The following is a 101,848-nucleotide window of genomic DNA, read 5'->3' as shown; positions in this document are numbered from 1 at the left end:
CTCCAACCTCGGAGGTGGGGGAGGGCCTGACAGTACAGGCTTAAGGCCCTTGTTTGGCACATGTTTAATGCCAAGCACCACACAGGGTCCCCCGAGCACAGCCAGAGTAATCCCTGAGCATCTTGGGGGCCACAGGCACCAAACCCCTCCTCCCAAATGACCGTCCACTTTCCCGAGGTTCTGCTTGACTGTGGCTGAGCAGTGCGGTCATTCCGGGGCCCAGTGGGGTAAGGCGAGGCAGAGAAGTCGGTACTAGTCACGCCACCTTTAGGGAATCTGAACTTGGTATAAGAAGCAGGGGGCAGAGCAACATACAGCGGGGAGGGCGCTTGCCTTGCTTGAGGCTGACCCAGGTTCGATCCCCAGCATCCCATAGGGTCTCCCAAGCACTGTCAGGAGTGATTCCTGATTCCTGAGCCCAGAACCAGAAGTAACCCCAGAGCAGTGCTGGGTGCTGGGTGCGGCCCAAAAACCAGAAGAGAAAAAAAGAAAAGGAGAGACCCCAGGCCCCAGGGAGGGAGAGCTGGGGAAAGGGTGTCGAGACGGTCAGGGCTGCTGGGGAGGGCTGGGTGGCCCTGGGAAGAGCCTTTTTGGCCCTGTGCCTTAGTTTCCCCAAGGAGAAGTGGGGCAGACTGGATAACCCACATACAGTGGGGGCGGGGGGGCGGTGGAATGGCGCATGAGACCTGAGAATGTGGGTCAAAGGCCAGAGGTGCTCCTGACTGAAAGTTTTCCCTGTGGTCAATTCATCTTTTTTTCAGGCAAAGGTGAGTGGGAAGGGGCGGGGGAGGCTGGAGCAATAGCACAGCGGGGAGTGCGTTTGCCTTGCGCGCAACTGACCTGGGTTCGATTCCCAGCATCCCATGCGGTCCCCTGAGCGCCGCCAGGAGTAATTCCTGATGCAGAGCCAGGAGTAACCACTGTGCATCGCTGGGTGTGACCATAAAGCAAAAAAAAAGAAAAAAAAAGAGGTGAGCCAGGGGATGGGGCAGAAGATCTTGTGATCAGAACAGATGCGGGGACCAGAGGAGGGATGGAACTAACTCATTCTCTGAAGCTGCCTCCTGCCTCAGAGGTTCCTTGGCTCGGGCTAAGGACTTCGCCACACACACAGCCTTTTTCTCTGGTTTGAGTGTTAGGTTCCCAGGAGCCACAGAGGTCTGAGGTTGCTCCTGGCAGTGGTCAGCAGACCATGCGGTGTTCAGGATCGAACCCAGTTCATGAGCTCGGTTTGTTGAGCTCTCTCCAGCCCCCTACAGATTTTTTTCCATTTTTCTATTTTTTTCTTTTAGCCACGCCCAGCAGTGCTCAGGGCTTACTCCTACCTCTGTACTCAGGGATCACTCCTGGCAGTGCTCTGAGGGCTGGGTTTTATCATCGACACCACATAGGATCCTGTAAATCACTGCAAGGAGGGATCCCTAACCACAACCAGATGTTGCCCCCACCTTAAAAAAAAGTGTGGGGGGGGCTGGAGCGATAGCACAGCAGGGAGGGCGTTTGCCTTGCACGCAGCCAACATGGCTGACCTGGGTTCGATTCCCAGCATCCCATATGGTCCCCCGAGCACCGCCAGGACTAATTCCTGAGTTCATGACCCAGGAGTAACCCCTGAGCATCGCCGAGTGTGACCCAAAAAGCAAAAAAAAAAAAAAGTGTGTGGGGCTGGAGTGATAGCATAGAGGGCAGAGTGTGTTTGCCTTGCACGCGGCGGACCGGGGTTGGATTCCCAGCATCCCATATGGTCCCCAGAGCACCGCCAGGAGTAATTTCTGAGTGCAGAGCCAGGAGCAACCCTTGACCATCGCGGGGTGTGACTCAAAAAAAAAAAGTGTGCGTGCCTGGGTGGACTCTAAACACGAGGCTGACGTAGATTCATTCCCAATTCCAACATCACATAATCCCATAAAGTTCCTCACGCACAACAGAAGTAATTCTTGAGTGCAGCGATTGGAGTAAGCCCTGAGCACCGCCGGATGTGGGAAAAAAAAAGAAAGAAAGAAAGAAATGTCAGCTGGAATCTGTTATCTAGGAGTCACAAAGGCGTGGCTGATAAGCACTTCACTCGCTAATAACTGGGTTAATATGCGATAAGTTACTCACTCACCCGGTGCTTCAGTTTCCCTCGCTGCAAAATGCAAATTAACAGATCAGCGTCAGTGAACGATTATTACATGCCAGGAACTGTTTTTACACACATTGTCGTACTTGGTGCAAAAAAAAAAAAAAAACCCAGATTGTTGCTTTCATAAATTAAGTCAGGCAAGGAAGGAGACGAAACCGGAAGCTCAAACCTCCGAGCGCCCCCTGGAGTGTAGCTGGGAAACTACAGCAAGGCCAGAAAGGCACGCATGCGCAGACTTGGAGGACAGTGAGGAGGGGGGACACGCCTGAGATTCCACCCCCCGCACTGCGATTGGCGGTCTCAGTTGTCATTCATTGAGAAGACAGCGAATGAGAAACGCGGTGGCTTTGTTTCTGGAACCCGAAGGCATGCCTTATTATAAAGTGTACCCATTTAGGGCCTGAGTATCCGATAGCTCAGCAGGCAGAGCGATTGCCTTGCATGTGGCTGACCCGGCTTCAGTTCCCAGCAACCCATGTGGCCCTCTGTTCCAGACCCAGGCTCAAAATCTGAGCACAGCAGAGTGTGACCCCAAAGCAAGCAAGAAATGTGAAGTGTATCAATTTTTTCCATCCCACCTGCTTTTTCCCTTTTTCTAAATTTTGGGCAACACCTGGTGTGCTCAGAGCTTACTCTGGGCTTGGTGCTCACTTCTGGCAGGGCTTGGAAGACTATGGGAATGCTGGGTATGGAATCCATGTCTGCTGATACATGGAGCCTTATTCATTGTACTATCTCTGCCTCCTGCCCCTTCCACAACCTTTGATCACCAGGCCAGGCACCGTCGGGCATATCACCAGGAGCGGCCCCTTAGAGCAGTTGTGGACAGCACACCACCACCACAGTCTATGGCCCTGGGATCCTCAGGGAACTCAAGGAGTAGGGGACATGGGGAGGGAAGCCACAGCCCCAAAGTGACTGAGAGGGACAAAGTGAGCCTTGTTGGATCGAAGTGACAGTACAGTGGGTAAAGGCATTTGCCTTGCAAGCAGCCAACCCGGGTTCAATCTCCAGTACCCTGCAGAGTCCCCCAAGCCTGCCAGGTGTGATCACTCAGTGAAAGCCAGGAGTAGGCCCTGAACGCCCTCAAACCAACAATCACGATCCCTATCATCCTGTTGTTCATCGATTTCCTCGAGCAGGCACCAGTGACGTCTCCTTCATCCTAGCCCTTGAGATTTTAGAAAGTGCCATATTCAAGGCACTTTCAGGGTCAGGAGAATGAGACCCATTATCATTACTGGTATTTGTCATATTGAGTATGCCACGGGGAGTTTGCCAGACTCTGCCATGAGGGCAGGATGCTTTCGGTAGCCTGCCGGGTTCTCCAGAGTAAGAACTAGATAATAAGATGCCAACAACAACAATAAAAACAAAAAACGGTGATGGGCTGGAGTGATAGAACAACGAGGAAAGTGTTGGCCTTGTGCAGAGGCCCACCTGGGTTTGATCCCCGGCATCCCATAGGGTCCCCCAAGCACCCCCAGGAGTAATTGCTGAGTGCAGAGCCAGAATTTTAAGCCCTGAGCATCACTGGGTGTGACCCAAAAACCAAAAGCGCACCTGTGTGGCCCGGGACAGGGCGATAGGGCTGGCGCCTGGCAGAGATGAGGGGCAGATAAAAAAACTGGTTTGAAACCCAAGCCCTGGAGCAAAGATTGGGGCAGGAGGGAGCCAGGCTGGAAGACACTGTTAGTTTGTTCTTTATTTTCATTGGAAAGTTACAGGGCTACTTATTAACAAAATGTCAGTCCTGGGGTGAAGTAGCCAAGGTGCTGGGTAACAGGCCCAAGCCTGGGGGCCACCCCTCTGGGGAACCTCCATGATCCAATCACAGACACCAGTTGCTCAACCAGCCTGAGCCTGCCCCCCCAACACAGCACTCTGGTACCCCAGAGGAAGCGGCAGCTAGAATAGGAGGAATGGGGGTCAGGGCCCCTCCTGGGGTCCCCCTTTCTTTTCTCTCCAGCTGTCCTAACACTGTGGTGTCCCGGCCTCCCGGCGGCAGGACAGGCTTTCGCCCCTGACTTTTGGGGGTACAGCAACACTCTGCAACAGGACCCTCGGTTTGCTGACAAGGGGGCGGCGGGGTGGGGCGTCTTGTCTGCGTTCCGTGGTTGTTTTCTCCGCCGGAGACGCCAACGAAGGGCTCAGCATGTGCAGCTCTGCTGGTCGATCTGCTTCCGGCACGGCTCCATAGTCACCGCGGCGCCCACCCCGCTGCGGCCCGAAGTCATGCGCGTCACCTCTGCCCACGTGTCCGTGTCCGGGTCGTAGCACTCCACGCTGTCCAGGAACGTGTGACCGTCGTAGCCGCCTGCAGGGAGGGGCAGACGGCTGGGTCCCTCGCGCCCAAGAGCAGGGGATGGGCGGGGGCGGGGGCATGTGGGGGTGGAAACTTCCAGAAGGATCGGAGCTGGCCCGGCCCGGCGGGGGTGTCGGGGACTTCCAGGCCCACCGCCCCGCCCCGGACCTCACCGAGAACGTAGATCCTGCCTTGGTGCACGGTGATCCCCAGGGCGCTGCGCCGGTGCCTCATGGGGGCCACGAACGTCCACGTCTCCGTCTCCACGTCGTAGCGCTCCACGCTGTTGAGCTGGTACTGCCCGTCGTAGCCCCCCGCGGCGTAAATGGCGTTGTGCAGGACGCAGACCCCTAGCCACAGCAGGCGGCGGCGGTGAGGAGCAGCCCGGCCTCCCGGTCCCCGCGCCAGCCCGGACCCTGCCTACCTGCCCCGCTGCGGATGCTGTTCATGGGCGTGATCATGCGCCACTCGTTCCGCTCCGGGTAGTAACACTCGGCCGAGTTGAGGCGGTTCGTCCCGTCGAAGCCCCCGATGGCGTACAGCAGCCGGTTGAGGACGGCCACGCCCACCCCGATCCTCCGGGTCAGCATTGGGGCCACCAGGTGCCACTCATCACGCTCGGGCTCATACCTGCAGGGGACCCAGGGTGAGGCACAGAGGAGCGGCCATCAGGGCGCTGCCCGCCCCCTGCCACTTCCTCCTCCAGGGTCACCCCTGAGCACAGAGCCAGTGTACCCTAAATGGAAAAAGCCCCAGACTCAGGGTCATCACGTGGAGGGCACTGCCCCTGGGCTCCGCACATCAGGCCCAAGAGGCCCGACCCGTTTATCCCAACAACGTCCACGTTATCTCCGTGTTATTTTTGTTTCATTTTATTTGGGGGCCACACCTGACCGTGCTCAAGGATTACTCCTGGCTCTGCACTCTGCGTGGCGTAGATGTGCCCAGGAATTACTTAGAGGACCTTATGGGATGCCGGAAATCGAACCGGGGTCTTCCGGGCGCAAGGCAAGCACCCTGCCTGCTGTGCTGTCTCTCCGGACCCCTCCCAGCACTAGCCGGACAAAGGGTAACATGAATTTAGCAAGTGTTTTCCCTAAAGGAGCCAGTCTGACAGCCGTGGCAGCCTGGGGTTCCTTTCTCTGTGCTCAGGGGCAAACAACTGGCACCTCTGCGGCTAAATTGTGGTTTCTCGGGGTGCGCGGGGCAAGTGCCTGACCCTCCTGTACTAAATAGCTCAGGCCCCAGGCGGGTATTTCCCACCTCATCACAAAGTCAGCTCCAGAAAGCCCCCCATTTTTTTTTTTTTTTTGGCTTCTTGGGTCACACCCTGCAATGCACAGGAGTTACTCCTGGCTTTGTACTCAGGAATTACTCCTGGGGGCTGGAGAAATAGCACAGCAGGTAGGGTGTTTGCCTTGCACGCAGCCGACCCGGGCTCGATTCCCAGCATCCCATATGGTTCCCTGAGCACTGCCAGGGGTAATTCCTGAGTGCAGAGCCAGGAGTAACCCCTGTGCATCGCCGGGTGTGACCCAAAAAGCAAAAAAAAAAGAAGGAATTACTCCTAGCGGGGCTTGGGGACCATATGGGATGCCAGGGATTGAACCCTGATCAATGGCACGCAAGGCAAACACCCGCCCCTCTATACTATCACTCCAGCCCCGGAAGTCCCCCCTCCCTCCATTTGCAAGAAAACTCTCTGCCCAGAACTCGCACAACGCGGGTCCAGAGCACTAGGACAGCCGGGAGGGCGCAGACCTTGCACGCAGCCCACCCGGTTCCATCTTGGCATCCGGCAGGCTCCCCCTAGCGTCACCAGGCGTCACTCCTCAGCGCAGAACGAGGAGCAACTTCTGAGCATCTCTAGGTGGGTAATCCCCCCCACCCCGCAAAAAAAAGGAAATCTCCCAGGAAAGGGGAATTTTCCTCGCTGCGGCCACTCACCTCTCGACGCTGTTGTGGTGGATGCAGCCATGCGAACCGCCCACGGCATAGATGTGCCCGTCGATGACGCCCACCCCGATGCGGTTGCGCGGCACGCTCATGGGGGCGCAGGGCGACCACTGGTTGGTCATGGGGTTGTAGCAGTCCAGGGCGTTGGAGTCCGTGTTGCCGTCGGGGGAGTTGTTGCGGCCGCCCACGGCGTAGAGCAGCCCGCCCACCACGCAGCCCGCAAGGCCACTGCGGGGCACCTGCAGGTCAGCCAGACGCAGCCACGAGCCGTCGCTCGGGTTGTACGCCTCCAGGTAGCTGAGCGACTGGCGGAAGTAGCCGCCGGCCGTGTAGATGAGGCGGCCCACCTTGGGCGCGCGGCAGGGCATCACCTGCGTGGGCTTGTGCAGGGTGAGCTCCTGGAAGATCTTCACCAGGTAGTCCTTGCAGCGCGAGTCCGACTGCAGGATCTCGCACTTCTGCAGCTGCAGCTGCAGGAAGTGCGGCGTGAGTGAGTGGCAGCGCACGGCGCGCAGCAGCGCCTGCACGTAGAAGCGCCGCTGCTCGCAGTCGTACTTGACCCAGTTGATGCAGGCGTGGAACACCTCGGACTCGCAGCGGACATTCAGGTCGTCCCTGCTGATGAGCGTCACCAGCTGGCAGTGGGACAGGTTGAAGAACTCCTCCTGCTTGGCCACCTGGGTCGGAGGGCATGGGGTGCGCGAGTGAGGGGCTGGGCATCCCCACCCCCACCTGGCTTTCTTCTCCCGCCCCCGCTGGACCTTATGTCCTCGGATAGGGCACTCCACTGGTCCCCTCCCATCTTCTTCTTCTTCTTCTTTTTTTTTTTTTTTGCTTTTTGGGTCACACCCAGCGATGCTCAGGGCTTAGTCCTGTCTCTGCACTCAGGAATCACTCCTGGCAGTGCTCGGGGGACCATATGGGATGCCAGGGTCTGAACCCGGGTCGGCCATGTGCAAGGCAAACGCCCTGCCCGCTGTAATATCGCTCCGAGTCCCCCATTTTCTTTTTGGGGGGTTGTTTTTCTGAGGGGGGAGAGGAAGTGGGATTTGTATTGAGGTCCATCTAGAGTGCCTGGGGCTTTGTCCTGGTTCTGTGCTCTGGGAATCTCCTGCCAGCACCCTGGGGTCCCTCAGTGGTGCCAGGCATAGAGTTGAGGTCAAGTGCCTGCAAGGCAAGCGCCGTGACCACTGCCCTGTCTCTTCCGTCTGCTTCCTCATCCAGAAAGTGGAATTCCAAAGTTCCCCGAAGGCCATGGAGGTGATCCAAAGGACTAGACAGAGGAGCTGTGTGTAGGAGCCTGAGGGCAATCCTAGCACGACTTTGTTATTACCTTTTTGGGGGTTCTGTTTTGGGGCTATTCCCAGCGGTGCTCAGGGCTTCCTCCTGGCTCTGCACTCAGGAATCCATAAGAGAACATGTGGAATGCCAAGGACAGAGCCCTGGTTGGCTGAGTGCAAGGCAAACATCCTACCCTCTGTACTGTCTCTCCAGTTCTACTTACTTGGAGGGTAGAGGTGAGGGGAGGTACACCTTGTAGATACCCAGGGCTTATTCCTTACTCTGCACTCAGGAATCACTCCTAGCAAAGCTCAGAAAATATATGGGATTCCGGGGATTGAACCCGGATCAGTCATGTGGAAGATAAGCGTCAGTACTGTCTCTCCAGCCCCTAAAAGTGATCTTTTTGCTTACATTTTGGTTGTTGTTGTTGTTGTTGTTTTTCTGCTTTTTGGGTCGCACCCAGCAATGCTCAGGGGTTACTCCTGGCTCTGCACTCAGGAATTGCTCCTTGTGGTGCTGGGGGACCATATGGGGTGCTGGGGATCGAACCTGGGTCAGCTGCATGCAAGGCAAACACCATACCTGCTGTGCTATTGCTCCAGCCCCTTGCTTAGGTTTTTGAATGCGCTTTCTTTTTCAAAAGGGCAGGTGGGAGGCATGGAAATGACTCCAAGGCCTGGAGGGCATGCCCTGCCTTTGGGGGTTCCCCCAAGTTTGGTCCCTTGGGAATGCATGCCCCCTCTCCCGAGAAAGGCCCTTATGGTTCCCAACATCACTGATCCTGAACAATGCCAGGCTTGAGCAATTAAACCACCCAGCCCCATTGGTCAGGTGCACACCCACCCACCCCCCCCAGTCCCACAAAGAAAAACAAGGCCCGGAGTGATAGCACAGTGGGGAGGGCTTTTGCCTTGCACATGGCTGACCCAGGGTCAATCCCCAGCATCCCATATGATCCCCCCTCCCCCCACCCCAAGCATCGCCAGGAGTAATTTCTGAGTGCAGAGCCAGGAATAAGCCCTGAGCATTTCTAGGTGCCAAAGAAACCAACCAAAGACACAAAAGGCAAAAGTCAGTGCTTGGCAGAACTTAATTTCAGGGGCGAGAGTGACAGCACAGCAGGGAAGGTGTTTGCCTTGCACATGGCCAAGCCAGGTTCGATCCCCGACATCCCCTAAAGTCTCCCCAAGTACCTCCAGGAGCGATTCCTGAGTGCAGAGTCAGGAGTAATCCCTGAGCATCGCCGGGTGTGACCCAAAATTAATTTTAAAAAATTTTAAAAAATAAAACAATTTCAGCTCAACGGCACAAGCTTGAAGGGGCGGCTGGGGCCACCACCCAGGAATGTGGGGGTCCTTGCTGGGCCTAGACTGGAAGCCTCTGTTCATTTTCTCTTTACAAACTCCTCCCCTTCCGAAGGAAAAACTAAAATGAAACCGAAAACAGCCTAAGCCCAGCAGGGCAAGGCCCAAAGAAAACGCACCAAGGGACGATTTCCAAGAAACACTTTCGTAGACAGGCTGGGGAGGGGAGAAGTGGAGAAGTTTCCACTGTGCCTGTGGGGTTCAATGCCGATCACTGCCCACAAAGACATGCCAAGGATGCGGCTGGAGCCATAGCACAGCGGGGAAGGCACTTGCCTGCCGAGTGGCTGACCTGGGTTCCACCCCTGGCACCCCACAGGTTCCCTGGGCAGTGCTAGGAGTGATCTCTGAGTCCATCAGAGCCAGGAGTCAGCCCTGAGCACGGCCATGCGTGATTCAAAACATAGGTGGGAAAAAAAAATACGGAATAAAGAGGGCCAGAGAGACAGTATAGAGGAAAAGAAGCTTGTCTTGCTTACCTCCCCCCACAAATCACAAATCACAAATCATTCTGTTATTCGTCGATTGCCTCGAGCAGGCCCCAGTAACGTCTCCTTCATCCTAGCCCTGAGATTATATTCAAGGCTCTTCAGGAGAATGAGACCCATCATTGTTACTGGTATTTGGCATATTTGGTACGCCACGGGGAGTTTGCCAGACTCTGCCGTGTGGGCAGGCCACATTCGGTAGCCTGCCAGTTTGTCCAAAGTAGGAATGAGATAATAAGATGTCATAATAAGATGTCGCGCGTCCCCAAAAACAAACAAACAACAACCATCACATTCTTAGCCTGTAGCATGTCACACATGTTCAAGAACTGACTGAGGCACTGCCTTCACGTGGCCCGGTACAGTCCAATCCCCAGGACGTCATGTCCCTGGAGCACTGCCAGGGGTCACTTCTCAGCATCAAGCCCAAAAAAAAACACCACAGAGCATCAACCCCCCACCCCCAAATATAAATCCATCCATCTGAGAGATAATCCAGTGGACAAAGAGTTAGACCTGCATGCACCAGACTTGAGCTTGATCCCCAGCGCCCCATAGGGGTCCCAGAGTGCAGAGTCAGCTGTTCCCCAAAACAAAAGCAAAGAGAGAGAGAGAGAGAGAAGAAATATCTCTGGCTGCCTGAAATATCTGGCCATGCCCAACTCATCACAGAACAGAGATGCTGTGTTCAATATATTCTATCCCACCCTTGACCTCAGGAAGCCTAGAGGCCCCACTATAGTTTTTGCGGGGGGGGTTCACACCCAGTGGTGATCAGAGCTTAGTCCTGGCTCTGTGCTCAGGGATCATTCCTGGCGGGGCTTGGGGTGGCAGGAATCGAACCTGAGTCGCCTGTGTGTGAGGCAAGCGCCCTCCCAGCTGTCCAGCTCTCCCACTCAAACCTTCTGTTTTGGGGGCTGGAGCAATAGCATAGCGAATAAGGCATTTGCCTTGCACGCGGCCGATCAGGGTTTGGTCTCCAGCATCCCATATGGTCCCCCAGCACCGCCAGGAGTAATTCCTGAGTGCAGAGCCAGGAGTAACCCCTGTGCAACACTGGGTATAACCCAAAAAGAAAAAAAAAAAAAACACCTTTTGTTCTTTTGTTTTTGGGCCAGACCTGGCAATATTCAGGGCTTACTCCTGTGTCTGCACTGAGGAATCACTCCTGGCGGTGCTCAGGTGATCCTATGGGGTACCGGGAATTAAACCTGGGTCGCCTCTGTGTAAGGCAAGCACCGTCCCCGCTGTCTTATGTCTCCCACCCAAACCTTTTGTTCTGCTTTGGGGCTACATCTGGCGATGCTCAGCAGTTACTCCTGGCTGTGCACTCAGGAATCACTCCTGGCCGTGCTCAGGGAACCACACAGGGTGCCGCAGACTGAATGCAGGTAGGCCGCCTGCAAGGCAAGCACCTTTATCGGCTATGCTGCTATCTCTGACCCAAACCTTTCTCTCTCTCTGTGTGTGTGCGTGCGTGTGTGTGTGTGTGTGTGTTTCCCTCCAGCTCTATCTGATCTCTAGGCGAGGGTGGGCCATGCCGATCACGAGGACCACGTCCCCTGCCCCTTCGCTTGGGCCCCTAGCGGGTCCCTCTGCGCTCCCACACCGCCCCCTTGCCCCCCACCCCCACCCCCCATCCCGCGTGCTCACCTCCCCGAAGTGCATGTAGATATACTCCCGGGCGCGCTGGTGCAGCTCGGCGCACCCAATCTGCTCAGCAAAGTTGGCGATGCCGATGGCGTTGCTGGGGTCCAGCTGCTGCACCAGGAAGTCGCTGCAGGCGCGCACCACGCTGTCGATCTGGTACATGACAGCGCCGTTCATGACGTGCAGCACGCACTTCTCGCCCATGGAGATGGAGGCGGTGTAGGCGAACTCGATGAGGCGCTCCATGACCTTGGGGTGGATGCCCTCGATGGACACCACCTCCATGCCCTGCTCCCGCAGCCCATTGGTGAACATGGCCTTGAACACGGGGCTGGACGACGCCAGCACCACCTTGTGCGCCATGAACTGCGCGGCGGGCGCGTCCTGGTACTTGACCTGCAGCGTGACATCGCACAGCTGCTGGCTGAGGCGCAGCTCGTTCATGATGCCGAAGGCCTGCTTGGTGTGGTCCTCCAGCGTGTAGCTGAAGGTGCGGTTGCCCTGCGGCGACGGCGTCACCTCGGCCTTGCACTCGGTGGAGGCGAACATCACCGCGTCCCCGGCCCCCCTGGGGCACTGCGACGTCAGCGGCAGGAATCGGGTGCGGGCCCCAGCCCCGCTAGGCCTGGCTTTTGCCTGCATGGGGTTCCGGGGGACCAGGTACGACACTGCCGCTGGCACTAAAGGACCTGGAGGAGGGAGAACAGAGCTGGGACCCCCTGCACCTTTTTTTTTTTTTTTTTTGGTGGGGGGAAGTGGAATCACAGCGGCTGACTTCTTTTTTGTTTGTTTGGTTTTGGCTTTTTAGGTCACACCCGGTGATGCTCAGGGGTTACTCCTGGCTCTGCAGTCAGGAATTCCTCATGACGGTGCTCGGAGGACCACTGGGATGCTGGGAATCGAACCTGGGTTGGCCCCTGTTTCCTGGATTATCTCGCCAGACACTTTTTTTTTTTTTGTGGGATTGGGGAGGGAGGGGGGAGCCACGCCTGGCCGTGCTTACAGATGACTCCTAGCTTTGTGCTCAGGGCGGGACTCAAACTGGAAGAGACCAAACGCAGGGCACCCTTACCCCCTGTACTCTCGCTCTACCCCTCAGACCTCCCCTTTTTTTTGCCATACCTGTGAGCTGATGTTTGGTATTTTGTTTTGTTCTGGGGGCCACACCTGGCAGTGCTCAGGGGTTACTCCTGGCTCTGCACCAAGGAATCACTCCTGGTGGGTTCAGGGAACCATATGGATGCCGGGGATTGAACCCAGGTTGGCCACGTGCAACCTGGGATGCTAATGTCTAATGTTGCAGGGGGTGAATCCCAGGTCCTCGGGGCGAAAGGGTTCTATTATTTTTTTGGGAGGGTAGGGGTAAATCTGGTGGTGCCAAGGGCTTCTGCCTCAGTGCTTGAGGATTGTCCTCAATGTCCTCAGCAAACCCCTTGGTGCTGGGAACCGAACCCGGATCGCCTGCATGCTAGTCACATGCTCCAACCACTGAGTTATCTCAAACAAAACTGGAGCGGGGAGTGGTTGCGTCACACCCAACAGTGCTCAGGGTTTACTCCTGGCTCTGTGCTCAGGGATCACCCCTGGCAGTATGTGGGGACATATGTGGGGCCTGCGACTGAACTGGGGTTGGCTGTGTGGTAAGTCCCAAACCCAAGCCCTCCATTAAAAAAAAAAAAAAAGCCAGGACAGGGAGATAGTTTAAAAGGTTGGTGTTGGTCTGGAGCAATGGGGAGGGGGTTTGCCTGCATGTAGCTGACCTGGGTTCAATCCCAGGTGCCCCAAGCACTGCCAGGAGTAATTCCTGAGTGCAGAGCCAGGAGTAACCCCTGAGCATCGCTGGGTGTGACCCAAAAAAAAGGAGGGGCTGGAGCGATAGCACAGCGGGTAGGGCGTTTGCCTTGCACGCGGCCAACCCGGGTTCGATTCCCAGCATCCCATATGGTCCCCTGAACACTGCCAGGAGTGATTCCTGAGTTCAGAGCCAGGAGTTACCCCTGAGCATTGCTGGGTGTGACCCAAAAAGAAAAAAAAATGTTGGTGCATGTGCTTTGTAAGATTAAGATCTTGAGTTTGAAACGACAGCTCCTGAGCACTGTCAGGGGAGTAGCCCTGGCACTGAGCACACTACATGACCAGTGGCCCTAATAGCCCCTTTCACTGACAGGCCTGAGGATCAAACCTCCAAGCCTGCACAGCCCAGCTGAGGATCACCAGAGTGGGCACATACACAGCAGAAAACAGACAGTTCACACCCTTCCCTGATCCAACTCCCAACCCCTACTCCTCATGGCAAGAAGAGTGCAACCAAACTCCTCCTTTACCTACAAAACCCTCTGCAGAAAACCCCTGCCCCATTCCCTCAGCTCCAGATGCCTAGTAGCCCTTGGCTTCTGGGAATCAGCAAAACTCAGGCCTTTCCACACTTCACCAACAGGTGCTCTCAGTTGTAAGCATCAGGGACACCCTTGTCCTGGGTTTAATCCTGGCATCCCATAAGGTCCCCGAGCACCACAAGTAACCACTGAGCACTGCCAGGTGTAGCAAAGAAAGAAAAAAATAAAGACATAAAAATAAAATAAAATAAATTTTAAAGGGGCTGGAGCGATAGCACAGCAGGGAAAGTGTTTGCCTTGTACGCGGCCAAGCCGGGTTCAATTCCCAGCATCCCATATAGTCACCCGAGCACCGCCAGGAGTAATTCCTGAGTGCATGAGCCAGGAGTAACCCCTGTGCATTGCCGGGTGTGACCCAAAAAGCAAAATAAATAAATAAATTTTTAAAAAGAAAGAGGCGTCGGAGTGATAGTATAGCAGGTTGGCCTTTTGCTTTGCACACGGCTGACCTGAATTCGATCCTTGGTAGCCCCACATTGGACCAAACCATATGGCCCTGCAAACAGCACAAGGATTAATTTCTGAGTGCAAAGCCAGGAGTGACTCCTGAGCACTGCTGGGTGTAGCCCCAAAAGCAAAAAGAAAAGAAAAAAGGAAGAAAGGAAGGAAGGAAGGAAGGAAGGCAGGCTTTGCAAGATGAGTAAAGGACAGCACAGTGACCATGTTTTGGGGTGGTGTGCGGTGATGTCACTTGAAATCAGGTGGTTCTGAGACAAGAAAGGGGGGGCGGTGGGAGCAGGGGCACTGGTGCCCAGGCAGCGGGTGCAGCAGGTGCAAAGGCCCAGAGACAGAAGAGCAAAGGAGAATCCCCGAATCAGAGTTTCCTGGAAACCTCCAGGGCTGCACGGCCAGGCGGGAGTTGAGTTTTGGAAGATTCTGGCTCCAGCAAAAATGTGGGGACAGCAAAGAGAGTTTCCGTGGGCTCCCGCCTCATCCCTCCTGAGATTCCCTCGGTCTCCTCTGCATGGTCAGATTCTGACCCGGGCGGCTGCCCACCCTCCCGGTGTCTCTCCCTGGGGCCTGGCACCGCTCAGGGGTCAGTTCCAGGGGGCTGGCTAACTGCCCGCTCCGGCTCAGCCCTGCCGGCCACCTCCCCGCCCCCCACCTCCCCAAAGCGCGCGCACGGCCCAGGGCAGCGCTCGGCCTCCTCCCCGCCGCTGAAGCCGCGCGTCTGCTTCTCGGTCATTCGCCAATCGGTCAACGGTGTCCCGCGGGCACTGGACACTCCAGCACCCCCACCCCCAGCCACAAGTAGTATGGGGGACTGCGCATGCCCCGCGGGAGCCGCCACCCAGGCCGGGAGAAGGGAGGAAGTGACTTCGCCGGGGTCCCCTGGCTGGCATCCCCAAAACCCTTTCCCGGTTCCGAGGCGCGGGTGCCCGGGCCTCCAGTGCTCCGATCGCCGTTCCCGGGGGCCGCTCGGGTGGCTCGGGGGTGGGGCGGGGTGGCAGCCCCCGCAAAGTCGCGCCGTCCAGTCCAGCCACAGGATCAGCCCCGAGCCGCGCCCTCCGGGCCCTCGCGGGGAGGCGGGGAGGGAGCCGCGGGGACCTCGGAGCGCTGCGTCCCGCGGCGCCGCGTCCCCCACCCCGAGCTCCGGAGCGATCGGGGCCCGCCGTGGCCTCCCCCCCCGGGCGCAGGCCGCCTCACTCACCCCGCCATGGCCGCGCTCGGGCTCCGCCTCCGTCGCCCCGGCCCGGGCGCCTCCATCGCTGCGCGCAGGGGGGAGGCGCGGAGCGCGCGCAGGTCACCGTGACTAAGCAGAGCCGGCGCCCGCCGTGTCAGAATAAGAGTCCCCCGCGGTCCCCAGGCGTCCGGCGGCGGGACGCGGACAGCGGGGGCCGCACCCTGGCCCGCGATCGCCCAGCAGCGCTGCCTCCCGCACCCCCCAGCGCGGCGAGCACCGCGCGCGGGGGCGCAGCGCGGCGGGCACGGGAACCGCAGCTCCAGCCCTCGGCGCCCCCGCAGCCGCGTGGTTCCGACCGGCCCGCACAGCCCCGGGTTCGAGGCCGACGCGCACCTTCCGCCCACCGCGGCGCGCTCACCTTGTTCCCCAGCGTGAGCTCGGGGTGGGGGAGGCCCGGCACGGGGGTGCCAGCCCGCGCGCCGCGTTTTCCAGGGAGGCTGCAGCCCGAGCTGGGAAGAAGTTGGCGATCCGGTGCCCGCGGGCGACTCCGCCGTCGGGGGGCCCACCTGGTTTTCAGCCGTCGGTCGGGCAGCCGCTGTCGGGTTAGGGGGATTGGAGGCAAAACAGGCCAGGAGAACACAGAAAGGGTGCGGCGGGGCAAGGAACCGCGGTCTCCGCCCTGCCCGCAGGTGCCCAGAGGACAAAAGTTGGGGCGCAGACGCCGGCACCCTGCCAGCCCTAGTTTCTTCCATCACGGCCTGCGACCGCAGGTCCCAACTAGAATTAGCCTCTTAAGTGCCGTTCACTGCTTCCGTGGACCCACATAACTGTTTTCAGGGTCAAGCTAATTTCCCCTACTTGGGTCACAACCCACGATGCTCAAGGGTTACTCCTGGCATATCGGGTGCCCAGAACTTGAACCCTGGGAGGCTGTGTGCAAGGCCAACGCCCTGGCCGCTGTACTCCAGCCCCATAAAGGTAATTGTTGTTTTGAAAATGCCCAGCGGGGGCTCTGTGGGACTCCTGTCTCTATTTGGGGGGTTGCTCCCAGCGTTATTCAGGGGAACCTTGGGGTCTGCAATTAAACCGAAAACACCAGCTGTGGCCAGCAGCAGACCCATCGCTGGCCCTGAGGCTAACTTGTTTGGTGGAGGTTTGACTTTGAGGGACACACCTGGTGCTGCTCAGGGTTTACTCTTGGAGATACTTCATGACCCTATGTGGACCAGGGACCAAACCATGTACAAAGCAATCTCTCTCTCTCTCTCTCTCTCTCTCTCTCTCTCTCTCTCTCCCCCCCCTCCCATAAAGTTAATTTGTAATTAAATGTATATGTTTTTCTGGGGTTTAGTTTTGTTTCGTTTGACTAGCACACCTAGCAGTGTTCAGTGTTCAAGGGTTACTCCTGGCTTTGCATTCAGAGGTCACACCTGGCAGGGCTCAGGGGACCATATGGGGTGCCAAGGACTGAACCCAAGGCAAGCTCGTAAGGTAAACTGCCCACTGTACTATCATCTAGATCCCAGTTGTGTGTGTGGAGCGGGAGCTCCAACCCAGGGCCTCACTGCATTCACATTACCTGCTAAATCACATCCCTGACCCCCTACATTTTTGGGGGGATCACCCCAGCAGTGATTGAGTTACTCCCGGATCAGTGTTCAGGAAGCCTCATGGGTCAGGAAACACAAACCCAGATCGCCACACTCCTGGACCTCCACCCTCTGGTATCTTAGTTTTTAACTTCTTTGGGGGCCACACCCAGCTGTGCTCAGGGCTTACCCCCTGACTCTGCGCTCAGGAATCACTCCTGGCAGGGCTTGGGGAACCTTATGGGGTGCCTGGGAGCAAGCTCAGGTCAGCCACGTGCAAAGCATGCGCCCAACCGGCTGTACTACGCTCTAGGCCACCCCCGCTCCCACGTCCCCACCCCCGTCTATTTTTAAGAGTCCAGTTTACTGAAAACTCAGCAAACAACAGAAGGAAATGCCAGACGGAACAGATGTTGGTCTAAGAAGAGATTGTGCCAGCTTCCCGGGTGAATTGGGGGAATTCCCATCCGGGCTCGGAGTTCCGGATTAAATTGAGTCTGGAGAGAACATTTCTCCACCTTCTTCCCAGGCCCTGATAAATCTCTTACCTTCATGCCATCAAATGAACCAAACAACAGGAGCGGGATGTGTCAGCTGCTTCGGAATTTGTAATGGGGGGGGGAGCTAGCAGTCATCTGGGGACCCCCTCAGACCTGGAAACCAGACTGCAAGTTTGAATGCATCTGTGTTCCAAAAACTAGGCTGTTTTCCCCAGCGTGTGGTTGGTGACTCAGACCCACAGGTAGTTAAGAGCGGGAGTTCCTCCTCCCCGCACCCCAGCCCAGTAGATGGTTTTACTGCTGCTTGCCACTGCCTGCGGTTCAGCGATCTCCCGCTAGGGGGCGCGCACCATCTAAATCCGTGGCGCCCCGCTAAGGAAGCAGGAGGGAGACTTCACCCGGTTTGGAGCTACTCAGTCTCAAATGGGGCCCTTCTCCCCCATCCCACCCCGCCCCCGCAAGGAGAATGCAAACTCCTCAGGGAGTGGGTGGACACCCACTATGCACCTCGGGGTCCCCAGCATGGAACCAACCAGCCGTTCAGATAGGCGCTGGGCGAGGAGCTGAGAGTTTTCCCATCAGTCATATGCAGCCGAGGGTCCCTGCACGACTAGGAGGGTGTCCTGGGTCTTTGTGCCACTGTGTGTGTGTTGAGGGGAAGAAAAGGGGGAGGGCAACTAGTCCAGCATCACGGGCAAACTCATGGTTCTCCACTATAATTTGTTTTGGATTTCTTTTCTTTTCTTTTTTGCCTTTTAGGTCACACTCATACCCTTCGATGCTCAGAGGTTACTCCTGGCTCTGTACTCAGTAATTACTCCTGGGCTTGCTCTGGGTATCATATAGGATGCTGGGGATGGAACCCAGGTCGGCCGCATGCAAGGCAAGCACCCTACCCATCATACTGCCACTCCAGCCCTGTTTGTTTTTACTAGGATTTATCTTGGGAGCCACACCCAGCTGTGCTCAGGGATCACCCCTGGTGGGGCTCCAGGTACACTCTGGGGAGGGGGGGACTGAACTCAGGTTAACTGCAAGCAAGGCGAGTGACCTACCCAGGGTACTATCTTCCAGGAGCCCCCATTTATTATAATTTTTTAAAAGGTTGACACTGCTTTGAACAAAACTTTGCAGTACCATGTAGAAATTGGCCAAGTCTCACAAAGTTTAATTTTTTTGTTTATTGTTTTGAGACCATACCCAGCAATACTCAGTGCTTACTCCTGGCTCTGTGCTCAGAGTCACTCCTGGCGAGGCTCAAGGGATCCCATGCAGTACTGGGGATGAAACCCAGCCTCCTGCAAGGTCTCCTGCAAGGCCAGCTCCTGTCCTATCTCTCTGGCCCCCAGTATCCAGCTTTACAGAGCCCCACCTTTGAGTCTTCTCCCCTGAACCAGAGCTGTGTGGCACCTTCCCTTCTTTGCTCAGTTCTGCCCAGGCCCTCAGAATCCACCCTAAAGCACAGTTCCCCACCTCGCTCCCCAGAACACCTTCATGTTATTCTGGTGCCCACCCCATGGTCCTTCAGAGATGACAGGCACGTGGAAAAGTCAGAAGTGGTTCCTGGGGGGCTGGAGCGATAGTACAGCGGGAAGGGTGCTTGCCTGACTCGCAGCTGACCCGGGTTCGATCCCCAGCATCCCAGATGGTCCCCTGAGTCCCATCAGGAGTCATTCCTGAGTGCAGAACCGGGAGTCACCGTTGAGCATTACCGGGTGTGACCCAAAAAGCAAATTCATAAAAGTGAATTGAGTCCTGACCCCTGACCCTTCTCTGCCTACAACCCTCCATAGCTCCGGGCTCACTGGAGCAAAAGTCCTTCCCTGAGCCCCGCCCCCTCTGCCCTGCCACAGTGGCCCTGGAACAGTGGCTCCTGTGGGAGCTCTGGTCCTTTCATGCTGTCCCGTGACTTGGTTCCCTCCCCTCCTGTGTTCCTTTTTTTCCTGCAGAACTAGGCAGGACACACCGCAGCCTCTGGGACTTCGCACGTGCTGTGCCCGCACCCGGAAACTCAGTTCCTTCAGGGTCCCAGGGACAGTGATGGCTAAGCTTCCCCTGACCCTGGGCTCGTCGCTCTATCGTCCCTGGAATCGTCTCCATTTCTGGGGGGCTCTGGGAAGGTTTCTGTTCCCCAGGCATCAATCCACCATGTCAACCAGGAACTGGGGTGTTTGCCTCTGTCCTAGTAGGGCCATTTCCCAGGTCTCCTCCACCTCTGCCATCTTCCACGGCTTCTAAAATTCCTTAATGGAAAAATGGAAAATTCGGGGTGGGGGATGTGGCTCTGAGTTCCTCCCCTGTATGGATAAAGCCCTGGGTTCAACCCCCCAAATCACCACCCCAATTTTTTGGGGGTTATTTTTGGATCACACCCTGCAATGCTCAGGGGTTACTCCTGACTCTGCACTCAGGAATGACTCCTGGCCGTGCTGGGGGACCCTATGGAACGCCAGGAGGAATAGAACCCCGGGAGGCGAGTGCAAGGCAAGCGCCACCCACTGCACTATCTCTCTGGCCCTTCGCCCCCACCAGTTTTTTTTCCCAAAGAACATTTCTGCCAAGCTCCTGCTCCAAGCTCGGGCCCGCACGCAGAGGGGCTGTCAGTCCGCAGCAGGAGCAGGAACCAGGGGCGGGGCGGTGGTGGGCACGCCGGGGTCTCCGGTGTCGCCGCTGGTGTCCAGCCTGTCCCTCAGAGGAGAGGAGCGCTCGGAGCGACTGGAGCTGCCGTCCAGGCCGGGGGGCAGCCAGCGCTCCAGGCCCCCCGAGGCCCCGGCGGCGACGCGCGGCCGCCGGGAGGCTCCGGGACCCGCACAGCAGGGCCGGCGGCCGCAGCACAGGAGCCGCAGGAGCCCGTGGCGCAGGTCGCGGTTGGTGAGCGTGTAGATGATGGGGTTGAGCAGCGAATTGGCCATGGCCAGCCCCAGAAAGGGGTCGGCCTGCAGGAGCACGGGACAGGCGCGAGCCGGGCACGCCACGTCCAGCAGGAGCAGCAGGAAGAGGGGGCCCCAGCAGGCCACGAAGGCCAGGAGCACCACGCTGAGCGTGCGGAGCAGCGCCAGCGAGCGCGGGGTGCGGCGGGAGCGCGCCGAGACGCTCCCGGCCGCCCCGGGGCGCGCCCGCAGGCGCCGCGCGTTGGCGCGTACCTGGCAGTAGATGCGCGCGTAGACGGCGCAGATGGCCGCCAGGATGCCCAGGAAGGCGAGCACGCAGAAGAGCACGTAGGCCTTGGCGTAGAGCGGCAGCACGGTGGAACACGAGTCCAGGCGGCCCAGGCAGTTCCAGCCCAGAGCCGGCAGCAGCCCGAGCAGCAGGGACACGCCCCAGGCGGCCACCGCCAGGGCCAGCGTGCGCCCCCGCCGGGCGGCCGGAGCGGGGCCCCGGCGGGCCATGGTGAAGCGGCGCTCGAGGGCGATGGCCAGGAGGCTCAGCACGGACGCGGCCAGCGCCACGAAGACGCCGCCCTCGCGCGCGAACCACAGCGCCGGCGACAGGCGCAGCGTCAGCGGCCCCGACAGCAGGATGTTGGCGGCGTAGGCGGCCCCCGCCAGCAGGTCGGACAGCGTGAGGCTGCCCAGCAGCAGGAACATGGGCGCGTGGAAGCGCGGGTGGCGCCCGAGCACCAGCAGCACCGCCAGGTTCTCCAGGACGATGAGCGCGCACACGGCCAGGCACACGACGGCATCGGCGCGCAGCCCCGCGCCGGGCTGGTAGCGGGCGCCTCGGAGCTTGCCGGTGTAGTTGTAGTGCAGGACGATGATCTCGCTGACCGGCGCGGGTCGCAGCAGCCCCGGCTCCATGGGCCGCCTGCCCCAAGGCTGCGGAGAGGCAGGACGCGGGAGGGTCAAGGTTGGGGACATGGCATCCCCGCGCGCTCGGCCGAAGGTGCGCGGGCCGGACTGCTCCCGCACCACCACCCCATGGGGGCTGAGACACACAAGTGATAGCGCCCTGCAGGGCACTAGAAAGTATTATCATCCTCCGCGGGGATCGCCAGGGGCAAAGCCACTCACGGTCTCCTACACACAAAGCCAAGTTCACGGAGAAAGGGACAGAGACCAGCCGCCAGGAACAAGAGACCTACAGTCATTTACAAGGGCTGGTATAGGAGACCAAGGCAGGTGGATTCGTGGCACCCCAGAGGACCCCAGAGCCCCGCCAGGAGTGATCCCAGGAGTGTGCAGAGCACAGAGTAAGTCCTGAGCACTGCCTGGTGTGACCCAAACCCAGAAGGGGAAAAATTAAAAAGAGGGCAGGAGAGAGGCTGAGCTCAAGAGGCCTAACCCAAGGTTCGGGGCTGGAGAGATAGTATGGCGGGCAGGGCTCTTGCCTTGAACGCTGCTGACCCAGGTTCAATACCTGTCACCAAATGTGGTCACCCGAGCTCACCACGAGTAAGTTCCAAGTACAGAGCCAGGAGTAACAACTAGTATAGCCCAAAAGCCTAAAAAAAAAAAAAAAAAAAAAAAAGGAAAAAAGAAAAAAGTGGGTGGGGCCAAAGTTTGATCCCTGGTATGGCACTGTCTCCTGAGCACTGAGCGTGGAGCAGCCCGTGATGAGCACCACTGGCTGAAGCCCCTGACACCCCAAATAAGCAAAACAAACTCATATTCCACGAGGGGAACCCACAAAGGCATTCAGGGGCTGGAGAGAGAGTACAGTGGGAAAGGCATTTGCCTTGCATGTGACCAGCCCAGATTCAATCCCTGACATCTTCCTGCGCGCGGAGCCTGGAGTAACCCCTAAGCATCGCCAGGTGTGGCCCCCCCAAACCGAAACCCAACAAAAGGACCTTCCCACATGGACAGACACTTCCAGACACAAATTCCCCAGCACATTTGGGCGGGAGACCCTTCACCACACAAGCCCAAATTTCACCATGGCCAGCCACTTGCATGCCAGAAGCCCCAAACCCACCTGTTGGGTACATGCACTTTTTCCTGCCCCAAGCTTCCCACCCACCACCCGCTCCCCTCTCAGTGGCAGAGCCTGGGGCAGAGGTTGCCACCCCTGGTAGGCATTCAGGCCTTGGCAAAAGCTGCACATGTCATTAAAGGCTAATAACACGCCAGCTGTCGGCCCGCCTCCTCCACTGCGCGCTTCTCTGTCCCCATTGATGGGGGAGAAAACTGAGTTGTGAGACATGTCCCGGGAGGGGTGTCCCTGCATCCCCAAACATGCAGCGGGACAGAGACACAGCACGGACCCATTTAACAGATGAGAAAGTCCTTTGCCCGCAGGTACAAAATCAGCCTGAGGGTCCCCACTGCACACTAGAGGGGAAAATGTAGTCAACCCCAGGGACCATTTGCATGCAGACCCGGGACTCTCGCGCTGGTGGGGCCGCTGCACCACCTGGAGGCAGCACTAACCCGACAAGCCTTGGTGCCACCTGGACAGGGCAAAGCTGAGGGACTCCCTGCATCTCACCCCGCTCCTAGGTGAGGCCCTGCATCTAACCTGGCATACTCGGGCCCAGTCCTCCCCTAGGGGATGCCAGAAAAGCAAAGGAACCGGGATGGTAGGCACGGCGACCGCCTCACCGCGTCAGCAACGCTCGACACTCACCCGCGCGCCAGGTTAGTGCGCCCCCCAAGTCGCGCTGCCCAGAGAGTGGACGCTGCTTGGGGCGGGGTTGGGGGGTGGGTGGGAGGCTGCGCTCGACCCGGGCAGGCAGGCCAGGGGCGGCCCCGGGACGCACCCCCTCCTGTTGGGGCCCGGGCACCCAGCCCGTGGCTGCCAGCCTGTGCCACCCGCCGCGGCACCGGAGCGCGCCCCGGCGGCGACTGGCACGGCCGAGCCCTCCGCTCCCCCCCGCGGGACTGGGCCGCCACCCAGGGACGCTCCGTCGCGGCGGGAGGGTTCGGAGATGGGGCGAGGGAGGGTTTAGAGCCGGGGGTGTGTGTTGGGGTCGGCACCGCTGCCAAAGCATCTCCCCCTCCCCACTTCCCGCCTACCTGTCCAGAGAGCCTCTAGGGCTGCACCCGGGTAACAGCCGGGCTGAGCGGGGTTCCCAGCGGCGAATTTAGGAAGGAGGCTTAGCCCAGTAGGTGAGGCCCGCCCCGCCCCGTCTCGTCCCAGTCGATTGGTCCCCGGGTGTGGCCACGCCTCCTCACTAGCCCCGCCTGTTGTGGGCGGGGCTACAGCCGCCGGGGTCCGGAGCGACCCGCCCCCACCCCACCTCACCCTCCCCTCCCCACCCCTGTCCTTCACGTTCCTCTGTGCCTCTCGCTCTTTCCCCCCTGTTTCGGGTTTCGTCCCCCTCCAGACTCACACGGGGACGGGGATGTGAGTCAGGGGCGTCTCGGTGGAGAGAGCCCAGTGAGTGAACGAATGAATGAATGAATGAATGAGTGCGGCCACAAGGGTCTTGCGTCTCCCGTCGGGGCTCGCCCGCTCTCAGTCTCTGTCGCCGCCGTCTGTCTGTCGCTCTCCCACGCCTCTCCCAGGCCTCTGCTCCACCAAAGGGCCAGTCCCAGCTGGCCCTGCATCCTAAACCGCGTTCCCAGAAGCTTTGGGGCATCACAGCTTCCCCGGCATCCCCCGCCCGCCCACGCCGAGCACCGGAAGGGGAGACCGGGTCTGGCTTGGACCTTGCCCCTGATTGCGGCTCTTTGTCCTTGCTGCCCCAGGCTCTGTTCATGGCCCCAGTTGAGGGTCCTCTGCCCACGACCCCCCCCACACAGCTAAAGGCTGGGGAGGTAGGTGGTTGCGGGTGCACCCCCCGGGAGGGATACCTGTACCCCACATTATTCTGCAACCAGTGTTTCTGGGCCAACTGGCCCGCACCGCATGACATCTCTCTGTGCCACTTCTCCACACACTACCTCCCAGTGATAAAAGCCACAAAGGTTCATCCTCAATAAAAGCAGCAGAGATGGGGGGTGTCTCCCCTGAAACACAGCAGGGGTAAAATAAATGACTCTGAGAAGGGGAAGTCACACACCCCCTGGGTGGAAAGACAAAGGTAGCTGCTTCACCCTTCACACTCTCTCCGTGCCTCTTCCTTCCGGCCTGCCCCACCTTGTCACTTTGACCTCCGTGTCACTATGACCTCTCCATATCCCACTCCCCAAGGGGCTGCGTCTCCAACATCATGTGCGCTGGGACCCCAACATACATATACACACACACACACACACACACACACACACACACACTCAGAGTCTGTCCAGGCTCGTTCTGTTCATGGGCTTATTTTGTTCGGGGGTCCCTCCTGGAAGTGCTCAGGGCTTGCTTCTGGCTCTGTGCTCAGGGATCACTCCTGGCACTGGGTTCTGGTACTGGGTACTGGTACTTGGGACTGAACCTGAGTCGGGGGTATGCCGGCAAGTGCCTTCCTTACTGTACTTCCGCCCCTGTGGATGGAGTTCAAGCCCTCAAAGTCCTCACTGGTGCTCCCGGCTCCCTCCTGCCCTTTCGACCTGAAACAGCTATTCCCAAGCCTTCCCGGGGCCACTGCCTCGGGTGCTTGTCCTCATCTCTGTCTCTTGATTCCACCTTTATTCCTCAAGTTTTTGTTCTGAGTGGGTTGGCCCTGAGGGCACCCCCCCCCTCGACCGACAGCTCTGGCCCAGACCTGTTATGAAGGTGAAGGGGCTCCCTTGCTGCTGCCGCCAGCTGCGGTGGCTTTGTTCAGTGTCCCTTATCTGCAAAGTGGATATAGTCATTTCACCTTATCCACCCCAGGGGGTGCTTAGGAGGATGAAAGGAACCAGCCCAGCCCGGCCTGGACCTCCAGCCTGCACAGAACCAGCCCAAGCTCTGGGACTCTGCATTTCCACTCTTACCGCCCCCTCTGCCCCAGCTGCCAGAAATCAGCAAAGGACCCTCTAGCCAAACGTCAGCCTCTGTGCTCCCCACCCGGGCCCACTCCCACCCGCATGCACCGCCCCACAGCCAAACCTGGTCTCTTCCCAGGGAAGCTCGGCCGCTGGCCCCAGCCACAGCAGTGGCCGACTGCTGCGTGCCTGGGCGACACACCGGCCCGGCAGGTTCCCAGCAGCCCTGATCCACCACAGGGGCGCCCCGCCCCATCTGCGCCCACTCGCCCCAGCTGGGTCCCCGCCTTTCACAGACAAAGTGCCGGCCTGATCCCCTGAGACTCAGAGTAAGCACTGCCTGCCTAGGGGGCTTCCTCTCTCCCCTCTCTGCACCCCTGAGGCCAGAATGAGGCTCCAGGACGGGTCAAAAAACAACTTTCTCCTGGGGGAGGGGGACCCTTACATACCTGAGGTCTGGGTTGATACTGCCCTGAACTGCCAAAAAAAAAAAGGGGGGGTGGAGAAGAAAATTGGGGGTCCAGGGAGATGGTTGGAATGGTTCCTGTGCAAGCTTTGCATGCAGGAGATCTGAGTTTCATCCCCCCAAACACCCAAGGATATTTCTGTACCCCAAATACCGCCAAGGGTGACCCCTGATCAGAGAAGGTCTTAAACATCACGGATGTGGCCCCAAAAACAAAAGTAGAAAGAAAAACTGAAAGAGCAGAGAGGAGGCAAGAGATAGCACCTGGGATAGGGTGCGTATATTTTGAGGGCCACAGCCAGCGCTACTTAGGGCTGACTCCTGACTCGGTGCTCAGGGGACCCTGTGTGTGCCAAAGATCAAACCCGGGGTTGCCACAAGCAAGGCAGAAGTCTTCCTCTGTATAGTATAATGGGGGCCCACAATGATGTACTCCCCACCTCACCCCACCCCAACCCCGCTTTATTTAAACACTGTGGTTTGCACAGTGTTGGTCATGATGATTTGTTACAGGCATCCAGTATTCAGAGACTGTTGGTCAACCAGCACCACCATCTTGTTCCAGAACGTTCTATCACCCCAAAAGGAGATATCGCCAGTGACCATGCTCTCCTGCCCCAGAACCCCTGCAGGTTCATACCCTATGTGACTTTCGGAGCATCTTCGCCAGGCTTCATTTCTTTTCCATTGTGGGGTGGCATCTTGCCAGTTTCACTCAGTGGGTCCAGTGCCCCCTTTGACAATTTTTTTTTTTTGCTTTCTTGGGTCACACCCAGTGATGCACAGGAGTTACTCCTGGTTCATGCACTCAGGAATTACTCCTGGCCGTGCTTGGGGGACCATATAGGATGCTGGGAATCGAACCCGGGTCGGCCGTGTGCAAGGCAAACGCCCTACCGGCTGTGCTATCACTCCAGCCCCCTCCTTTGACAATTCTTAGCCAGCTGGGCTAGCAGGTCCCTGCCAGAGCTTGAGGACGTACTTCTGTTCTGGGGCACTCAGGCCACTCTGGAGGTGCTCAGGGACCTCCAGGCAGGACCTGGAATCATGTGAGAGACCAGGGACCAAATCAGGGTTAGCTAAGCACATGACAAACATGTTCACCACTGGACTTTTGCTCCAGCCCAATTTTTTTGTTTCTTCTTCTTGATTTTGGGCCACATCAGGCCATGCTCAGGGGTTACTCCTTGGCTCTGCACTCAGGAATTAGCTCCTGGCGGTGCTCGGGGGACCACTTGGATGCCAGGGATCGAACCTGGGTCGGCTGCGTGCAAGGCAAACGCCCTACCCGCTGTACTGTTGCTCTGGTCTCCACCTCTGGCATGATTTCTTTTTCTTTTTCAGTGTTTATGAATAGTATTTGGCGGTATGAATGTACTTTGTTTTCTCTCTGTGTGTATGTGTGCGTGTTGTGTGCACATGTGCTCATGCGTGCAGTGCTGGGCTTGAACCCAGGCCCACAAGCATTTCAGGCCTATCCCAGGCGCGTTGGTTTGTTTTGTTTGGGTCACAACTGTTGATGCCCAAGGGATCCAGCTGTGCTTGGGCCCACCCCAGGCCTCCTCCAGGCCAAGCCCCCACACCAGCTCGTGAACTCGCTCCCCACCCCTCCCAGGCCTTTATTAATAAATAGACTTCTTATTACAAATCATAAGAATAATCTACTTCTTATTAGAGCATATTACTAAGCCTTATTAAGGAAGGCTCTGGGCGGGAGGTGAGGTTAAGGGGCAGAGCTTGTGGTTGGGAGGGAGGAGAATACGGCTCTGGTGCCCAATACCACAGTCCATGAATAGGCACGTTGAAGGTTCCGAAGAGCTCATTGCTACTAGGAGGCTGGTAGGAGAGGGGAGTCACTGTTCCTGGGGTGCTTGGCCCATCAGGACCCCGCCAACCTCTCCCCACTCCCACTCAGTAGAGGCATGACGTTTCCTGTGGAATCAGCCTCTATCCGCCGCACGGGTGTGCAGTTCCTGCTTCTGTTAAACCAAGGCAGAGAGGGGGCCAGAGTGAGAGCAGAGCAACGAGAATATTTGCCTTCCACGTGGCCCACCCGGATCTGATTCCCAGTTCACATATGATCACTCTGAGCACCGAGTCAGGAGTAACCATTGAGCATCTCCAGGTGTGACCCAAAAAAGTCAAAAGCAAAAAAAAAAAAAAACACCCCAAGGTGGTGGGTTCCAAAGACTCTCTTGGTGTGTGTGGTGGGGGGGATGGGTACCAAGAATGTGGGAAGCAGAGAAGCCCCATCTCCCCCTCTACTGCCCCTCTAGGTATACGCCTCTCCGCACCCTTACTCGGCCAATTTGAGACCTGGAATCTGCTCTGACGCTGAGCTAACCTGCACCCAACACACAAGTGTGCACACACACACAAACACACACAGGCATTCCTTTCAGGAGGGGATTGGGAAAGTCAGCGGGGTGGAGCGATTGCATCAGCACCTGCAAAGCCTGGGGGGCTGGAGGGAACATTCCACAGGGCCATAGCTCAGGGCCCACAGCTACAGGAGGTTGAGAGTTTGATCCCTGATGCTGCTGCATGCGCACGTGTGCACGCTCACACACACACACACACACACACACACACACTCATACCCACACTCATACTCACAAACATACACACACATTCACATACATGCACATCCATACACATTCAAACACATATACACTCATGCTTTCATACTCACACACACACTCACACATACATACATACATACGTTCACATACAGACACATTCAAACACACACACTCATGTTCACACACATACACATAAACATATATACATTTACATACATACATATTTAAATACATACACACTCAAACACACAGACACAAAAACATACATATATATTCATATACACACATTCAAACACATACACACACTCACACATACTTACATTTACATACTATACATTTAAACACACACATTTAAAAACACACATTTAAATATACACACAAACATACAGACATTCACATACACTCACACATACACACTCACAGGTACTTATGCACACATACACGCACAACAGCTCATCTATATACACACTCACATATACACTCACACACATACACACTCACACGCACTCATATACACACAACAGAAACTCATATATTTAATATACACATTCACATACATACACTCACAGTTACACACACACACACTCACATACACACATTCACAATCACATAAGCCCACACACACTTAAACACAATCACACACACGACCACTGCTTGACCTGAGTACTGAATTATCTGTCCCGGCTGGCCTATCACTGGTAGTGATACCCAGACTCCCTGAATATTGCTTGAGCGGTCCGGGACCTCCCCCCCCCCATAAGAGAGTACAACACGAATGGAAATCTAGTAACTTGGGGTCAACCAATCCCTAGAGCCAGGAGAGAAATGGCCTGCTCTGGTTGGTCAGGTTGGAGAATGTGGGCGGGTCTTCCTAAGAAGGCGCCAAGACCTGCGCCTGCGCCTTTAGGAACCCCCAAATCTTAGTTGCTGTGAACCAGATCCCGAGATGAGACGGGAAGGACTGAGGGACTTCAATTTGCTCCGCTGTGTGTGGGATGCCCCCCAGGTATCCCTGGTGTGCTGAGTCAGGGCCGTGTCTGAGCGGTGCTCATTCCTTTTATTGCTTTTATGAAGATGTCATTTTCTTCCCTTTGAAGGGTGCAATTAAGGAGGATCATTATTACCAAACACAGCTCCACCTGGTAGTAACGCCTTTTGTTTCTTTGTTTGCTTGTGGTGGTTTTGTTTTGGATCAGTGGAAAAGGCCACAAGCCTCTCTGACAGAACTGGATAGAGAAGAAGCACAAGAAATAAATATTGAAATCAGTGGACGAAGGTCCCCTGTACCCCAGAAGGAGGACCTGAGGCTTTTGTCCCACATAGGCCCTATCTATCACTCCTGCCACCTCAGGGGTCTGGCTGAATCTTTTGTTTGTTTGTTTTGCTTTAGGGTCACACCCAGTTATGTTCAGGGGTTACTCCTGGCTTAGTACTAAGGGATCACTTCTGGAAGTGCTCAGGGCACCATAGCGGATGCCGGGGATTGAACCTGGGTCAGCCACGTGCAAGGCAAGCAGCCTCCTCACTGTAGTATCAATCTGGCGCCTATGGTGCTGGGTGTTTTAAGAACCACACAACCGATTGCCAAATTGGGATAGAGAGATAGGACAGGGGTTAAGGCACTTGCCTTGCATGCGGACAACCTGGGTTCCATAACCCCAGCACCATTGGGTCCTCTGAGTCCTGCCAGGAGCAATTCCTGAGCGGAGAGCCAGAAGGAAGCCTGAGTACTGCTGGGTGTGGCCCCAGAACCCTTAAAATAGAGGGAAGAAAAAAGGCAATTGCAAAATTGAAGTGGGGGGACCCCCCATCCCACCCCACCCCACCAAGCAAGCAAGCAAGAAATCAATAAATCAATCTATCAATAAAAAAAATACCAGGCAATCATTTCTGCCCAGAGGGGAAAGGGTGTTGCTCCCTTCCGCCCTCCTCCCTCTGGAAAGAAAGATGGCGGCCACATGGGAGCCTTGTGGACAGCAGGTATGAGCCGGGGGTGTGGGGGCGACTAAAACCTCATGGGAAGGGGGGCGTTCTGGTCCGTCCTTCACGCCCTACCGAGGTCACCAGTTGCCCCCCGCGAGCGGCTCTCCAGCACGGCCACGGCCCCAGAAGCACAAGGACTTAATGCAGAACCCAGCAGCTTGGAGCAGAAAAGTGAACGGACTCTGCATTGATCCAGGCCATCAAGTCTGCCGGAGGGGAAAGGGTGTTGCCCCATTCGCCCTCTCCTCTTTGGAAAGAAAGATGGCGGCCACATGGGAGCCTTGTGGACAGCAGGTATGAGCCGGGAGTGTGGGGGCGACTAAAACCTCATGGGAAGGGGGGCGTTTCGGTCCGCCCTTCACGCCCTACCGAGGCCACCGGCTGCCCCCCGCGAGCGGCTCTCCAGCACGGCCAGGACTCCAGAACACAGAAACCAATTTCTTAACTATCTGACTTTCAGTAGAAATACTTCCAGGGTCAATAGGTAAAAGAGCAGAAATCCAAAACCAACATTTAATTCTTGAACCCAGCCGTAGAAAGCAAATCACTTCACAATGCTTTTTCAGCATGTCTGATTTGGGGGGGGGGGGTAAACTCTAAATAATAGTGGTGAATCTTTTATTGAAACAATGAATCTAATCAAAGCAGATAGAGTGTTAACTAGAATTCATCTGCTTCACAGGGACGGGGAGGGGTGGGGGGTGGGGTTTTATTGGGGTTCTTCATGGTAAAAAATAAGTATTGGTAAAGGGAAATGTGTTTGATATTTGCATGACTGAGACATAAACCTGAAAGCTTTGTAACCTTTCCCACAGTGATTCAATAAATAAATTAAAAAAAAAAAAAAAAAAAAAAAACAAACAAAAAAAAAAAAAAAAAAAAAAAAAATTGAAGTGGGAGCCCTTTTGAGCATCTGCTTCAATTTTCTTTGTTAAACTAGCTGGTTTGGGCCGGAGTGATAGTACAGTGGGCAGGGCATTTTCCTTGCACGCAGCCAACCTGGGTTCAATCTCCAGCATCCTATATGGTCCCCCAAGCACCACCAGGAGTAATTCCTGAGCACGGAGCCAAGAGTAATCCCTGAGCATCACTGGGTGTGACCCCCCCTCCAAAAAAAATAAAGCCGGTTCTTTGGCGCCAGATGGTACTTTTCCACCTGGGAACCAGCCCTTGGTAGTGGAGAATGCAGCAAAAAATGTCTTTTTTCTCCTCATCCATGCTCTTCCCCCTGCCCCCCCACCTCCTGTGCTCCTTCCCCTCCCCTCCTCCAGCCTTCCCCTCCTCCTCCCCCCCACTCACCCTCTCCTTACACTCTTCCTTCTTCCCTTCCTCCTCTCCTTCCTCTCTCTGTTTCTTTCTTCCTCCTCCTCATTTTCTTCCTTCCTTTCTTTTATTTGGGGGTTATACCCAGTGGTGCTCAGGGGTTTACTTCTGGCTCTGTCCTCAGGCATCACTTCTGGCAGGGCTCAGGCACCTGGCAGACCGTATGGGGTGCTGGGGATTGAACCCAGGTCAGCTGACCACGTGCAAGGTAAGTGTTCTCCCCACTGTTCTATGACCCTTCCTTCCTTCCTTCCTTCCTTCCTTCCTTCCTTCCTTCCTTCCTTCCTCCCTCCCTCCCTCCCTCCCTTCCTCCCTTCCTTCCTTTCCTTTTTCCTTCCTTTCTTTCTTGGGCTACACCTGGTGGTGCTCAGGACCTGTTGCTGGCTCTGTGCATACGGATTACTCCTGGTGGCACTTAAAAAAAACTGCAAGAGGTTCCAGGATTAAACCCAGGATGGCTACATGCAAGGCAAGTGCCTTAATCCTATTCTCTTATCTGGCCTTTGCTGAAATCATGAAGAAGTGCTTACTCTCCATACAAGACCTTGTTCAGTTTTTTGTAATTGGGGGACGGGGTGAATACCCAGAAATGCTCAGAGGTTACTCCTGGCAGTGCTTGGAAGACCATATGGGATGTTAGGAATCAAACCTGGGTTGGCCACGTGCAAGGCAAGTGCCCTACCTGCTGTACTATTACTGACCTTGTTTAGAGAATTATAAAGTGTAGCTTTTTTTTTTGTGGGGGGGGTTATACTTGGTGTTACTCAGGGGCTATTCTTGGCTCTGTGCATAGAAGTGACCCCTGGTGGTACTTAAGGGATTAATAAGCACAAGGCACTGTACCTTACCTCATATCATGTACTGTCTTTCTGGCACAAATTTTTTTTTCTTCTTTTTGTGACACACCCAGCGATGCTAAGGTGTTACTCTTGGCTCATGCACTCAGGAATTACTCCCGGCAGTACTCGAGGGACCATATGGGATGCTGGGAATCGAACCCGGGTTGGCCACGTGCAAGGCGAACGCCCTACCCATTGTGCCATCACTCCAGCCCACTGGCACAAGTTTTGCATTCTTGTTTGTTTGTTTGCTTTTGGCAGGGGCAGTGGTCAAATCCCACCCGGCCAAGCCCAGAGCTTACTCCTGGCTCTGCACTCAGGGATCACTCCTGACAGTGCTTGGGGACTCTACATAGTGCTGAGGATCAAACCATTTGCCTTGTATATCGGGTTCTGCTGCATGCAAGACAAGTGCCCCATCTATCCACTGTACTATCTCTCAGGCCCCAAGTTTTGCATCTTCTCAGCCAGAGTGCAGCAAATGACGAGACTCATTTCTAGAACATTCTCTCACACAACTCAGGATGTGACGGATGCACAGGAGGCAGGAAATGATGGCCCCAAGAAAGTCAGGAAGTGTGACCAGGAGAATGATCTAGCGTGAGAAACTGTCCGTCCATCTCAAGTTTCCTTGCAGCGAGTGTGTGATTTATCTGAGCAAGCGGCTCGGTCTGGGCGGGCTTTCCAGGACACAATTTATTTCATTAAAGGGCATGGGAACTGGAGAGAGAGGCATGGAAACAAACATTCCTCACATTGCTGAGGAACCCGCCTTCAAGTGCATGCTGATACAGTTTTTTTTAAATTTAATTGAAAAAAGGCAGTCCAGGAGCTGCAGCTATAGTATAGCGGGCAGGGCATATGCCTTGATGTAGCTGATTCTGGGTTCGATCATCTGCATACCATATGGACCCCCAAGCACCGCCAGCAGTAATTCAAGAGCACAGAACCAGGGGCCGGAGAGATAATACAGGGGGTAGGGTATTTGCCTTGCACACAGAGACCCAGCTTCGATCCCCGGCATCCCATACGGTCCTCTGAGCATGGCTCGACGTAATTCCTGAGTGCAGAGCCAGGAGCAACCTCTGAGCATTGCTGCGTTCAGCTCCCCCCTCCCCAGTAAAATCCAAAGGCGAGCTGGAGGGATGACTCAATGGGTGGGGCACATGATCTTCATTCAGGAGACCCCTATACGCTGCCTGAGTGACCCCCACCCCAACCACAGTCAAAAATAGCCCTTGAGCATGAGTGGGTGTGTCCAGTCCTGAGAGAGACAGAGACAGAGAATGAATCTATAGAAAGAAAGATGCGCCTCCTTAAGTTTCCTTGGGAGAAATTCGGGCAGAACTACATGGAACAGAGTGGACAGCTTTGCTGGAGGGAGATCAGAAGCAAGTCCAGCAAAAATGCTAATTTTGGGGGCCAGAGTGATAGCACAGGGGGTAGGACATTAGTTTTTTTTTTTTTTGCTTTTTGGGGTCACACCTGGTGATGCACAGGGGTTACTCCTGGTTCTGCACTCAGGAATTACCCCTGGCAGTGCTCAGGGGACCATGTGGGATGCTGGGAATTGAACCTGAGTCGGCCACGTGCAAGGTAAACGCCCTACCCGCTGTGCTATTGCTCCAGCCCCCTAGGACATTAGCTTTGCCATAAATAACTCCTGAGGGTAGAGGCAGGAGTAGCCCCTGAGCATTGCTGGATGTGGCCCCCGAAGCAAAACAAACAAACAAAATGCTAATTTTGTATTCACGTCATTTTGTTATTTTGCATGTCCAACCAACATGATTGGCGGTGAGCACCTGCCAGGCAAGTGCCCTCCATACTCTGTTCTCTCTCCAGTCCTCTTCCTGGCTTTTTCCCTAGTTTCTGGAAGCTTCCAGCAGTTGCAAGCCCAGATCCCCAGGATTCATGGTCTTTATATGTGTGGGTTTGTGACTCTTTTTGGGGAGGGAGGGTTGGGACCACGCCTCAGAGGCTATTCCTGGCTCTGTGCTCTGGAGTGACTCCTAGTGGTGCTCAAGGGAGCCAAATGCCATGCCGGGGAGACAACTGGGGTTGGCCATCTGCATGACAAGCACCTTAGCCCCTATGGTATCTCTCTGGCTCATGGGTTACCTTTGGAAAAAATCCCAAAGGTCCTTGGCAAGGAGTGATACAACTTACTCAGGGCAGAGCAGGTGCAAATGTCCTGGGGAGGGTCTCTTCCAGCTGCGGTCCAGAAGGACACAGTTTTGCTGGAGGGACTCAAGTGAGGGAACGCAACTCTGGGATTGGCCACTAGAGGTCACGCTTTCTGTGGTTCCTGGGGTCCCCAAAGCACCACTCAGTCTGCTGTTTTGCTTCTTCTGAGCCCCCAGTGGGCCTGAAATACCAGGCTAAAGGCTTTACAGGGCTTAACTCAGCTCCTCCCCCTGCACCTGACCTTCTTCGGACTTAGAAACATTTAGAATATTTAATAGTTTCATGGAGGTGTAATTGACATACCCTGCAAACCACAGACAACACTCCACTCGGAATCCTCAACTCTGGCAATCACTCAAGATACTGCAGCGATAGCATGCACACCACCCAGTTCCACCCCCAAGTATGGCAGGTTACAAAACTCTCCCACCTCCTCCCTGCTTTCCGCCCCCCAGGGATTGCCTGGCTGCATTCCTCAGTGTAGGTGACATGGCGTTTTCTGGAGCTGTAGAGATTCAGGAGTCTGGAGTAGCCTTTCTCCTCTGGGGGTCACAGGAACCCCAAGATAGTCCAAGGGTGGGGGGCAGAGTGCAATAGTACAGCGGGTAGAGTGTTCCTCTTGCATGCAGCCCATCTGGGTTCCATTCCTGTTGCCCGGGTTCCCCAAGGCCCCAGGAGTAATCTCTGAGCATATCTGAGTGTGACTCCCGAACAAATAGTCCCAGGGGGACCAAAAGTGAAAACTGAGTGAAGGCCAGGAGACTAGGGGGCCAATCAGTAGGACATGGGACCCAACAGGAGGGAAAGGTGAGAAGGGGACTATAATCAGCAAAAAGTTGGGGGCTGGAGAAACAGGAAATCACGGATGGCGCTGGCCTTGCACGCAGCTGACCGGGTTCCATCCTTGGCACCGCATAGGGTCCCCCAAGCCCCGCCATCAAGGACTGATCCTGGAGTGCAGAGTCAGGAGACAGCCCTGAGCACAGTCAGGTGTGGCCCCCCCCCCCCCCCGAATCAAACAAGAAAGAGGTAGAGAAACGCTTCCAGTGCTGCCGGGGCACTTCCCCCAGGGGAAAAGTGCATGATTTAATGTTGGGGAGAGGTGGGGAGTGCTGGTTTATTTCCCTCCGCAAATGATAGCAAATGATCGCGGTATCATAGCCCCAGTTGAAGTTCTGTGGGAAATTGAGGCACACAGAAGCGAGGCCTGAGTAGGGGAGCTGAAGGGACCGGGAGGGGGTAGCACAATAAAATACAACTCCTACATCTGGTAAAGGCCGCAGTCCCCAGGTAGGGGTGATCAACCTGCAGGTGAACCCGGGTGCCCGGGTCCCCTGGCAGGCAGGGCGGCTTTAATATCCCTAGGGGGCGTGGCCAGGCCGCCCAGGGGCGGGGCACCTGGGCCCAGGGGGCGGGCCCAGAACGCAGCCTTGGCCATCCAGGGGCGGGGATTCACGTCAGGGGGCGTGGCCGGAGGCGGGCCGCTGGCAGCCGAGGGGGCGGGTCTAGAACGGGCCCCTACCACCCAGGGGCGGGGATTCACGTCCGGGGGCGGACCGTGACGGCCTCGGGGGCGGAGCCTCGGGCCCCGGGCGGGGCGCGAGGTTCTGGGGCCTCCGATTAGGAGCGGCCGTGGCTGGGTCGCGCCTGCGCGCCGCGATAACCCGGGGCGTGGGGTCGGGCGCGCGGGGCGCGGGGCGGGCGCGGCGAGCACCGGCTCGGGGGCCGGGCGGCGGCGGGGCGGGGCGTCGGGCAGGCGGGGCCGCCCGCCTCCCTCCCCGGGCCCGGGGCCGCGAAGATGGCGGCGGCGGCGGCGGCGGCGTCCCGCAGCGGCTCCCGGGGCCCGGCCGCGGCGTCGGGGCGCGAGTAGCCCCCGGCCCAGCGCCGACCCCGGGGCCCCGTGCGCCCCCCGGCGGGCCCATGAACTCGGTGTCGCCCGCCGCCGCGCAGTACCGGAGCGGGAGCCCCGAGGACGCGCGCCGACCCGAGGCCCGCAGGCCGCGGGGGCCCCGGGGCCCCGACCCCAACGGCCTCGGGCCCTCGGGAGCCAGCGGCTCGGCTCCGGACTCGGGGGGCGCCGCTCGGGAAGAGCCGGACGAAGTGGACAAGTTGAAGGCCAAGTTCCTGACGGCCTGGAACAACGTTAAATACGGTGAGGAGGGGGCGGGTGTGGGGGGCGTGGGGGCCCCAGGGCTGAGCGCACCGGCCAGGGGCCTCGGAGGGGCCGTCGAGGACTGTGGGAGCCCAGGAGGACCCGTCCTGGGACCCTGCCGAGATACCCGCCTCCTGTCCATTTGTTCCCTGTCCCGTGAGTCACCTGCGGGTCCTCGGCCCCGCCCGGGCCTGCCCTGCCCAGGGCGAACCGGCTGCAGAGCCAGCACGGAACGTTTCGTTCGGGCGGGCGAACCGCTCCCTGCACCTCCACCTTCTGACTGTCAAGTGGGTGCATGATCCACAAGCATTGAGCCTCAAAGAGCAAACACTGAGGGGCTCAGTGGGTCCTCCACTCCCTTTCCCCCAGTGGCAGTGTGACACCCATTCCCTAGAGGCAGCACAGGTAGGGGCTGGAGCCACAGGACAGTGGGGGAGGAAGTTTGGGCTGACCTGGGTTCCAAGTCTAGCACCCCCTAGGGCCCTTTGAGCCTTGCTGGGAGTGATTTGCGAGCGCAGGGCCAGGAGTAAGGGCCAGGAGCATGGTTGGTGTGACCAAAAACAAAATGAACAAAATCCAAACCAAAACCAAGGCTGCTCTCGCTGGCTTTCGCAGGCGAGGGACCTCATTGTTGCGTTACTGTCTCCCCAGGTTGGGCTGTCAAAAGCCGAACCAGCTTCAGCAAGATCTCCAGCGTGCACCTCTGCGGCCGCCGCTACCGCTTTGAGGGTGAAGGTGAGCTGGAGGGCACCACCCCGGCACTCACACACATACACTCACACCCTCACACCCACACCGTCACATACATGCACTCGCACCCACTCATTTTTACTCACACTTGCACACATGCATTTATACTCACAACTCACACGTGTACACAAGCCTTTACACTCACACACCCTTGCACACACACTTATACTCACAACTTGCACACACACATTTACACTCATCCTCGCACATATACTCACACACTGGCACTGCTTCCCGGATGCCCTGTGTGCGGGCGGCTGATGACCTCTGTCTCCTAGGTGACATCCAGCGCTTCCAGCGGGACTTTGTGTCCCGCCTGTGGCTCACGTACCGCAGGGACTTCCCGCCGCTGGCCGGGGGCTGCCTGACGTCGGACTGCGGGTGGGGGTGCATGCTGCGCAGCGGGCAGATGATGCTGGCACAGGGCCTGCTGCTGCACCTCTTGCCCAGAGGTGAGTGGGCGCGCCCCTGGGCCTCCCTGGCACGTGAGAGGGTGTGGGGAGCAGGGGGTCCGAGCAACAGCACAGCGGGGAGGGTGCTGGCCCGGCACGTGGCCAACCCAGGTTCGATCCCTGGCACCCCATAAAGATCCCTGAGCACCACCAGGAGTGATCCCTGAGCACAGAGCCTGAAATCAGCCCTGAGCACCGCTGGGTATGGCCCAGAGTCAGATTAGGGGCCAGAGAGAGAGGACAGGCAGGGAAGGGCTGGCCTTGCACAGAGCCGAGAGGCTGAAGTTCCTGGCACCACATCGGGCTCCACAACCCCCGCGGGCGTGCCAGCCCCTGAGCATCACTGAAAAGTGGTGGAAAGTAGTTGAAAAGTGCGGGCGGCTGGGCCAGAGCCTCAGGTGCAGGATCGAGCCCTGCTGCCCCCAGCCCTGCTGCACAGGCGGCGCATGCTTGGCAGGGCTCCATCCCTGGCGCTGCATGGCCCCTGGAAGTGACTGCTGAGCACTGTGTCAGGAGTAGTTCTGAATCCCACCAGGTTTAACCCCCTTAGGTATATATGTATGTATGTAAGGAGCAAGTTGGAGAGGGCTCAGGGGTGCCGCTGACTGAGGTCCCAAGTTTGATCCTGGCACTGTCTGAACCACGGGCCCAGCCCTGCAGGGTGTGAACAGGGGCCGTCCAGCCTGGACCCCTGAGCCTGCCCATGAACCCTAGGGACTAAAGCCCAAGCGGATGAGAGCGGCTGCCCTTTGACCCTGCCCTCCACCCCCTCCAGACTGGATTTGGCCCGAGGGCGCAGGCCTGGTCCCCCCTGAGCCATCAGCACTGGCCTCTCCACTCCGGTACCGCACCCGCTGGGTGCCCCCACGCTGGCCCCAGGGTGCCCCCGAGCTGGAGCAGGAGCGCCGACACCGGCAGATCGTGTCATGGTTCGCCGACCACCCCCAAGCCCCCTTCGGCCTCCATCGGCTGGTGGACTTGGGTCAGAGCTCAGGCAAGAAGGCGGGAGACTGGTATGGGCCGTCGCTGGTGGCGCACATACTCAGGTGAGGACCCGCTGCTTGGGCCAGGGGGTGGGGGCGGGGGGCAGGCCCGGGACTCAGCCTGTCCTCCGCCCCAGGAAAGCTGTGGAGAGCAGCCCCGAGGTGGCCCGCTTGGCAGTGTACGTTTCTCAGGACTGCACAGGTAAGGGCAGGTGGCGGGCCAGGGAGCCACAGGCCTGCGCCCCCTGCGGCTTCCGGGTGCGGGTGGCCCGGGACCCCCAGGCTGAAGCACGTGCAGGATTGCCAGGCCCCTGCTCAGTGCAGTGGGTGGCCTCGGGGATGGAACTCTCGGCCCGAGCTTACCCACTGAGGCACTTTCCAGCCCCCAAAGATGCACTTTTTCTTTTTGGCTTCACACCCGGCGGTGTTCAGGGTCGACTCCTGGCTCTGTGCTCTGGGATTACTCTTGGTGGCGCTCAGGAGACTCTCCAGGGTGCTGGGGTTCGAACCTAGGGCCTCCCATGTGCAAAACAAATCCTGCCACAGGTGCCTTCCCTGCCCCCAGGAGCCCTTCCTGGCAGCGTGTCAGGGGTGCCTGACCTGTGTGAGGCCTGGGGTCCCGCTGCAGGCACTGAGCCCCTCTCTATCCCCGCCCCCCCAAAAGAAGCACAGAGCCACAGTCAGGCTGTGGGGATGGAACTCACAGCCTCATGTCTGCGAGACAGGTTGTCACCCAAGCCCTCCCCCAGCCCTGCCTCTTGATATTCTGAACCCCCCCCCCCGAACTGAATCCAGCATCCATCTGGATTCCCAAGCTGATGTGGGAGAGCCAGGGGTGGAGGGGGGCCCTGCGGGTGCAGTCCCCCTGGCTTCCTACTCCTGAGTGGACCCACAGTGGGAGTTCCCTCGCTGGGGGGGACCCTGGCTCTTTCAGCCTGGCTGCCCTCTGCAGAATGTGGCTCACAAGGGGGGAGGGGAGGGAATGTGCGTATGTGTGTGTGCACGAGTGTGTATGAGTGTGTGCGTGTAAGTGTATGAGTGTATGTGTGTCAGTGTATGTGAGTGTGTGTATGAGTGTGCACGTGAGTGTGTTAAGGGGGGCTGGGGAAATGACCCCCTTGATGAGCAGGTCACCCCAGAAGGTGACTGGGGATGAGGCTCAGCCGTGGGGCTCCAGGACCAGCTCTCGGGGTGGGAGGGCAAGTGAGGTGGCCCCCTCCACCCCCGCGCTTCCCCTCCTTCCAGTATACAAGGCAGATGTGGCACGCCTGGCGGCCAGGCCGGACCCTGCGGCCGAGTGGAAGGCGGTGGTCATCCTGGTGCCCGTGCGGCTGGGTGGGGAGACCCTCAACCCGGTGTACGTGCCCTGCGTGAAGGTAGGTTGGGCCCGCTGGAACCCCCGTCCACGGGGCAAAGGTGGCTGCCAATGCTCCCTGCAAGCTCGTCTACTCACTCCGGGGGTCCAGCACTGCTCCTCTGTGCCATGCCTGGAGGGGTGGGCTGGGGAGGGGTCACAGGGAAGAGGCACATGGGGTCCTGGGGCCGGAGTGATGGCACAGCCGGGAGGGCATTTGCCTCGCGCATGCCTGACCAAGGTTTGACCTTCAGCACCCCAGATGGTCCCCTGAGCACTGCTGGGAGTAGTTCCTGAGTCAGCCACGAGTGAGCCCTGTGCCCCACTGGGTGTGGACCAAAAGAGCAAAAACAGCAACAAAACAGGTTCCTCTGGGAGATGCCAGGAAGGGGCTCTGGAACCAAACTGACAACAGTGGGGGTACACCCTGGGCCCTGAGAGAAGCCAGGGAAGCCACTGAGAGAGTCAAGAAGACAGGACCCCATTCCTCAGCTGCCCCCTGCTCCAGAAAGTTCTGTCCTGGGGTCTGGGCAGCCCGGCAGGGCACCTTATCCCGGGCTCCCTCTGGTCTCTGCAGGGCCTGATTGCCCCTGGAGGCCCGTTCTGACAGCCCAGGTGCTTCTGGCTGGAGGTGGTTTTGTCTTTTTGTTGTTTTTGGTGGAAGCACTCTCAGTGATGCTCAGGGCTGACTCCTGCCTGCACTCAGGAAACTACTCCTGGCAGTGCTCAGGGAACCCTGTGAGATGCCGAGACCAACTCCAGTCAGCCGTTGGCAAGGCCAGCATGCTCCCTGTTGTGCTGCCCTGAGGTGTTTCTCGCCTGCCCGAGGTCTGGGCCCCAGGAAGCACCTGCTCCTGCTCCTGGCTGAGCTGCTTAGAACGGCCGAAGCAGTCGGCCTGCCCACTGCCCAAGGGCGAGGGTGCCCACACATGATGGGCCGCCCTTGAATCTGCCCCCTCTGCCCCCCAGGAGCTGCTGCGCTCGGAGCTGTGCCTGGGCATCATGGGGGGCAAACCACGTCACTCACTCTACTTCATCGGCTACCAGGGTGAGTGCCCCCTCCGTCTTCAGCCCCCAACCCGCCTCCCTCGCCTCCTCTCATCCCTTCCTCTGCCCCTCCAGATGACTTCCTGCTCTACCTGGACCCCCACTACTGCCAGCCTGCTGTAGACTTCAGCCAGGCTGATTTCCCCCTGGAGGTGAGCTGGGGGGGACAGGGGGTGCCCTCCACCAAGTGCAGAGGGAGGCAGGGAGGAGCTGGCGCCCCCTGAGCTTCCCTTGTCGGTGCACCCCAGTCCTACCACTGCACCGCACCCCGCAAGATGGCCTTCTCCAAGATGGACCCCAGCTGCACTGTGGGGTTCTACGCTGGAGACCGGAAGGAGTTTGAGAAGCTCTGCTCTGAGCTGACCAGGGTGAGCCGGAGGCAGGGCTAGGGGTTCTGACCATGAGCCGGATGCCCGGCTGGGCTTGGAATAAGGGGCATGAAGTTCTGGGCCTTTGGCGACAGCTGTGTCCAGGGAGTAGTGGCAGCCCCCCTCAATGCTTATGGGTAAACAGCGGCAAGAGGGCCCAGAGGTATAGTCCAGCAGAGCGGGTGGTTACCTTGCACGCAGCTGACCCGCGCTGGATCCCCCGCACCCCATTTGGTCCTCAGAGCCACACTGGGAGGAGTGATGTTGAGCACCTCTAAGTGTGGGCCTGCCCCCCAGCAATCCCAAGGCTGCCTTTCATTGGCAGTTGTGGGTCACGTGCTCGTGAGCGCCAGTTTCTGGGAGGCGGCTGATTGGCTGGTGTGGAAGGGAGGGTCTCGTCCTGAAAGCACCGCACTGAGCCGCTCTTGCTCCTTCCGCCAGGTCCTCAGCTGCTCCTCGGCCTCCGAGCGCTACCCCATGTTCACGCTGGCCGAGGGCCACGCTCAGGACCACATCCTGGATGACCTCGGCTCTCAGTGTACACCACGGCCACCAAGGCCAGGCCGGCCCAAGGCCAAGCGCCCCAGCTCTGAGGACTTTGTGTTTTTATGAAGGGAGGGGAGGGAGAGATGCAACAAACACTATTTATTTTTCTATTTATGTCCTGCTGCTGGGGGAGCAGGCGGAGGGGGAAGGGGGTTCCTGGACCTCCGGGGGGGATGGAGCACCTCACCCCTCAACTCTAAACTTGCACAGCTTAAACCTCCGGGCAGGGGCTCTCCACTGGGAGCAGAGCAGCCCTGGCCACCCACTCAGGGTCAGACTCAAGTACTGTACTTGGCACTGGACCCCCACACCCCCCACTGGCCCCCAAGTCTCTTCCACACGCCCCCACTGGCCCTCAAATCTTTCCCGGTGGCAGTGAGGGTGAATAAAGTCCTGCAATTTGACCAACCTGGCTGCCAGGGTTGGGGGGGGGTGGGGGCTGGGTTCTGATGAGGGGTTCCAGACAAGTCCCCTCAGGGGCCGTTGGCAGATTGCTGCTGCTTCCGGCGCCGGCGGCCCAGCTGGCGGAAGTGCAGTCTTTTGGGGTTCAAGCCAAAGGCCTGCAGCCTCTGACGGCTGAACTCGTGGCCACCAAGAGTCACCGTGGGGCCCAGCAACCGCGCCTTCTTCGCCTTCCTGCGCCTCTGGGGGGCTGGGTCTTCCCGCACTGGGGGTATCTCTGGGGGTGGCCGCTTGCAGCCAACCCCATCGGGTGCGGGCAACTGCCCCTGCAGGCCAGATGTGTCTTTCTGTGGCTTGTCCGTGGCTTCCGTGGGTGACTCTGTCCTGGAGGCAGGGAAAGTGGAGGAGGGGCTTTCAGCCCGGGCCCATCACCCCAACACCGCCACTCTTACTACAGGTGAAAGCGGGGCTCAGAGGTGCCTTCAGATCTGGGCTGGTGCGTGTGCAGGGCCTGCCCTGAGCTCTGTGCTCAGGGATTGGGCAGCTGCCGGGCCGGGTCTATACAACCCCCACACCCAGGTCTCTTTGCTTCACTGTTTTGGAGCTGCCCCTGGCAGTGCTCTAGATCCAACAGGGATTCAATGCAAGCAAGGCCGAACCAAGTCCTGACCTTGGTCTAACTCACCTCGCCTTGAAACTTAAAACCCAAAACCAAAGATGAGGTGGCCGTGGCTGAGTGCCGGTGTCGCTGGTGTGAGACCCTGGGATTCCATGGCTGGCCTCACTAACACACAAAAGAACCAGCCACCCTCGTTTTTATTTCTTTTTGTGGGGAAAAGGCCACACCTGGCGATACTCGAGGGTCACTTGGCAGCTTTGTTTCAGTGCTATCCTGAGGATGGCCACATGCAAAGCGAGCGCCTGATGCCCCGCACCATCTCCTGAGCCCCAAGACACAGGCAACCCGCCCAGCCCACAGCCCGGCCAAGATGCAAACACAGTGACTGTAACAGAACGAGGCCCCACCCAGCCGCACTCACCCCTCCCAGAGCGACTTGAAGATCTGCTGCTTCTTCCTGGAGTTCTGCGCCTTTTGCATGTAGGCGCGCTTGTCCTGCAGCTCCTCCTGCTCCGACCTGCGTGTGTTTGGGGGCACAGCTGTGGCTGGGGTGTTCTGGGAGGGGCTCCCCCCCCCCCGGCTGCTGTCCACCCACCCCAGTCACCTGTACATGCAGGTCTTCTTCAGAGAACACCAACGGTTCAGCTCCTTGTCATCCGCCGCTAGGATCTGCGGAGAGGGGGGTGGCGAGGGGTGGCAGGGTCCAGTTGACAAGACCCCCTCAGGTGAATGAGGCTCGGGGAGGGGCTGAGCTGAGATCCCACACACTGCTGGGGGCCGGTGCCTGGAGCAGGTTCCTGTGGATCCCACCTGGATTCCAGGCCCCGGATCCCCCATTTTGTGAAGGAGGCTCCCCCAGAACATATGGGAATGCAGGCAGCAGCAGCTCAAGGAAAGCTCCCGTGACCGGGTAGGACAGATAAGCAGGGCTCGGGGCTACAGGGACAGGCGGTGCATGCTGGCTTCCACCCCCAGCATCGTGTGGATCCGAGCACTGAGCCAGGAGCCCCCGAGCACTATTGGCTATGGCCCAAACTCCCTCAGGAAAGAGCCGGGCAGGGCCGGACAATAGTACAGTGGGTCGGGCATTTGCTTGCACGTGTCCAACCAGGGTTCAATCCCTGGCATCCCAAAGGGTCCCTCGAGCACCACCAGGAGTAATTCCTGAGTGCAGAGCCAGGAGTAATGCCTGAGCAGTGCTGGGTATGGCCCAAAACCAAAACAAATAGCCACGCAGGGGGCAAGCGATGGTCCAGCAGGAAGGACGCTTGTCTTGTAGGCGGGTCCCCCCGATTTGATCCCCAGCATCCCTATGGTTCCCTGAGCGCTTCCAGGAGTAACTCTGGAGTACATAGCCAGGACTAAGCCCTGAGCACTGCCAGGTGTTGTGGGCCAAGAGAAACTAAAAAGGGTCACACACTGCATTTCTAGCGTGAGTAGATGCAGTCGGATGGGGAAACTAAGGCACCAGCGTGCGGGTTACTGTCTTATGCTCCCTCATGTCTCGCAGGGTCCCAAGGTCCCTCACCTCCTCAGTACTGAGCCCGAAGTCACAGGGCACCACGGCGCGGTACTTGAAGCGACAGGGCAGGTCATCGATGATGTCCTCGTAGTCCAGCCGGTAGTACTCGTCCAGGTACTGCTCAAAGGACCCGTCGCCTGCTCGGGACAGAGCCAGCTGCCAGGGTGTGCCCCCCTGCACCCCTGTACCCACTCCCTGCTGTCCCCCGTGCCCCCTGCACCCCCAGCTGCCTGCGGGCCTCACCAGGCTGGAACAGCGGCTTGTCCTGCTCCACGGCGGCTGCGAAGGGCGATTTCCGCTTCTTCTTGCCCGTCTCGGGGGCCGTGTACTGCTTCCTCCGGGGCTGGCTGGGGTCGTAGTCGGCGTCCATCTGCCAGGATGCAGGGGTCAGGGCAGCCCGGAGGGACCCCTGACCCCCGCTCCATGCCCGCGCTCCCGGGGCACCTACGTTGAAGTCGGGGTCCTCACAGTGTGGCTCCTGCTGCTCCCCGGGCCCCGCCCACGTGTCCCAGTTCCAGTCATCTGCTGGGCGACACGCGGGCCAGGGCTCAGGAGGGGCTTGGGCTGTCGGGCCCCCGCACCCCGAGTCCCAGGGTGACCTCACCCTCCAGGCCTTCCTCTTCCTCAAACTGCGGCTTCTCCTCAACGGTGCTGTAGTACTCGTCCCCGAAACACTTCTGCAGAGACACGGTGTTGGTGGGGGCCCAACGCCCTCCCCGCGCCCGCCTGCCCCTCTGGGGCTCCCCCGTCTCTCCCTGCCCACTGCTCCACCAGCTGCCTGGCCAGGAGGGGCCGGGCCGGCTCTGTGGCCACCCCGCGGCACCTGCATGAGCCGGTCATGGCTGGCGGGGTCGAAGTCGGCCTCCAGGTCCCGCGCGTCCAGGCCGAGCGAGGCGTTGCCCGTGACCTGCCGCAGCCGCTCCAGCTTGGCCGCGATCTCCTTCCGCTTCAGGTTCTTCAGCTGCTTCAGCTCCTCCCGCTTCTTGGCCTTCTCCTGGGGGAGGCGGCGTGGACATGGGCGTGGGCAGCCTGGCCGAGGCGCCCCCCGCCGCCCCCGGGCCCCCCACACTCACCCTCTTCTTCCGCTCCCGGGTCTCCTCCCTCCGCTCCTTCCTGCGCTCATCCTTGCGGCGCACGGAGGACGCGATGCTCCGGGGGTAGGTCTTGACCTGTGGGGGACCAAGCGGGGGAAATGGAGGCTCCTTGCACCCAGGGCACCCACATGGGCCACCCCAACCCCAGTGCCCCCCCCAACACCCACCGACGCGGAGTCTGGCTCCTCGAAGCGGAAGTTGTACTTGTGCTCAAAGTCCTCCTGCTTCCTAAGGAACAGCTCCCCCTCGTCTGAGGAGTCCTCCACAGCCAGCTGCACAGGGGCGCCAGGGACCCTGAGGAACAAGCTGGGCTGGAGTGGAGAGTGCGGCGAGCTCTGCCACCCATGGGAGCCCCCAGAAACTCCTTTCATGCCCCCACAGGCACCCGTGAGCAGGGACTAGAGCGACAGGGCAGTGCATTGGGGGTTTGCCCTCGTGGCTGATGTGGGTTTGGTCCCCACCAGTCCATAGGGTCCCCCGAGCAACACTAGGAGTGATTCTTGAGTGCAGAGCCAGGTGTAAAACCTGAGCATTGCTAGGGATGACCCAAAAAACCAAAAAAAAAAAAAAAAAAAAAAAAAAAAAAACACACCAAACAAACCCAAACCCCCCCCCCCCCCACCACACACACAACAATCCTTGAGCAACAACTCTGCCCATCTCGCAGATGGGAAAACTAAGGCAGAAAGTAACGGGATCAGGACCAGTGCTCAGTTGGATCATGTCCTCAAGGAGGGATTCACTGTGGTAGAAGCCCCTTGCTAGCTTCTGGGGGCCACAATCCCTCACCCTTCCTCTTCCTCTTCCTCCTCTTCCTCTTCTTCCTCCTCATAGCCTTTGTTGAGGATGTAATCCCGCAGGAATCGCTCCCCCTCATCCAGCTCTGGGTTGTTCCAATACTCCTTGAGGTGGGTCTGGGGAACACAGAAGCCTGGTCAGCGGTGGGAGAGAAGGAGGTGGGGTGGGGGAGAAGGGGGCGTGGAAACCAAGGAGTTGCTATTCTGGTTTGGGGGCCACATGGTGCTCAGGGCTTATTCCTGGCAGCACTGGGGGATCAAACCAGGCGAGCCGCTGCACTGTCCTCCCATTGTTCACTGATTTGCTCGAGCAGGCCCAGTTAACGTCTCCGTTGTGAGACTTGTTTCTGTGTTTGGTGTATCGAACACGTCATGGGGAGCTTGCCAGGCTTTGCCGTGCGGGCGAGATACTCTCAGTAGCTTGCCAGGCTCTCCCAGAGGGGTGGAGGAATTGAACCTGGGTCAGCCGGGTTGGCCATGTGCAAGGCAAATGCCCTACCTGCTGTGCTATCGCTCCAGCCCCAGGTGAGCCACATGTAAGGCAAATGCCTCACTCCCTGGACGCCCTGGCCCTGAGCCAGGTGAGTTTAAGTGGCCAAATCCTTGCAGCAAGCATGCATGTGTGTGTGTCTGGCCCCATTTCACAGATGGATAAACCGAGGCGCCTCTGGGAAAGGACAGGCAGAGCTGGAAGGGGTGTTCTGGCCCCACAGACTCACAAGCTCTTCCAGGCCGGGGGAAGCATCCGTCTCCTTCTGCCCCTTGAGCCAGTTCACGTAGTCAGCGTCCTCCTGGGCCTGGGGGAAGGCTGGGCTGAGGGTCTGCGGGAACCCCCGAGGCCGGCCCCACCCCTCCCAGGCTGGGGAACTCCCCCAGTACCCACTTTTTCCTCCCGGGTCTTGGCTCGTTTCTGCAGCAAGCCGGAGCCCCCTTCCCCGGCGCTGTCCTCATCGTCACTGTCCTCCACAAATGGCCGGAAGCTGCCCATGCCAGAACAAGACTCAGGACACGCGGGCCAGCGGCCACCGTCACCCAGGGTTCAGCGGGACGCGGGTGGGACTGACTGGTCGCCGCTCACCTGTCCTTGAGCTGTTTCTGTTCCTCCACGTAACTTTGTGACGAAAACTGCTGGAGAAGGCAGTGACGAGGTTCAGACCCAGCCCTGCACCCCTCAGATCCCCACCACCCCTGGGGTGCCCCTCACCTGTCTGGAGGGCTCCCCATCCGAATTGTCCTCATCGACGTATTTGCTGCAGGTGGATGGGGGAAAATCAGAAGGGGTCCGTGTACCCCTGGGAACGGCAGGAGACCCGGGGGGCCCAGGAAGGAGTCCAGGAGGCCTCACCCTTCTTTCTCTAAGATGACCTTCCTCTCATAGTCCTTCAGGAACATGGGCCGGACCTTCTTCCGGCTCTGCGCAGTGGCTGGCTTTTCTTCCTCCTCGCTCTCTGAGGTCGAGGCTGTGGGGTAGTCAGACACCCTGTCACGTACCACCACGGCCCCCTCCTTCACAGGCAGAGAATCCCACGGGGATGGTCTAGGGGGACCCCACCCTCAAAGCTCAAAGCCACGGGGCCAGAGCAGACAGCAGGGGTTGGGAGGGAGGTTGGCCTTGCATGCGGCCAACCTGGGTTCAATCCCCAGAATCCTGTATGGTCCCAAGCAACGCCAGGAGTAGCCAGGAGTAACCCCTGAGCATCACCGGGTATGACCCAAAAAGCCAAAAAAACAAAAAATGAAAAGAGAAAAAAAAATCCCTAAGTCAGGGGCCAGGGCAACAGTACAGCAGGGAGGCCGCTTGCCTTTCATGCAGCCAACCCGGGTTCAATTTCCCCTGGCATCCCATAGGGTCCCCTGAGTCCTGCCAGGAGTGATTCCTGGGCAGAGCCAGGAGTCAGCCCTGAGCACCATCGACTGTGGTCCAAAAACCAAGACAAAAAAAAATCCCCAAAGCAAGCAGACAGATGGCACAAAGGTCTTTGCACAGACTGCCATGTGAGAGTTCTGGGTCTGATCCCCGGCTCTACCTGGGTCCAGGTCACAGCTGGGACCAACCCTCAGGGAGAGCCTGAGCAGACCCGGAGCCCCGCCAAGTGTAGCTCCAGAGCCCAACCAAGCCCCAGGTCACCATCTTCAGGAGTGAAAACGGGGGTCATGTGGTGGCACTCCCAGCCTTGGGGGCTGTGACTTCACGGCGTTATCAGCACAGGACAGCAGCCAGGGTGCGTGAGCACTGTTCACGTCCACAGGGATGATCAGCTGAGACACTCTGCTAAGTGAGCCAGGTCTGATCCCCGGCACTCCCAAGGGTCCCCAGCACCGCTCCAGGAGTGGTCCTCAAGCAGAGTGTGGTCAGGCGGTAGCCTGGCCGGGAGTGGGTAGGTGGTGTCACCTGTCTTCTGATAGAAGGTGGCATCCTGCTGGTAGATGCGAGGGTCCTTCTTCTTCAGCAAGGAGAGAGTGCGGTAAAAGTCACGCTCCTGCTGCGGGTCAAATTCCTAGGATGGGTTTGGGGGGCAGGGAGGGACGTCAGAAGGGCGGCAGGGGTGGGGGATGCTGCTGAGCCCAGAGTGGACAGGGGCAAAAGAGGGGGAACAGCAGAACAGGTGCAGGTGGGGGAGGGGCAAGGGGACCGGTCTGAGTAAGGAGGGGGGAAAGGTGGAGGAGACTGAAACTTTTGGGGAGCAGCCATGAAGGACGCACAGGTTCCAGAAAAGGGACCAGGTATCATTTCTTGAGCCCGACAAGGTAGGGGCAGAGGCTGGTGGGCACCGGCGGGACCGTGAAGCGGGGAGGGGTCATGGGGCCTGATGTGGATGGGGGGGGGCAAGCCCGCACAGAGGAGCTGGGGGGCTTCTGGGGGTGACTCAACCATTGGGGAGGTCGGGGGGGGGGTCGATGGCGGGGGCGCGGTGGCAGTTGATGGCGCTGTCGGTTCCACGTTCGATGCTTTTTTTTTTTTTTTGTAGGGGGGAGATTCTTCCGAACACCAAGACTACGGGGCTCCGGGGCTGGAGCGACGCGACAGCGGGGAGTGCGCGGGCCCTGCGCCCTCAGCACCGCCGGGTGGGCTTGCTGAGCGCCGAGCCAGGAGTCAGCCCCGAGCACCGCCGGAGGTGACCCCCAAAACCGAACAAAAAGGAAAGGAAACGGCGCACGGGGTGCGGGGCGGCGGGCGCGGCCCGGGGGACTCACCACGCGCTCATCGCTGGAGTCGGACTCGGAGCTGGAGTCGCTGTCCGGGTCCCCATAGCGGTCCTTCACTGGCGGCATAGACGCCCGTCAGGCCCGCCCCCGGCCGCCTCCAGCCGCCCCCCGCGCGCGCCGCCCCGCACTCACGCCGCTGCAGCTCCTCGCGCTCCCGGTAGCGGCTGTAGCGCGCGGCGAACGCCTTGTTCACGCGCAGAGGAGACACTGCCCGGGGTTCCGGCATGGCGCCGCGCGGCCCACTGCGCACGCGCGCGGCCTGCGCGCGGACGGGGCGGGGCTTTCCCGGGACACGCCCAGTTGTGGCTCCCGACGGGGCGGGGCCTCGCGGTTCTTCCGGGATCCCAGGCGGCCCGGAACCGCAGTCCCCACCCACGGCCACGCCCCTGCCGGGGAAGCACAAACTCCCCTGCCGCCGCGCGCCCCCTCCACCCACGGGGCTCCCGGCACCCAGCTGACATCTGGGGCCCTTTCTCCACTCGCGGTTTCCTGCCTCCCTTCCGTTCTGACTAGAGTAAACCGCGGCCCCACCCAGCTCTCTCGCTCGCCCCGAGCACCCTGGGAATTACTCCTCTCCCTTCCCCTCCCCCAAAACGTACCCCGGAGCGTGCGCGACGCACAAGCCCCCCCCCCCCCACCGACGGTCGCCCTGTCCCGGGTGCAAAATATCAAGAGAAGCTTCCGACGCGGGCACCTTACACAAGTCTTAATTTAATGGGTAAAATCGTTAAATTATCACACTTTTTTTTCAATCAGGCTTAATAAATAGGTTTAAAAAACAAAAACGAAAATCGCTATACAAGAGATGGGAAAATAAGCTTCCAACCAATTCGGAAAAGGCTCATCCCACCGGCTCTTATATCTGGGGCGCACCCCTCCCCCGGCCCCAAGCAGGGCGCACTCCAGAGGTTTCTCTTGGTACCGCAAGCCAAGGTCGCCAGGAGCCCTGGAAGTGGTGACCTCATTCTCTCTGGGGTTGGGACTTTAAATGCTCTCTGCCCTGTGGGTCAGACGGTCGTCCAAGGGAGGAGGAAAAAGAACCGTTTCCTGAATATTGCCTGCATCAGCCTTTCTCCCATCAACACATCAGAAAGGGGCGAGAAAAACAAACGAGAAATGCCAGCCCTTCACACAAGGGCACACACCCCAGAAATCCACACCAACAAGCCACAAACCTGGGTCCCACCCCCTTCGGGCAACGAGGCTGGAGGAACTGGGGAGAAAAAGTGAATTTTCCACCAGCCTCCTCTTCTGAAATGGAATTCGTCAGGGTCCCTTTGCCGGTTGTGGGGGAGGGAGATGCGAGGGGTGGGGGACAGGTCACAGTGGGGCCACTGTGTGTCCCACCAGAATGTCCACGAGCTCCTGGGCCCCTTTCCCCCGTGCCAGGTCGAGGGGCGTTAGGCCACTGGCGTCCCTGTGATGGAGGTCGGACTCCAAGGCCAGGAACCTCACCACCTCCTTGTGACCCTCCCGGATGGCCAGATGGATGGGGAGGGACCCCGTGCCATCGGGGGTGTTCACATCAGCGCCATGATCCACCAACAGTCTCAGGGTATCCAAGAATCCCGTGCGGGCGGCATCATGAGCGGGGGTAGCCCCAGTGGTGTCCTGGACATTGGGGCAGGCCCCTTGCTTCAGGAGTTCCAGGGCGATGGCCGGGCTGCCGAACATCATGACCTGGGCAGTGGACACAAGACAGAGGATCAGGAAAGAGCACATGGAAAGAAAAAATCTCAGGGAATAAAAGCAGCTGGCCCCACAGCTGTCTGAGACATGGGAGACTGGGTCACATCCCCTAGGAACTGCTGCTCCCCCCCCCCAAAAAAAAACCCTTGATCATCCCTATAATTAAGACGCCATCCAGAGGAGCCCCCATAGAAGCTTCCAAGACATCTGGAGACAAGCTGGGGGTCCAGGCTCATGCCTTGTATGCAGCGGACCCTGGATTGAATCCCCAGCACGGCGGGACTCCCCAAGGCCCAGCACCAGGGGGAGAGGGGCAGCCAGCAGGTATTGGGGGACTTGCTTTAAATCTGTAGCCCTTTGGGCTGAAAATCACCCAGCCCTCCTGAGCACTGCTTAAGAGCCTCCTCCCCCCAAAGGACAATCAGAGATAGTAAAACACCTCGGTGCCCCACCCCCAGCCGGCAGGGAACAGTGACGCCCAGGAGACTGGAACCACCTTTTCCAAGGAATAGACCCCCCACCCCAGCAAATAACGGAGGGGCTGGTTAAAGAGCCGCTCAAGAAATGGGTTTCCTGGATAAACGCCCACACCCCCTGAGAACAGGCACCCCGTACAATATGTGCCAATTCCCCCACTGCACCCCTCTAACAAACCAGGGGGGGAGGGACACAAGTCGAAAACAGCCGTCCCCTCCAAACGGAACCACCCCATCCCGAGGGCAGGGGGACGCGCTGGAGTCATGAATCCCGGTTCCCAGGGCCGGGCGCTCGCCTTGGAGTCATGCGGACGAAGCCCAGAGCCAAAGCAAAGGAGCCAGCAGGCGCGTCCCTCGGGAAACGGGGTCCCCTCCCCCACTCTCCGCCTTCCCCCTCCAAAGGAGGCTCCCCCGAAGGCAGACGGCGTCCAGAGTCGGGGAGGCCGAGGCGAGGACGAGGAGGAGCGGGGAGGGGGTGCACGGCCGGGCCTCACCTGCAGCGCCGTGTGGCCGAAGCGGTTGAGCGCGTCGGGGTGCACCAGCTCGCGGGACAGCAGGCGGCGCACCTCCTGCACGTCCCCGCGGGCCGCGGCCCCGCTCAGCCGGTCGCCGGCGTGGACCTCGTCCAGCAGCATGTCGACGATACTCGGGCAGGCTGCGGGGAGCGAGAGGGGGAAAGCACAAAAGCCCGCCCGAGCGCGGAGAGGTCAGCGGCGGGCGCCCGCTGCTAGGGGCCCCGACCAGACGGCTCCAGGCTCCGGCGCGACCCCCGCGGCCGCCAGCACCAGGTCCAGCTCCCGGGACCCGGCTCCTCCCCCCTGTCACTCTCCGCGAAGCCTGGCCCAACCCTCGAGGAAGCGCAGGGCCCGGCCCGGCGCCCGCCCCTTAGGGGCCGGCTCTGCCCCGACTCACCCGCTCCTCCTCCGGCTCGGGCGGGGTCTGGTCTGAGCCGCCGTAGCCGCCGCCGCCTCACCGCCCTCCGGGGGGCGGAGCCAACGCGCCAGACCCCGCCCCCGGACGGCGCCGATTTGTTTTTCTACGAACTGGCTACAAAGTCGCGGGGGCGGCATTGGCCGGCGCGCGACCCGGAGGCGCCCCGCCCGCGCGACAGCTCAGCCAATCACCACGCGTCTCCGGGGGGGAGAGGCAGGACTGGGCGCGCCGGCGTGGGCGGTGCCTCCCCTGATTGGACGAGCCGCGGCGACCGGTGGACTGTGGGGCCTGGCGGGGTTTTCGGTTTTCAAACGCGCTCGGCAGGCGGGAAAGATGGCCCGTTTAACTGACCCGGGGAGGGAAAAAGGTCAGAGGCCTTTTGCCTATAGGCGCGGGCTGCTCCGAGAGGCACTTTTGGGAACTGCGCAGTCTGGAGTTCCACCAACCTTAACCCGAGATGGGTAGAGCATGCATGCATACATGCATGAGTGCACTCATTTATTCTCCTGCTATATAGGGGAAACTGGCCCGCGCTGGGAGAACATTTTAAAGCGGCGCGACACTTTTTCTTGAAGGGGGTATGGGGCTTTGGTGTGGGCATACGCTGTGGTGCTAGGGGCTGCATGCGACTCTGGAGTCGCTGGCAATGGTGCTCAAGGTAACAAGCTATGCTCGGGGTTCAGGGACCCTGCTTGCAAAGCATGCTCTCCAGCATTTTTTGGGGGGGAGGGGTCACACCCAGCAATGCACAGAGGTTACTCCTGGTTCTGGACTCAGGAATTACTCGTGGCGGAACTCAGAGGACCATATGGGATTCTGGGAATAGAATCCGGTTCGGCCGTGTGCAAGGCAAACGCCCTACCCGCTGTACTATTCTTCTAGCTCCGCTTTCCAGCATTTTGACCCATTTCCCCAAGCAGCTGTACATGCGATGCTCAGGGCTTTCTCCTTGCCCTGCAGTCAGGGATCTCTCCTGGTCTGGCTCAGGGGACCATATATGATGCCTGGAACTGAACCTGGGTCGGCAAGAGCCCTCCCTGTGAACCATCTCACAGACTCAACAGCACAATACTTGTAAAATAAACACCCACCGTGGGGAGCTGGGACGGGACGGGACGGGACGGGAGGATGGAATTGCATCTTCCTAGTTCAGATTGCTCCTACACTGGCCAGGATGGAAATCCCCACCCGCTGGTGGCCTCCAGGGTGGGACTCCATAGCTCCTCCTCGGGGGGCCTTCTTCAATACAAAAATTTCCTGGGCCCGGAATGTGGAGTAGGCGCCCCTCCCGCCCAGTGACCAAGGAGACAGGTGAAGACAATCAAATCTTCATCGTCCTGTGGACATGGTTAAACAGGGAGAGTGCTACTCTTTGGGGAATAAAGGTGGTTGCAATAGACCGGTCCCCGAGGGCTTGAGAAGCCTCTGAGAGAGAGGGCATTTGATTTGAGAGAGGAAGGTGTGTCTTGTGAGTGTCTTGTGTGTCTAGGTGTCTAGAAAAGCGTGTTTTGGGGGAGAGAGGGAGGAGGTGAGAGCGGGGACAGGAGGTAAAGCAGATCAGGTCAGTGGGCCCAGTTAGCATTTGACTTTTGTTTTCTTTTCAGGTCACACCTGGCTCTGCACTCGGGAACTACTCCTGGCGGTGCTCCGGGTACCCTGTGGGATGTCGGGGATAGAACCCGGGGTGCGTGTGGCACTATCACTCCAGCCCCAGCATTTTCTTTGAACAAAGGGGTGGGGAGTGGGGTGGGCACCTGAGCCGCTAGTACGGCCAAGAGCTGACTTGGAGGCTTGCAGGCGCCCTCTGGCGTCCGAAAGGGGGATTGACTGTAGAAGCAGGCGTTTGGGACCCCCGCGGAGTAGAACTGTGAGTGAGGGAAGGCTGCCCGTGACCCACTCCCAACCCTCCCTCCCTGGCGACCCCAAACCCAGTCAAGAAACACATACACCGCGACTGGAGTCATCATTTTAATGCCATCTTAAAGGTCAGGGATGGGGAATAGGGACGGTTTCCCACACCACCCCCGAAGGTAGATCACTGCAGAAAAGGCACTTGTGAGGTAGGACCTCAGCCCCTCCCCTATACTTCATATACAACAGGGGGTGCCCGGAGAATCACGGGAACACCCGCCTCGTCCTGGTCTCTGAGCGGAATGAAACAGCTGGAGAACATGAGCTGCACAGTCCGGGTGCCCCTCCCAAGGGCACCCCATCCTCTCTCCTGTCGGTGGCCTGGAAGTGCCTAGGGAGAGGGCGCCAGTCTCCAGACCCTTCTCTCCACCCTCCTAGGTGGTTCGAAGTTGATAATCTGCCAGGAAACAAGAACGGGACTGAGCTAAGATGTGGGGAGAGGGGCTGAGGCCCCAGAAAAAAACCAAAACCAAAACCTTTATGCTTTGTCCTCAAGTCCATGCTCAAACCCTAGAGTGGGGGCTGGAATGATAGTACAGCAGGTTGTCCTTTGCCTTGCACGTGGCCCACTGGGTTCAATCCCTGGCATCCCAGTTCCCCGAGCCCCACCAGGAGTAATTCCTGAGTGCAGAGTCAGGAGAAATCCCTGAGAAACTCTGGGTATGACCCAAAAAGCAGGGAAAAAGAAAAAAGAAAAAGGCAAAGGGAGTGCTCATGCAGGGCAGGAACCATGTTGGTGGGATCCCTTAGTGCCCATTGTACAGATGGGAAAATTGAGGTCCAGGCAGCTATAGGGTTCAAAACAGCCTGGGATCAGGCAGGCTGCACAAGGGAGGTGCCCACGTTCCCAGCCTGGATGTAGCCTGAGCCCCACACCCTTGCCAACACACAGACTCACCCCCGCTCTGGGTGATGTATCGCACCCAGGGCAGTGCCTGGTACCCACTCTTCTCAATGATCTTCATGTACCGCACCTAGAATTACACAGAAACGGGGGGGGGGCTGGGGGGAACATGCACGGGAAATGGGGGGGGGGGCCGAGGGAGGACTCGGGCTGGGAGGTTGGGGGTGATGGGCTTCAGGGCCCAGGTGGGCAGTGGGTGGGAAGGTGAGCCAGGAAGTGGCAGGAGAGAGAGGGCACAGTCTGAGACACATACCGGGGCCTGGGGCGACCTGGGCTAAGAGCAGAAGTGGAGATACTGACCCCCAGAGAGCCAGGACAGGGGATGGGAAGCTCCAAATCGCCCCAGGTGCCCATGTCCCTCACCTGGATTCCAGAGACGGTGAAATAGGGGATCTCAAACTTGACCCCAATGGGGGGCCGGCCCTCCACCTCCTCCTTCTCCACGCTGGGCAGGCCAAAGTGGGCACGCATCAGGTACTCCTTGCCCCCCTGAAGGCAGGTGGGGGGCATCAGACATGTCATGGGGGTCCCTACGCACCCCAAACCTTCCCCACAGCAGCTTCAGGTCAGGGCCTACTCAGCCCATTTCCCAGATGAAGAAAGTAAAGGCCCGGATGGACAAGAAGCAGTTTAAAGGGCTGGAGCACATCATTTGCATGTAAGACTCTGAGTCAAGCCTGAGTACCACCAGAATGATGCCTGAGCACCAAGCTAGGAGTACCTCCAACCTAGCTGACATTTCCAAGGGTGGCCCCAAGACCCCAGAAAGGAACCAAAAGTACAGTTCAGTGAGAAGACCCTGGCTTCACACAGAGCTGACCCGGATTCGATCCCTAGTACCACATAGGGTCCCCTGAGCCCTTCCATGAGTGATCCCTGAACACTACCGGCTGTAGCTCCAAACCACACACACACACACACACACACACACACACACACACACACAAACACACAGTGGGGGAAGGTCTAAAAAGCACAAAGTGGATGGAGAGAGAGTAGAGTGGGCAGGGTATTCCTGAGCACAGAGCCAGGAGCAAGTCCTGAGCACTGTCAGGGGTGACCCTCAAAACCAAAATTTGTTTTAAAAGCACGTGTGGCCAGGGGTGTCTGTTGTTGTTACTGCTTGCTCCCACTGGGCTTGCTGACCCCAAAGAACATCCATGTGATAATACAAGCAGTGATAGTACAAGCGGGTAGGGCGTTTGCCTTGCACGCAGCCGACCCTAGTTCAATCCTCAGCATCCCATAGGGTCCCCCAAGCACCACCAGGAGTAACTTCTGAGTGCAGGGCCAGGAGTAATCCCTGAGCATCGCTGGGTGAGACCCAAAAAGCAAAAGCAAAAAAAAAAAAAAAAAGTACACCCATGCCTGTGCACAGCTGGGGTCCCCCAACTCCCTGCCGGTACCCTCCCAACCCAGCTCCCCGCTCACCGGGAAAGACTTGATACTCCAGATCACCACGTTCTTCTCCGGCACGTACTTAGCGCTGCCCACACTGGTCTTAAAGCGCGGAGAGTCGGCGTCACTGGGCACCGGCACGCAGATCTCCACGCCGTTGGCCACTGACTGCTTCTTAAACTGGCCCTTGGCCTGTCGGGGCCGGGGGGGGGAGGGATGACTAACACCTCTTCACAGCTGACATGGGTTCGAGCGAGCCCTGCCCGAGCCAAGAACCAGGAGGAAGCCCTGATCATCCACCCACTGAGAGTGACCCTGCGACCCAAACTGAAACCAAGCAAGGAAATAACCGTTGAAGAGCGCCAGGGAGGGGAGGGGACCCCCCTCCCCCATGGTCACCTTCACCATGATCTCCACGCGGCTGTGTGAGAATTTCTCAATGACCGACTCGATCCAGATCAGAGGCTTGACCTGCAGAGCCAGGAGAGAGCCAGGGTGTCCTGGGCCATTCCGGGGTTCGCACTCGGCCCCGGGGTGCGGGCGCCTCACTCACCTGGGTGCTGAGGCGGTAGGACATGAGCTCGAAGTCACCGTCGGGCGGGATGAAGGAGATAGTGCGGTCATTGTCGAAGCGCGACAGCCGCACGCACTGGTGGAACTTGACGTCCTCCAGCTCCACGGACTTGTTCTTACTCCCTGAAACTCGGAGCCCAGCATGCGGGGTGACCCTGGGGGTGCTGCCACGGCTGCCCCTCCCCACGGCGACCCCTCCCCCCGGCCACCCAGTAGGCTGGGAGCAGTGGAAAGATGGACACGTGGGGAATGAATCTGTCACTGTCCGACTTCTCAGTGCTCCGCACTGGAATAGCCAGTCCTTGAGGGCAAGTGGCCGGAGCCATAGTCAAGCGCAGGGCCAACCCAGGTTCCATCCTTAGCGCCCAGAGCACGGTCAGGAGTGATCCCTGAATGTAGAGGCAGGACTAAGCCCTGAGCAACTCCGGGTGTGGCCAAATCCTCCCACAAAAAAGGAGGGCAAGGGTGTGTCTTGGTTCTCCCCCCTATCCTGCCACCCCCTAGAATGAAGCTGTTCCAACAGGCTGCGCTGCTCTCTCTGACCAGCAGAGGGCGCGCAAGGGCTTCTTTTGGGTCCAGCTTCAGTTTCCCCGGGACCTGGACTCAGGGCTGGTACACACACACACACACACACACACACACACACCTTCAGTTTCCCCGGGACCTGGACAGTTTCCCCGGGACCTGGACAGTTTCCCCGGGACCTGGACAGTTTCCCCGGGACCTGGACTCAGGGCTGGTACACACACACACACACACACACACACACACACACAGCTTCAGTTTCACACACACATACACACACACACACACACAGCTTCAGTTTCACACACACATACACACACACACACACAGCTTCAGTTTCACACACACATACACACACACACACACACACGCGCGCCCGGGTCACCCCTTTCCCAGGTGGCCCCATCGTGGACACTTACGGCCAGTGAGTTCGAAGAGCACACGGTCATTAAGGCCCAGCCGCAGCTCCGGCATCCCGGACAAAAACACCTTGAGCTTGATGGTGCCCACGATCTCGCTTAGCAGGACGCTGCCATTGGCATTGACCTAGGAGTGGAGGCGTGGTCAACCGACACAGGCCCTGCCCCCGCGACAGACGCCACGCCCCAGACGGATGCCCCGCCCCTCAGGATTGCTCCGCCCCCAGCAGGAACCTCACCCCAGGCAGACACCACGCCCCTTTGGTGGCAGGGGGTGGGGTTTACCAGCAGGTGCCACGCCCCAGGAAGATGCCTCGCCCTTGCAGCAGAGGCCACGCCCTCACAGTATACACCCTGCCCCCAGTCGGAGCCACACCCTAGGCAGACGCCGCGCCCCCTCGGTGGCAGGAGCCTGGGCTCACCAGCAGGTTGACTGACTCGATGACATCGATGAAGACCTCGTTCTTCTTGTACTTGAGGCCTTCGGAGCGCCACGACACAGCATTAGTCACGGTAGAAGGCACCCGAGATTTGCCAGTCTCCAGTTTGTTGCCCTGCTGCGTGATGTACCTGCAGGGAGGGACAGTTCCTGGGGTCTCCTCCCCCCCGCCTGGAGATTCTTTCGGGTGGCCGCCTCTGCCCCCGGCCCACTCACTCCTGCAGGATTTTGCTGTCGGTGGTCTGCGGGAAGCCGAAATCCATGAGCTCATCCAGCAGCTCGTACACGATGACAAAGTTATCCCGGATGCTCTCCTCCTCTAGCTCCTTAAAGTACTCGGAGAACACCTGGGGGCGGGGGCGCAGGCCACATCGGGGACAGGAAAGAAATGAAACATTCTGAATACCTGTACCGGCTCTTCTGAGAAGTCTTCCTCCATCCCCTTCCAGAGGCTTGGGGGGTTATTGCTCTGGCCTTGCATGATCTCCAGAGCACCGCTAGGGGTCAGAAGTAGCTGCTGAGTAGCGCTGGGTGTGCCGCCAAAACTCAGTAAACAAAAATCCCAGACACCCACAGATGTGTGAATGGTTTAGCCTGGTTCCCACCTTGGGGCCTCATCCCACCTTGGCCAACAAATTGGAGGAACTCTGTACACGTACAGCATACCTGTCCCAGGGGACCCAAGCTGACGGCACCCTCAGCCCCCTCCCCCCCAAACATGGTCATGTGCATGAGGAGAAAAGCATAAGTAGGAGTCCAGAAGGAGGGAGATCCAGGGGAACTTCCTGGAGGAGGGGGTGCAGTCACTCCAAATGTTCTTCTGTTTTTTAAGGGGGGCAGGCAACAGACAGGTGCTCTGAGGCTATTCCCAGCCAATGAGAGAAGGCTCCTGCAAGAGGCGGGTCAGAAGAGCAGACAGGGACTTGCCATAGGGCAGCCAGGACCTACCTCCACCGTCTTGTACAGGAAGGAGTAGACCAGCGATGCGTTGGCATTCTTCAGGGTGGTCGCCACCACTGGGGCACAGGTGGGTGAAGGAACAGGGGCCACTTGGGAACATGCCAGTGAGGGCCAGACTCCCATCCTGCCTCCCCTGTCCCACATCTCTGTGGGCCCCACCCGCCGCCCAGCATTGGGGAGCGCTGTGCAACTCCCGCCTGGGCTTGCCCTCTCTGGGCCCCACGGGGAGGATACGGTAGAGGTTGCTGTGCTTGATCCACAGGAAGTGCACTCTGCCGTGGCTCAGCAGGGGTGCCAGCGCACCCTCTTCCTCCCTCTGCATGAGGAGCGGCATGAAATACTCAATCTCGCTCATGGCGATGTCACCCTTGTAGTTGCGGCTGATCAGGGGCTGCGGGCAGACAGGGCACATCACTCCTGGGGCACGGGGTGGGGGGCCCTGTTCAGACCCCTGCACCTGCAGGTCCCTGCTGGCCATGTGCCAGGAGATTTGTAAGGAGAGTCCAGAACCTCCAAGGAGGGCTGCAAGGTGGGTGAAGCTGTCACCTCTCTCTCTCTCTCTCTCTCTCTCTTTTCTCTTTGGGTCACACTCAGCGATGCTCAGGGGTTCCTCCTGGCTCTGCACTCAGGAATTACTCCTGGTGGTGCTCAGGGGACCATATGGGATGCTGAGAATCGAACCCGGGTCGGCTGCGTACAAGGCAAACGCCCTACCCGCTGTACTATCGCTCCAGCCCCCTCACCTCTCTTTTACAAAGTGGGGGGAACTGAGTGCACAGAGGCGGGAAGTGGGGGTTCGGGATGGGGAGGGCTCAGGGCCAGGACACTTGCCTTGAAAGTGCGGGGGTCTACTGGCCACATGTGCACAGTGAGACCCCCAACCACACTTGCTATTTAGGGGTTCGTACTGCCCAACGTGTGCCGTCTGGGACACCTTACAACCTCATGCACGGGCACACACACACACACACACACACACACACACCTGTAAACCTTCTCTCACATACACACATAAACCTCATAACCCCACCACCAGGGGGCGCTCCAAATAAGACTGTGAACCCTGCAACCAAGCCTGGCACCTGACAGCACTGCTGGAACAGGGAAGGGAAATGAAGTAAAAGAATAATTATAGGGGCTGGAGACTTAGTACAGAGGGTAGAGCACTTGCTTTTCACGCAGCCCATGTGGGTTCTGTCCCCAGACCCACATAGGACCTCCCCGATGCTCCCCAGTCTTGAGCTCTGTTGGGTGTGGTGGCCCAAACTCCAAACTCCTCTCTCCCAAAGGTAGTGCTCACGTGTTACACCACGAACCTAGAGGCCCCGAGTTCAATCTCTGGCAGCACCAAGCCCCAGCCCAGGCAGCCCCGCCCCAGTTTCCCCTGTGGGGTGGCCGCTGTGAATAAAGTAATATAACAGTGGGGAAACAAGAAGCCATCCTGCCTTCAAAATTTGGGGGGCTGGTTTTGGCTTTTGGCCATAAGGGCAGTGCCCAGGTATGGTGCTGGGGTTCAAGCTGAGACTCCCGCCCCTGCAAACCTCTGCTCCTGCCCGTGGCGTGGTCCAGGAGGTCGGGGAAGGGGCTAGTACTTCCCTGCATCTGAGGTCCTGGATCTGACTTTCAGCAGGGCAAGAAACAAGTCTGGGGATCCTGATCAATAATCCAGTGGGAAGAGTCCTGCACACAGCCAACCTGGGATTGATCCCCGGCACCTCATAGGGTCCCTGAGCCCCGCCAGGAGTGATCCTTGAGCACAGAGCCAGGAGTCAGCCCTGAGCACAGAGCCAGGAGTTAGTCCTCAGAACGGCCGGGTGGGTGTGGTCCAAAACAGAAAAAGAAAAGACACAAACCAAACATTCAAGTTCTACTCTGGCCTCAGGCTTGGTGGGCACAAATCAATGAGGTCAGGATGATGGAGAGAAGAGGAAGAGGAGGAGAAGGAGGAGGGACGAAAAACGAGAAAGGGCAAAGGACAAGGATCAAATCTAAGTGCGACATTTATTGCCAAGCTCAGCCTGGGGTAAGAAATTGGGTACGGAGCACCGCCAGGAGTAATTCCTGACGCAGAACCAGGAGTCACCCCTGAGCATCGCTGGGTGTGATGGAAAAAAGGACCCCCCCCCCAGAGAAAAAAAAGTTGGGTGCGAGGGGGCATCCTGTGGCTGCAACTCAGCACCTTAAGACGCCCCCCCCGCAAGCATCCGTGGCGCCTGAGCGCTCTTGACTCGTTCCAGCAGGGACCTGACGGTGACTGCGGGACTCGGCCAAGAGACAAGGACAGCGAATCCCGCCAGGGACGCTTTGGTGTCCCCGGAACGTGCAGCGTGCAGTGATGCCGGCGGTAGGAGGGCTCGCCACAAGGGGTCGGGCGGCGGGCACGCCTGTGTGTCCCCATTTTGCGGAGGAGGGAAATTGAGGCCTCACCAGACCAAGTCCCGGGTGGGGGGGGGGGCAGGCTAGCGGCTGGCGACCTGTTTGTGGGGGGGAATCCCCAGAACGGGGGCAGGAACCTGAGGCTTCCCTGCGGGCGACCCGGGGCCGGGGTGGCGCTGCCTCGTCGGTGGGGGGCCCGGTCCCCTGCGCCCGCCCTCACCTTGCCCTTTACGTCCAGGATAAAGACGGCCGAGGCGGACATGGTGGCGGCCCGCGGACCAGGGAGGTGACAGCGGCGCCGCTTCCTCCTTCCTGCGGAAGCCGAGCGCGCAGGTGAGCGCCCAGGTGAGCGTCTTAAAGGGGAGGTGGCCAGGTGAGTCGCGCGTCGGCCGACGCGGAGGGCGCCCTGGGGGCGGGGCGGGGCTTTCTCGGTGCTCCTGGTGGTACCGCCCCTTTGCCCTTTGCCCCCCCCCTCCCCGCAATGCGATGTATGGGGCAAGCTCACCTCCTCCGTTCATTCACTCATTTGCCCATCAATCTGTATATTATCTACCATCCTTCCAGTCTTTCACTCACTCACCCATCCATCCATCCATCATCCATCCATCCATCCATCCATCCATCCATCCATCCATCCATCCGTGTAGCCAGCCTACCTGTCTGCTCTCCAACCCTTCGTTCATCCATAATTTCCTCCCATCTACCGCCCATCATTCCATTCTACTTTTCTTCCAGACCTACAGCTATAGAGCCAGCCTGCCTTCCTGCCTTTCGTTCATTCATCTACGCAAAACACCCTTCCTTCCTTTCTTCCTCCCTCCTCCCTTCCTCCCTTCGTATTTTCTCTCCCCTGCAGGTATGTGAGCCCCAGTTGGCAGAGATTAATCCTCCTCATGCCCATCTTCCCAGAGCACTGGTTGCTCAATTCACTCATTCACACGAGATATTTATGCTGGGCTCAGAGCCATAGTGCAGCGGGGAGGGCGCTTGCCTTGTAGGCAGCAGGCCCGGGGTTCATCCCTGGCACCCCAGAGGGTCCCCTGAGCCCTTCAGGAGAGATCCCTGAGCACAGAGGCAGGAATAAGCCCTGAGCACTGCTGGGTGTGGCCCCCAAAGCAAAAGCAAAATACAGAAGGCCTGTGCATGCGAAGCCCTGAGCTCTCCACCGACCCATCAGCCTGTTTTCTCATCACTGAGGGGGCTCACACACAGGGTTGCAGTGGGGATTGGAAACCTCTTGTGTGAGTTGGGGGTCCCTGAGCATAGGGGCTGTCAGGCGCAGCTAAGCTCACAGGAGTGTGCTCTGGGGGTGTAGGCGTGCGTGGGAGGCGGCTCCGAGCCTGGAGCTTTCAGGCAGGTGCATTCACCATCTGAGTCACCTCGGGGTCCCCAAAGCTCAATGTGGTGTGTCACCTCTGCCCCAAACAGGGGAGTAGCTTTCCCCTCCAAGGGCAGGGCTGCCCTCCAGGCATCCTTGAGTCCCCTCCAGGGGCCCCCTTTCCTGGAGCCCCAAGGAGACGTATTTTGGACATAAACAAAGCCTGGCTGAGGGCTCTCGGAATCTGAAACTCCAGGCCTGTTTGGCTGAAAAATTCATGAGCCCAAACAGGGCAGCGGGGTGAGGGCAGAGCCACTCAGCTGCCTGCTGGTGTCCCCTCCCTCTTCCCAGAGCCCTTGACCCTGCCCCAGTTTCTCCTCTAACCTCCCAAGGGTCACCCCTCCAGGGCCCTGCCCCCAGGCACTCCTTTCTCCTCATTTGTGAAAGCTTCTCCCCGGCTGCCTTTGGCGCCATCGCCCCTGCAGACTGCTTCCCAGGCGCCCCAGACTCTCTGGCTTCCCTCATTTCACTTCCTCTTTCTCTTTTCTGCTTTCTCTCTCACAACACGCTCCTTCCTTTTAGTGCCTTCTCCATAGTCAGAGCTCAGCTCTTCTCCACCAGGAAGCCCTCTCTGGTTTCCTCAGACTTCCCACTGTGGGTCTGGGCCAAGGCCCTTCCTCTCCTCCCCTTTCCAGTGACCCTCCCCCTCCCAAGTGACCCTCCTCTGAGAGCTGTAAAGTCCTAGATTACATTTTTCTTCTTGGTTCCCTGCCCCATTCCCTGTTGTTATAAAGACGACCCAGGGGATCTCACACACAGACACACAAACACACAGACACAGACACACACAGACACACAGACATAGACACACACACACACACACATACCTGGCTTCCACAGGTGTGTGGTTGACCTGAATTCCATCCCTGACAACACATATGAAGCTCCAAGCCCTGCCAGGAGTGATTCCTGAGCACAAAAGGCAGGATTAAGACCTAAGGACTGCTGGGTCTGACCCCAAAACCAGAAACAAACAAACAAACAAACAAATGCTCACCCTTTTTTTTTTTGTTTTGTTTTGTTTTGTTTTTGGCTTTTGGCTTTTGATGCTCAGGGCTGACTCCTAGCTCTGCATTCAGGAATCACTCCTGGTGCTGCTCAGGGGACCCTATGGGATCCCAGGGACCGAACCTGGGTTTACCACATGCAAGATAAATGCCCTCCCTGCTGTGCTATTGCTCCAACCCGAAGTGCTCACCCTTTGTATAATCTCCCTGAACCCCAGCTGCTATTTTACATTTTTTTATCTATTATTATGGGGGGGGCTGGAGCGATAGCACAGCAGGTAGGGCGTTTGCCTTGCACGCAGCCAATGTAGCTGACCCGAGTTCGATTCCTCCGCCCCTCTCGGAGAGCCCAGCAAGCTACCGAGAGTATCTCACCTGCACGGCAAAGCCTGGCAAGCTACCCGTGATGTATTCGATATGCCAAACACAGTAACAACAAGTATCATGATGGAGACATTACTGGGCCCGCTCGAGCAAATAGATTATTGTGGGGGAGGGGGGTTGGGCCACACCTGGCAGTGCTTAGGACTTATTCCTGTCTCTGTGCTCAGAGACCGGGTAGGGTTTGGGGACTTCTATGCAGTGCTAGAAATTGAGCCAGAAATTGTGGTCCTTCCACTACCCCCCCAGAAAAAGGAGGGGGAATTATCACAAAGGAGGGAAGTGGAGTGGAGCATTTTCCTTGCATGTCCGAGGTCCTGGGTTCTATCTCTGGGGCAGCAAAAGAGAAAGAAAAGACATTTCCTAGCGGTGGCATCAGTTTGGATTCTCTGCTGAAGTTGGTTCCTGTCGCTTGATCTGGCAGGTGTATATTGCCACATGGATGCAGTTAGCAATTTTTTTTTCTTTTTTGGGTCACACCCAGTGTTGCACCGGGATTACTCCTGGCTCATGCACTCAGGAGTTACTCCTAGTGGTGCTCAGGGGAACCATATGGGATACGGGAATCGGAATCGTGCAAATGCCCTACCCACTGTGCTATTCCTCCAGCCCACAGTTAGCAATCTTTGAGAGGCTGTCTCCTGAGGCTATATGGCTCACACCTGGGGCCCGCCAGGGCCACCTACCACAGTGCACAGGGGCCACTGATGCTTGGCTTAGAACTCAGGGCCTTGTGACTATGACGATCACAATCATCCTGTTGTTTGTCGGTTGCCTCGAGCAGGCACCAGTAACGTCTCCTTCGTCCTAGCCCTGAGAAATGCTCTTTCAGGGTTAGGAGAATGACACCCATCATTATAGGCGACTATGACACCTATAATCAAATCACCTGAGTCTGCTCCCAGGCTCCCGGCCCTGGGTCAATAGGTTTGACTTCCATCTCCCACTTAATTTGTTTTTAATTTTTGAGTTTTGTTTTCTCTGTGGTGCTAGGCTTAAGCCCCGAGCTCCTGTACACAGAGCTCCTTGCTCCAGCTCTGAGTACTGTGTCCTGGGGCGCTCTCCCACACCCTCTTCCACATCACTGCGCTTCTCCCATCCCTGATGGGGAAACATCAGTCAAGAAAATCAATAAAGAAGAAACATCTTTTTTGTCTGTTTGCTGGATGTTCGCTAGTGTCCAGTTGGCGCTCAGGCTCCAGGGGGCGAATGAGCCAATGAAATGATACGGGGGCCGGAGCGACAGGACAGCGGCTAGGGCGTCTCGACCGGGGTTCGGGGTTCCTTTCCCGGCATTCCATATGGAACCCCAGCCTTCCATATGGTTCCCCCCGAGCCCCACCAGGAGTGATTCCTGAGCACAAGCCAGGAGTAAGCCGTGAGCACTGCCCGGGGTGGCCCAAAACACAAAACAAACACACCCATAGCGAAATGATGCGTGTTTGCACGGCTCCTCGGCCCCCCTAAACACTCCACGAGGAGCTAAGAAGGCAGCCGGGGAAACAAAGGTGGGAGACCTGACCAGTCCCGCGCCTAGCCCCGCCCCCAGCCCCGCCCCCGACCAGCGCGGGCTCCCATTGGGCGCGGGTGGAGAGGCGTGGCCGGGGCGGGGCCTGGCCGGGGCGGGGCGCTGCAGCCTCCGAGCCGCCAGCCGGCCGGGGCTGGGGTCGCGCCGCCGCCGCCCGCCGCGGCCATGGAGGACGAGCGCAAGGACGGAGCCTACGGTAGGGGCCACCTCTGCTGAACCCGGGGGCGCGGGCCTTGCGGGGAAAGGGAGCCCTGAGGCCGTAAACACCCGCGCTGCAGCTGTGTATGTCGGGGTGTTTCGGGTGCAACCCCCCTTCCCCTCCCCCGCCTTCCGCCCCGCCAGGGGCTCGCCAACCCGGGGCTGCAGCCGGGTCCCCAGTTCCTTCCCGGGAGACCCCCGCGGTCTCTGCCCGGCTGATGGGCCGGTTTGCACGGCGCATGCTCCACCCGGGAGGTCCCGTTATCTGGGCGTCTCAGGCGCCAGCGGGGGAGGGGAGGCGGCTAGCCAGGACAGGGGAAGGGGCCAGGGTGGGCTCGACCTCCGCAGAGCCCTCCACCCCCTTTTCCAGGCTCCTTTGTCCACCTCCTCTGGCTCCCGAAACCCCCACACAAAACCACCACCACCACCACCACCACCACTAACACAAGTATTAGCCTGGGCTTCTGTGCAGATGGAGAAACTGAGGCAGAGTAGGGTGAGGTGGGAGCAAATGGGGTCTCTCTGGGTGACTGGAAGGGCGGAAATCGAGGCGCCTCGGGTGAGGGGCAGGAAGGAAGCCGGAAACAATTGAGTAACTTTCCCCGCCTTCTGCCAGTAAATGGGGGTACCTGGTTTCCATTTCTCCCTTCCAGAGGCGATGACACCCTTTGCCCTAAACTCGGAGGGTGATCTTGACCCGCACCCCCTGCTCCCCTTCACACAATTGCACCCTACTTTGCTGCCATCCGCGGTCCTGAGGAGGCTGAGTCTGGCCCTCAGCTATCTGTCGATCTTCTGCATTTAGGGGTCCCTGGGGACGAGGGGGACATGGTGCCAGCTTGAGAGCTCCCACGCCTCTTGTGAACCTACAACTTCCTGTAAATTGTGGTAGTCTTGAGAAGGGGGCCGGAAACCACTTAAAAATAAGACAAAAACACAGGATACCCAGTCACTCCCCAGCAGGCACTGTGGCCCCCAGAGGCCACAGACAGACAGGCTGGGACCCTCCCTGCCCTGGGCAGCCCCCTCCCCTCTGTGCCTGAAGCTGCTGTACCAGCAATACTGGATTTACAGACCCTGCCAGTGACCCAATGCTGTGCACCCTTTGAGAGTGACTAGCGGTCTCTGATCTGGAGATCTCACCCCAGAGTCCTGGGGAGTAGCACCTGAGGAATTCTGGTGGCTGTGAGGTCCTTCTGGGGTGGACAGTGGGGGCCAGTGGGCAGTGATGTGATCCACCAGGCCTTGAGACTGAGTTGAAGTCAGCCAGGCAGGCTGGGGCACTGGAGGTGGCGAGTGTCCTGGGCAGGATCTGGGCACTAAGAACGGGGAAAAAGCGTGAGTGGGGAAGGACAAAGGAGACCTTTGTACCTGGGGGTGGCAGGAGTGGTGAAACCAAGGATGGTGTGTGTGTGTGTGTGCGCGCGTGCACGTGCGTGTGTTTGTGCGCATGTATGTGTATGTGTGTATGTGTGTATATGTGTGAATGTGTGTATGTGTGTGTTTGTGTATGTGTGTGTATGTGAGAGCATGGATATGTGTAAGAGCATGTGTGTATGTGTGAGAGTATTGTGTATGTGTGTGTTTATTTGTGTGAGTGAATATGGAAGTATGTGTAAGTGTGAGTGTGAGCATGTGTTTGTTTAAGAATGTGTGTATGTGAGAGCATGTGTGTATGTGAGCATGTGTGTGCGTGTGTGTGAAACCTGAGAGTGTGTTTATATGTGCATGAGTATGTATGTGTTTATGTGTGTGAGAGCATGTGTGTGTATGTATGTGTGTGAGAGCATGTGTGTGTGTATGTGTGTGAGGGTGTGGGAGTGTGTGCGCGCGTGCGCGGCTGCGTTCTGGGGAGGGGAGCAGCTGGCACACACTTGCTGGGCTGAGAGCGTGGGAAGGTTTGTAGAAACCCTTTGAGCCCGCAGGGAGAGGAAACCAACCTCACAGCTGCTCGCAGGTCCATTTTTGCAGGCTGAGTGACGGCTCTGGGGAAGCTCCTGCCCCACATGTGGCCCACCTGGGTGGCTCTGGGCACCGCTAGGGTCCCCTGAGCGCCACCAGGAGTGATTCCTGAGCACTGAGCCCAGGAGTCAGCCCAGGAGTCAGCCCAGAGAATCGCAGGTGTGGTTCCAAAACAAAACACAGAAAAGGTCAAGTGTGTGTGTGTGTGTGTTTGTGTGTGTGTGTGATGTGTGTGTGTGTGTGTGTGTGTGTGATGTACAATCCACAAGCCGGTGGGCTCAGCACCTGCGCGTTAGTTCTCATCCCTGAGGACACGGTGCTGCTGGTGCTGCTGCTCGGCCTGGCCTGAGAGAGCTTGGGGGCTCCCTGGGGCTGCAAGGGGTCCACTAACCTGTGAACTGTCTCACCGGCTTAGTGATCATTCTGTTTTATGGGTTTGGGGGGCACCAAGTGGTGCTTGGGGAACCCTAGGCAGTGCCGGGGAATTAATGAGACTTGACCACATGCAAGCCCAGTGCCTTCACCCCTGGACTATCTCCCCAGCCCTTGTAAAACCTGGGGGGGGGCTTAAGGGAGAAACTGCAGCTGGGTCTTTGCAGCCCAGCCCTCACCTCCTCCAGAAGGGCCACCTGGCTTGAACTGTGAAATCAGTTGTGAGGGATGGGTGTCCTCCTTAGCTGGTACCTAGTCCATTCTTTTTATTTATTTATTTGCTTTTTGGGTCACACCCGGTGATGCACAGGGGTTACTCCTGGCTCTGCACTCAGGAATTATTCCTGGCAATGCTTGGGGAACCATATGGGATGCTGGGGATTGAACCCGGGTTGGCCTCATGCAAGGTAAATGCCTTACCTGCTGTGCTATCGCTCCAGCCCCACCTGGTCCATTCTTACCAGAAGTAAAAAGCTGGGGTTCCCAGACTCCCTGAGAAGTTCCTGTGGGATAATCCTGACAGATCCTCTTGTAGCCCCCCAGAAACTCCAGGAAATGAAGAGGTGATGTGAGGCAAAAAGAATCCACCTAGGCTCGGACCCTCATCCTGCCTCGTCCCAGGGAGGGTCTCTCTGAGAATCTTCTCCTCTAGCAATGTTTTGTGTTTACTATTTTATTTGGGTGTTTGGGCCACCCCAGGCTGTGCTCAGGGCTGACTCTTGACAGTGCTCAAGGATCACTCTTGGTGAGGCCTGAGGGTCCCGATGTAGTACTGGATGTAGTACTGGGAATTGAACCCGGGCCAGCTGCGTGCAGGGCAAGCGCTCTGTGCTGTGTCTTCACCCTGGGAGCGGTTTTTAACCTGCTACATCCACGAGTGGATAGCAGGGGCGGTGTGGCCGAGTCTACACTGTGGGGTCTTCTGTATACAGTAGAGGGGTATAGTTACTCAGGGGTTGGAGGGAAGCACCCCCTCTGCATGTGGCATGCAGGGGTGAGGCAGCTCCTGCTGAGAGCACCCATCCCCGCCCATCCTCGTCTGGATGAAGACAACAGCCCCAAGGGAAAATGGGAAAATGGCTCCAGGCCCCAAGGGATGTCTGCCCCTCCTGGCCCACCCTTGTCATGAACCACATGGAAAAAAACGTTTTCCATGGAACATGATTGGGGGGGGGGGAAGGGAGGGGACAGTGGGGGGAGGGGAGGAATAATGGCCATTGTTTCCAAAGCTCTGTTTGTGCCAGGGATTTGAGTTAAGTGGTAGACCACATGCCTTGCATGTGTAAGGTCCTGGGCATGACCCCAAACACCAGGGATGGAAATTAAAAGGGGAAGGCTGGAGAGACGAGCAGGGTTCAAGTACTGGCCTTCCAGGTGGCTGACATGGGTTCACTCCTCAGCACCCCATAGGGTTCCCCCAGCACAGAGCAGCGATGCCTGAGCACAGAGCCAGGAGTAAGCCCCAAACACCACAGGCCGTGGGCCAAACCAGACATAAAAGAAATTTCCCAGGGGTGTTGTTGGCTTCTCCTCCTCCGTGCCTGGAACGACGGATGCACCGCCAGAGGTCACTCCCGAGCAGAGAGCCAGGAATAGCCCCTGAGTACTGCCCACGCCCCCAACTGCAAAACAAAGCAAGACTGATTCCCAGGTTGGAGAGAGAGCACTGGACTTCGGGAACTTGCCTTGAACGTGGCCGACCCTGGTTCCATCCCCGACACCCCATCGGCATTCCCCGGCACAGCCACGATCGTTCTGGGCACCACTGGATATGGTTGCCAAGCCTTTAAACAAAGAAAAAAAAACCTGATCCCTAAATAGAAGATGACTGTTGAACTCTGTGTGTGTGTGTGTGTGTGTGTGTGTGTTGGAGCCAGACTCCCAGAACTTCATGCACCTTTCCACAGACCTACATCCTCCAGCTTTTATCCACCTTTCTTTTTTTTATTTTGCTTTTTGGGTCATACCCTGCGATGTTCAGGGGCTACTCCTGACTCTGCACTCAGGAATTACTCCTGGCGGTGCTCAGGGGACCATATGGGATGCCAGGGATTGAACCCGTGTTGGCCTCGTGCAGGGCAAACACCCTACCCACTATACTGTCGCTCCGGCCCCTTTTATCCACCTTTCAAGTTGCATTATCCCAGGAGAATCACAGAGCGGATCAGGTTTTCTGCAGCCTGTCAGCCTCAGGAAGCAGCGCGGTTGTTAATGCTGCTGGCTTCCTGCACACCCTCTCGGGAGTCTAGCCCTGTGTGATGTCCCTGGGCACCTCCCCCGGGGCAGTCTGAGTCTGCACTAACAGCCCTGGGGCCCAGGAGTGGGGGCTGGATCCTGTGGTAGGCTGCTCGCGACCCACTGTTTCACAGGCATCAGAATTTGGACTTTGGAGTCAAAAGATAGTACAGAGGGTTAGAGCATGGGCTTTCACGAGGGAGCCCCGGGTTCAATTCCCAGCACTCCATATGGTCACCAAATTGCAATAGGAGTGATCCCTGCACTGCCGGATGTGGTCCCCAAACAAACACACACGTGTGTGTGTGTGTATATGTACGTATATATAGGTAGCACTGTAGCACTGTCCTTCCATTGTTCATCGATTTGCTTGAGCAGGCACCAGTAACATCTCCATTGTGAGACTTGTTACTGTTTTTGGCATATCCCATACGCCACAGGGAGCTTGCCAGGCTCTGCCGTGTGGGTGGAATACTCTCTGTAGCTTACCGGGCTCTCCAAGAGGGATGGAAGAATCGAATCTGGGGTGGCCACATGCAAGGCAAATGCCCTACCCACTGTGCTATCTATCGCTCCAGCCCATGTATGTGTATATATATATAAAATATATGTATATAAAATATATATAATTTATTTTTTGGGGGGTGGGGGGTCATATAGGACTTACTCCTGGCTCTACACACAGAAATCACTCCTGGTGGGATTCAGGAAACCATATGCTGAATCAGGGATTGAACCCCTGTGGCTGCAGGCAAGGCAAATGCTGTCCGCACTGTACTATCACTCTGCCTCGTGGCTTATAATATATAGCTTTCAAATGTGCCACATCCTAAATTGGCATTTATAAATACTTCAAGATGTTGATCACCAGATAGGCATTGCATTTGGGTGCCAAACCTGGCGGTGCTCAGGGCTGACTCCTGGCTCTGCACTCAGGGGATCACTCCTGGTGGGCTCTAGGGACCCTATGTGTGGCGGGTTTTGAGCCCAGGTTGACCAGGTGCAAGGCAAGAACCTTCATACTCTGTTATCTCGCTGGTTGCCAGAAGAGTTATTTTTATTTTGCTTTTTGGGTCACACCCAACAATGCTCAGGGATTACTCCTGGCTTTGCACTCAGGAATTACTCCTGGCGGTGTTTGGTGGACCATATGGGAGGCCGGGGCTTGAACCCGGGTGGGCCACATGTAAGGCAAACGCCCTACCCACTATGCTATCACTCCGGCCCCAGGAGAGTTATTTTTAAAGGTGACTTTTGTTTTGTTTTGTTTTTTGGGTCACACCTGGCGAAGCACAGGGGTTACTCCTGGCTCTGCACTCAGGAATTACCTCTGGCGGTGCTCAGGGGACCATATGGGATGCTGGGAATTGAACCCGGGTCCGCCGGGTCTGCTGGGTCTGCTGCGTGCAAGGCAAACACCCTACCTGTTGTGCTGTTGCTCCAGCCCCTAAAGGTGACTTTTAAGGTCACCTAACAAAATAAAAACATCCGCTGTTTGGGACAGGGTGGGGACTGAAAAATTAAACCACCCTGCAGATGCCTTCTCTCCATGTGAGAGAAGCTCATGGCGCCTGCTCCAGCTGTTGACAGGCCAGAGACGTGGCCAGCAGTCTCTTCCCGGATTTAGTCTATATTAACTTCCCTGCATAGACGCGGCATCTGTCTTTCTTTTCTTTTTCTTTTTTTTAAACACAGGCTGCTGTGCTGAAAACTGTCATACTTTTTTTTTCTCATTTTTATGGGAACCCACACAGAGCGGTGCTCCTGGCTTTGTGCTCAGGGATCACTCCTGGCCAGACTCAGGGACCTCTCTGGGTTGCTGGGGATCACACCCGGGTTGTCTCTGTGCAGGCAAGTACCCTACGCTGCACTCTCTCTCTCCAGCCTCTAGGATATTGGAGTTCAGGGTGCAGGGATACTATGTTGCCTTTTCCAACTGTGATCTAGTTTTCCCCCATGGGGGAAACAATGTCCAATTATGTTCCCTGTGAAGTAGCAGAATGGGAACTGTGTGTTTAGAAGCTGGAGGCGGCAGAAGTACATAGCGCTTCTACTGCGGGACCTTCTGAAAGGGGGCAGGCGATTCTGGAGAGGAGGAAGTGAGGGCTCTGGGCCAGGGGTAAGAAGGGACCGGGTGCTTGTTTTCTTGATCTAAAGGGCAGTCTGCACCGAGGTTTGGAATCTTGATAAGCCCTTAAGGTGACTGACCGCGTAGAAACATGTTCATTCATAATTTCCTTCTGCAAATAGAGATTGGCCAGGTACACCGTGCCGTTTCTGTTCTAGACTCAAGAGCCAGTCCTGGTGCCAGACACTTAGGAGCTGATATGGGAGACAAGGAAACTTCCAAAACATCACAGATTTGAGAAACATGTGTTGGAGACAGGGATATTGACAAGACATTGATAGGCTTAAGGGAGTTGGTGGAGCTCTGCTTGCTTGCTTGCTTGCTTTCTTTCTTTCTTTCTTTCTTTCTTTCTTTCTTTCTTTCTTCCTTTCTCTTTCTTTCTTTCTTTCTTTCTTTCTTTCTTTCTCCCTTCCTTCCTTCCTTCCTTTTTTCTTATTTATTTATTTTTTCTTTTTGGGTCATACCCGGCGATGCACAGGGGTTATTTTTTCTCATGCACTCAGGAATTACCCCCTGATGGTGCTCAGGGAACCATATGGGATGCTGGGAAGTGAACCCTGTTCGGCCGCATGCAAGGCAAACGCTCCACCCGCTGTGCTGTTGCTCCGGCCCCCTTTTTCCTTTCTTTTCTTTGCAGGTGTTGGTGGGGGGGGGAGAAGGACAGGGGTTCCTGTAGTGGTGTTTAGCGCTTACTCCTGGTGTGGCGCAGGGCTCAGGAGGACCCTATGTGGTGCTGGAGTTGAACCCGGGTTGGCTGTGAGCAGAGCTAGTAACCCTCATCTCATGCGGCCTCTCCTGCCTGGCGTCGTTGGGTTCTGAGAAAGAGGAACCCAGTGTGGTTCTGAGCCCAGGAGGAAGCTGCCTTCAAGTGTTCTCTGCTGCCTGCTGTCCTGTGGGAACCGTGGCAGAAGCCAGGTGACCAGGAGGCGGGGAAGGGCTCCTGGTACCCAGATGCAAGATCATTGAACACACGTCCACAAAGCGGGTGACCCCAGACTTACGGAGCCCCCATGGGTTGGTTCCTTCCCCTCCACCTTTCTCCACCTGCACCTTTCCTACGCGCAGTCTCAGTGGGTCTCTGCCAAAAATGGGCGGAACCACAGTACCAGCCCCCTCCCCCGCCCTCCCCCCCCCACTGCGCAGCCTCTAGGTTTTGGGAGACCGACGTGGGTTTGGTTTATGGAAAATGCCAGGTTGTGGGAGCTGTTTGCAGAGCTCAGGAGCGAGTGTAAGGAACAAACTCAGGGCATGGTGAGGAGGGCGCTCGCCTTGCACCCAGGGTTCCCCCAGCACTGCCAGGAGCAATCCATGTGCCCAGAGGGAGAAAGGAGCCCCAGGTACCCCGAGTTTGGGCCCAACCCCCCCCAATAAACTACCAAAAAAAAATCCAGGGAGCAGAGAGTTAGTACAGCGGGGAGGCTGGTCTTGCACAGGGCCGACTAGATTCGATCTCCAGCTTCCCATATGGTCCCCTGAGCATGGCCAGAAGTGACCCCTGAGCACTGAGGCAGCTGGGAGCATTGCCGGGTGTGGCCCAAGAACAAAATTTGTAAAACAAAGCCATCCAGTCATTGCTCCCTGGACCCTGGAGGTGACTCAGCAGGCGAGCACTTGTCTTGGATGCGTGAGGCCCTGAGTTTGGTTCCTGGTGCTGGGGAAAAGCAGACCTGAGTTCCCCTGGCAATGAGGCTGCAGATCCCAGAGCAGCTCTAGTGTCTGTTGCTTCATCGTGCCACATGGCTCAGAGCCTTGGGACAAAGATTAAATGAGCTCCCAGGGGCTGGTGATGGCTCAGAGGGCTAGAGCACGCGATTCACATATATGAAACCTCGAGTTCAGTCTCTGCCTCTGCATTGTCCCCCAGAGCAATGCAAAAAATGACCCCGAGCAATGGACAGGGAGTAGCCACTGAGCACTACCTGGGTAGCCCTGAAACCAAAATAAGTATAATAAACTAGTTCCTGGGGATTAACATGGAGTTTGGTGCCACCAGGCATACAATAGATGCTGTATCTTTTAAAAATTTTTTTTGATTTGGGACTTTACCTCACAGTGCTCAGAGTTTACTCCCGACTCTGTGCTCAGGGGTCACTATCAGCAGTTTGGGGTACCCTGTGTGGTGTGGTGCCAGGAATCAAATCCGTGTGCAAGGCAAGCACCTTCTCTGCTGTATTTTTAATTTGCCTTTTTTCTTTTTGAGTTACACCTGGTTATGCTCAGGGATTACTCCTGGCTCCGCACTCAGGAATCACTCCTGGCGGTGCGTGGGTGATGCTGGGGATTGAATCCTGGTCGCTGTGTGCAGGGCAAATGCCCTCCCTGCTGTGCTATTTCCCCGTCCCTTTCTCCACTGTGTTATCTCTGGATTCTGTCTCCTGCTGGCTTTGGATCTTTCTTTGACCTTCACTTCGTGAATGGTGGAATTACTTCTCTGCTTTCCCATGCAGAAGCTGTCGGTTCCGTGCCCACCTCTCCTCTGCTTGTCAAAGGGGTACCCATTTTCCCAGGCCGACCTCTGGGAACTGGGGCGTGGTGAGCTGGCTGGGCCCCGGCAGGGCGAGGCCCCAGGGACTTGGCTGGTGCCCGGAATCTGCGGGGGCAGGGTGGCACTCTGTGTCCCAGCAGCGGCATCGTGACTCGGCAGCCTGGGTTGGGTTCCTTATCTTCCAGGCCCACAGTGCCAGGTAGGCTGGCTCACGTGCCCAGCAGGGCCGGGACCCAGGGGCTGCCTGCCTCCACTTCCCCTATCCCTACACCCTGCTTTCCCACATCCGGATGCACTCGCACCCCCTACCCCTCCTATGCGATCCTTAGAGCCCCGTTCTCCCAGGATCGACCCCAGGAAGGTCCTGGGTTAGATACTCAGTGCGGTCCCCACAACCCTGCCTTCAGCTACATGGCGGTAGCCACAGGCCTCAGTGGGTTTGGCTGTGAAATGGGACTGCAGTCAGAATTAGCAATGCTCCAAATCTCTGTCCTCCCAGCCTGTGCTAAGAGTTTCATGGGCTACCAGTTCTGGCCACACCCAGGAGAGAAATTCTAGTCCCTTTCTCGAGACAGAGTCAGGGAAAGGGCTGGTAGATTTCCTCTAGGGCCACGCCCTTTCACATGGGCCACGCCCACCCCTACCGTAGCCACGCCCATCCTTCCCTGATCGTGCTTCTTCCCCTGGCTGCAATGCACCATGGGTAGGAGCCCAGGTTTCTGCTCAGGGAACAGAGACATATATATCATATAAATTCCTGGCTTTGTGCTCAAGGATCACTCCCTGCAGTGCCCTAGAAATGCTGTGCAGAGGGGGAACGAACCCATCCTGGACAGCCACATGCAGGGCAAGGGCCCTACTCACTGTGCTACTTCCCACCGGCCCCGCCCCGAGAGTAAATAATTATTTATAAGGACTTGGTGATCTTGTAACCTGCTACCCTCCTCCCCGCGGAGATGTGAGAAGCATGACTGTGTGCTAAGGAAGCTCCTGAGGGCACTGGCCACTTGGGGTGCACAAACCTTTCTTCTCCCTAGTTTTCCTTTTTCCTTTCTCTGTGGTCCTGGGGCCACACTCCGCGGCGCTCAGTTTCTGGCTCTGGAGTGACCCTGAGTGGTGCTCCAAGGCACTTGTGGGGTCAGGGATTTGAACCCAGGGTGGTGGCATCGAGGCTTTAACCCCTGCTCTGCCTTACCAGTCCTAATCACTGTCACTGTCCTCCCATTGTTTATCGATTTGCTCGAGCGGGCCCAGTAACGTCTCCATTGGAGACTTTGTTGTTACTGTGTTTGGCATATCGAATACGTCCCGGGGAGCTTGCCAGGCTCTGCCGTGCGGGCGAGATACTCTCGGTAGCTTGCCGGGCTCTCCTAGAGGGGCGGACGAATCGAACTCAGGTCGTCCATGTTGGCTGCGTGCAAGGCAAACGCCCTACCGCTGTGCTATCGCTCCAGCCTTACCAGTCCTATATTAAAAAAAAAAAATTTATTTGAGTGGGGAGGTGGGCTGCGTCTATTAGAGCCCAGGGACCACTCCCAGCCCACTGCTTTTGCAGAGGTGTTGGTCATTCTTGGCAGTGTTCAGGGCACTGTCCTGTCCAAGATGGAACTTGAACTACTCTGTACCCCAATGCTGAGGGTCTCCTTGGCGCCATATTTTTTTTCTTTTTTTTTCTTTTTGGGTCCCACCCGGCAATGATCAGGGGTTACTCCTAGCTCTGCACTCAGGAATTCCTCCTGGTGGTGCTTGGGAGACCCATGTGGAATGTCAGGGATCAAACCCCAGTTGGGCATGTGTAGGGCAACCACCCTCCCCTTCCTCTCTGTAGGGTTGTTTTGGGGTCACACCCTGTGTTGCTCAAGGATGACCCCAGGCTTTGGATTCTGGGCTTGCTCTGGGAGGTGCTGGAGGGAATCAGTCCCTTGAACCCTCTCCCCAGTCTGTTTCTTTCTTTTCTTTTTTTTTCTTCTGGTTGCAGAGACTCAGTGGAGATAGGGAGGGCGTGGGGCAGGCTCAGTGATGAGAAGCCTTTAGCAGCGTTAATAGCACTAATGGAGGGTTTGGAGCGAGAGCACAGTGGGGAGGGCATTTGCCATGCACGTGGCCGACCGGAGTTCGATTCCCAGCATCCCATATGGTCCTGAAAAGAAAGCACTAATGGAGCCCTTTATCTCGCCCAGGCCCTGCCCCATGCCAGGAACCCTCCCCTCTCCGCCTCCCTAGGACCATCTTCCTGACTCATCATCCAAGTTCCTAGAGCACACTCAAGGCCTAGCTGTGCCACGAGGGGCACCCCCAAGTTCCCTAGGGCCTACCCCCGCCCCCCCCCCCCCCCCAGCCAGCTCTAGCTCCAACACCTGCCACAGGTCCTATTCATTCACCAATACTAGTATGGCCCGGAGCAAAAGGCTTCCTGCCCCAGCCCCAGTTTTCTCCTCACCCCCCACCCCAATAGTTTTGTTCAGGAAGCGCACTAGCCCCTGGCATCCCCTCTCGGTCCTTCCGGGAAGAAGCCCCGAGGCAGTTAAACCGAGGGAAAATAAAAGTGTGAAAGAAGCCAAGAAGCCGCATAGGTTCCTGAGACCCAGGGGCAAGACCCAGGCCCTCTCCATGTGTCTGCTTTGGGGAGGGGCGGGGGGGGGGGGCAGGGGTCCAGGCAGTTCTGGGAAATGACGGCACCAGGCCAGTGATGGTTATGCAGATAGCAGCCTTGCTGTTTGCCCTCCGATAAGGCGATAAGAGCTCTTGGCCCTTTGCTCTACTGCCAGGGATGGGGACAGTGCCTGCGGATGGGAGTTTTACTTTCTTCTTTCTCTTTCTCTTTTCTTTGGGGGAGTGGGTGGGCGAGCCCTATGCTCAGAAGTCACTTTCATCAGTACTGGGGGATTCTGAGGTGCTGGGACCGGATCCCGCCCAAATCCCTCTGGACCTTTAAGCAAAAAGCGCATTCGGCCCCTGCCTACTTGTTTCTCTGCTTCCCTACTTTTCCGTGGAAACGGCTCAAACCAGAGGGCCCCTCCACTCAGCAGCCGCAACCCGACCGAAGCACCCAAGGGACAGCAGGGCGGGCCAGAGTTGGCTTGATTTAGGGCAGCCGCACAGCTGCATTGGTCCCTGGGGGGGATGCTTCTCTTTGCCCCCTGGGGGGCCACTCCCTCGCCACCGCCCAGCCTCCAGGCTGCTCTCTGCTTAATGCCAGAATTTTTGCCACCTGCCTTAGCCTTTTGGCCCCCAGCAGATAGTGAATAAGCTTTTCTGTTTTCCTTCCATACTTGCAATACTTGCTTGTTTATATATTTGGGTGTGATTAATCCAAGTGGAATTTATTTCATTTGGTGTTGCCGGGGGTGGAGGGAACTTAATTTTCCCCTCCATGTGCCATCAGGGCTTCTGTGTGATCGCTTCTTTCCTCAGCCACTGGAAATGCTGCATTTTTTCCCCCCCGGAGGAAATTCTTGTCTGTGTAAGAGCCAGGAATGAACCGACTTACGCACTGTGCCGATGCGTACGGAAAGCAGCTCGGGAGGCTGGGTTTTTTTCGATTTTAGCTGGTGACATTCTTTCCCCCAAACAGTGTCTGCCTCTGTGTGGGGGCTGCTCCTTGGAGCCCTGGGGATGCAGCTAGGAGCAGGAGGGACCTGGCGGCCTCAGCCCGGCCCCTGGTCTTGCCTGGAGCTGCCCACAGATCAGGGCTACAGAGAAACGGACCTATGTTAATGTCAGATGGAGAAACTGAAGCACATTGACTTTGTTTTGGTTTCGTTTTGATTTCTGGGCTATACCTGGTGGTGCCCAGGGCTTACTCCTGGCAGGGTTTAGGGTGTCAGGGATTAAGTCTGGGTTGGCCAACGTGCAAGGCAAACACCCTCCCTGTTGCACTATCTCTCCAGCCTCAGAAAAGCACATTTGCAGAGGACAGAATGAGACCACTGTTGTAGTAGGATGGGTATAAGCCACAGAGAGCCTGGGGAAGAGCTTTCTAGGCTCCAGCAGGCTGTGCAAAGGTCCTGGAGCTCATACCTGGTGAATTGTAGGAGATGTGGGACCAGAGCGATAGGGGAGAGGAAAAGTAAGATGTGCCTTGTGTGGGTAAACTCTCACTTTTTTTTTTTTTTGTTCCTTGGCTGGCTTCATAATCATTTTAATTTTTTTCTGGTGCCACGGTTTAAACACGGGTCTCATACATATGAGGCCCTGGCAGCCCTGCTCCACCCAATGGTTGTTGGGGGCTGGAGAGATCTTATCTTGCGGACTGGGCTTTGGATGCTGGAGGCCCAGTGTCCATTCCCTGCCCTGCCTCACCCCCCCAAGCACCCCTGGGAGCGATGTCCCCACAGTCCCCCCCCCCCCCACAACCTCAGATAACAGACAGGAGTAGCTTCTGAACACTCCCAGATGTGACCCTAAAATCAACAATAATAAAAATGTTTTTTTTGCTTTTTGGGGTCTGGCGATGCTCAGAGGTTACTCCTGGCTCTGCACTCAGGAATTACCCCTGGCGGTGCTCAGAGGACCATATGGGATGGTGGAAATCGAACCTGGGTCAGCTGCGGGCAAGGCAAATGCCCTACCCACGCTGCTATCGCTCCAGGCCCAATTTTTTTTTTTTGAGGCTACACCCAGTGGTGCTCAGGGCTGTGCTCAGACTCCTGGCTCTGTGCTCAGGGATTGAACTGGGGTACCAGGGATCAAATCTGAGTTGGTTGTATGCAAAGCAAACAACCCTCTTTTGTCTCCTATTGCTCCGGCCCCCTAAGAATGATTGGGGGGCAGGGGCAGAACAATAATAAACAGATGGGCATTTGCTTTGCTTGTGGCTGACCCGGGTTTGATCCCTGTCATCTCACAGGGTCCCTCAAGCACTGCCGTCGAGAGTAATTCCTGAGTGCAATGCCAGGAGTAACCCAGGAGCATTGCTAGGTATGACCCAAAAAGCCAAAATAATTAAAGCAAAGAATGGTTTGGGCAGGTTCGATTCCCAGCATCCCATACGGTCACCTGAGCATTGCCGGGTGTGACCCAAAAAGCAAAGAAAAAGAAACATGGAGGGGCTGGAGCGATAGCACAGTGGGTAGGGCATTTGCCTTGCACGTGGCTGACCCGGGTTCTATTCCCAGCATCCCATATGGTCCCCTGAGCACTGCCAAGAGTAATTGCTGAGTGCATGAGCCAGGAGTGACCTTTGTGCATTGCCGGGTGTGACCCCCCCCCAAAAAACATTGAATCTACAGAGAGTGGGCGGGCACAGAGGAATTCCTAGAAGTTTCAGTTTGGATCCCTTGCACGGAGATCCAAGCAGTGTCCTTGCATGGTCTCATCTCTGCCGATAAGGCTGGCGGTCATCTCTGAGACTGGGCTGAATGTTTCACTTTAAAATGGTTTGGTGGGGCTGGAGCGATAGCACAGCGGATAGGGTGTTTGCACGCGGCCAACCCGGGTTCGATTCCCAGCATCCCATATAGTCACCCGAGCACCTTCAGGGGTAATTCCTGAGTGCATGAGCCAGGAGTAATCCCTGTGCATTGCCGGGTGTGACCCAAAAAGCAAAAAATAAATAAATAAAATTAAATATAAAAAAATGTTTTGGTGCTTGCAGGACCGACTCCTGATTTCAGGAGCAAAGTGGCCCGTTCAGCCAAGGCTGTGGTCTGGATGCCCTCTAAGGCCTTCAAAGTCACACAGGAGGGAGACAGCAGGGGATGAGCCTCACGCATGGCTGACCCAGGTTGAGCCTTGCCACCACACGGGGTCCCCTGAGAGCAAGAATTTTGGGGAATGAGCCCTGAGCACAGGGCCAGAAGTAGACCAGGAGCACCCCTGGGTGTGGCCCACATCTCCCAAACAGAAAAGCCTGTGAGTCTTAGCACAGTGAGAAGAGAGTTGGCTTTGCACACGGCCAAGCCAGGTTCAATCCCCGGCATCCCATCGGGTTACCCCGGGCCTGTCAGGGGTGATCTGCGAGTGCAGAGCCAGGAGGAACCCCTGAGCACTGCTGGTTGTCGCCCTCTGAAAAAAGTGGCTGTGGAATGAGGGAGTCTGGCCGTGGCTGCCGGAACAGATAAGGGTGGTATTTGCAGTGCAGATACCCACAGCCCAGCCGGGAGTGATAGAAATATCCAAATGGGGGCCGGAGTGATAACAACAGGAGGGTGGTTGCGGGGTCTGTGCCCGACTGGGTTCGATTCCTGGCACCCTGTGGTCCCTGAGTACAGAGCCAGGAGTAAGCCTGAGCATCACTGGGTGTGGACCCAGCCACCAAAAAAAAAAAAAAAAACTGCTGGTTTTTTTGGTGTGTGTTGTTTTTCTTTTTGGGTTACACCCAGATGGGATGCCGGGAAGGGGATTGAGCCATCCTTGTGCAAGGCAACCACCCTCCCGCTATACTACCACTCTGATCCCAAGTTTGCTAGTTTTCTTTTTTTTTTTCTTTTTGGGTTATACCCGGCAATGCACAGGGGTTACTCCTGGCTTATGCACTCAGGAATTACCCCTAGCGGTGCCCTGGGGACCATATGGGATGCTGGGAATCGAACCCGGGTTGGCTGTGTGCAGGGCAAATGCCCTACCTGCCATGTTATCACTCCAGCCCCAAGTCTGCTAGTTTTTAACAGGGAAGGGAGGTGGCACTTTTCACCTGGCTTTACCCACACAAAGGTGGACCCAGGACCCAGCCATGGTCGAATACCCCCACCCCCCACCTCGCCTCAAAGGTGCGGCCGGACCTTGAGGAGATTCTGGGTGCTGCGGCCCCATTCTCACCCTTCCAATTTAGGGTTTCAGGATGTAGCCTGCATTTAAAATCAAATTAAAACTAAACAAATGCAGGCTCAGGGCTGGGGGCATTGGGTCAGGGGCAGAGAAAGGTCTAGGCTTGTCCTGGCTTCCACTTCCCCTGCCCCCACACTGCAACTATATATATATATTTTTTTTTTTTTTTAAGAGAGAGATGGCTGGAGAGGGGCTGGAGCGATAGCACAGCAGTAGGGCGTTTGCCTTGCACGCAGCCAACATGGCCGGTCCGAGTTTGATTCCTCTGCCCCTCTCGGAGAGCCCGGCAAGCTACCGAGAGTATCTCGCCCGCATGGCAGAGCCTGGCAAGCTACCCGTGACGTACTCGATATGCCAAACACAGTAACAACAAGTCTCATGATGGAGAAGTTACTGGGCCCGCTCGAGCAAATCGATGGAGGGCCGTGATGATGGCTAGAGAGATAGGACAGCCGGGAGGGTGTGTGTCTTATATGTGGCCCCCTGGGTTCCATCTCCAGCATCCTATAGGGGGTCCCCCAGCCCACCAGGAAGGAGTGATCCCTGCTCCCATATGCTCCCTGAGCCAGGAGTCAGCCCTGAACATAGTTGGGTGTGGCCCCCAAAGTCATAAAAAAAATAGGGGGGAGGAATGAAAACCTCTCTGCTAGTCCTCCCACCTCTTTTCCTTAGCGTTTTGAATCTGTGGGCTTATTTATTTAATTTTTGCGGCGGGGGGGACACCCGCCTGTACTCAGGGGGTTACTCTTGGTTCAGTGCTCAGGAGTCACTCCCGGCAGTGCTCGGGGGACCCTGTGGGATGCTGAGGGTCGAACTGCCTGTAAGGCACATGCCCATCCCGCCAGACTGTGGTTCTGGCCCTTGCAGTTTGTTTTCATTGCACGTGCTGCAGAGGGCGTGCCTCAGTTTCCCTACTGGTGATGGGTGCTGGGTGGGGCAGGGTGGAGCTCCCCTCCCCACCCCCCAGCCTCGCTCCCCTATGGGGGCTGGGCCGGGCCGGGCTAAATCGGGTGCAGGGTGAGCGGCGGCGGCAGCTGCTGCCTCCAGCCTGGGCCCTCAGTGCCCCCCTGTCCAGGCCGGGCCGGGGCCTGGCCGGTCTGACCGGTTTGGGCCGCCCCGTCCGCCTCTCCCAGTGGGAGGAGCCTCGCCGGTCGTTCCGTCCCCCGGGAAGCCCGCGCGTCCCGGCTGAGACTCAGACTCGCCCGAGACTCGCCCGCCGCGAGCACAGCGACCCGAGCGCCCAGTGCACAGCGGCCGTCGGGGCTGGGGGCGCAGGGATGGGAGGCGAGCGGCAGAATTACTACGGGAAGCACGGTAGGCCCCCCACCTCAGCCCGGTCAGGGGGGACACTGGGAGGGGACAGCAGCAGGAAGGGACTGGGGAGTGTGCAGGAAGGGGGGTGCAGAGACACCCCCCAAGCGCCAGCGCTCACCCCACCTTCAGGGGCGCGGGGCTTCCCCAGCTCTCCCGTCCTTGGGTCCCCCAAACCTCCTGAGGGAGATTCTGGCTTCCGATTGCCCCTTTCCACCTTCCCTGTCCCCCTCCTGGGACCTCCATTCCCTAGGGAATTAAAAAAAAAGGTGAAGCATTTCTATTGGGGGGGGGCCAATGAAGCGCAAACTTGGCGGGTGCCTTTGGGTTGGTGAAAAGGGGGTGTGGGCGCCTGCACAGCTCCAGCCCTGGAGTCTGTACTCTTAGCAGCTCTCTCCCTGCTTTCCTGTGCCCCCCCCCACCTTCCTTGCTCAGACCCGGCTGGGGTGCGGTTGGGGTGCGGTTTCCCGTAGGTGGGGTGCTGCAGAAAAAATATCTGTGGGGTCTATAAATCCTGCTCCTTCAGAGTCTGGACCGTCTGGGCATTGGGGGAGGCACTGTCTCCCGCCAATCGCTGAGGCTCAGGCTTGGTTCTTGCTGATTCCTCAGGAACCCCGCAGAAGTATGACCCAACCTTCAAAGGACCCATTTATAACAGGTAAGGGGGGTGCTGGGGGTGGCATGGGGGGCTGGTTTCTGCCAGGACTGCCCCCAGCCCAATTGCTTGCCTCGGAACCAAGCTCCTTCTTGGTCCCAGAATGATGGAATGACTAATTTCCTCAACATTCCAAGAATCTTGACTGAGGAAGTTTGAACATTCTGGAAAAAGGTTAGATAGGGGCTCTGCTCCGTGTGTGTGTGTGTGTCTGTGTGTGGTAATGGTCACCCCCCCCCCCCAAGGAATGTCATTTAAAACTTATGGGGATGGGGGGGTACCTCCTTGCTTCTATTTTCTGGGTCAGAGACAGACCCTGGACCCAGCTTCATCCTGTTATCTTGACATGGATGAGCAGAAACTTCAGACCACTTAAATTCTGTGCAGTGGGCTAGAGCATTTTCCTCGCACGTACATCGGGGCAGGCATTTGCCTTGCACATGGCCGACCCGGGTTCTATCCCCGGCACCATTTAGGGTTCTCCGAGCCCCTCCAGGAGTGACTCTTGAGGACAGAGACTGGAGGAAGCCCTGAGCACCTCTGGGTGTGGCCCCCAAACCTAAAAAGAAGTGAAAAGAAAAACCTAAAGTATCAGCAGGGCTGGAGCACAGCTCTGTGGGTGGGGGCCCCGGGTTCCATCCCCGCCATGCATGGTGCATACGCTGAGCTAAAGGGAGCCCCGGACACCACCATGTGTGGCCCCCCCAACTGCAGTGCCAGACAGACCCGATAAAAGCCGCCATGGATGGAACTTGGCCAGCCTAGGGGGGCAGAGTTCGAGAGATTGGCGTGCTCGGGAATAAGGGCATGTGCCTCCGTCCTGGGGAGCTCTGTATGGAGCTGGGGCAAGACACCCCCCCCAAATGCTGCTGGGACATTTCTGCTTTATCTTATTTTGTTTGGTATGGTTTTGGGGCCACACCCGGTAGTGCTCAGGGCTTCCTACTGGCTCTGTACTTAGGGATCATTCCTGGCAGTTCTCAGGGGACCATCTGGGGTGCTGGTCATTTTGGAAGTACCCCTGGCAATGCTCGTGGAACCCTGTGGAGTAACAGAGATGGAACCCAGGTTGGCCTGTGCAAGGCAGGCGCCTTCCCTGCTGTCCTATCCTTCCGGCCCCTTTGTTTATTTTTTACAGTGGAATGCCCTCCCCCACAGAGCCGGGGTCCCTTTGTCTTGTCAAGTCTTCCCAAATAGACGATTTCCGTCACTGAATACATTTTGTCCCTGGCACATCTGTCCTTTATTTATCACAGGGATGTGACAGCTAAGAACTTAGCAGGGAGGAACAGTTGGTCTCACTGGCCAGGTTCTATGTCGTTGTTGATTTGGGGGGCCACCCTGGCAATGCTTAGGGTTTATTCTTGGCTCTGTACTTGGGGGTCACTTCTGGTATCTAAATATCACCAGGGCTGGCATCAGGCTGGGCTGCATGCAAGGCAAGTACCTTCTCTGCTATACTCAGGCCCCTTCTCTTTATTTATCAATTTGGTGCCCTGAAGATCACACACGGGCCCCATTCATTCCCACTAGGGATGTGTTTGACCACTGAGCCACTTTTTTTTTTGCCTTTTGGGTCACACCCAGATTGCTCAGTGGTCACCCCTGGCTCTGCACTCAGGAATTACTCCTGGCGGTGCTTGGGGGACCATATGGGGTGCTGGGGATCGAACCCGGGTTGGCCACGTGCAAGGCAAACGCCCTACCTAGTGTGCTATCGCTCTGGCTCCATGAGCCCATTTTTGGCCCCCTAGGCCTTCCAGGCCATCTGAGTGATGACCTGCCTCCCTTACAACATCTCTAGACAAAGACTAGGTTTGGGGGCCCCATTCAGGAGTAATTGGGGGCTTCCTGTGGTTTGATGCTTTTGGAAATCTGTCAGCAGTTCTTAGGGACCAAGAAACGTGTGGGATTGAGCCTGGGACTCCCGCACGCACCCCTTCACCATCTCCCTGGCACCTCCTTTGTGATATCCGTGAAATGAACATGACCTGATATGGGGAGACTATCACTTCCTCCCCAGGGGCTGTACTGACGTCATCTGCTGTGTGTTCCTCCTCCTGGCCATCGTGGGTTATGTGGCTGTGGGCATTGTAGGTGAGTAGACGGACCCACGGCCCGGGGCTGAGACCCTGGGTTCAAAGTTCTGTCACAGCCCCTGGAATTGAAGTGTGTGTGTCCGCGGGGGGCGGGGGGGAAGGAGTGTTGGGGAGGGCAGTGCCTTACTGATCCCCAATCTCTCCACAGCCTGGACCCATGGGGACCCCCGGAAGGTGATCTATCCCACAGATAGCCGAGGGGAGTTCTGCGGCCAGAAAGGCACCAAAAACGCGTGAGTCTGGTTCTTTGAGGCTCGGGAGCTGGGGGGAGGGAGTGAGTCCTTCTCTCTGGCCCTTCCATCAGTGTCAACAGGAGTTAGAACACTTATAACTTTCATAACATTTATAACTTATATAGTGGCGAAATAGCACAGCAGGGAGGGCACGTGCTTTGTCTGTGGTTAACCGGGGCTCGATCCCCGGCATCCCATAGGACTGCCTGAGCACTGCCAGGTACAGTTCCTGAGCACAGAGCCAGGAGTCAGCCTTGGGCACCATTGGGTGTGGCCCCGGAGCAAATTCTTGTCGTAACTTCGTGTTAACGGAGACAATAAATATTGTTTTCTGGTGGCCGCATTGCAGGGGCAAGGGGGTTGGGCGCCATTCAGGAGCTGGTGTCTGGTGGTGACAAAGGGATGAAAATCAAAGAATGGGTTCTGGGCTAGACTCATAGTAGGGCATGATTCACTTTGTATGTGGCCGACCCGGTTTAATCCCCAGCACCCCAGAGGGTCCCCTGAGCACCACCAGGGCCAGGAGTCACACCTGAGCGTCACCAAGGGTGGGCCTCCCCACCACCAAAAATAAATAAATAAATAAATGGAGATTACAAAAGAGTGGGTTCAAAGCAGGCTGGGCCAGCCACTTCCTGGCTGTGTGAGCCCAGGCAGGCGTCTCAACCTCTCTGAGCCTGCGTGTCTTTTTGTCTCCCATGAGCTTGTTGCTGGTGAGCCAAGCCAGTAGGTGCCTGGAACTCAGAGCGGCCCTTGGCCTGGAGCAGCCTTCTGGGTGGGGAGTGATCAGGAGTCCCGGGTGCAGTTCCGAGGGTCAGTGCTCAAGGGAACAATGCGGGCCCAGCGACTCTGAGGGCCACCGTCAGGGCCACGCCCGGCACTCAGCGCCGGAGACTGATCTCAGCTTTGCACGGGCCGTCTAGCCCGTTGTTCGCACCATCATCCCAACCTCCTGTGCTTCGTACTGTTCTTGTTTTCTCTGACGGGCAGCTGGGGTGGGGGGCCCTTGGCAATTCCTGTCTCTGCACCCCCCCAGGAACAAACCCTTCCTGTTTTATTTCAACATCGTCAAGTGCGCCAGCCCCCTGGTCCTGCTGGAGTTCCAGTGCCCCACCCCCCAGGTACTGGGTGCCCATCCTCCGCGTCCTTCCCCTCCGCATTTTCTCCCCCAGGCCCTTGGTCCCCTGCACTGGGGAGCCGTTCCCCAGCATTTCCCAGCCCTGATGGGTCTGTCTTTTCCACGTGGGACAAAGCTCCAGCCCAGCCCTGAATTTCCTCTCCGGCCCCTCCCAGCCCTTTCAAGGGGGGGTGTGGGGGAGGCTTGTGAGATAGCACAGCGGGTACTTTGCACGTTTCTAAGCTGGGTTTGATCCCTGGGCACCCCTAAAGGGTCCCCTGAGCCCTGTCAGGAGTGACGCCTGAGCACTTTTTCTTTTCCCTTTCTCTCTTTCCTTTTTTCTTCTTTCCTTTCTTTCTTTCTCTCTTTCTCTCTTTCTTTCTTTCCTTTCTTTCTTTCTTTCTTTCTTTCTCTCTTTCTTTTCTTTGTCTGTTTATTTGTTTCTTTCTTTCTCTTTCCGTTCCTTCTCTTTCTTTCTTTCTTTCTTTCTTTCTTACATTCGTTCTTCGTTCTTGGGCCACACCCAGCAATATTTTGAACTTGCTCCTGGCTCTGTGCTCAGAAATCACTCCTGGCGGGGCTCAGGGGACCATCTAGGGTGTTGGGAATTGAACCCAAGTTGGCCATGTCTGAGGCATGTGCCCTACCCATTGGACTATCTCTCCGGCCCTGACTCCGTGCACCCTGTTCTGCTGCTCCCCCAGATCTGCGTAGAGAAATGCCCCGACCGGTACCTCACCTACATGAGTGCTCGCACCTCCCACACCACCATGGACTACTACAAGCAGTTCTGTGTCCCTGGTTTCCAGGGGAACAAGGTGAGCAGGCGCTGTCCTAGGAGGCCAGGGGTGGAGGCCCCACCCATTGTGGGGTGCTTAATTCCCTCCCTCTCTGTGAACAGCCTGTGGTTGAGGTGCTTCGAGATGGTGACTGCCCATCTGTCCTTACCCCCAGCAAACCCTGTGAGTGTGGGGTCCCGGGAGCTTGGCAGGGAGAAACGGGTACATGAGAGACTGCGGGGGCTCTACCTGACAACCCCGCACCCTTCCTGCTCCACGTAGTGGCCCGACGTTGCTTCCCGGACATCCATGCCCACAAGGGGGTCCTTATGGTCGGCAACGAGACAACATATGATGATGGACACGGTATCCGGAAGAATGTCACTGAGCTGGTGGAGGGTGCCAAGTGAGAACACCTCCCTCACAGACATGCCCGGGAGGGGGCTCCTCTGGGGGCAGATCCTAACACACGTGTGATCTCAGGGCAGTGGGGAGGGTGCTGGCCTTGCATCGGCAAACCCGGGTTTGAGCCCCGGCATCCCGGAGGGTCCCCCGAGCCCTGCCAGGAGTGATTTCAGAGCACAGAGCCTGGAGTCAGCCCCGAGAACCACTGGGGGTGACTCAAAAACCAAAACCCCCAAGTCTAACAAGCCCACGATGGTGCCTAGGAAGGCCAACGGGGTTCTGGAGGCGCGGCAGCTCGCCATGCGGATATTTGAGGATTACACAGTCTCCTGGTACTGGATCATCATGTAGGTGCCCACAACTGCCCTGTGGGAAGCCGGGGACGCTGGAGTCTGTTTCTTCACCCCAGATCCCTCCTCACTGCCTGTTTTCTATACCCCATAGTGGGCTGGTCATCGCCATGCTGCTCAGTCTCCTCTTCATCGTCCTGCTCCGCTTCCTGGCCGGCATCATGGTGTGGGTGATGATCGTCATGGTGATTTTGGTCCTGGGCTATGGTAAGTTGCCCTCTCCTGTGTGTTGTCCCCCACCCACACCACTTGCCCAAGTCTGCAAAAAGTCCATGCATAACCCCTCTATTTTTTTTTCTTCATTTTTGGGTCACACCCGGCGATGCACAAAGGTTACTCCTGGCTCTAGACTCAGGAATTACTCCTGGCGGTGTTCAGGGGACCATATGGGATGCTGGCAATCGAACCTGGGTTGACCTTGTGCAAGGCAAATGCCCTACCCACTGTGCTATCGCTTTGGTCCCTATTTTTTAATTTTTTATTTTATTTTGTTTTGCTTTGGACCACACCTGGCGAGGCTCAGGGCTTACTCCTGACTCTGCACTCAGGAATTACTCCTGGCGGTGCTCAGGGGACCATATAAGGTGCCAGTGAGCAAACCCGTCCTCCGGCATCTTATCCTGCGTCCTCAGCTTATGCCTCATCCCTTGTCTGGCATGTTTGTGAAGATGTTCATCTCAGTGTTTTTTTTTCTTTTTTTTGTCATTTTGTTTTTGGATACACCTGGCAGTGCTCAGGGCTGACTCCTTTTTTTATTTTATATATATATAGGGCTGGAGCGATAGCACAGCAGTAGGGCATTCGCCTTACAAGCGGCCAACATGGCCGACCTGGGTTCGATTCCTCCGCCCCTCTCGGAGAGCCCGGCAAGCTACCGAGAGTATTCGATATGCCAAACACAGTAACAACAAAGTCTCCAATGGAGACGTTACTGGGCCCGCTCGAGCAAATCGATGATCAACGGGAGGGCCATATATATATATATATATATATATATATATTTTTTTTTTTTTTTTTTGCTATTTGGGTCACACCCAGCGATGCTCAGGGGTTCCTCCTGGCTCTGCATTCAGGAATTGCTCCTGGCGGTGCTCAGGGGACCATATGGGGTGCTGGGAATCGAACCTGTGTTGGTCATGTTGGCTGCGTGCAAGGCAAATGCCCTACCCGCTGTGCTATCACTCCAGCCCCCAGTACTGACTCCTTTGTGCTTAGGGGTCCCTCCAGACAGGGCTCAGGGGACTGTGTGGGGTTTCTGAGGATCGAATTTGTGTTGACCTCATGCAAGGCAAGCACCTGCCTTGCTATAATATCGCTCTGGCCCCTATTTCCGCTTCTGTACTACAAGGATTGGTGCCTATGGCCCGTGATATGTAGCCTGGCACCAGAAAGTCGGGGTTCCAGGGCTGCTCCCCTGGTTCCCTCACTGCATTCCCTCGGGCATGGGAGTTCACTTCCTGTGCTTCAGTTTTCTCCCTCTGTAAAATGGGATAATTAGTGTTTACCGGTTGAGAGGCTGAATGATGGAGACTGGTCCCAGCGGAATCGGGAGATCCTGACCGGCCGCGCCCTGAGGCTTTTCCCTAATGCCCCAGCTTGGCCCTCCTGATTATTAACCTCAACTTTCCAAGAGAAAAGATGCTGGGCGCCACCATCATACTGGCTACAGACAGTAAAATATTAACGTTCGGTAGAGAATTCTAGGGGCCAAAGCAATAGTACCATGGGTAGGGCACTTGCCTTGCACACAGGACCCCAGGTTCAATCCCTGGCATCCCATAGGGTGCTCCGAGCCTTCCAGGAATGATTCCTTACTGCGAAGCCAGCAGTAACCCCTGAGCACCTTGGGGTGCGACTTAAAACAACCCCCGCCAAAAAAAAAAAAGAGGAGCTAATTGGAATTGAGACAGGAGAATGTGAGGGATCAGCGGGGGGAGGGTGTTCCAGGCTGTGGGACCAGCATGTGCCGAAGCCCTGGCTCATGAAGCAGCCCCAGAGCCTCTCTCTCTCTCAGCTTGTATTAGGGTGTGTGTGTGTGTGGGTGATTGATCCTGGGGGGTTGGTGGCGGCCCCGTGAGGTTAGCCTGACAGGGCGCCACCCTGCGCAGGAATATTTCACTGTTACATGGAATATGCCCGACTGCGCGGGGAGGCTGGCTCGGACGTCTCCCTGGTGGACCTTGGTTTCCAGACGGATCTCCGTGTGTACCTGCACCTGCGGCAGACCTGGATGGCCTTCAGTGAGTGCGCCCTGCTGTTCCCTAGCTGCCCCGTCCTGCCCTGGAGGACGCCGGGGAGGAGGGAGGGTGGCGCCCTGGCCCCAGCAGAACCCCATCCCTGTCTTCCCCAGTGATCATCCTCAGCATCCTCGAGGTCATCATCATTCTGCTGCTCATCTTCCTGCGGAAGCGGATCCTGATTGCCATCGCGCTCATTAAGGAAGCCAGCAGGTGCGTGCCTGGGCAGAGCATGGAGGTAGGGGGGCTCCCCGAGGCTGCTCAGGCCCTGATGCCCCTTTTCCTCTTTCCTTAGGGCTGTGGGATACGTGATGTGCTCCATGCTGTACCCGCTGGTCACTTTCGTCCTCCTGTGCCTCTGCATCGCCTACTGGGCATGTACGGCTGTGTATCCATCCTCAAGTCCACATGCCCCCCCGCTCCCCACCCCCCGTGAGCCTCCTTCCCCTGCACACACCCCAGTTCCAGATCTTAAATTCCTTAACGCACCGCCAGCTTCCTCTCCACATCCAACGAAGCCATCTATAAGATCTTCAGTGACAACACTCATGACAGTTGCTCAGTGATTGGCCAAACCTGTAACCCTGAGGTGGGTTTCCAGGGCTCTGGGGCAGGGCGTAGGGTTGGTACCTCTTGCCTCTGCCAGCCTACAGATGATCTGAAGCCGCTGGCACCTCCTTGAGCGTTCAGCACACATTTGACTCCTGCTGTGTGCCCAGGGTTGGGTGCAAGAGCCCTGGATTGGAAAAGCGATTCACCTTGGAGACCACAGCGGGGAAGGCTCTTGCCTTCCATCAGCCGACTTGGCTTTGATCCCTGGCACCGCATGTGATGCCCCGGACACCACCAGGAATAATTCCTGAGTGCAGAGCCAGGAGTCAGCATTGAGCACTGACCCCAAAACCAAGCTACCGAGAGTATTCGATATGCCAAACACAGTAACAACAAAGTCTCCAATGGAGACGTTACTGGGCCCGCTCGAGCAAATCGACGATCAACGGGAGGGCCATATATATATATATATATATATATATATATATATATATTTTTTTTTTTTGCTATTTGGGTCACACCCGGCGATGCTCAGGGATTACTCCTGGCTCATGCACTCAGGAATTGCTCCTGGCGATGCTCAGGGGACCATATGGGGTGCTGGGAATCGTGGCTGGTTTCCTCCTTCACCTACTTAACTGCGAACCCTTTCTCACCCCACCCCCTCTTCATTCCCACCCACCACCCCACTCTTGGCCATTCCTGTCCTGTGTCTTCATTGTCCCAGCACTGACACAGGCCCCACCCTGGTGCCCAGGATATCTGGATATCCAGTTCTCCCTCATGCCCCTTGGCTTCTAGAAACTGCGGTTCCTTAGCTTTACTCCTGACTCTTGTGCTCTCTTGAGGTCTTTTTTTTTAAGGTGGGGGAGGGAACACACCTGGTGGTGCTCAGGGCTGACTCCTGACTCTGCAACTCTGCGATCCATCCTGGCAGGCCTTGGGGAGCCATCTGGGGTGCTGGGGATAGAACCCAGGTCGCCATGTCAGGTAACCTGATTTTATCAGGTTCAGCAAGCGCCTTACCTGCTGGACTATCGCTCTGGCTCTCCATGTTCTTTCTGGCCCCGATGCCCAGGGCCCACTGTTTGTTTCGGGTGCCTGGGCTAGAATCCAGGGCTTCACACCTACAAGGCACGTGCCATGGCTGAACCCCAAGCCCATGTGAACAGGGATACCCAGGTTGCTGTCGGGTGACCTGATTTTATCTCCCACAGACCTTCGCCTCCTCCAACGAGTCCCGCTTGTGCCCTGGTACTTACTGCCAGTTTGCCTTCTACGGAGGAGAATCGGGGTACCACCGCGCTCTGCTGGGCCTGCAGATCTTCAATGCCTTCATGTTCTTCTGGTTGGCCAACTTTGTGCTAGCCCTGGGCCAGGTCACTCTGGCTGGGGCTTTTGCCTCCTACTACTGGGCTCTGAATAAACCGGATGACCTGCCTGCCTTCCCGCTCTTCTCTGCCTTTGGGCGCGCGCTCAGGTGTTGTCTTGTGGAGGGGGCACATGGGGATGAGATGGGGTGGAATATCCCTGATCCAGCCACTGACCACCTCCTGTTGGGTTCTCAGGTACCACACGGGCTCCCTGGCCTTTGGATCCCTTATTCTGGCCATCGTGCAGATCATCCGCGTGATACTAGAATATTTGGATCAGCGCCTGAAAGGTGCAGCCGGCTCTTCGCTGTCATTGGCTCTTGTGGGGGGCGGGGCTAATGTTCAGGACAAGATTGGCTCTTGCTCTAGGGGGCGTGGCCAAGTGCGGGAATATGACTGGCTCTGCCATCAGGAGGGTGGGGCAGAAGGGTTTGGGTGATTGGTTCCTGTATTAAAGGACTGCTGAGAGTAACATTCTTACTCCCGGGTGGGTGGGGCCAAGAGATCTGGCTCACCATTGGCTCGTGTGAGGAGCCGGGCAGCAACGTGATTGGTCCCAGTCCTGGAGGCAGGGCTGAAAGGTTAGAATGAATGGAGTTGAGTATCTGATTGGTTTGCCCTCTGGGTTTGGGGCAGCAAGTATCTGGAGGGTCCTGAGGTCTTTCTCAGTTTGAGAAGGTGGGTTCTGGGAGCAAATACAAATAACGGGGGAGGGGGCCTTCTTACCTTTCCTACCTCCCTTCTCTCCCAGCTTCAGAGAACAAGTTTGCCAAGTTCCTTATGACGTGTCTCAAATGTTGCTTCTGGTGCCTGGAGAAGTTCATCAAATTCCTCAACAGGAACGCCTACATCATGGTGAGGGGGCCCAGGACCCCAGGCGCGCGAGCCCCCGGAGCCCACCTGCCTGCCCTGGGTTCTGACCATGCCTTTTCCTCTCCCGCCAGATCGCCATCTATGGCACCAACTTCTGCACCTCAGCCAGGAACGCCTTCTTCCTGCTCATGAGAAATATCATTAGGTCAGGGGACTCCCTGGGCCTGTCCGCTGTCCTCTGGTACCCCCAGTGCCCGATCCCACCTTTAATGCCTCCTCTTCCCTGTCCCTTGCAGAGTGGCCGTCCTGGACAAAGTCACCGACTTCCTCTTCTTGTTGGGCAAACTTCTGATCGTGGGGAGCGTGGGTGAGTGTGCGTGAGTGTGCTCATGCGCAGAGCCTGTGGATGCCCTGTCTATGGCTCGAAGGCGGGGGGGAGGGGGACAGGGGAGTATTGCTTTTTTCTCATTTTTAAATTTATCTTTTGGTTCTTGGGCCACACCTGGCGGTGTGCAGGGCCTGGCTCTGTGCTCAGGGATCACCCCTGGCGGGGCCCTGGAGATTCTGTGGGGCGCTGGGTATCCCGGGGCTCAAACCTGGGTCATCTGGGTATGAGGCCAGCACTTTAGCTGCTGTACTACCTCTGAGGTCAGTCTCTTGATTTGGAGCTAGGGTTCAAGCTCAAAGCCTCACACAGTGACATACTCACTGAGCAATATTCCCTGACCGTGGGTCAGGGGACTCCTTTATTTTTTGATTTGGAAGCTACTCCTGGCTTGTTGCTAAAGGAAATACACAGTCGCCTGAGCCTCCTATGTTCAACCCGCATTTCCTGCTCTGCTCTGGTCTCTATCTGGTTGCTACTTTCTTACTTTTTTGTTTGCTTGGTTGGTTTTGGGGCCAGGCCCAGATGCTCAGGGGTTACTCCTGGCTCTGTACTCAGCAATTACTTCTGAAGGTGCTGGGGAGCACTATGGGATGCTGGGGATCGAACTTGGGTTGGGTGCGTGAAAGGCCAGTGCACCCAGCCAGTGCACCCATCCCTACTTCCTTCTTTTGGGATTTTTTTTTATGCTTTATTTGGTGACACCCAGCGATGTACAGGGGTTACTCCTGGCTCTGCACTCAGGAATTACTCCTGGCAGTGCTCGGGGGACTATATGGGATGCAGGGAATCGAACCTGGGTCAGCCTCGTGCAAGGGAAACACCCTACCCGCTGTGCTATCGCTCCAGCCCCCAGCTGGGATCTTTAACCCGTCTTGGTTCTCCCCCTTCTCAGGAATCCTGGCTTTCTTCTTCTTCACCCACCGCATCAGGATTGTGCAGGACACGGCTCCAGCCCTCAATTATTACTGGGTCCCTATCCTGGTATGGACTCTTGGGGATGAGCAGGGGTCTGGGGGCTTATGGACCTGTTGGGGTTGTCTCACTGTGCCTTCAGTGGACACGGGAATCGGAGAGCAGGGACTCAGTGCTGAGGCCATCTCTAACTGGGTTTTGTTTTTTGGATGGAGAGACCCATCGGGGGATGCTCAGGAGCTACTTCTGGCGGGATGCGATGGAGCCGTGTGGCGCCAGGGATTGAGCCCGGGCTTTCAGAGCTCCAGACCTCTGAGCCATCTCTCCAACTCCAAACAACCTAAGATTTGGGGGCCGGAGGGATAGTACAGCGGGCATTTTCCTTGTACTTGGCTGGGCTGGGTTCAATCCCCGGCACCACCACAGGACCCCCGAGTACCACTAGGAGTAATTCCTGAGCATAAAGCCAGGAGTAATCCTTAAGCATAGCCAGATAAAAACAAAAGGCATAGGGTTTTTTTTTTTTTTGAGGGGGAAAGGGCCACATCCAGCTGTGCTCAGAGATCACTCTAGTGCTCGAGGGGTCCCTATGGGAGGTCAGGGATCGAACCTGGGTTGGCTATGTGCAGGGAAATGCTCTCCTAGCTCCAGCCCCAGCCAATTGGCCTAGATTTTTGTCCTCACTCTCCCTTTGCTCGTTCTAAGCCAATCATGAGGGCACGTTATTTAATCTCTTTAAGTCCTCTGACCTAGTAAGGACTTTTGTGTCTCTCAACCTGCTGTGCCAAAGCAAGAGATGGGGCTGAGTTACTAAGGGCATGAAACCCACAGTGCCCCCAGTGTTCCTAAATCTGGTCCTTGGACAAAGACCCCAGAGGAGGTGTGTGGCCAAGATGGTTTCGAGCAGGGCCTAGCTTGGGATCCGGAGAGATGGCAGCTGTTCCCTGCTTTGATTCCTGAGCACTGCACATGGGAATGATCCCTGAGTGCAGAGCCAGGAATAAGCTCCAGATCTGGCTCCAATCCCACCCCCTCCAAAATTCCCATCCCAATGGGAGCCTCGCTGCCCATGGAAGCTTCCTGGAGGAGGCGGTATGTGCAGAGTTGCTGTTTAAGGTGGAAGCAGGCAGATGTGGAGACTGGGAGGGGTCCAGTGTGGGTGACAGGTTTGCCAGTAGGACGGCTTAGCGGTGGAGCTGGGACAGGGTCCCCTCCAGGAGGGAGAGACCGGTGGAGGGGGCAGTAGGGATCACGAATTGCCCCAGGTGGGAGCCGGGGTGGAAACTGGCTGGTCTTCCCGGTCTAGACGGTGATCATCGGCTCCTACCTGATCGCCCACGGCTTCTTCAGCGTCTACGGGATGTGTGTGGACACCCTCTTCCTCTGCTTCTGTGAGTGACCCCCTTGCCCCATCCTGGCTGGGCCCTGACTCAGGGCTCCCTGCGGGGCGGAACACGGGAAGCCCCGCCCCCTTCCAGGGATGGAGGCCCCTGGCCCCAGGGACCCCGTGGCTTGCCCTCTCGGCCTCGCCCTGCAGCCTGTGCTTGGTGCTGCCCCCTCGCCCTGCCCCAGCGGCCGGGGGTCTCGCGTTGTTTCTGGCTTCGTCGGAGGGTCGGGGTCTGCGACTGCCACTAACTCTGGTGTCTCCATCTGTCTCGTTTGTTGTTGTTTTTTTCTTTCCTCTCCTCTCTCCTCCTCCTCCACGCCTGCCGGCTTCCCCTCTTTTCCCGCCTGCCCCTCCCTCACCTCTCTGACTCCTCTCCCGCCCCGCCCCCCGCCCCCCACCGGCTCCTGGGGGGAATCCAGGTGAGGACCTGGAAAGGAATGACGGCTCTCAGGAGCGACCCTACTTCATGTCGCCCGAGCTGAGAGACATCCTGTTGAAGGGGAGTGCGGAGGAGGGGAAGCAGGCCCCGGCGGAGGAGTAGAGGCTGCGGGGGGGGGGGGGGGGGGGGGGGGGGGGGGGCCGGGCCTGCCGGGGCGTGGAGTGTGTGTGCGTGCTCTGCCCTCCCGCGACCTCCGCGTGTCCTTGGCTTCCTAATTAACCCTCTCGAGGCTTGGCGCGTGCCCATCCCGGCGGCCCCTCCCCCTCCCCCGCCCGTGGCTCGCGGGCACCCCTCACGCCGCGCCCGTTGTCCGCGGCCTCTCTCTGCAGTGGAGGACCTGGAGCGAAACGACGGCTCGGCCGAGCGCCCCTACTTCATGTCGTCCAACCTCAAGAAGCTCTTGAACAAGACCAACAAGAAGCTGGAATCCTAAGGACCCCCTCGAGGTGTCCCGCGGGGTGCTGGAGAGTGGGGTCCATCACCCCCCTCCCCCAAGTCCCTCACTGCCGCTCCCCATACCCCCACAGTCCTCCATCACTCGGTGACCAGCAGTTTCTGGGGACCTGGAAGATTTGGGGGGCATCATGTCCCTGTGCCAAGGAGGTGCAGTTGGGGATCTCACGGCAGAGCCCTCATCCTGACCCCAAGACTGCCAGTCGGCTGAGCTCGTCCTTGCCCTCCCCCACCAGGAGGCCGTCCCTGGGGGCTCTTGCCATGTGGCATGGCCTGGGTGCAGCCTCATGGTTCCTGGTTCCCCTTTTTATTATTATTATTTTTGACGGTGCCGGGGATCGAACCCAGGGCCTCATGTAAGCAAGGCAAGTGCTCTCCCACTGACCTTCATCGCTGGCCCATCCAGTTCCCCATCTTCAGGACACTGACTAGACAGTATGTGGGGCCTGGAGATAGCCCGGGCTCAACAAGCTAGGTGCCCTGTACCCCACCACTCCCTCCCCTTGTCTGCTCTGGCCAGAGCGGAATATTTCAAGGTGGCTGGGTTCACTCCCGGGCATTTCTGGGGGACTATTTTTCCCTTTTGGATTGTGTTGAAGGGCCTCTGAGCTGTGTTTCTGTCTCTGTAGCTGAGATGGGTCACCCCCCCTGCACTGGACGGTCTTCCGATGCCCGCTGCCCACTTGCGTGGGTCCGGGGCTGGGGGTCAGAGATGGAGGGGGCACTGTGTGCCACCAGAAGCAGGCCCCAGCAGTGGCCGCTTCATGGAAACCTGTTTGCTGGCTGGAGCACGGCGCCTCCCCTGCCAGTAGCCAACAGCGCTCTCTTTGTGAGAGCACAGAAATGGAATCTACCCCAGGGATGGTTTGGGGGGGGGGAGGGGGCGGGCGCCAGTGACACTCCTGTGCTGTTTCCTCGTCTTGAGGATCCTTTTTGCCAAAACTCACTGAACTCAGGGGACCTGGTTTCCTGGTTCCCCCTACACCGTGCCCAAGGCCCCCCTCCTGCCCTCGCGACTGGGATCCCCAGTATCCACTTCCTGTGCAACCCCCGCCCCCCCACCTGCATTCCAACCACTAATAAAGTGCCTACTGTACAGAGAACCCTGTCTCCGGTGTTTGTGGGAGGACGGCGGGCAAGGGTGGGGGCACCCCAGCGCCAGCTGTCCTGGGATACCCCCGTGTTGGGGCCCCGCTGGCCCCAGACGGAGCCAGGGCAGGAAATATCCGCCCGCATCCCCTGGCTTAGGTTGCCCTGAACAAACGCCCCTTATTAGGCTTGATCCCTAGAGGCCAGGAGGCACTGTGGCCTGTCCACCTCCGCCCACCCGGGTCACATGGCTTGGACGCCAGCCCCAAGTCAACTTTGTCCCTTGAGCACACCCTGTGGTCCCAGCGCCCCACACCCTGTGGTCCTGCTCTCTGCTGCCCCCTGGTGAGCGTACCATATCTATCTCTTCAATTTCCTTTCCCACCCAAAGAGGCCCTGTTTTCCCCCCCTTTTTTTTTCTTTTTGGGTCACACCCGGCGATGCTCAGGGGTTACTCCTGGTTCTGCACTCAGGACTTACTCCTGGCGTTGCTCAGGGAACTATATGGGATGCTGGGAATTGAACCCGGGTCGGCAGCTTGCAAGGCAATCACCCTACCTGCTGTGCTATCGCTCCAGCCCCTCGTTTTCCCCTTTATTTATCCCCGCTTTGAATAAAAATTAGCAAAAATCTATTAAAAAATAGTAATGAAATTGAAATTAATTTTTATTAAAACATAGCCCCCCCCCTCCCCTTTTGGTTGCTTCTGGCCTTCCTGGTTCTGCACTTAGGGATCATTCCTGGCGGGGTTCGGGAGTGCCAGAGATGGACCCTGGGTCTGCAGCATGTAGGCCAGCGTCCTCCCTGCTGTGCTTTCTCTGACCCCTCTACCAAAGCTTTCCTCTGTTAAGTCTTTCTGGGCACGGCTGGTGATGCCAAGGGCTGCTTGCCCCCAGTGGTGCCAGCATTTAAACTCAAGGCTCTCCAAGCCAAGCCTGCAGCTCCAGGCCTTTGCGCCCTGTCCCTGGTCTGTCTTTTAAGGGGTTGGGTCACACCCAGGCTCTGCATCCAAAATTACTCCTGGTGGTGCTCAGGGAGCATATGGGATGCCGGGGATGAGCCCAGGAAGCCTCATGCATGGCAAACACCCTCCCTGCTGTCCCACTGGTGAAAAGAGCTTGTTGGAGCTTCGAGGCAACTCTTAAGCCTAAGTGAAGCTCCCTGAAGCGAGGGGAGTAGGCTCCAAGGCCCCGTTTCATGGGACCAGGATGAAGCACTTAGCCAGTTGGGGTTCTGATCTCAGGATGGATGTGGGTGTGGATCCATCCTCACATCAGGGTGTTTTGGGGGTGGGCCTCAAAAAAAAAACCCCACAAATCTGGCAAGGATGCAAAGGAACAATATCTATATTTAAGTAATTTTATTGTTTTTTTCTTTTATAGAGGCCACACCCAGCTGTGCTCAGGGCTTACTCCTGACTCTGCATTCAAGTTACTCTGGCTGGCTTGAGTGACCATATGGGGTGCCGGGGAGAAGCATACAAGGAAAGCATCCTACCCGCTATACTGTGTCTCTCCTCCCTCCCCGTCAACAAACGTGTTTTAGCTGAATCAAATGTAATGAATGGGTCTAGGGCACCTTCCACCTAAAGCCTAAGGGACTCAGGGAAGTCAATGGAAACCTTTTCCATTCTGCCACTTGGGGGCGCCCTTAGCCTAGGCAAAGCACCGGTACACGCACCGCGGGAGTCCAATAGCCTGAGAGGTTTAACTTCTTGACACAACACACTCCATGAGTTGTGTTTCTTCATTGTGTTAAAGTGTCTGCAAGTGGGAATGAAAACGACGACACATCTATTAGGAATGGAAAAGCAGCAAGACAAAATGCAATGCAGATTTTGTGGGGTTAAGACACCCCAGCAGGGTATGGAGTGATAGCACAGCGGGTAGGGCATTTGCCTTGCATGCGGCCAACCCAGGTTCGAGTACCAGCATCCCATATGGTCCCCCAGCACCTCCAGGAGTAATTCCTGAGTGCAAAGCCAGGTGTGACCCCAAAAAAGAAAAAAGACACCCCAGCACCGACAGAGAAGGTACCTTCCAAACGCTGTCAAGGGGGTGCTGGGGTAACTAAGGAAACTGGTTCTGAAACGTAAAAACAAAACCAAAAAAAAAGGACGACCGGAAGTGGCTTCAATGGTCGAGGACAGACCTGGCTAATATTAGAAGCGGAGTTTTGATCTGACATTGCAGGGTACCACCCCCACACCTGGCCCTCTTATACCCGGGTAACCCCTTATATTGAAAGGGCAAAACACAAAACAGAATCTTGGGACCCACCCGGTGGCTGGTAGTATTAAGTTTTAAATAACCAGTTTTCGAGTTCCATATGAAGAATCAGGCCCCGTGTGCAGGTCAAGGTGGCAGGGGGTGGGTGGGCAAGAGGGAGCATGGGAAAACTAGAAGTTGACACTGGTGGTGAA

The 101,848-nt window shown here is 57.3% G+C and overlaps 7 protein-coding genes across 10 annotated transcripts; 2 read left to right on the top strand and 5 right to left on the bottom strand.

Moving 5' to 3' along the window:
* Positions 1 to 3,810: 3,810 nt before the first annotated feature.
* Positions 3,811 to 15,513, bottom strand: KEAP1 (kelch like ECH associated protein 1). Its single transcript, XM_056119883.1, has 6 exons — positions 15,220 to 15,513; positions 11,176 to 11,861; positions 6,378 to 7,063; positions 4,855 to 5,060; positions 4,604 to 4,780; positions 3,811 to 4,442 (listed from the first exon to the last, which is right to left on the bottom strand). The coding sequence occupies exons 2-6, from the start codon at positions 11,812 to 11,814 to the stop codon at positions 4,276 to 4,278; spliced, it is 1,875 nt and encodes a 624-aa protein (XP_055975858.1). The 5' UTR covers positions 11,815 to 11,861; positions 15,220 to 15,513; the 3' UTR covers positions 3,811 to 4,275.
* Positions 15,514 to 19,865: 4,352 nt separating this feature from the next.
* On the bottom strand, positions 19,866 to 23,323 carry S1PR5 (sphingosine-1-phosphate receptor 5). Its single transcript, XM_056119899.1, has 2 exons — positions 23,236 to 23,323; positions 19,866 to 21,096 (listed from the first exon to the last, which is right to left on the bottom strand). Exon 2 carries the CDS (start codon positions 21,076 to 21,078, stop codon positions 19,882 to 19,884), a length of 1,197 nt encoding a protein of 398 aa, XP_055975874.1. The 5' UTR covers positions 21,079 to 21,096; positions 23,236 to 23,323; the 3' UTR covers positions 19,866 to 19,881.
* Positions 23,324 to 36,130: 12,807 nt separating this feature from the next.
* On the top strand, positions 36,131 to 42,453 carry ATG4D (autophagy related 4D cysteine peptidase). The gene is made up of 10 exons (XM_056119892.1): positions 36,131 to 36,588; positions 37,240 to 37,323; positions 37,617 to 37,790; positions 38,566 to 38,836; positions 38,911 to 38,975; positions 40,019 to 40,149; positions 41,097 to 41,175; positions 41,250 to 41,326; positions 41,423 to 41,542; positions 41,984 to 42,453. Exons 1-10 carry the CDS (start codon positions 36,357 to 36,359, stop codon positions 42,152 to 42,154), a joined length of 1,404 nt encoding a protein of 467 aa, XP_055975867.1. The 5' UTR covers positions 36,131 to 36,356; the 3' UTR covers positions 42,155 to 42,453.
* A 44-nt stretch (positions 42,454 to 42,497) lies between these two features.
* KRI1 (KRI1 homolog) lies at positions 42,498 to 49,978 on the bottom strand. 2 transcript variants are annotated; one of them, XM_056119881.1, is made up of 19 exons: positions 49,862 to 49,978; positions 49,718 to 49,785; positions 48,915 to 49,020; positions 47,868 to 47,982; positions 47,727 to 47,772; positions 47,601 to 47,650; positions 47,406 to 47,502; positions 47,242 to 47,319; positions 46,515 to 46,639; positions 45,893 to 46,019; positions 45,705 to 45,800; positions 45,455 to 45,625; positions 45,236 to 45,308; positions 45,080 to 45,153; positions 44,875 to 45,001; positions 44,638 to 44,768; positions 43,714 to 43,778; positions 43,531 to 43,626; positions 42,498 to 42,874 (listed from the first exon to the last, which is right to left on the bottom strand). In XM_056119881.1, the coding sequence occupies exons 1-19, from the start codon at positions 49,953 to 49,955 to the stop codon at positions 42,562 to 42,564; spliced, it is 2,052 nt and encodes a 683-aa protein (XP_055975856.1). In that variant the 5' UTR covers positions 49,956 to 49,978; the 3' UTR covers positions 42,498 to 42,561. The 2 variants fall into 2 exon arrangements, with proteins under 2 accessions (XP_055975856.1, XP_055975857.1); XM_056119882.1 differs by having other exon boundaries at positions 47,601 to 47,647.
* A 444-nt stretch (positions 49,979 to 50,422) lies between these two features.
* CDKN2D (cyclin dependent kinase inhibitor 2D) lies at positions 50,423 to 52,815 on the bottom strand. The gene is made up of 2 exons (XM_056119916.1): positions 52,389 to 52,815; positions 50,423 to 51,409 (listed from the first exon to the last, which is right to left on the bottom strand). The coding sequence occupies exons 1-2, from the start codon at positions 52,527 to 52,529 to the stop codon at positions 51,050 to 51,052; spliced, it is 501 nt and encodes a 166-aa protein (XP_055975891.1). The 5' UTR covers positions 52,530 to 52,815; the 3' UTR covers positions 50,423 to 51,049.
* A 2,092-nt stretch (positions 52,816 to 54,907) lies between these two features.
* Positions 54,908 to 62,676, bottom strand: AP1M2 (adaptor related protein complex 1 subunit mu 2). 2 transcript variants are annotated; one of them, XM_056119897.1, is made up of 12 exons: positions 62,553 to 62,676; positions 60,191 to 60,347; positions 59,945 to 60,012; positions 59,213 to 59,343; positions 58,980 to 59,127; positions 58,558 to 58,684; positions 57,594 to 57,742; positions 57,440 to 57,511; positions 57,074 to 57,232; positions 56,006 to 56,131; positions 55,637 to 55,712; positions 54,908 to 55,135 (listed from the first exon to the last, which is right to left on the bottom strand). In XM_056119897.1, exons 1-12 carry the CDS (start codon positions 62,592 to 62,594, stop codon positions 55,113 to 55,115), a joined length of 1,278 nt encoding a protein of 425 aa, XP_055975872.1. In that variant the 5' UTR covers positions 62,595 to 62,676; the 3' UTR covers positions 54,908 to 55,112. The 2 variants fall into 2 exon arrangements, with proteins under 2 accessions (XP_055975872.1, XP_055975873.1); XM_056119898.1 differs by having other exon boundaries at positions 57,594 to 57,736.
* Positions 62,677 to 66,707: 4,031 nt separating this feature from the next.
* SLC44A2 (solute carrier family 44 member 2) lies at positions 66,708 to 99,435 on the top strand. Of its 2 annotated transcripts, none has more exons than XM_056119880.1 (22): positions 66,708 to 66,822; positions 84,755 to 84,803; positions 86,824 to 86,897; positions 87,048 to 87,132; positions 88,169 to 88,253; positions 88,954 to 89,067; positions 89,151 to 89,211; positions 89,311 to 89,434; positions 89,697 to 89,780; positions 89,878 to 89,990; positions 91,892 to 92,023; positions 92,134 to 92,233; positions 92,316 to 92,408; positions 92,516 to 92,609; positions 93,790 to 94,052; positions 94,141 to 94,235; positions 94,697 to 94,800; positions 94,890 to 94,963; positions 95,055 to 95,125; positions 96,039 to 96,127; positions 97,365 to 97,449; positions 98,214 to 99,435. In XM_056119880.1, the coding sequence occupies exons 1-22, from the start codon at positions 66,792 to 66,794 to the stop codon at positions 98,315 to 98,317; spliced, it is 2,124 nt and encodes a 707-aa protein (XP_055975855.1). In that variant the 5' UTR covers positions 66,708 to 66,791; the 3' UTR covers positions 98,318 to 99,435. The 2 variants fall into 2 exon arrangements, with proteins under 2 accessions (XP_055975855.1, XP_055975854.1); XM_056119879.1 differs by lacking the exon at positions 98,214 to 99,435 and adding an exon at positions 97,865 to 98,032.
* The last annotated feature ends 2,413 nt before the right edge of the window (positions 99,436 to 101,848 follow it).

This window comes from Sorex fumeus, unplaced genomic scaffold, assembly GCF_029834395.1.
Source record: "Sorex fumeus unplaced genomic scaffold, SorFum_2.1 ptg000041l, whole genome shotgun sequence".
Lineage (NCBI taxonomy): Eukaryota > Metazoa > Chordata > Mammalia > Eulipotyphla > Soricidae > Sorex > Sorex fumeus.
Note: the sequence above shows the minus strand (reverse complement) of the source record. Positions and strands in the feature narration are given on the sequence as shown.

Coding starts and splice junctions, on each gene's coding strand:
- AP1M2 (XM_056119897.1), bottom strand. CDS start 62,594: ATGTCCGCCTCGGCCGTCTTTATCCTGGACGTAAAGGGCAAG. Junction 60,348..62,552: donor TCCTGGACGTAAAGGGCAAG/GTGAGGGCGGGC, acceptor GTCTGCCCGCAG/CCCCTGATCAGCCGCAACTA. Junction 56,132..57,073: donor GGAGTATCAAGTCTTTCCCG/GTGAGCGGGGAG, acceptor ACCTGCCTTCAG/GGGGGCAAGGAGTACCTGAT.
- KRI1 (XM_056119881.1), bottom strand. CDS start 49,955: ATGCCGGAACCCCGGGCAGTGTCTCCTCTGCGCGTGAACAAGGCGTTC. Junction 46,640..47,241: donor CCCCCGGCCTGGAAGAGCTT/GTGAGTCTGTGG, acceptor TGTGTTCCCCAG/ACCCACCTCAAGGAGTATTG. Junction 45,154..45,235: donor GGAAGAGGAAGGCCTGGAGG/GTGAGGTCACCC, acceptor GTCGCCCAGCAG/ATGACTGGAACTGGGACACG.
- ATG4D (XM_056119892.1), top strand. CDS start 36,357: ATGAACTCGGTGTCGCCCGCCGCCGCGCAGTACCGGAGCGGGAGCCCC. Junction 36,589..37,239: donor CTGGAACAACGTTAAATACG/GTGAGGAGGGGG, acceptor CTGTCTCCCCAG/GTTGGGCTGTCAAAAGCCGA. Junction 38,976..40,018: donor CGTTTCTCAGGACTGCACAG/GTAAGGGCAGGT, acceptor CCCTCCTTCCAG/TATACAAGGCAGATGTGGCA.
- KEAP1 (XM_056119883.1), bottom strand. CDS start 11,814: ATGCAGGCAAAAGCCAGGCCTAGCGGGGCTGGGGCCCGCACCCGATTC. Junction 5,061..6,377: donor CACCACAACAGCGTCGAGAG/GTGAGTGGCCGC, acceptor GGTCCCCTGCAG/GTATGAGCCCGAGCGTGATG. Junction 4,443..4,603: donor AGGCAGGATCTACGTTCTCG/GTGAGGTCCGGG, acceptor CCCTCCCTGCAG/GCGGCTACGACGGTCACACG.
- SLC44A2 (XM_056119879.1), top strand. CDS start 66,792: ATGGAGGACGAGCGCAAGGACGGAGCCTACG. Junction 94,964..95,054: donor CTCATGAGAAATATCATTAG/GTCAGGGGACTC, acceptor TGTCCCTTGCAG/AGTGGCCGTCCTGGACAAAG. Junction 95,126..96,038: donor TCTGATCGTGGGGAGCGTGG/GTGAGTGTGCGT, acceptor CCCCCTTCTCAG/GAATCCTGGCTTTCTTCTTC.
- CDKN2D (XM_056119916.1), bottom strand. CDS start 52,529: ATGCTGCTGGACGAGGTCCACGCCGGCGACCGGCTGAGCGGGGCCGCG. Junction 51,410..52,388: donor TCGGCCACACGGCGCTGCAG/GTGAGGCCCGGC, acceptor TCCACTGCCCAG/GTCATGATGTTCGGCAGCCC.
- S1PR5 (XM_056119899.1), bottom strand. CDS start 21,078: ATGGAGCCGGGGCTGCTGCGACCCGCGCCGGTCAGCGAGATCATCGTC.